General features: G+C 43.6%; 6 protein-coding genes, 3 long non-coding RNA genes and 1 pseudogene across 11 annotated transcripts; 4 read left to right on the top strand and 6 right to left on the bottom strand.

Moving 5' to 3' along the window:
* Positions 1 to 3,021: 3,021 nt before the first annotated feature.
* LOC135558987 (uncharacterized) lies at positions 3,022 to 14,154 on the bottom strand. The gene is made up of 2 exons (XR_010458422.1): positions 14,118 to 14,154; positions 3,022 to 3,873 (listed from the first exon to the last, which is right to left on the bottom strand). It is a non-coding gene; the product is annotated as an uncharacterized LOC135558987 (long non-coding RNA).
* dhrs1 (dehydrogenase/reductase (SDR family) member 1) lies at positions 4,280 to 10,908 on the top strand. Its single transcript, XM_064993262.1, has 9 exons — positions 4,280 to 4,416; positions 4,856 to 5,002; positions 5,216 to 5,359; positions 5,553 to 5,632; positions 5,835 to 5,967; positions 6,197 to 6,340; positions 7,394 to 7,463; positions 9,513 to 9,593; positions 10,187 to 10,908. The coding sequence occupies exons 2-9, from the start codon at positions 4,859 to 4,861 to the stop codon at positions 10,321 to 10,323; spliced, it is 933 nt and encodes a 310-aa protein (XP_064849334.1). The 5' UTR covers positions 4,280 to 4,416; positions 4,856 to 4,858; the 3' UTR covers positions 10,324 to 10,908.
* An 11,979-nt stretch (positions 14,155 to 26,133) lies between the features above and the next one.
* On the top strand, positions 26,134 to 27,747 carry LOC135558219 (uncharacterized). The gene is made up of 2 exons (XR_010458330.1): positions 26,134 to 26,958; positions 27,060 to 27,747. It is a non-coding gene; the product is annotated as an uncharacterized LOC135558219 (long non-coding RNA).
* Positions 27,748 to 38,249: 10,502 nt separating this feature from the next.
* Positions 38,250 to 41,495, bottom strand: LOC135558985 (uncharacterized). The gene is made up of 3 exons (XR_010458421.1): positions 39,796 to 41,495; positions 39,393 to 39,453; positions 38,250 to 38,339 (listed from the first exon to the last, which is right to left on the bottom strand). It is a non-coding gene; the product is annotated as an uncharacterized LOC135558985 (long non-coding RNA).
* Positions 41,496 to 58,210: 16,715 nt separating this feature from the next.
* On the top strand, positions 58,211 to 67,916 carry LOC135558984 (zinc fingers and homeoboxes protein 1-like). Of its 2 annotated transcripts, none has more exons than XM_064993261.1 (3): positions 58,211 to 58,631; positions 63,982 to 64,154; positions 64,385 to 67,916. In XM_064993261.1, exon 3 carries the CDS (start codon positions 64,413 to 64,415, stop codon positions 66,486 to 66,488), a length of 2,076 nt encoding a protein of 691 aa, XP_064849333.1. In that variant the 5' UTR covers positions 58,211 to 58,631; positions 63,982 to 64,154; positions 64,385 to 64,412; the 3' UTR covers positions 66,489 to 67,916. The 2 variants fall into 2 exon arrangements, with proteins under 2 accessions (XP_064849333.1, XP_064849332.1); XM_064993260.1 differs by having other exon boundaries at positions 63,982 to 64,159.
* Positions 67,917 to 73,549: 5,633 nt separating this feature from the next.
* LOC135558270 (zona pellucida sperm-binding protein 3-like) lies at positions 73,550 to 75,324 on the bottom strand. Its single transcript, XM_064991988.1, has 9 exons — positions 75,255 to 75,324; positions 74,952 to 75,139; positions 74,765 to 74,868; positions 74,538 to 74,626; positions 74,283 to 74,463; positions 74,097 to 74,202; positions 73,936 to 74,021; positions 73,743 to 73,834; positions 73,550 to 73,624 (listed from the first exon to the last, which is right to left on the bottom strand). Exons 1-9 carry the CDS (start codon positions 75,322 to 75,324, stop codon positions 73,554 to 73,556), a joined length of 987 nt encoding a protein of 328 aa, XP_064848060.1. The 3' UTR covers positions 73,550 to 73,553.
* Positions 75,325 to 91,482: 16,158 nt separating this feature from the next.
* Positions 91,483 to 95,093, top strand: LOC135558983 (NEDD8). The gene is made up of 4 exons (XM_064993258.1): positions 91,483 to 91,640; positions 91,932 to 91,979; positions 92,130 to 92,212; positions 94,828 to 95,093. Exons 1-4 carry the CDS (start codon positions 91,623 to 91,625, stop codon positions 94,943 to 94,945), a joined length of 267 nt encoding a protein of 88 aa, XP_064849330.1. The 5' UTR covers positions 91,483 to 91,622; the 3' UTR covers positions 94,946 to 95,093.
* A 122-nt stretch (positions 95,094 to 95,215) lies between these two features.
* On the bottom strand, positions 95,216 to 108,342 carry ap1g2 (adaptor related protein complex 1 subunit gamma 2). The gene is made up of 22 exons (XM_064993257.1): positions 108,141 to 108,342; positions 107,395 to 107,600; positions 107,187 to 107,311; positions 103,576 to 103,717; positions 103,234 to 103,330; positions 102,935 to 103,011; positions 102,614 to 102,709; positions 101,241 to 101,321; positions 100,340 to 100,438; positions 100,126 to 100,181; positions 99,304 to 99,417; positions 99,051 to 99,191; positions 98,699 to 98,753; positions 98,339 to 98,461; positions 98,107 to 98,196; positions 97,863 to 97,990; positions 97,566 to 97,670; positions 97,251 to 97,386; positions 96,960 to 97,104; positions 96,586 to 96,740; positions 96,310 to 96,408; positions 95,216 to 96,236 (listed from the first exon to the last, which is right to left on the bottom strand). The coding sequence occupies exons 2-22, from the start codon at positions 107,593 to 107,595 to the stop codon at positions 96,138 to 96,140; spliced, it is 2,364 nt and encodes a 787-aa protein (XP_064849329.1). The 5' UTR covers positions 107,596 to 107,600; positions 108,141 to 108,342; the 3' UTR covers positions 95,216 to 96,137.
* Positions 108,343 to 116,420: 8,078 nt separating this feature from the next.
* Positions 116,421 to 127,130, bottom strand: LOC135558269 (large neutral amino acids transporter small subunit 2-like; annotated as a pseudogene).
* On the bottom strand, positions 126,878 to 136,670 carry prmt5 (protein arginine methyltransferase 5). Of its 2 annotated transcripts, none has more exons than XM_064993255.1 (16): positions 136,487 to 136,670; positions 132,121 to 132,239; positions 131,861 to 131,946; positions 131,460 to 131,594; positions 131,207 to 131,319; positions 131,075 to 131,124; positions 130,804 to 130,967; positions 130,539 to 130,700; positions 129,730 to 129,807; positions 129,550 to 129,608; positions 129,303 to 129,425; positions 128,896 to 129,071; positions 128,342 to 128,545; positions 128,086 to 128,196; positions 127,933 to 128,003; positions 126,878 to 127,836 (listed from the first exon to the last, which is right to left on the bottom strand). In XM_064993255.1, exons 1-16 carry the CDS (start codon positions 136,582 to 136,584, stop codon positions 127,684 to 127,686), a joined length of 1,902 nt encoding a protein of 633 aa, XP_064849327.1. In that variant the 5' UTR covers positions 136,585 to 136,670; the 3' UTR covers positions 126,878 to 127,683. The 2 variants fall into 2 exon arrangements, with proteins under 2 accessions (XP_064849327.1, XP_064849328.1); XM_064993256.1 differs by having other exon boundaries at positions 127,933 to 127,997; positions 136,487 to 136,661.
* Between the last annotated feature and the right edge of the window lie 7,201 nt (positions 136,671 to 143,871).

Genomic DNA, 143,871 nt, shown 5'->3' with positions numbered 1-143,871 from the left:
TATATGGGCAGGTCTCAGAACTAGGAAACTGAAATTGATCAACGAATTAATTTGCGTACTACTAAGCTGTTTTTTCAACCCACAATGGCGGAAGGAGAAGATATCGATTTGGTCGAGGATATAATTATAACGCCATTCTCAAGCCAAACTTTTCAAGAAAAGTTAGACATTGTCAGGAGAGGTAGACGCCAACGCTACAAAGCCTGTCACAGGCGGGAAAGGGGTTTGTTCGCCACTTTCAATTATGGGCGCTATCAATGACTCACAGGCTCCGAGAAGCACTGCAAACTGTACTGCTGGGAATGCCTATTATTTGCAAGTGATCGATTTGGTGTTTGGAGCCACACTGGCTTTGCAAACCTGAGTTGTCTAACCAAGGCAGCAATGAGACACCAAAGTACGGCTGGGCACTTACACGCAAAGGTGCTTTTGAAAACTTTTGGGGACACCCGAGTGGATCTACAGCTCAACGAACAAGCGCGCAGGGCAACGAAGCTGCACAATGAAAAGGTATTGTACTCTTCCCCTGCAATTCTCTGAATAAAAATTTCAATTTCAAGGTGACGCAACGCCTGGTTATACTGCGTTTCTGTCTAAATGTATAGTGGCTAGAGCCATGGCATCATAATGATGGTAATAAGAGGTGGATTAATTCGGGTGGGACTGTGTAGGACTTCACTGAAGGCCCAGGCCCCAGAACCACGGCACGCTACTGATACTTAGGTAGCCTGGTTTCACCTTTGTGTTGTGGGTGATTATTTTCTGTTCAGTGTTTTTTTCCAGCACCATTCAGGACTGTTCGTTTGTCGTTTTATTTTTTGTTTCAGTGTTCAATTACTTTATTAAAGAATATGGACACTTACCACGCTGCGCATTGGTCCTCTTCTTCTCTATGACGAACGTTACATTTATGCTGCAGTAGTTTATGTGTCGGGGGGCTAGGGTCAGTTTGTTTTATCTGGAGTACTTCTCCTGTCTTATCCGGTGTCCTGTGTGAATTTAAGTATGCTCTCTCTAATTCTCTCTTTCTCTCTTTCTTTCTCTCTCTCGGAGGACCTTGGCCCTAGGACCATGCCTCAGGACTACCTGGCATGATGACTCCTTGCTGTCTCCAGTCCACCTGGCTGTGCTACTGCTCCAGTTTCAACTGTTCTGTCTGCGGCTATGGAATCCTGACCTGTTCACCGGATGTGCTACATGTCCCAGACCTATTATTTGACCATGCTGGTCATTTATGAAAATTTGAACATCTTGGCCATGTTCTGTTATAATCTCCACAGCCAGAAGAGGACTGGCTATCCCTCATAGCCTGGTTCCTCTCTAGGTTTCTTCCTAGGTTTTGGCCTTTCTAGGGAGTTTTTCCTAGCCAACGTACTTCAACACCTGCGTTGCTTGCTGTTTGGGGTTTTAGGCAGGGTTTCTGTACAGCATTTTGAGATATCAGCTGATGTACGAATTGATTTGATGGAGTCGTGTGTATATAAAAAGTTGTTTGAATATTACAATATGTATTAGGGACGATGAAGCAACACTTTACCATATAGAGAGGAGTTAATTTTTTCATTATCCAACCACTGTCTAATTTAGATTTCCTCTTTCTTAAAATGTTTCAAATTGATGACCAATGAATTAATGTCCCACTTCGATATGAAGGGGCAGATATGCCTTTGCTACCACTTTTAGTAGATTCTGACTGTTAAAGATATTTTACTGAGCGTTACTGTTATGTTGTGTCCTGCATGCCCACATTATGCCAATCGTTAGGTTTTTTGTTTGTTGTCTTTTATGCCTACAAAAAAAACTCAGTAGGTTGATTTATGTGGGCCCTCTAGAAAGTCCAGAAATGTGTTGGAAAAGGATGCAAAGTATACATATATGAGCAAATTGCTATTTGTTAAAGACACCCCTAAGCTATATAACTGCAACAAAATTATTCAACTAGTTCCATGGAAATACTTTTAGCCAGCTGAGTCCACAAAGTTTCTTCAAGAATGTCATTTTATAGTTTGCTTATTAAATCTCAAATTGATAAAGTTGTAATGTGCTGATTCTCTTCACATCAGATCTGAATCATCACATGATTCTTCGAGAGGGCCACAACGCTCCGGATCACCTTCTGTGCTCAGAGGTCCTTGATGAGGATCTACGCCATCACACCACTTTTATTAATCATTAATCAAATAAAACAATCAGCCTTTATATACTCTGTGTCCCAGTATTTCTATGCATGTAATGTCTGTGGGTGAATTATGAAACAATTACTGTATGCAGATGTGCGAAAAATTGTGATGTAGATTTGTTTTTGCCATTGCTTGATCTATTTTAAATGTAAGAATATGTTGCAGATTAACTTTAGTTGGTAACTCTGGAAACAAATAGAAATGTAATGAAAAAAGTTTTCAATATCCAACTTTATCCTCAGCAAAACTTTTACAGTATACTCTTAGAAAAAAAGGTGCTATCTTGGACCTAAAATGGTTATTCGGCTGTCCCCATAGGCGAACCCTTTGAAGAACCCTGTTTGGATCCAGGTAGAACCCTTTTTGGTTTCAGGTAGAACCCTTTTGTGTTCTATGTAGGACCCTTTCCACAGAGGGTTCTACATGGAAACCAAAAAGGTTATTTGTGGAACCAAAAAAGGTTATTCTATGCGACAGCTGAAGAACCCCTTTGTAATCCTTTTTTCTAAGAGTGTAGGTAATAAGCTGTAGTCAGGTGGTCATTACCAGGTTATGATGAGGTTTTAACTATGACCAGTAGGCTCCATAATATAACACATAATATACTGGTCAGAATTATGACCAGCTGGTCAGATAGAGGTCACAATTATGACCAACTGGTTGTATGGCGGTCAGAAAAAGACGTCATATTCTGGTCAGTAAAAAGGCGACTAGAATAAGACTAGAATAAGATGTCAGAAAAATACGTCTTTCAACCAGTTAGCGACCAGATTTGGATGTCATACTGATGTCTTTTCAACCAGGTTTTTCCCACTAGGTATGCAATGAGAGGGGCGAGAAATCAAATCAAATAACATTTTATTTGTCACATGGGCTGAATACAACAGGTGCAGACCTTACCGTGAAATGCTTACTTACAAGCCCTTAACCAACAATGCAGTTCAAGAAAGAGTAAAGAAAATATTTACTAAATAAACAAAAGTAAAAATTTAAAAATTCAATAACAATAACGAGGCTATATACAGGGGGTACCGGTACAGAGTCAATGTGCGGGGGTACAGGTTAGTCGAGGTAATTTGTACATGTAGGTAGGGGTAAAGTGACCACGCATTGATAATAAACCGTGAGTAGCAGGAGTTAAAAACAATGTGAATAGTCCGGGTGGATATTTGATTAATTGTTCAGCAGTCTTATGGCTTGGGGGTAGAAGCTGTTAAGGTCTTTTGGACCTAGACTTTGCGCTCCGGTCCCGCTTACCATGCGGGTAGCAGAGAGAACAGTCAATGACTTTGGTGCCTGGAATCTTTGACCATTTTTTGGGCCTTCATCTGACACCGCCTAGTCCGCCTAGGTCCTGGATGGCGGGAAGACCCAGTGATGTACTGGACCGTACACACTATCATCTGTAGTGCCTTACGGTCAGATGCCGAGCAGTTGCCATACCAGGCGGTGATGCAACCGGTCAGGATGCTCTCGATGGTGCAGCTGTAGAACTTTTTGAGGATCGGGGGACCCATGCCACATCTTTTCAGTCTCCTGAGGGGGAAAATGGGTTGCCGTGCCTCTTCTTGACTGTCTTAGTGTGTTTGGACCATGATAGTTTGTTGGTGATGTGGACATCAAGGAACTTGAAACTCTTGACCCGCTCCACTACAGCCCTGTCGATGTGAAGCGGGGCTGTTCAGGCCTACCACTGTTGTGCAAAGTACAGATGAGACAACCAACATTTAAAAAAATGCATTTTACATTCCAACAGGCAGACCATGAGGACAGGTATAATTTGTTCTCAGAATAGGGTGCCAATATTTATGTTTATGACATTTCCCCACTACCCCTGGGTGTGTGGTGTGGACTTATAACACAAAGTTAGCCTAAGATAGAAATATTGACGTAGTTTCACAGGTAATTTGAGTTCCCCACAAAGATCAAATTCCTCCAAAACATAAGGACGATCTTTACCGTTTATGATTATATTTATGTTTTTGTGTAATTTAGGTCTACCATTTCTTTGCTCTTAAGGTTGGGTTGGACGCACTTTTATTGTACAGTACAATTAAATCTAGATGCTCATATTATGAACATTACGGTAGTTGAGGCACGGTTACATGGGCTGATTTCCATATTAGTGCGTATACTTGGCCATGTACATACTCAAACACTCCACCATATTATCGACTGGCGATACAAGAGGAATCTCAAGCAACTGTTTACGCCATCGTTTTGAAACTGATAAGAGGTAAAACAACAATAGTACAGGATTATTTTAGGACGTGATTGGAAAATGCTGTTACGTTTTTTTGTTTGTTATATAAAGGGCAGTAAAAGTGTGTTATTTTTCTTGTTTGGTAACGTTAACCGACCAAACCTTAGTTAATTAAGGCGATAAGTTAAGCGTGTTTTGGTCTTTCTCGCTCAATCGCTGGTTTACCAAATTATGCTCTTGTCATAATGTAACATTAAGTGTAACCAAACAGCTTATCATACTGAGGTCCAGAATGACGTCGTTACCCACTATACTTGACAAAAGATGGCGCTATATCCCCATATTTTTTTTAAACCGTATTTTCCTACAGTGTAGGCCCAGGCAAGATTAATGTATGCTGTTTGCAAAAGTTTCAAACATCACAACTTAAATTCACCATCCATTTGAATTCCCCCCCCCCCCCCCTCATTAGCTAATGGCCCTCTCAGGCTGGGTGTGTTTGGTGACAGGTGCCTCTCGTGGCATTGGAAGAGGCATTGCCCTGCAGCTGTCAGAGGCGGGAGCTACCGTCTACATCACTGGCCGCCAGGAGAAGACCCTGAAGGAAACTGCTGCTCAGGTGAACATTCATTCTTTCATGTGTACTAAATGTCCCTAGTAAACATGAAAGCTTAATGGAGGTCTCGTGAGAAAGGTGACAAACAAGGCTGAAAGATATTTCCTCTGAATACTGTTGTTGGGGGGTCAGAGAGACAATTAGAAGACATAAAGACCACTATGTTGTTTGGTCGAAGACTAATTAACCACTTTCCTTCTCCAATCTCAATGGCAGGTGACGGAGAGGGGTGGGAACTGTGTGCCAGTTGTATGTGATTCTTCAAGTGATGAAGACCTCAAATATCTATTTGATCAAATCCAACGTGAGCAGAATGGCAGACTGGACATCCTAGTGAACAACGCCTATGCTGGTGTACAGGTCAGTGACATCGTTGCAGGGTAAACTGTCAATAGACTACATGGCAATAAGTTATTGACAGGGTTTGAAAAAACGACACCGGTTGTTTGAAGTGACATCAGCGTATGGAGAGGGAATTTCAATCACTTATCAAAAAAAGTGTAAAAGTCTTTATGACTAATGACGATGATGATGATTTGTAATGTTATTTCAGACCATTTTCACTAACATGGGGAAGAAGTTCTGGGAAACCGATCCAACCGTATGGGATTCCATGAACAACAGTGGCCTTAGGTACTCTCCCATTTGTTTAGTAAGGTCTTGCTTTGAACTGCACCCTAATTGCCGTGTTTCAGTCTCTATGTTCTGATGGGCAGACAGCTTTCAGCTCCTGACAGTCAACTCCACCTTATACTCACAAGTCAGTAGCAGATAAGTAGACAACAGTGCTTTGGTTATCTGTACGTTTTGACACTTTGCCTTTATTTTCCGTCAGGGGACACTATTTCTGCTCAGTGTATGCTTCACGGATGATGGTGGCACAGGGCAGGGGCTTGATTGTGGTCATCTCTTCTATGGGAGGGTTGAGGTATCTCTTCAACGTGTCATATGGGGTTGGTAAGGCTGCGGTGAGTTCTGCCATCTCTGTGCTCCTAATTGTTAATTATCTGCTCACCTCAATGACATGTCCTATTTTTAGTGTAAATAACTGTGGTCATCCAAAGTAACACATATCTTGAGCATATCACTCCCTCTTTAAGTTCAAGTTCATGTGTTACTGTTTGTTCAACTTTAAACAAGTGCATTTGATGCTTTATTTGCTCTCAGCTCTGATACTCTAATCCATATCCTCTCCAGTGTGACAGGCTCGCTGCAGACACAGCAGTTGAGCTGAGAAGCAGGGGAGTGGCCTCTGTCAGCCTGTGGCCGGGAGCAGTTCAGACAGAGTTGGTGTCTCAACTCGTCATTGAGAAGGATGCTACACCGGACGTTGATCCTAAGGTAGATGATAAACCATTAGACAGGGCCTAAAATTTTACTTTTTGGTCCACCAGCCACTGTGGCAAGTAGATTTTAAAAATCTACCCTTTAAGGGCGGGAGGTTACCATGGTAATGGGGCCACTGTGTGAGATGGGATCTGACTAGGGCGTCTCCACTATCAGCTAAAGCAGCAGACTCAAACTAACTTTGAAAAACAACCTGAGCTTTTGAACAAAACTATATCAATAGCCAGTGTAAGTGGTGTGAAATGGCTAGCTAGTTAGCGGGGTGCGCGCTAATAGCGTTTAAATCGGTGACGTCACTTGCTCTGAGACCTTGAAGTAGTTGTTTCCCATGCTCTGCTTTTGTGGAGCGATGGGTAACGATGCTTTGTGAGAGGCAGTTGTTGATATGTGCAGAGGGTCCCTGGTTTGAGCCCAGGTAAGGGCGAGGAGAGGGATGGAAAGAACTGTACACTAAGAAACACGAGGACAAAGTCTCACTTTGTAGACTTTTGAGTAAATTAGACCAACTTCTATGCCTGTGCACAGCGCCTACAAAAAGGAATCTATCAGTACTTCACTCAAGAATGCACAGCTCTCCATCCAGTCGGTGTTGCTGCGTGAGGAGGATATAGGATTCGTATTTACTTTGTGTAACTAGCAGATATGGAAAAAAAAGCAAAAATACAGGTACTGCAGCATTTTTCTCGCAACATGTACATGTGCTCATATTTGACTTTTGACTATTTCTATTCGCAAATGTCATGCTCGCACTGTAGAGCCTGGCAAATTGACCAACCGCCAACATGGCTGGTGAAGTAGATATTCTTACCTGCCAATACTTAAATCGACCTGCATCTGTTCATTTTATGCCTTGATTAGAGTATTGCCATTCTGTATGTGTGGTTTGAGAGACTGCAGTTTTCTCCAAGTTCAGTAACCTGAAAATAAAGCTGTGCAGCTTGTGCACCAGATTATTTGCTAAATTATATATTTTCATAGGCTTTACTAGTTCTTATTCTCTCTTACTGTATTGAGTTTGTGCAAATGACAACTCCCTGTTTCTCTCAGTTCAGAGCTTTCTTTGCCAATGGAGAAACCACAGAGCTGAGTGGGAAGTGCATTGTTGAGTTGGCGAAAGGTACATTATGCTACAGCATGTACATGACCATGCAGCATTACATTTCTACAGTTGATAATAAAGCCACATTTTATATTAAAATGGGGGGGGGGGTAAACAAAAGTAGCTTCTCAGCAAAATACAATTTCTCAAGCAAGAATATAGCTATGACTGTCTGGGAATGGCCTGAGAGGGGGTTTAATTGGATGAGCCTAATGGGAGGGTTGTGTAACCTGAAAGATTTATTTTATTGCCAGGGAGGATGGCAAACTCTCTTTGTTATTGGTCTATTAACTTATACCGTGACGTCCAAAAACCCCACTCAGCCAAACAAGCTGAAATTTCAGGCGGCCTTTTCATACAGCTCTTACACTAAAAGTGTAAACATTTGAGCAGTCGTGCTTATCCAGAGCGACTTACAGTAGTGAGTGCATACATTTTCATACTGGTCCCCCATGGGCATTGAACCCACAACCAACTGAGCTACACATACACATACATACATACATATACAGTTGAAGTCGGAAGTTTACATACACTTAGGTTAAATTAAAATTCGTTTTTCAACCGCTCCACAAATTTCTTGTTAACGAACTATAGTTTTGGCAAGTCGGTTAGGACATCTACTTTGTGCATGACACAAGTAATTTTTCCAACAATTGTTTACAGACAGATTATTGCACTTATAATTCACTGTATCACAATTCCAGTGGGTCAGAAGTTTACATACACTAAGTTGACTGTACCTTTAAACAACTTTGAAAATTCCAGAAAATGATGTCATGGCTTCTGCTAATTGACATCATTTGAGTCAATTGGAGGTGTACCTGTTGATGTATTTCAAGGCCTACCTTCCAACTCAGTGCCTCTTTGCTTGACATCATTGGAAAATCAAAAGAAATCAGCCAAGACCTCAGAAAAAACATTGTAGACCTCCACAAGTCTGGTTCATCCTTGAGAGCAATTTCCAAACGCCTGAAAGTACCAAGTTAGTCTGTACAAACAATAGTGCGTAAGTATAAACACCATGGGACCACGCAACCATCACACCGCTCTGGAAGGAGATGCGGTCTCCTAGAGATTAAAGTACTTTGGTGCGAAAAGTGCAAATCAATCCCAGAACAACAGCAAAGGACCTTGTGAAGATGCTGGAGGAAACAGGTACAAAAGTATCTATATCCACAGTAAAAACGAGTCCTATATTGACAACCTGAAAGGCCGGTGCTGTGGTGTTGGTGCGTTGTGGTGGTGCTTTGCTGCAGGAGGGACTGGTGCACTTCACAAAATAGATGGCATCATGAGATGGGAAAATTATGTGGATATATTGAAGCAACATCTCAAGACATCAGTCAGGAAGTTAACGCTTGGTCACAAATGGGTCTTCCAAATATACAATGACCCCAAGCATACTTCCAAAGTTGTGGCGAAATGTCTTAAGGACAACAAAGTCAAGGTATTGTAGTGACCATCACAAAGCCCTGACCTCAATCCCATAGAAAATCTGTGGGCAGAACTGAAAAAGTGTGTGTGAGCAAGGAGGTCTACAAACCTGACTAAGTTACACCAGCTCTTTCAGGAGGAATGGGCCAAAATTCACCGAAGTTTGTGGAAGGCTACCCAAAACATTTGACCAAAGTCAAACAATTTGAAGGCAATGCTACAAAATACTAATTGAGTGTATGTAAACTTCTGACCCATTGGGAATGTGATGAAAGAAATAAAAGCTGAAATAAATAGTTCTCTACTATAATTCTGACATTTCACATTCTTAAAATAAAGTGGTGATCCTAACTGACCTAAGACAGGGAATTGTTACTAGGATTAAATGTCAGAAATTGTGAAAAACTGAGTTTAAATGTATTTGGCTGTGGTGTATGTAACCTTCCGACTTCAACTGTATATGTAAATACAGGAAAATCACTTTTTTTTACAGCACGGCCCCTTTAACAAAACAGACCGACTATCATTTGAAGATAACATTGTTTTAGATCTGTGCTTTTACTGTTTCGATTTGCAGATTTGTCAGTCCAAAGTTTCATTTGTGTTTTGCATTCTCTTTATGATTTGAAGATAAAAACCTGATGTCGCTGTCAGGAAAAGTGTTGATGACCTGTGACCTGTCTAGGCGATACGGAATACAAGATGTTGACGGTAAAATATCACTCCCATCACTAATTTTAGTTAAGTGAACGGTGATCATGCACATTTCCAATAGGCTAAATATCGAGGGTAGGCTATTATTTGAATGCTGGTGACATGATGATTGGTGCTTGGCTGACGCTTATCATATACAATTATATTGCTCTTAAGCCATATACCATCATATAACCCCCTGTCCACTTAATCAGCCAACTCTGGTCTAGAGAGCATGTGCCAAAACCAAGTTTTGGGCAAGTTTGCTATTTATTGCAACAGCTTTTGTGGCAAAACTATCGTTAGAGTTGAAAATGCAATGGAAACCCATTTAACTTGTCTTTTATTCAGTGCATTTGAACTTGTGCGCTCTGTCATCATGCACAGCCTTTTATCTGCAACAAGTCTGTTTTTTGGCAACACCTCTAGTGGGGAAATGTGCATATTTTACAATATTCACATGAAAATCTGTCGCCAATTGGATGGAAACCTAGCTATTGTAGTGTGTGTATATCCCCCCCAAAAGATATCTATTTGCATGCAGAACTGTACATAGGTCTTCACAACACACACTCTTAATCTTTTACGTACTACTTCCTCTTTTTTTTCAGGCCGCAGTGTGACTGACTACACCTCCCTTAAATTCCTCCTGACCCAGGTCCCATATCTTTCCTGGCTCTCCTCGATTGTACCCTCATTCTTCCGGGTTCCTCGGTTTGTTCTTACCCTCACCAACGGACGTTTCTGAGCCACCCCAAACTCCCCTGTGACACACAGATTACTGCAGTGTCAGTAATCTACATTTATATGGTATTCCTATACATAGAATACTAAATAATTTATAATTCTGTGTTCGTATGCATAAGAAGGATCTGCACCAGTATTATGAATATTACAAGAGTTTATAAGCTTGTATGTGATTAAACTTGCCTATTGCCTCTGACATACATTGGGAAATGCCCCATACAGTACATGTCAAAACCTATGAGTGGAATGGTATCCAAAACATCAAACACATGGTTTCCATGTGATTGATGCCTTTCCATTCTCTCTGTTCCAGCCATTATTATATGTCCTCACCTTAATTAACAGTTTAAACAAAAGGACTGATAACTTTCTTTGACAAAATGCTATTGTTGAGGTGATCAAAATGAAGGTATGCTGAATTTAAAAACATTTAAATGAAGGAAGGTATGACTATAACACTATACTGAATATTTCATCATATGAAGAGAAATTCCAGCAGTGACGTTTTGCTGCATTTAAAACACTAAGCAAATGTGAATGCATTTTGTAATACTGATAAGTAAATAAAATTATATACATTCCTATACCAACTTGATACTATTTGTTATGTCTGTGAAGCAGGCACTTTACTTTTCACTCATCGAGCAAACTGGGGCCATACTTGCGAACATTAGAAACAGTTTATCCGGTCTCACAAGTGGCGTAGCGGTCTAAGGCATGAGCCATGAGCTGGCGCACAATTGACCCAGCGTCATCCGGGTTAGGGGAGGGTTTTGCCGGGATTTATTTTCTGTTTTTGCAAGCTGACTTCGGTTACCAGCTGGACGGTGTTTCCTCCCACACATTGGTGCGGCTGGCTTCCGGGTTAAGCGTGCGGTGTGTCAAGAACGAGTGCGGCTTGGCAGGGTTGTGCTTTGGAGGACGCAAGGCTCTCGTCTTTCGCCTCGCCCAAGTCCGCAGCCATAGGACAAGACTAACTACCAATTGGATATTAAGGGGGTAAAGGGGCCAATTAAAATCGTTGATTTTACTTGCGTGATAGGTTACAATGCATTTACTAAAATATGGTGGATAAATAAGAGTTTACATTTAACATGTCTGCATTTGTTTTTGACACATTTATTCTATTACCCTGGATGACTGATTTTACCTTGATGTGTACATTTTCATATTTTTTTTGATTTATTCTATTACAAACACCTTAATGAGCTAAACATAACAATATATAAACATTTTCCTTTAGCATTTTTGTTGTTGTTGAGAGTACTAATGTTACTGTCCCCACTACTATAACAAAAATGTAATTTTGTCCTTGAAACATTTGAATTGAAGTACTGTAGAATTCCATTCATTCCTACGGAGGACTGCTCCTACTAGGGGGTGCCAATATGGACAACCGGTGGCTTCAAAGCCTCTCAATGGCCAATACATAGCATCAGCAATCCAGGGTTATGTACAGTTGAAGTCAAGTTTACATACACCTTAGCCAAATACATTTAAACTCAGTTTTTCACAATTCCTGACATATAATCCTAGTAAAAATTCACTGTCTTAGGTCAGTTAGGATCATCAGTTTATTTTAAGAATGTGAAATGTCAATAATAGTAGAGAATTATTTATTTCAGCTTTTATTTATTTTATCACATTCCCAGGGGGTCAGAAGTTTACATACACTCAATTAGTATTTGGTAGCATTGCCTTTAAATTGTTTAACTTTGGTCAAACGTTTTGGGTAGCCTTTCACAAGCTTCCCACAATAAGTTGGGTGAATTTTGGCCCATTCCTCCTGACAGAGCTGGTGTAACTTAGTCAGGTTTGTAGACCTCCTTGCTCTCACACGCTTTTTCAGTTCTGCCCACAAATTGTCTATGGGATTGAGGTCAGGGCTTTGTCATGGCCACTTCAATACCTTGACTTTATTGTCCTTAAGCCATTTTTCCAGAACTTTGGAAGTATACTTGGGGTCATTGTCCATTTGGAAGACCCATTTACAACCAAGCTTTAACCCCTGACTGATGTCATGAGATGTTGCTTCAATATATCCACATAATTTTCCTCCCTCATGTAGCCATCTATTTTGTGAAGTGCACCAGTCCCTCCTGCAGCAAAGCACCCCCACCACGATGCTGCCACCCCCCTGCTTCACGGTTGGGATGGTGTTCTTCGGCTTGCAAGCTTCCCCCTTTTTCCTCCAAACATAACGATGGTCATTATGGCCAAACAGTTCTATTTTTGTTTCATCAGACCAGAGGATATTTCTCCAAAAGTATGATCTTTGTCCCCATGTACAGTTGCAAACTGTAGTCTGTCATTTTTATGGTGGTTTTGAGCAGTGGCTTTTTCCTTTCTGAGCGGCCTTTCAGTTTATGTCGATATAGGACTTGTTTTACTGTGGATATAAATACTTTTGTACCCGTTTCCTCCAGCATCTTCACAACGTCCTTTGCTGCTGTTCTGGGATTGATTTGCACTTTTCACACCGAAGCACATTCATCTCTAGGAGACAGAACTTGTCTCCTTCCTCAGCGGAATGACGGCTGTGTGGTCCCATGGTGTTTATGCTGCGTGCTATTGTTTGTACATCTGAACGTGGTACCTTCAGGCATTTTGGAAATTGCTCCCAAGGATGAACCACAATCACACCATGAGTAGTAAATCATGAAACATACAACCCCTGCCCTTTTTCTTCCCAGAGATATATTTATTCCTGTCTGCACGATGAACTGAGAACCCAACTCTATGTACGGACACAGATTGTATATCCCGAGAGAGCCATGTTTCCGTGAAACAGAGTATGCTACAATTCCTGATATCTCTCTGGAACAAAATCTTTGGGGTACGAACAAAAGACCCGATTCGGGAAAGTTTTATTCCTGGTCGTAATGCTGGTGAGTTACCCCCGCTCTAATATCCAAAAGTTCTTCCCGGCTGTATGTAATAACACCAACAGTTTCCTGGGCTAATAATGTAAGAAATAACCCATAAAAAAAATACTGCAAAGTTTCCTAAGAGCTAGAAGCATGGCAGCCCTATCCGTTGGCGCCATTTTCAGTCTCGAAGCAACGCTGCCGCCGCTGTTAATTCCTTGCTTCTACCAGAGAGCTACAGTACCTGACTGACAAAAGTGGAGCTGTTGACATCACCAGGCAACGTTCGCACACCTACATGTGACTGGCTCTGTCTCTTAACTAAAACATATTCTGGCTGTTCTGCCAGATGTTCCTAAGGAGAGGGTCATGACCGTCTCCCCCTCATATCTCTACCCAGCACCTACAGGAACCAATGATAGCTTTGTACATACAATCTCTTCAGACAACATTTCCCTCACATTCCCTCCTCATCACTCTGTGATTATAATCTTTACATTTTATGGTACGCATTAGATTATAGCTTCATTCAAAGGGAAGTTCTATCAAAATACATCATTATAAGTAAGCAAAATCAACACACAAAATAGGCACTTAATCCTTTCAAACCCTTCCTTCTGGGTTGACAATCCAATTTCTAAAACCATTGCAGTAGAATGTCTTAACTTAAGACCTTTGCTTCATGCAGTTACGCATATGCTTCTTTATTATCCAATTTCATTCATGGTAATACTATCATCATAATAAATCATAAGAAAGGTTATACTTCTATTAACGGGAGTGAATCTAATTTCATTCATAATCATCATAATAAAGGTAAAATCTACAATCAAAGGTTATTATCAACGGGAGTGAGTATATCAAAAATGCACACACATACACAAGAGATCTGTAGATTCAGAGGTGAATAAATGTCCAAAGCTCTTACCGCAATCGGGTTGCATTGACATATGTTCTGTATTAACTGCCCCTTGGACATCTACTTAGTCAAATCATAAAACCTGTTGTTTAACAGATCTACTAAGACCTTCAAAAAGTTGGCGCTGGCTTATTAGCTCAGTGTTCCACGTAATGGAAACAGATTATTGGTTTAGATGACATTACCTTCTAAACTTGTTCAAATGAAAACAGCCTTCAATCATTACTCATCATCCTTCTCTACAGGGGGGAATGAAAGCTGATAGCTGCTGAGCTCTTATTAGCCAGAGAGGCACAGATAACTTTACAGCAGGTTTATAACACAATTAGGCAAACTAAGCAAAAAAAATGCACGCTGTAGCATATTGGGAAATTTGGGATCCACAACTTCCAAACAGGGATTCCAACCAAGTTGCAAGCGTCCACTCTGGTTTTGGGGGATTTTTCTTAGCAACAATCACAATGTATTCAGCAAGATTAGTCACATTAGAAGTGTGGTCACCCTGAGGAAGGCACAGTGATGCCAAAACGTTGGTAAATACCAATTAAATTGCTGGGAGTTTATACATGGGAGTGTGTGACTCTTTATTTTGATAGTTTATAGTTTATTCGCAGTTAGTCAGCACCTCCACACAAACTATTTATTCTGGGTGTGTGCCAGCTTATGTTTTTTAATCTGGGACAAAAGTACAACCTTCATTGCCAATCATTGCACAAGTGCCCCCTTAACCTGCCAGAAGAGAGTCAAGAGCCTCTCTGTTTTGCAGAGCTGACTTACGCAATTATTTGAGTTCATTGCCAATTTTCTCTATGTGTCTAGAGATGTCACAAATTTGGTTGAGGGTACATGCAACTCCATACCCAGGGAAGAGCACACCAAATAACCTGGAGGCAGGTGTGTGAGTGATGCCAATTAGTGACCTCTTATCTCCGCTCATTCCAGGAGGTTTGTAGTCTCTTAACAGAGCCTTCAGATCCCTCTAATTATTTGGAACGGTTTTCATAGCTGTCACCACAAAGCTGTCACCACAGCCATCTTATCACACAGCCAATAGGTTCCATCAACAGGTTCCATTTGGAGCTCCTCACAAAGGGATAATAACATTATAGACTGAAATACCATAAGTAACATTACCAGGTTCCCCAGTGTCGGCATTGTTAATGGTTAACTGTGGTTGTGTAATGCAGAAAACATCAATGGGTCAGGGTTATGTGGCATCTCTACTAAGAATGGTAAGGCCATTTGCATAGTCAGATTTACCCCTCTGGGAACTCCCACAAGTGGTAAACCTGCTCCTACCTTAACTGCCCCCAACCCACACACCCAACACACTTTTTGTCCAGACGTAAGATTAGCAACCATATCTGCTCTAGAGAGGAACAGATTGTCATCATGGTTATGGGGGCACAGCAGGGCTCTCCTTCTCCGATGACCATCTACTTCTTGGCCACTACTCTGGGCCTGCGTTGTTCCCTTTGGCTTAGGACTCATCTCATCTACTTCTGTCAGGTTTCCCCACAAGAGGACAACCTACTGTTCTTATTAGCACTCCTGTGCTAATTCAGAGAAGGGTCACACTGCACCACCGGAACTGGCGAGGCCCCATCTTCTTCTGTATCAGGAACTCGTCTGCAGTGCGACTCATGGATCCAGGTATCTCTCTCAGCAACCTTCACCGCAGTGGGCGTGGTCAGATGAACTTGGTATGGGCCTCTCCAACGGGGTTCCTTCCAACTCTTTCTCCTAAAGTCTTTCACCACCACGAAATCACCTGGATTCAAACAGTGTTCAGCTTCACCTGCTAGATTTGGCAAAGACGCCTTCACCCGGGGGATAACACTGTTAATGGTGACACAATACTCAACCATGTCTTCCTCCATTCCTTGCAGGGACAACCTGTTCTGGGGAAAAGGTGTATTTGTCATCCACATGGGACGGCCAGTCAGCACCTCGTGTGGAGAGAGACCAGTGACTGTATGGGATCTGTATCTCATACTTGTCAGTGCTAATGGAACTTAAATACATTGTACCTAATTTCCACCAGCATGTCGCATGGGCAACCAGAGGAAAAAAACTCTAGACCACCTTTACTCCACACACAGAGACGCATACAAAGCTCTCACTCCATTTGGCAAATCTGACCATAATTCTATCTTCCTGATTGCTGCTTACAAGCAAAGACTAAAGCCAGTGACTCGCTCAATACGGAAGTAGTCAGATGACACGGATGCTATGCTACAGGACTCTTTTGGTAGCCTGAACTGGAAAAATGTTCGGGATTCATCCAATGGCATTGAGGAGTATACCACCTCAGTCACCGGCTTCATCAATAAGTGCAACGGCGGCATCGTCCCCACAGTAACCGTACGTACATATCCCAACCAGAAGCCATGGATTACAGGCAACATCCGCACCAAGCTAAAGAATAGAACTGCTGCTTTCAAGGAGCCGGACACTAATCCGGACACTTATAAGAAATCCTGCTATGCCCTCAGACGAACCATCAAACTCACTGTTTATTATCTATACACAGTCACTTTACCCCTTCCTACATGTACAAATTAACTCAACTAACCTGCTGTACCCCTGGACATTGACTCTGTACTGGCACCCCCTGTACAGAACCTTGTTATTGCTATTCTATTGTATTATTTAAAACATGTCTTACTTTAGTTTATTTGGTAAATATTTTCTTAACTCTTTTCTTAAAACTGCATTTTTGGTTAAGGGCTTTTAAGTAAGCATTTCACAGTAAGGTCTACACCTGTTTTATTTGGCATGTGACAAATAACATTTTATTTGAAGCGCTTTCACTCATGTCAGCCTTGTTTCACCAATCAATTTGGTTAACTTCTTCGATATAGGGGGCGCTCCTTTAATTTTTGGATTAAAAAAACGTTCCTGTTTTGAACAAGATGTTTTGTCACGAAAAGATGCTCGACTATGCATATAATTGACAGCTTTGGAAAGAAAACACTCTGACATTTCCAAAACTGCAAAGATATTATCTGTGAGTGCCACAGAACTAATGCTACAGGCAAAACCAAGATGAAATTTCATACAGGAAATGCCCCAGATTTTGAATGCGCTGTGTTCCAATGTCTCCTTATATGGCTGTGAATGCGCCAGGAATGAGCCTACACTTTCTGTCGTTTCCCCAAGGTGTCTGCAGCATTGTGACGTATTTGTAGGCATATCATTGGAAGATTGACCATAAGAGACTACATTTACCAGGTGTCCGCTTAGTGTCCTCCGTCAAAATGATTGCGCAACCTCCAGCTGCGTCCACTTTTCATTTGGTTCAGAGGAGAAAGGCAACTGCCACGAATGATTTATCATCAAATAGATATGTGAAAAGACTCCTTGAGGATTGATTCTAAACAATGTTTGCCATGTTTCTGTCGATATTATTGAGTTAATTTGGAAAAAAGTTTGGCGTTGTAAATGACTGAATTTTCTGTTTTTTTTCTTAGCCAAACGTGATGAAAAAAACGGAGCGATTTCTCCTACACAAATAATATTTTTGGAAAAACTGAACATTTGCTATCTAACTGAGAGTCTCCTCATTGAAAACATCCGAAGTTCTTCAAAGGTAAATTATTTTATTTGAATGCTTTTCTTGTTTTTGTGAAAATGTTGCCTGCTGAATGCTAGGCTTAATGCTATGCTAGCTATCAATACTCTTACACAAATGCTTGTGTAGCTATGGTTGAAAAGCATATTTTGAAAATCTGAGATGACAGTGTTGTTAACAAAAGGCTAAGCTTGCGAGCCAATATATTTATTTCATTTCATTTGTGATTTTCATGAATAGTTAACGTTGCGTTATGCTAATGAGCTTGAGGCTATGATTATGCTCCCGGATATGGGATTGCTCGACACTAGAGGTTAATTTAGTTTTCAAAGATTGCTTCATCCTTTCGACCGTGCCCCCAGATTGAGAATTTGTTCTGAAATCAATCTGCAAAGCCTCTGAACAATCTCATTCACAAACAGTGACCATTGTCAGAATACATTTTGAAGGCGGAGTCCACCTAGGTATGATCTCTCTCACGAGTGCTTCGCCACAGAAGCCGCTGTGGCTCTCCTACAAGGGAAAGCTTCAATCCATTTAGAAAACATGTCAACAATCAACAAATAATACTTATTCCCCTCACAAGAGGTCAACTCGAGGAAGTCCAACATTAAATGCTCAAAAGATCCTTCAGGCCTTGGATGGGACGCAGGGGATACTGAAATGCCACGTCCAAAATGGTTAGTCATACAAATCTAAATGTTCTGCAAGCACAGTAAAATCTACTGTACAACAATATTCAGTTACAAGATCCACCATCCCTCCTTTGGACACAAGGTCTGGACCATGTGACAATTTTGCGAGGAACTGGAAAGTACAACGGGGCATGGCAGGTCTGCTTCACTCAAGCAATACACCCGAGGCATCCTTATGACAGCCCCCGCCCACTTGAGTTTTAGCCATGGCCTGTAAAGCAACGACATCATTAAAAGAGAAAGGGTTAGTGCAAACAGGAAATGCTACCATTTGCAGAATTGTTTTATTTAACTAGGCAAGCCAGTTAAGAACAACTTCTTTGTTAAGGTTTTCTTTCTCCTCTTCCTCTGAAGAGGAGGTGTAGCAGGGATCGGATCAAAATGCAGTGTGGTTATTTGTATACATCTTTAATAAAGATGAAAATACGAACAATACAAAACAACAAACGTAACGTGAAAACCTAAACAGCCTATCTGGTGCAAACAAACACAGAGACAGGAACAATCACCCACGAAACACTCAAAGAATATGGCTGCCTAAATATGGTTCCCAATCAGAGACAACGATAAACACCTGCCTCTGATTGAGAACCACTTCAGACAGCCATAGACTTAACTAGAACACCCCACTAAGCTACAATCCCAATACAAACACACCACATACAAAAACCCATGCCACACCCTGGCCTGACCAAATAAATGAAGACAAACACAAAATACTTCGACCAGGGCGTGACAGAACCCCCCCCCCCAAGGTGCGGACTCCCGGACACACACCAAAAACTATAGGGGAGGGTCTGGGTGGGCGTCTGTCCATGGTGGCGGCTCCGGCGCGGGACGTGGACCCCACTCTATCAAAGTCTTAGTCCCTCCTCCTCGCATCCTTGGATAGTCCACCCTCGCCGCCGACCATGGCCTAGTAGTCCTCACCCAGAACCCCACTGGACTGAGGGGCAGCTCGGGACTGAGGGGCAGCTCGGGACTGAGGGGCAGCTCGGGACTGAGGGGCAGCTCGGGACTGAGGGGCAGCTCGGGACTGAGGGGAAGCTCGGCACTGAGAGGAAGCTCAGCACTGAGAGGAAGCTCAGGCAGGTAGTTGGATCTGGCAGATCCTGGCTGGCTGGCGGTTCTGGCAGATCCTGGCTAACTGGCAGATCTGGAAGAGTCTGGCTGACTGGCAGATCTGGAAGAGTCTGGCTGACTGGCAGATCTGGAAGAGTCTGGCTGACTGGCAGATCTGGAAGAGTCTGGCTGACTGGCAGATCTGGAAGAGTCTGGCTGACTGGCAGATCTGGAAGAGTCTGGCTGACTGGCAGATCTGGAAGAGTCTGGCTGACTGGCGGATCCTGGCTGACTAGCAGATCTGGAAGAGTCTGGCTGACTGGCAGATCTGGAAGAGTCTGGCTGACTGGCGGATCCTGGCTGACTGGCGGATCCGGAAGAGTCTGGCTGACTGGCGGATCTGGAAGAGTCTGGCTGACTGGCGGATCTGGAAGAGTCTGGCTGACTGGCAGATCCTGGCTGACTGGCAGATCTGGAAGAGTCTGGCTGACTGGCGGATCTGGAAGAGTCTGGCTGACTGGCGGATCTGGAAGAGTCTGGCTGACTGGCGGATCTGGAAGAGTCTGGCTGACTGGTGGATCTGGAAGAGTCTGGCTGACTGGCGGATCTGGAAGAGTCTGGCTGACTGGCGGATCTGGAAGAGTCTGGCTGACTGGCGGATCTGGAAGAGTCTGGCTGACTGGCAGATCCTGGCAGACTGACGGATCTGGCTGCTCCATGCTGACTGGCGGCTCTGGCTGCTCCATGCTGACTGGCGGCCCTGGCTGCTCCATGCAGACTGGCAGCTCTGGCGGCTTCTTGCAGACTGGCAGCTCTGACGGCTTCTTGCAGACTGACAGCTCTGGCAGCTCCATGCAGACTGGCAGCTCCTTGCAGACTGGCAGCTCCTTGCAGACTGACAGCTCTAGCTGCTCCATGCATACTGACAGCTCTGGCTGCTCCATGCAGACCGGCAGCTCTGGCTGCTCCATGCAGACTGACAGCTCCTTGCAGACTGACAGCTCTAGCTGCTCCATGCATACTGGCAGCTCTGGCTGCTCCATGCCGACCGACAGCTCTGACTGCTCCATGCAGACTGGCAGCTCTGGCTGCTCCATGCTGACTGGCAGCTCTGGCTGGTCCATGCAGGCTGGCAGCTCTGGCTGCGCTGAACAGGCAGGAGACTCAGGCAGCGCTGTAGAGGCGGAAGGCTCTGGCAGCGCTGGACAGGCGGGAGACTCCGGCAGCGCTGTAGAGGAGAAAGGCTCTGGCAGCGCTGAACAGGCAGGAGACTCCGGCAGCGCAGGAGAGGAGGAAGGCTCTGACAGCGCTAAACCGGCGGGAGACTCCGACAGCGCAGGAGAGGAGGAAGGCTCTGGCAGCGCTGGAGAGGCGAGGCGCACTGTAGGCCTGATGCGTGGTGCTGGCACTGGTGGTATTGGGCCGAGGACACGCACAGGAAGCCTGATGCGGGAGCTGCCACCGGAGGGCTGGTGTGTGGAGGTGGCACAGGATGGGCTAGACCGTGAAGGCGTACTGGAGATCTTGAGAGCAGGGCTGGCACAGGACGTGCAAGGCTAGGGAGGAGTACAGGAGGCCTGGTGCGTGAGGCTGGCACAATCTTCACCAGCCGACTAACACGCACCTCAGGACGAGTATGAAGCGCTGACCCAGGTGCCATCAAATCCCGACACGCTCCGTCGGGCGAATTCCATGCTTAAAGCACCAACACAGCAACTCCCTAATTTCTCTATCCTCCAATTTCCCCATTAACTCCTTCACAGTCTCTGCTTTGCTCACCTCCAACACCGGCTCTGGTTCTGGTCTCCTCCTTGGCTCCGCACGATAAACAGGGGGAGTTGGCTCAGGTCTGACTCCTGACTCTGCCACACTCTCCCTGAGCCCCCTCGCTGTGCTGCCTCTTCATACCGGCGCCTCTCCACCTCCAGTTTTTCCTTGGGGCGGCGATATTCTCCAGGCTGTTCCCAGGGTCCTTCTCCGTCAAGGATCTCCTCCCAAGTCCATTTCTCCAAGTAATACAGCCTCTCCCGCTGCTGCTGCTTCTGTTGCTTCTCCTGCTGTTGCTGCTGCTGCTGCTGCCTCTGTTGATTCTCCTGATTCCAGCGCCTCTCCGCTTTCTCCGCCTCCAGTTCTTCCTTGGAGCGGCGATATTCTCCAGGCTTTGCCCAGGGTCCTTCTCCGTTTTAGGATTTCCTCCCAAGTCCATAAATCCTTATTTCGTATCTCCTGCTGCCGCTGTTGCTTCTCCTGCTGCTCCTGCCTGTTGACACGCCGCTTGGTCCTGTTGTGGTGGGTGATTCTGTTACGGCTTTCTAGGTGGAAAGGAGAGTCGGACCAAAATGTGATGTGTAGATTGCGATCCATGTTTAATAAACAAGTGTAAAACACGAATCAATTACAAACACTACAAAACAAAGAACATAACGAAAACCGAAACAGCCTATACTGGTGTAAATAAACACAGAACAAGGACATCAGGACACTAAGGACAATCACCCACGAAACACTCAAAGAATATGGCTGCCTAAATATGGTTCCCAATCAGAGACAACGATAAACACCTGCCTCTGATTGAGAACCACTTCAGACAGCCATAGACTTAACTAGAACACCACACTAAGCTACATTCCCAATACAAACACACCACATACAAAAACCCATGCCACACCCTGGCCTGACCAAATAAATGAAGACAAACACAAAATACTTCGACCAGGCGTGACAACAGGAGAGCCATTTGAACTTTACATTTTTTTTAATCAAAATTGATTCTTTGGAGGGCAGAAATGCCTTCTGGAACATGTGAACTTTCATGTGCCTTAATAACAAACTTGTATGCCATCTGTAAATATGAATAGAACTGTTAAATTACAAGCCTTGTTGGTTAAGCCACAGAAAAAGCCAGCAACCTTCCCACTATCCATGATTGGCTGAGATAATGAGTGGGCTGGACATTCCGAGAGAGGAGTTCGGATTAGTCTGCCATACAGAAGGCTTCTGTCTATTTGAGCTGGTCAGTCTGTGTTGGTAATCCTGTCAAACGCGGCTTTAAAAAAATAATTATCATGTAGTGGAGCGGCATAAGTGTTGCTCTCCACTTTCTGGGGGATCGAGTTTTGAAACTAGTGGAATTAGAGTATAATAGTTAAAGAGATGGAGAAAAAATACATCTTCAAACCAAGGGCAACAGTGGCATGGCATCTGTGACAGGGAGACGCGCCATCATGCATGATGATGTATATGGGTAAGATGGTCCTGCTAGCTACATTTTCAGATATTACACATTTCTAATTTTGACAGAAAGTGGTTTCATTTCAAGCCAAAGTGTACTGTTAACCTCTTGAAACTCCCCATCCCGGATCCGGGATCGTGAATAAAGAGTCAGGCTCATTAGCATAACGCAACGTTAACGATTTCTGAAAATCGCAAATAAAATGAAAATAATGCGCCTGCTCTAAAGCTTAGCCTTTTCTTAACAACACTGTCATCTCAGATTTTCAAAATATGCTTTTGAACTATTCACTAATTTGTGTAAGAGTATGCTAAGCTAGCTTAGCATTTTGAGTAGCATTTAGCACGCAACATTTTCACAAAAACCAGATAACCAAATAAATAAAATAATTTACCTTTGAAGAGCTTCGGATGTTTTCAATGAGGAGACTCTCAGTTACATAGCAAATGTTCAGTTTTTCCTGAAAGCATCTTTGTGTAGGAGAAATCGCTCCGTTTTGTACATCACATTTGGCTACCGAAACGAACCGAAAATTCAGTCACCAACAACGTCAAACTTTTTCCGAATTAACTCCATAATATCGACCGAAACATGGCAAACGTTGTTTGGAATCAATCCTCAAGGTGTTTTTTCACATATCTCTTCATTGATATATCGTTCGTGGAAGCCTGCTTTCTTCTCTGAATTCCATGGAAAAATACTTGCAGCTGAGGTTTGCGCACCAATTTCGGCGCAGGACACCGGGCAGACACCTGGTAAATGTGGTCTCTTATGGTCAATCTTCCAATGATATGCCTACAAATACGTCACAATGCTGCAGACACCTTGGGGAAACGACAGAAAGGGCAGACTCATTCCTCTCGCATTCACAGCCATATAAGGAGACAATGGAAAACGGAGCCTCAAAAATCCTGCTCATTTCCTGGATGCCGTTTCATCTTGGTTTTGCCTGTAGCTCACGTTCTAGGGCATGCACAGAGAATATCTTTGCAGTTCTGGAAACGTCAGAGTGTTTTCTTTCCAAAGCTACCAATTATATGCATAGTCGAGCATCTTTTTGTGACAAAATAATGCGCTTAAAACGGGCACGTCTTTTTATCCAAAAATGATATAGCGCCCCCAGAGTTTCAAGAGGTTTAACTAGCTAACGTTAGCTGGCTGGCTCCTTAGCTAACATTAGGTGTATGATATTATTTGTATCCCAGAAACATTTGTTTAGCTAGTTAGAGCCTAATGTTAGCTAGTAAACATTGAACCTGGTTGGTTAGCTCTCAGCAGATTCATGCAGGGTAGTAACAACATGATTTGGCTATGTTCATTGTTGTTTAACTAGCTAACGTTAGCTGGCTTGTTAGCGAACATTACGTGACGTGTGTTATCTTACACATTGTTTACCTAGCTAGGTTCATTGTTTACCTAGCTAGCTAGCTACATGTCTTAAGCTAAAGTGTACAACACCTGTAGGCTGGTGTCAATAAACGTCGGCAAAATAGCGTAATGAAATTTTTGCCAGCAGAGCTGGTTAGGCTATTTTCATGATATCCAGAGGTAAATAAATCATCGGCCAGAATATTAAGTGTGCGCTCTGAATGGTCCGAGAGTGAAACGAGATGGGTGGGGCTAAAGCTTAAGAGGGTGTGAACAATGCTGAATGTGTGTAGACAAAGAAGAGCTCTTCACGAGATACCAAAACATTCAAAGGCCATTTTCTCAAAAGTGAGTTTACAAGTTTATCAACTTTCAAAGTAGAATTACTTTCCCATTGTTCCGAAAACATGCAGGGTATGATATACCATTGTGTAGGTCTGAGTCTCTACTTTTATCCAATGTAAAAAAAATAAAAAATAAACATTTTAAAATGTTGCTACATATGATCAAATCCAGGTGGTGAGTCACATACCACTAGCACTCAGTGCACACAGGGAGCAGCAACGTTGTCAACATGTCATCCGAGTAGATTATGTTGATCTTGGACGCTGTCTCCAGTTCATTATACCTTAGTGGTCTCGCACTTGGGTAACCCTCGCACTTGGGTAACCAGTCTGCACGCGCGGGGGAAATAAGTAGACCAGAGTGGCCCCACCCCAATCATAAAAAATGAGGAGGTGGGGTGTCTCGCTTTCTCTACCATCTCTGGCACATGTTATCCCTATGCTAACCTTAGTGGTTCTGTCTAGAGGGAGTACAGCTACAACCTAAATTCACTTCTTCGTAGCAGATTAGGAGAATTTATCCAGCAGGTTAGGATAATTAACGTAGCAGATTAGGAGATTTAGATTAAGGTAAGGAAAAGGGTTAGGGTAAGCTAAAATGCTCTCCTAAAAAGCTACGAAAAGTCACTTCAGGTCATAGCTGTATTCCCTCTAGTCAAAATCTCACCAGATGACAGTGATGAACAAAATTCACATTTTTGCATATGACAGCATCCCACATTTTTGCCTATCCATTTCACCCACATTTGTGTGCTTTCACAGCAATAAAGATGTATGAAATCAAATCACAATCCCAAATCATGGTGAGCAGATGTTAATGCGAGTGTAGCGAAATGCTTGTGCTTCTAGTTCTGACAATGCAGTAATAACCAACGAGTAATCTAGCTAACAATTCCAAAACTACTACCTTAAACACACAAGTGTAAAGGGATAAAGAATATGTACATAAAGATTTATGAATGAGTGATGGTACAGAGCGGCATAGGCAAGATGCAGTAGATGGTATCGAGTACAGTATATACATATGAGATGAGTAATGTAGGGTATGTAAACAAAGTGGCATAGTTTAAAGTGGCTAGTGATACATGTATTACATAAAGATGCAGTAGATTATATAGAGTATATACGTATACATATGAGATAAATAATGTAGTGTATGTAAACATTATATTAAGTAGCATTGTTTAAAGTGGCTAGTGATATATTTGACATCAATTCCCATTAATAAAGTGGCTGTAGTTGAGTCAGTGTGTTGTCAGCAGCCACTCAATGTTAGTGGTGGCTGTTTAACAGTCTGATGGCCTTGAGATAGAAGCTGTTTTTCAGTCTCTCGGTCCCAGCTTTGATGCACCTGTACTGACCTCGCCTTCTGGATGATAGCGGGGTGAACAGGCCGTGGCTCGGGTGGTTGTTGTCCTTGATGATCTTTATGGCCTTCCTGTGACATTGGGTGGTGTAGGTGTCCTGGAGGGCAGGTAATTTGCCCCCGGTGATGAGTTGTGCAGACCTCACTACCTTCTGGAGAGCCTTACGGTTGTGGGCGGAGCAGTTGCCGTACCAGGCGGTGATACAGCCCGACAGGATGCTCTCGATTGTGCATCTGTAGAAGTTTGTGAGTGCTTTTGGTGATGAGCCAAATTTCTTCAGCCTCCTGAGGTTGAAGAGGCGCTGCTGCGCCTTCTTCACGATGCTGTCTGTGTGGGTGGTCCAATTCAGTTTGTCTGCGATGTGTATGCCGAGGAACTTAAAACTTACTACCCTCTCCACTACTGTTCCATCGATGTGGATAGGGAGGTGTTCCCTCTGCTGTTTCCTGAAGTCCACAATCATCTCCTTAGTTTTGTTGACGTTGAGTGTGAGGTTATTTTCCTGACACCACACTCCGAGGGCCCTCACCTCCTCCCTGAGGATTATACAACATGCACATTTATATTCATATTCATACACGGTCTTGTCAAATACACTGAACAAAAATATAAACACAACATGTAAAGTGTTGGTCCCATGTTTCATGAGCTGAAATAAAAAATCCCAGATTCACAAAAAGCTAATCTCTCAAAAATGTTGTGCACAAATTTGTTTACATTCCTGTTCATGAGCATTACTACTTTGACAAGATAATCCAGCCACCTGACAGGTGTAGCATATCAAGAAGCTCATTAAACCGCAATATCATTACACAGGTGCACCTTATTTTGAGGACAATAAAATAACTCTAAAATGTGCACTTTTGTCACACAACACAATGCCACACGTCTCAAATTTTGAGGGAGCTTGCAATTGGCATGCTGACTGCAGGAATGTTCACCAGAACTGTTGCTAGAGAATTGAATGTTAATTTCTCTACCATAAAGCACCTCTAACATCATTTTACAGAATTTAGCAGTAGGTCCAACTGGCCTCTGTAGATGAACATGTACTGTATGTGTTTACAGGAAGAATTTCCATTCATTGAATGTTCAGATCATCTGTGATGCCCATATGCAACTACCCAATGTATGCTCTAATTGGCCAGGGTCTACGCACGACTCATTCATTCTGCGCCACAGCAGAGTAGGCCTGCGTCTAGAAGCTGGTGAGGATGGAGGCGGATGGCTTCTCGTGAGTTCTTTTTTTCGTGTATAATGGCCTATTAACCGTGTAAAATAATGTAACACAACGGTTTTACCCTATTAGGTGACCAGGGCTATCCACTGAAAACATGGCTTCCCTTTTTGCCGATCCCTGAACACCAGATGAAATGCCCTACAATTTAGAGCATGGCAGAACAAGTTTGGTTGTGGAGCATGTGGCGTTGCCTTGATGCATCAGGTGGAAAACTCCTCTACAAGCCAAAGGTCACTTCTTTAATAAAAAAACAAAACTTACATTTTGTTTTAAAATGGGTCAACTTAAAGCAACATATACCAACATTTTATATTTAGCATTGTATTGAAATTGCATACCCAAAGGTTCTGGTCAAATATCTGAAAACAAGTTTTTAATTTGGCCCTACGGTTACTGAGATGTCCCATTGAAGCTTGTTCATTTTGTAGCAATGCTAGTGTATGTCACGTTCTGACCTTTATTTCCTTTGTTTTGTCTTTATTTAGTTGGTCAGGGCGTCAGTTGGGGTGGGCAGTCTATGTTCTGTGTTTCTATGTTTGGTTTCTGTTTCGGCCTCGTATGGTTCTCAATCAGAGGCAGGTGTTGTTAGTTGTCTCTGATTGAGAATTATACTTAGGTAGCCTGGGTTTCACTGTTGGTTTGTGGCATGTTCATTTTATACTATTAAAACATGGACACGTGTCAGTGCCACACTTTGTTATTTTGTATTGTGGAATGTTCATTTTATACTATTAAAACATGGACACTTACCACGCTACGTTTTGGTCCGATCCTTGCTACACCTCTTTTTTTAGGTTTGAAATTGCACACCAATGTTCTTGTCAAACAAACTTGTACTGTTAATGGGCTCTATAGTTACTGAGATGTCCCCTTGAAATCTGTATGTATATGTATATGTATATATATGTTGGCCTGTTTTAAGAATGAATGGTTTCCCTATTGAAATGGATGCAGAGATTAGAATGGACCCTGAAGAGCCTCCTTCCCCGGCTGATGCAGTGAGAAGGAGGCAGCAGCTCATACAGAAATTGGTGGTAAGAAACAGAATGCCAGACAATATACAAAGCATAGGTTTTGTATTCATGTGGAAAAAGTGCAAAAATTGCATTATCTAAATTAATCAAAACCCTGCGTATTCTTCCGAGTTCTGTCGAACCAATGTGTTCAACTCGTTCTGGGTTTGCCGAGTTTGACTCGTTCTGGGTTTGAGGTGGTCAACACGCGAACTGTAGACGTGGATGGGCCCTCGACACCTGTGACCAAACTTTCCCCCACACTCCTGGCCCCTGCTGATTTGGGAGCCTCGCGCACTTTATCCCTGAGTGGAGGGCTCACGGGCTGCAACGCAGCTTCCCTTGGTGGAGAGGGTACCCTCACCTGGCGCACGGGCTACAATGCAGCATCCCCCATTTCTATGTGAGTAAAATAAATCAGTGCATGTCTTGTATATTAAGTTACTGACAAGCAAGTTTCACATTCTCTTAATTACTTACTATGATCCAGTGATGCAGTCGTAGAGGGTTTCGCGCACTGACTTCACTGTTTCCAATGCTAAACGAAGTAATAGTTGGGATGAAACCATGGGAACATTTTTAAATAAAGCAACATAGAAGAAACTGACCTTTTTTGAAACATTCACTGCTGCCGTCGGAGCATGTGCCAGTGTATGCGCTTTCCCCAATGATTGCCCAGATGCGCTGGTCCATTTGGGAGAGCTCCGGAGTGCCAGGCCCCCCTCCAGTTCAAATCAAATTTATTTATATGACTCCAAAGACACCCAGCCATGGTTAGGATTATTAGAGAAACTTTTCCTGCGGAAAGGCAGTTTCATTTCGTCTGGTTGCAGAAATAATTTCTTGGATATTTTCATAACCCCATCCACCTCTAGTTGTACTATCCCAGTATTCTTCAGATAAACAAATCCCACTTCCGTAAAGGCCGTTTTCAACAGCCCTTCGTACATCAGCTGATATCTCAAAGTGCTGTACAGAAACCCAGCCTAAAACCCCAAATAGCAAGCAATGCAGGTGTCGAAGCACGGTGGCTAGGAAAAACTCCCTAGAAAGGCCAAAACCTAGGAAGAAACCTAGAGAGGAACCAGGCTATGTGGGGTGGCCAGTCCTCTTCAGGCTGTGCCGGGTAGAGATTATAACAGAACATGGCCAAGATGTTCAAATGTTCATAAATGACCAGCATTGTCAAATAATAATAATCACAGGCAGAACAGTTGAAACTGGAGCAGCAGCACGGCCAGGTGGACTGGGGAGAGCAAGGAGTCATCATGCCAGGTAGTCCTGAGGCATGGTCCTAGGGCTCAGGTCCTCCGAGAGAGAGAAAGAAAGAGAGAAAGAGAGAATTAGAGAGAGCATACTTAAATTCACACAGGACACCGGAAAGGACAGGAGAAGTACTCCAGATATAACAAACTGACCCTAGCCCCCCGACACATAAACTACTGCAGCATAAATACTGGAGGCTGAGACAGGAGGGGTCAGGAGACACTGTGGCCCCATCCGATGATAAACCCGGACAGGGCCAAACAGGAAGGATATAACACCGTTGCCTTAATGCTGCGGTTATGTATGGCTATTATTTTTGCCCTTGCAGTTTAAGGTCAGACCATTTCTTATGACAAGTATATGACACGTATAAATTTAAGAACATTTTTATAAATGAGGACCCAGGTCATCTGATGCAGCCCTCCATCCATCTCCTTGGTCAAATAGCCCTTACACAGTCTGGAGGTGTGTTGGGTCATTGTCCTGTTGTAGAAAAAACCCACCAAAGCTGTCATCAAAGCAAAGATTGCCTACTTTGAAGAATCTCAAACATAAAATATATTTCATTTGTTTAACACTGTTTTGGTTACTACATGATTCCATATGTATTATTTCATAGTTTTGATGTCTTCACTATTATTCTACAATGTAAAGAAAAACCCTGGAATGAGTAGGTGTGTCCAGACTTCTGACTGGTACTGTATCTGTGACCAATAGATGCATCTCTGCATTACAAGTAATGTGAAATCCGTAGATTAAGTTCTAATGACCTATTTCCTCACATGAACTATAACTCAGTAAAATATTTGAAATTGTTGCATGTTGCATTTATATTTTTGTTCAGTGTAGATGTAATTTACTATAATTCTAAAACTAATTGAGAGCAATGGTGTCTTTTGTAGGCACTAACGTAGGCAAACTTAAAAATGCACAAAAAGTTACTTGAGCTGATTTAGATTATCTCATAGGAGATCTTGTACGTTTTGTTCTAAGCTTGTGTTTACCCCAGATCTTAATTTCAGCATTTATTCAAACACCCTCCAAACCCCCATGACATACCCAAATCTAACTGCCTGTAGATCAGGACCTGAAGAAAGGATATGCATATTCTTGATATGATTAGAAACACTTTGAAGTTTGTGGAAATGTGAAATTAACGCTGGAGAATGTAACACATTAGATCTCGTAAAAGATAATACAAAGAAAAAAACATGTTTTTTTTCTCCATCTTTGAAATGCAAGAGAAAGGCCATAATGTACTATTCCAGGTTAGGCACAATTTAGATTTTGGCCACTAGATGGCAGCAGTGTATGTGCAAAGTTTTAGACTGATTCATTGAAGCATTGCATTTCTGTCCAAAATGTTGTATCAAGACTGCCCAAAAGTGCCTAATTGGTTTATTAATACATTTTCAAGTTCCTAACTGTGCACTCTCCTCAAACAATAGCATGGTATTATTTCACTGTAATAGCTACTGTAAATTGGACAGTGCAGTGAGATTAACAAGAATTTAAGCTTTCTGCCCATATCAGATATGTCTATGTCCTGGGAAATTTCCTGTTACTTACGACCTCCAGTTAATCACATTAGCCTACGTTAGCTCAACCGTCCCGTGGGGGGACACCGATCCCGTAGAGGTTTTTAATTAATATATTATTCCAAATAATTTGGGTTCATGGAATGCCTCTGCTGATCCTACAGCTATTGTATGCAGTAAACATGTGCCTATGAACCAGAGTGTCCTAGTAGGGAGTCCACTGTGTGCAGCTCACCCTGCACTAACATAACATGAGCATGTCTACTTCTACTAAGCTTCCCAGTAAAACAATGAAAACAATCAAGCATCCCAGAAAAGTGCAAAAAAAGCCCACGTTAACCTATGTAGCGTAAGAAACAATGTTCATGAAATAAATAATTTGCTAGTAAAAGATGACATTCATATTCTGACAATCTCTGAAACTCACTTAGATAATACCTTTGATGATACAGTGGTAGCAGTAAATGGTTATAAACAAGACAGAAATGTCAAAGGTGGAAATGTTGCCATTTTATATTCAGAACCACATTCATGTAAAGCTTAAAGAGGATCTCATGATACTGTTGAAGTAATATGGCTACAGGTTTATCTGCCTCACCTAAAGCCCATTCTGGTGGGAAGCTGCTATATAACAGTCAACAGAGAGGTACATTTTCTGGGTGATTTAAATATTGACTGGCTTTCATCAAGCTGTCAATTCAATAAAAAAGCTTCAAACTATAACTAGTGCATGCAACCCTGGTTCAGGTTATCAGACCAACCTACCAGGGTATTTACAAACAGCACAGCAATGAAATCATCAACATGTAGTGATCACATCTTTACTAATACTGCAGAAATGTGCATTAAAGCAGTATCCAAATCCGTCAGATGTAGTGATAAAAATATAGTAGCTATATTTAGAAAAACCAAAGGCTGGGCCTGATATAGTTTATAAGAGGACATACCATAAGTTTTGTAGTGATTCCTATGTTGTTGTTGTCAATACTATTTGTTGGTCTGTGTTGTGTAATCTGGAGCAACCAGATGCTGCACTTGACACATTTATGAAATTGTTTATTCCAGTTACTAATAAGCAGCAACCATTAAGACAATTACTGTAAAAATGGTTAAATCCCAGTGGATTGATGAGGAATTAAAACATTGTATGGTTGAGAGGGATGAGGCAAAAGGAACGGCAAATAAGTCTGGCTGCACAACCAATTGGAAAACGTACTGCAAATTGAGAAATCATGTAACGAAATTGAATAAAAAGAAGAAACTATACAATGAAACAAAGATAAATGATAGTAAAAACCTTTGGAGCACCTTAAATGAAATGTTCGGAAAAAAGGCAAACTCAGCTCCATCATTCATTGAAACAGATGGCTAATTCATCACAAAACCCACTGATATTGCCAATAATTATTTTTTTCATTGGCAAGATTAGCAAACTTAGGCATGACATGCCAGCAACAAACGCTAACACTACACATCCAAGTATAAATATAACTGATCAAATTATGAAAGACAAGCATTGTAATTTTGAATTCTGTAAAGTCAGTGTGAAATAATTGAAAAAATGATTGTTGTCTATCATCAATGAGAAGCCACCGAGGTTTGACAACTTGGATGGAAAATTACTGAGGATAATAGCAGATGATATTGCCACTCCTATTTGCCATATCTTCAATCTTAGCCTACCAGAAAGTGTGTGCCCTCAGGCCTGGAGGGAAACAAAAGTAATTATGTTACCCAAGAATAGTAAAGCCCCCTTTACTGGCTCAAATAGACAACCAATCAGACTGTTATGAACCCTTCGTAAACTTTTGTACAAAATTGTGTTTGACCAGATACAATGCTATTTTACTGTAAACAAATTGACAACAGCTGTTTTGTTAGACTTCAGTGTGGCTTTTGACATTATCGATCAGTCTGCTGACAGAAAAACATATGTGTTATGGCTTTCTACCCCCTGCTCTATTGTGGATAAAGAGTTACCTGTCTAACAGAATACAGAGGGTGTTCTTTAAAGGAAACCTCTCCAACACAATCCAGGAAGAATCAGGAATTCCCAAGGGCAGCTGTCTAGGCCCCTTACTTTTTATTTTAGTTTTTACTAGTGACATGCCACTGGCCTTGAGTAAAGCCAGTATGTCTATGTATGCGGATGACTCAACACTATACACGTCAGCTACTACAGCAAGTGAAATCACTGCAACACTTAACAAAGAGCTGCAGTTAGTTTCAGAATGGGTGGTAAGGAATAAGTTAGTCATAAATATTTCAAAAACTAAAAGCATTGTATTTGGGACGAATCATTCACTAAACCCTAAACCTCAACTAAATATTGTACTAAACAATGTGGAAATTGAGCAAGTTGAGGTGACGAAACTGCTTGGTGTAACCCTGTCATGGACATAACATACTGATACAACAGTATCTAAGATGGGGACAAGTCTATCCATAATAAAGGGCTGCTCTGACTTTTCAACAACACTATAAACAAGGCAAGTCCTAGTGGCTCTAGTTTTGTCACACATAGACTACTGTTCAGTCGTGTGGTCAGGTGCCACAAAGAGGGACCTCGGAAAATTACAATTGGCTCAGAACAGGGCAGCACGGCTGGCCCTTAAATGTACTTGGAGAGCTGACATTAATAATATGCATGTAAATCTCTCATGACTCAAAGTGGAGGAGAAATTGACTTCATCACTACTTGTATTTGTAAAAAGTGTTGACATGCTGAATGCACAGAGGTGTTAAACTACCAGCACACAGCTCAGAAGCCCATGCATACCCCACAAGGCATGCCACCAAAGGTCTCTTCACAATCCCCAAGTCAAGAACAGACTATGGGAGGCGCACAGTACTACATAGAGCCATGGCTACTTGGAACTCTATTCAACATCATGTAACTGATGCAAGCAGTGGAATCAGATTTTAAAAACAGATAAAAATACACCTTATGGAACAGCGGGGACTGTGAAGAGAAACATACACACAGGCACAGACACATGTACACATGATAAGACACACACTTACACATGGATATTGTATTGTAAATATGTGATAGTGGAGTAGGGCCTGAGGTAACAGACTAAATAAATTGGGTAAAATGTTATGAAATGTAATGTCATGTAATATTTTCAACTGTATAAAATGTTGCTGGACCCCAGGAAGAGTAGCTGGGGATCCTTAATAAATACAAATGCAAATAGAACAAAATGTAGAAGAACTCCTAAGCCTGTGTTAACCTCAGACCTTATTTAAGGCATTGATCCCAAAACCCCATTCTTTCCCCATTAATTTCCTCCATAGGAATGGCCAATGAACCAGAAGTAGAAACCGCTAACTCATATCCGTTTTTTAGGACTACAAGCTGGCGACCTCTACTGGTGGCGTGATCCACTAAGGCGGTAAGACCAGAGACCCTATACTGTAAAGTAATATATGGCCATATATGACCTTATAGACCTTATTTACATAAGAAATCAAGTGCATCCTCAGGTGCATCCTGTTTCCATTGATCATCCTTGAGATGTTTCTACAACTTGATTGGAGTCCAGCTGTGGTAAATTCAATTGATTGGACATGATTTAGAAAGGAACACACCTGTCTATACAAGGTCCCACAGTTGACAGTGCATGTCAAAGCAAAAACCAAGACATGAGGTCAAAGGAATTATCCGTAGAGCTCAGAGACAGAATTGTGTCAAGGCACAGATCTGGGGAAGAGTGCCAAAAAATGTTTGCAGCATTGAAGGTACCCAAGACAACAGTGGCTTCCATCATTCTTCAATGGAAGAAGTTTGGAACCACCAAGACTCTTCTTAGTGCTGGCCGCCCGGCCAAACTGAGCAATTGGGGGAAAAGTGCCTTGGTCAGGGAGGTGACAAAGAACCCGATGGTCACTCTGACAGAGACCCTCTGTGGAGATGGGAGAACCTTCCAGAAGGACAAATATATTTTCAGAACTTCACCAATCACGCCTTTATGGTAGAGTGGCCAGACGGAAGCCACTCCTCAGTAAAAGGCACATGACAGCCCGCTTGAAGTTTGCCAAAAAGCAGCTAATGGACTCAGATTTTTTTTCTGTATTTTATTTCACCTTTATTTAACCAGGTAGGCAAGTTGAGAACAAGTTCTCATTTACAATTGCGACCTGGCCAAGATAAAGCAAAGCAGTTCGACACATACAACGACACAGAGTTACACATGGAGTAAAACAAACATAGTCAATAATACAGCACAAACAAGTCTATATAAGATGTGAGCAAATGAGGTGAGATAAGGGAGGTAAAGGCAAAAAAAGGCCATGGTGGCAAAGTAAATACAATATAGCAAGTAAAACACTGGAATGGTAGATTTGCAGTGGAAGAATGTGCAAAGTAGAAATAAAAATAATGGGGTGCAAAGGAGCTAAATAAATAAATAAAATACAGTAGGGAAAGAGGTAGTTGTTTGGGCTAAATTATAGGTGGGTTATGTACAGGTGCAGTAATCTGTGAGCTGCTCTGACAGTTGGTGCTTAAAGCTAGTGATGGAGATAAGTGTAAGATGATGAGAAACAAGATTTTCTGGTCTGATGAAACCTTGATTGAACTCTTTTGCCTGAATACCAAGCCTCAAGCCAGGAGGACACCTGGCACCATCCCTACGGTGAAGCATGGTGGTGGGAGCATCATGCTGTGGTGATGTTTTTCAGCGGCAGGGACTGGGAGACTAATTAGGATCGAGGGAATGATGAACGGAGCAAAGTACAGCGAGATTCTTGATGAAAACCTGCTCCAGAGCGTACAGGACCTCAGACTGGGACGAAGGTTCACCTTCCAACAGGACAACGACCATAAGTACACAGCCAAGATGTTGCGAAGCCAGTCCTGCATTAAGTCTCTGAATGTCCTTGAGTGGCACAGCCAGAGCCCGGACTTGAACCCGATCGAACATCTCTGGAGACCTGAAAATAGCTATGCGCCGACGCTCCCCATCCAACCCGACAGAGCTTGAGAGGATCTGCAGAGAAGAATGGGAAAAACTCTTCAAATTCAGGTGTGCCAAGCTTGTAGCGTCATTTCTGCCAAAGGTGATTCAACAAAGTACCGAGTAAAGGGTCTGAATACTTACATAAATGTGAAATTTCTGTTGTTTTTAAAAAAAATACATTTGCCAAAATTTCTTAACCTGTTTTTGCTTAGTCATTATGGGGTATTGTGTGTAGATTGATGAGGGAGAAAAACAATTTAATCAATTTTAAAGTAAGGCTGTAACGTAATAAAAAGTGGAAATAAATGAAAGATATCTGAATACTTTCCGAACGCACTGTATATTTAAAACTCATATATAAACGTGACATATTTTTAAATGTATGATCATAAATTTTAAGAACATAAATATCACACCCCCATACAAAATAATATATTATGGATATGTATTTTCATCATGAAAAATGTTCCACGAATTTCTTTCCCGATCAATTTATTTATTTGAACTGTGTTCCAGAAAAGTTAGTTTTATGGCATATTAAAAAAAAACCCACATACATCTCACACATAGGGATGAATTACTTTCTAATTGCATTTGGTGTTAGGCAACCTTATGATTACTTTGTTCCTTGTAGGTACTGTAGTCTACTTGCCATATCATTTTGAGACTAGCTTGAGATGGCGTAGACAACAATAGAGGGCTCGCAGTTGACGCACGACGCCTCCTGGCTGCCATGTTGGAAGACCACCGCCTTTATTCTTCTGACAACAACCGAGTGGCTTCCCCAAACTAAATGATAACAGTGCCTAAAACGTGTTGATTCATTACCACGGTAATTTTCTGTAGAGTATTTGGCTGCTCTCACAAGGCAGGAAAGACGACGGGAAAAAAAACATGTTTAAAGATTCCCGGCAATCATGAAACACAATTGGTGACACCAGTGAGAAGACTCAAAAACTGTCAGAAAAGCGAAGAAACCGTTTTGCTTGTAAAGGCCTGATCACAGACAGCTGTCAGTAACTGGTCTGCTACGATAATTTCATCACTGGTAAATCAAGTCATATCGATTTCGAGTTTTGTTAGCAACAACACTAAATTAGCTAGCAGGATAGCCGGTAGTCTATCAATTAGCATGTGTCGCGTGAGTTTAAAGTTTTAGGGAAGCTATTTTTCACCATTAAAATGCACATTTATAACAAAGAATTGTGTGCCTCTATCATCGCATTTGCAGACTAATGTAAATCTACTATTCATATGATGAGTAGATTGGATAGTGATAATTTAGGCTATTAATAAGCGCGTAACGTTAGCGACATAGGTTCATAGGCAATATCAGAGCTGTTTCCTTCGCATGGGAATAATGTGGCCTTTTGATAAACTTTTCATGCAATTATACTACACTTTATATGACTGGAGGAATTAGCAGAATGTTTTTTAATACGATGGCAGCCTACCCTACTGACACTGACAACAGACCAATAAAAACGACCTTGCCTTGAATGCATCCATGTTATCAAGGCCTATGAAAAAGGGGTCCTGGCTAAAAGGGATCCAGCTTCTGATATTTGTTACGAAATATCAAATATGACGTTCATTTTTTACAAAAACTGGATCCCTTCTAGCCATGATCATGAAAAGGGGAGCCACAAATTGTACAATATGACATCCATATTGCCTGGAGGACATTATTTTCCAAAAAAGCTTGTGGTTATATTTTATGATATGATAACCCAGTGAAATTTGTTGAACTTTATTCATAAGAGTGAAAATGTATGCACATTACAACATAGGAAAAAGACCTCAATAGGATAGGACAACCTGCTGTGTTGACTATTGCTTGTTCCAGCCCAAGAATATATGTAATCTTTATATGGTATTAACACCAGAATGAATTAAACACAACCAAACAATTAAGAGTCCTGATGGTATAGGTGGCCTGAAGAAGTGATATTCTAAAATCAGGTGTGCTTTTCATTTTATGTACTACTGTAGGCTCCCCAGTTGACCTCTATTATTAAGAAACCCATGCTGAATGGATACCCACTGTGAAGATGAGCAATGCTGCAGAAGCATCCGTTTCTATTTCCAGTACTTTGTCCTTTTCCAAATAGGAAATGAGACTTCACTCAATTATACAAGATGGTTGTTATATGATGAGCTTTGGTCAATCTGAATGATTCTGTTGATTCCATTTGAGTAGAGCACCTTCACTTTGTCAAGACAAAACTGTATGAGTATGTAAAATGTAATCTGGAACATGTAAAATACTGTTTATGATATTGTAAACATACTGTACTTTAATAGGCTACATTGTTGTATGGGTGAAATTAAAATAGTAATCTTTGCTTTGCCTAGTTCCATTGAATAGAAATTATTTCTTATAGCCTAACAATTTAAACACATTTAGCATAGACAATGTAATTGTTGTGGTAGTCTTCGTCAAACAATCTTCATTATCACAGTGCCACTCAGACCTTGGAGAAAAGTATCTGGCATTGGACTTGGTAGTAGTAGTTGTGTGTGTTTTAAGCTAAGGATCCCATCTCGTGCTTCCAGACATTTCACCACCTAGATTACAAGGGTTGTATTTGAAACAAAATATGTAATGTCAGCACAAGGCATGTGCAAAATCCAGCATAATGACTAGCTTCATATACGTTGTCTACTGGTATCGTTTTTAAATTGAGAACATATAGCTGAACAATATGTAAACAGTGTGTGATTTAAGCTATCCTATGCTTCAGATGCATAATGTAAGGAAGGGGTGCATTGCAAATGCCCAAAAGGCAAAGGTCATTATACTGTGGGCCAGTGGTTCCCAACTCCAGTCCTTGAGTATCCCCAACAGTACAGCTTTAGTGTAGCCCCGGACAAACACACTTGTCAACTAATTATCAGGCCCTCAATGAGTTGAATCAGGTATGTTTGCCTGGGGCTACAACAAAAATGTGTGCTGTTGGGGGTATTCAAGGACTGGAGTTGGGAACCACTGCTGTAGGCCTATGGCTGCACTGGCATTATATGCCATTATCAGCTGCAAAATGGGTTCACATGGTTGATATCCTGATTTTTTTTTTTTTGTGAGAATCAAATAAAACTAATTGGAGAGCTTATGACTGAACAAAAAGGTAATGTTCATTTGAGAAAACAGACAAATTAGAGACAGATTCCCTTCCCCTCTTTATTGCAAGAATGTGATCTGTGATTAATCAACAACACTAGTTAATCTTGAATAATAGTTAACAATTAAAACAAGTTTAAACGCAACTTCAAAGGATCAACAATTTCAATGTGAAGTAAGCTAACGCATATGTAAAGGTTAAACATTTTAGTAACAAGTAGGCTATTATTACCAAAACAATTTCCAGTAAACCAAAAAAAAGACAATACCAGTGGTGGCCAACCTCAAGCCACAGATCCTTGATCTACTGGGTGAGCAAACTAGGTCACTGGCTTATTAACTAATTAGGCTTAATATATTGAATAAGGTGTTTTAGTGCTGGGCTAAAACAGAAGCATGCACACCCAGCAAGGTTGATCTGCTCCAGTTGTAATAGGTTTCTACATTGTGTGACTTTTAAAACGGTATATACTCCATGGCATACAGGGATGTACCCTTACTCTCTTGGGACATTCACTGGGACCTCTTCATCTGCAGACAGGCTTGGACAGCTCTCTGTATCTGCAGACAGAAAACATCACAAGGAAACAGGCTGCATTTTGTCCTTTCCATTATACTCAAGTTAGACAGCCCTTAATATTACGATGCTATATCACTCTGTCCTCAGTTTCTCGCTAGGGGCTGGAACTTCCCTATCCCCGAGTAGTCTACTCTCCCTTCTCTGACACCTGGAAGTGCTAGCTAATCCTTTCACCCTCTTCCATGGCTGTTAGCTAGCTAACGTTACCTACCTAGCTACAAATGCATTTGGTGTTACAACGATAAATAAAGTACATCAAGATAGCTAATATGAAGTTAGCAAACTGGTGATATGTAAAGTTAACTAGTGACATTTTTACTTACTTTAATAGGTTCTCCCACTGCCTCTATTTAGTTTTCCAAGGACCCATAAAACAATGATTGTAGCAAAACGCAGCCAGTCATGTTGACGATTGGAGGTTTTCATCTCCTTCTATGAGGTTAACGAGGGTTGCATCCAATTTGTTCCATTACTGCCAGACCTACAAGACCTTATACTTAAAGTAGAAAAATGTCCTAAACACTATTCACTAATTTCAAAATTATTTAAAATAAAATGTAACACCCCCATACTCCACTAATTAAATGTATTTATTCCTACCTCATGCCATCACCCTAAAAGGATGGGAAATCACCACATCCTGTAACTCTCCTGCAGTCAAGTCCTGCACAACCAAATGCCTCTCTACAGCTGCCACCACAACCTACATTTTCTGAGACTTCTGATCTATTCCTGCAGTACAATTAATAACCATTGCTGTTAATGCTAAAAATCCAATCTTACTGAAACTTTTCACTTTTTGGCCTATCCCTCTGTACTAGTATATCTTTACTACTCTCACCACTTCTCCCATCTTCCTCTACTTTCTCCAACGCCTCAGCATATGACAACTTCTGCTCTACTCTTAACTCTAGAAACCTCAACCTGCTTCTCTCGCACGGAACATTTCTGATCCCCAGCTCCATGGGCACCCCATACAATTAACACATTCCCCAAATACTACACATTCCTTTGTCTCATGCCCTTATGCACATTTCTCACACCTTGGACCCTCCCTCCTGCCACATGCCCATAAGCTTGACACCTGTAACATCAACATATTCGGCACATACGCTCGTACAGGATCATTTATAGATCCCATCTTCACTTTATCAGGCAAAGACTCAGCTTCAAAACTCAAAAGAACAGACAGTCTGTTACCCCACCCCGTCTGCGTCGCATCAAACGCCGAGCATCACATACACCGGGAATCTTTGCCTTCAACTGGTCAACGTCTATATCTACTGCTACCCCAGTTATATCTCCTTTCATTTGTGCCTTTTTCTTGAGAACGAAACGCTTCACTTTTACCTACCCTCATTCGTTTTACTTCAAGCGCATTCTTCCTCTGCCCAACAGAAACACAAACAATTACACTTCTAGTTACCCTCTCCGATTCCACATGACCCAACACTTTTTTCCCACCCACCGTGAAACCACAAATCAATCAGCCAAAAGGCAAGAGTCCACTTTCTACATAAACGTCACACCTACTGTCACAGACTCTTCATCCTGATTATCGGTGCATACATCGATCTCCGATGACTTTACCGCACCTACCACCGATACTTCGCCCTCATTCACTTCCATTTCGTCTCCTGTCTTCTATCCGGCGTACAGCTCACTCTGCGTACACTTTCTTCCAATCTCCCTTTTTTTCCGCCCGCCATTTTCTTTCCGCCCGCCCGCTAACCGACGCGAACACCCTTTTTCTCCTCTCTTAGACCTCACCTGCCTCTGTTTTCCCCTCTATTCCTCACCCGTATTCCAAGTATACATTTCCTTGTGATAATACTGCACTTTTCCTCCTGACATACATCTTGTTCTTGTCCTCGCAAGGGATGCCATTTAACTGTCTTTTCAAGGTAAAGGCGATCTTCCAAACATCAAACTATTTCCCTCCCGAAAGTCTGTTATTTTGTGATGTAGCTAATAGTCCATGGCCGTGTTCGATAGGATCAAAACCACAATGTATCATGGGTAAATTGTGACTGACTGACTGATCTACAAATAGTAGGTTTATATTCTGTGACGTTTATTTATAATTTGTTTATTTTCGTACAGTATAGTTGTGGCTGCCCATAAAGTAATGTAAACATGGTTTAGATATTGTTGTGTCAAACAGTGGGTTGCGCCCACAAGGGGGAGCGCGCAGGGTCGGCAGGAACTCAGTCCGTCTTTAAATTTACCTTTGAAAGTTTTAATAGTAGAATGTACAAGGTGCAATTTTGAAATTGGGTCAAAAGCATCATCAATTCCTCTTGTCATGTTAGTCATTTGCATACCTTAGAGAGAGATGTATAACTTTTCAGAAATGTCCAGATCAATTAGCTCAGTTTTTTTAAATTGCGATTTTTTTTTTAGATCATAGATATTGTTGTAATTTTTTTAGACACTCATATCACATGAATACACATTAGACGTGGCCAAATGCATAGAATTGCAAGAACATTTGCTTTAAACCGGTTTGTGTCATGAACAGTGTTTGTGCCCACAGAAATAGACTTGCACGGAATGGGGGTGCACGGGATGTCCCCCAATTCTGGAAGGGAGGCCCCGATTGAAAAAGTTGGGGAACCCCTAGTAGAATCCACTAGTATTCTGGTCTTCCAACGATTTCCATTGGGAATTGTTTATACCTGTTGCCACCAGCAGGGGTCGCGAATGAGAATGAGCACAGTGGTTTGCTTCTCCCTCCTATTGCTTTGTTAAAAAGGTAGGTACACAGGTAACAATTTGAAAGATTTTACTGAGTTACAGTTCATATAAGGAAATCAGTCAATTGAAATACATGAATTAGGCCCTATGCTATGGATTTCACATGACAGAATACACATATGTTATCTGTTGGCCACTGATACCTTCAAAAAAAGGTAGAGGCGTGGTTCAGAAAATCAGTCGGTGTGTGACCACCATTTGACTCATGCAGCGCGACAACTCCTTCGCATAGAGTTGATCAGGCTGTTGATTGTGGCCTGTGGAATGTTGTTCCACTTCAATGGGTGTGCAAAGTTGCTCGATATTTGCGGGAACTGGAACATGCTGTCATACATCGATCCAAAGCATCCCAAACATGCTCAATGGGTGACATGTCTGGTGAATATGCAGACCATGGAAGAACTGGGACATTTTCAGCTTCCAGAAATTGTGTACAGATCCTTGCGACATGGGGCTGTACATTATCATGCTGAAACATTAGGTGATGGCTGCGGATAAATGGCACAACAATGGGCCTCAGGATCTCATCATGGTACCTCTGTGCATTCAAATTGCCATTGATTAAATGCAATTGGGTTCATTGTCAGTAGCTTATGCCTGCCCATACCATAATCCCACCATGGGGCAATCTGTTTAACACATTGACATCAGCACACGGTTCGTCCACACGATGCCATACACACCGTCTGCCATTGCCCGGTACAGTTGAAACTGGGATTAATCCGCGAAGAGCACACTTCTCCAGTGTGCCAGTGGCCATCGAAGGTGAGCATTTGCCCACTGAAGTCGGATACGACGCCAAACTGCAGTCAGGTTAAGACCCTGGTGAGGACGACAAGCTAAGACGTTTTCGGACAGAAATTATTTGGTTGCGCAACTCCACCGTTTTTCATCAGCGGTCTCAGATGGTCCCGCAGGTGGAGGAGGTCCTCAGCTGGGGTGGTTACAAATGGTCTGTGGTTGTTAGGCCAGTTGGACGCACTGCCAAATTCTCTAAGACAATGTTGGAGGCAGCTTATGGTAGAGAAATGAACATTCAGTTCTCTGGCAACAGCTCTGGTGGACATCCCTGCAGTCAGCATGCCAATTGCACACTCCCTCAAAACCTGAGATATGTGACATTGTGTTGTCTGAAAAACTGCACATTTTAGAGTGGCCGTTTACCAGCACAAGGTGCACCTGTGTAATCATGATTAATAATCAGCTTCTTGATATGCCACACCAGTCAGGTGGATGGATTATGTTGGCAAAGGAAAAATGCTCACTAACACGGATGGGAACAAATTTGTGCACAACATTTGAGAGAAATAAGCTTTTTGTGCATATGGAACATTTGAGAATATTGTTTCTCATGGTCTGAGAGTCTTTAGGTGCCTTTTGGCAAACTCCAAGCGGGCTGTCATGTGCCTTTTACTTGAGGAGCGGCTTCCGTCTGGCCACTCTACCATAAAGGCCTGATTGATGGAGTGCTGCAGAGATGGGAGAAACTCCCAGAAGGACAACCATCTCCACAGAGGAACTCTAGAGCTCTGTGAGAGTGACCATCGGGTTCTTGGTCACCTCCCTGACCAAGGCCCTTCTCCCAGATTTCGCAGTTTGGCCAGCTCTAAGAAGAGTCTTGGGGGTTCCAAACTCCTTCCATTTAAGAATTACGGAGGCCACTGTGCTTTGTGACATTCAATGCTGCAGAAATGTTTTGGTTCCCTTCGCCAGATCTGTGCCTCGACACAATCCTGTCTTGACACTCTACGGACAATTCCTTCGACCTCATGGCTTGGTTTTTGCTCTGACATGCACTGTCAACTTTATATAGACAGGTGTGTGCCTTTCCAAATAATGTCCAATCAATTGAATTTACCACACGTGGACTCCAATCAAGTTGTAGAAACATCTCAAGGATGATCAATGTAAACAGGATGTACCTAAGCTCATATTCAAGTCTCATAACAAAGAGTCTTAATACTTATGTAAATAAGGTATTTTTGTTTTCAATTTGTTATAAAATTAGCAAACTTTCTAAAAACCTGTTTTTGCTTTGTCATTCTGGGGTATTGCGTGTAGATTGCAGAGGATTTTTTTTATATATACATTTAATACATTGTAGGATAACCAAAGGCCCTGTAAGTGACCGACTGGCTCGATTCGGTTTAACATTGGATAAAAGTAGAGACTCAGAGCTAGAAAATTGTATATCAAACACTACAGTTGAGGAACAATGAGAACGTAATTTTGCTTTGAAAGTTGATAAACTAGTAACCTCACTTTTGAGAAAAAGTCTCTTGAATATTTTGGTACCTACTGGAGAGCTCTTTTTTGTCTACATCCATTCAGCATCGCTCTCTTAATTGGAACTCCCCATCCCGGATCCGGGATCGTGACTAAAGCCTCAGGCTCATTAGCATAACGCAACGTTAACGATTTCTGAAAATCGCAAATAAAATGAAAATAATGTGTCTGCTCTCAAGCTTAGCCTTTTCTTAACACTGTCATCTCAGATTTTCAAAATATGCTTTTGAACCATAGAAATTGACTAATTTGTGTAAGAGTATGCAAAGCTAGCATAGCATTTTGAGTAGCATTTAGCACGCAACATTTTCACAAAAACCAGATAACCAAATAAATAAAATCATTTACCTTTGAAGAGCTTCTGATGTTTTCAATGAGGAGACTCTCAGTTACATACCAAATGCGCAGTTTTTCCTGAAAGCATCTGTGTGTAGGAGAAATCGTTCCGTTTTCTACATTGCATCTGGCTACCGAAACGAACCGAAAAGTCAGTCACCTACAACGTCAAACTTTTTCCGAATTAACTACATAATATCGACCGAAACATGGCAAACGTTGTTTGGAATCAATCCTCAAGGTGTTTTTTCACATATCTCTTCATTGATATATCGTTCGTGGAAGCTTGCTTTCCTCTCTGAATCCCATGGAAAAATACTGGCAGCTGACTTTTGCGCACCAATTTCGGCGCAGGACACCGGGCGGACACCTGGTAAATGTGGTCTCTTATGGTCAATCTTCCAATGATCTGCCTACAAATACGTCACAATGCTGCAGACACCTTGGGGAAACGACAGAAAGGGTTGACTCACTCCTCTCGCATTCACAGCCATATAAGGAGACAATGGAAAACAGAGCCTCAAAAATCCTGCTCATTTCCTGGATGCCGTCTCATCTTGGTTTTGCCTGAAGCTCACGTTCTAGGGCACGCACAGAAAATATCTTGGTAGTTCTGGACACGTCAGAGTGTTTTCTTTCGAAAGCTATCAATTATATGCATAGTCGAGCATCTTTTTGTGACAAAATATCTTGTTTAAAACGGGAACGTTTTTCATCCAAAAATGAAATAGCGCCCCCATAGCATCAAGAGGTTAAAGCATTAGCCTCACCCATCTCTTTAAGGATTCACATGTGAGGCTATGTACTATACAACCAAAGATTACGACTAAAGACTGGCTTATACTGTGGGTGTGTTCGTAATTTGAATCTGCAGTGCCAGAGTGTGCTCTGGGGGTTCGTAAACTCAGAACGCTTTGATCTCGGAGCACACTGGGCACTCTGGCCGAAGAGTAGGGTTGATCCAAGCGTTCTGACCTAAAAACAGCAGTCAAGCACCCAAGCTAACTGGCTAATGTTGGCTAGCTTTCTAGCTACTTCCAGACACAAATGAGAGAACAGCTCACTCTGACCATTTTACTCACCCTAGCAGAGCTGGTTAGGCTGGTTTTATGTTATCCAGAGCGTTGGTGACTGCAGCTGTTTGCTGGCAACGATTTAATGAAGCTTTTTTGCCAACGGTGGACGGCGCGCACTGACGGTGGACGGCACACTGGAGTCTGTGGGCATCATTCCATACCTCTTCTGCAAGCCTGAACCACTCGGCCACCGCAGGAGTTTCGGTCTGGCTCGGAGTTCAGGGAGCCAGGGCTGGCTGATACCCCAGAACACACTAGAAGGGCGTCAGCCCGGTGGAGGAGTGTTGCAATGAATTCTGTGCGTATTCAGCCCAGGGAAGGAATCAGGCCCTGTACTGGCATTGGCCCCTTAAGAACCCCCCCAGCTCCCGGTTCATCCTCTCCACCTGCCCATTAGACTGAGACTGGTACCCGGAAGTGAGGCTGACCATGACCCCCATCTTCTCCATGAAGGTCTTCCATACAAGTGATGTGAATCGAGGCCATGCTCAGAGATTATAACCTCCTGGAGGCCATAGTGCCAGAGGACCTGCAGGAACAGTGCCTCCATGACCTGGATAGAAGTATGGAGAACAGAGAGAGGGATGAAACAACATGATTTAGAGAATCTGTCCAATATCAAAAATATGGTGGTAAAACTAGAAGAGCGGAGATCGTGACAAAATCAATAGACAGATGAGACCAAGGATGCTGAAGCACGGGGAGGAGATTCCCTGCTGGAGCGTTCCAGGGGATTTGGATTAGGCACATACGTTCAGGAGTTGCCATAACGAGTGACATCCTGCACCAAGGTGGGCCATCAGTACTTTCCAGAGAGATTGAATGGTGCGGGTGATACCTGGATGACCAGTGATGACAGCCGTGTGCTCCCAGGTGCACAGCCGATCCCTTATTCCCCTGGGAATGTAGGTGCGCTCAGGAGGACAGGTAGCAGGTGCCGGTTCCCTCACCAAGTCCTGGCGAATGTCCACATCTACATCCCAGAGCACGGGGGCTACTACTCGAGAGGGCAGAATTATGGGTGTACTCAAGACAGGAACCTCTCCCGAGTTGTAGAGATGGGACAAGGCATCAGCTTTGATGTTTTTAACCTGGGCGATATGTCAGTGTGAAATCGAATCTGGTGAAGAAAAGGGCCCACCAGGCTTGGTGCGGGTTCAGTAGCCTCACTGTCCATATGTAGCGTTTAAGAGCAGTTAGCTTGGGTGCTTGACTGCTCTTTTTAGGTCAGAACGCTTGGATCAACCCTACTCCTCGGCTAGAGTGCCCAGTGTGCGCTCTGAAATCAAAACGTTCTGATGTTGCTCTTGCTGCGAGCGATTCCCTGATCCACCTCTACGCAAACGACACCATTCTGTATACTTCTGGCCCTTCCTTGGACACTGTGCTATCTAACCTCCAAACGAGCTTCAATGCCATACAACACTCCTTCCGTGGCCTCCAACTGCTCTTAAACGCTAGTAAAACCAAATGCATGCTTTTCAACCGTTCGCTGCCTGCACCCGCACGCCCGACTAGCATCACCACCCTGGATGGTTCTGACCTAGAATATGTGGACAACTATAAGTACCTAGGTGTCTGGCTAGACTGCAAACTCTCCTTCCAGACTCATATCAAAACATCTCCAATCCAAAATCAAATCTAGTCTTCTTTCTATTTCGCAAAACAAAGCCTCCTTCACTCATGCCGCAAAACTTACCCTAGTAAAACTGACTATCCTACCGACCCTCGACTTCGGCGATGTCATCTACAAAATAGCTTCCAATACTCTACTCAGTAAACTGGATGCAGTTTATCACACTGACATCCGTTTTGTTACTAAAGCACCTTATACCACCCACCCCCGAGACCTGTATGCTCTAGTCGGCTGGCCCTCGCTACATGTTCGTCGCCAGACCCACTGGCTCCAGGTCATCAACAAGTCTATGCTAGGTAAAGCTCCGGCTTATCTCAGTTCACTGGTCACGATGGCAACACCCACCCGTAGCACACGCTCCAGCACGCGTATCTCACTGATCATCCCTGAAGCCAAAACCTCATTTGGCCGCCTTTCCTTCCAGTTCTCTGCTGCCTGCGACTGGAACGAATTGCAAAAATCTCTGAAGTTGGAGACTTATCACCCTCACCAACTTTAAACACCTGCTATCTGAGCAGCTAACCGATCGCTGCAGCTGTACATAATCCATCGGTATACCCAATTTATCTACCTCATCCCCATACTGTTCTTATTTTATTTACTTTTCTGCTCTTTTGCACACCAGTATCTCTATCTGCACATGTTCATCTGATCATTTATCTCTCCAGTGTTAATCTGCTAAATTGTAATTATTCACTCCTATGGCCTATTTATTGCCTACCTCCTCTCATGCCTTTTGCACACAATGTATATAGATTATTTTTTTCTACTATGTTATTGACTTGTTTATTGTTTACACCATGTGTAACTCTGTCTGTTCACACTGCTATGCTTTATCTTGGCCAGGTCACAGTTGCAAATGAGAACTTGTTCTCAACTAGCCTACCTGGTTAAATAAAGGTAAAATAAAAATTTACTCCAGGTTCTGGTGGTCAGTGAGGATGAGAAATGGGTCCTCTAATGCCAACTTCAGCGCCAGGAGCTCCAAGTCATCAACATCATTGTTCCTCTCTGCAGGAGACAGCTTTTTAGAGTAATATGCCCGTTTTCTTTGGATTACCTTGACGTTGGGACAGGACAGCACCCACACTTACTTCTGAAGCATCCACCTCCACCACGAAGGGCAGCGTAGGATCTGAATGTTTGAGCAATGGGGTGGAGGTGAAACATCCCTTCAGTAGGCAGAAGGCTTCGTCAGCTGCAGGATTCCACCCCTATTTCCGGGGACCACCCTTGAGGAAAGAAGTGAGAGGAAAGGCGATCGGAAAGGCGAACGTTCTTAATGAATCAGCGGTAGTAGTTGGCAATCCCCAAAAATGTTCGAACACCTTTATGGGGGTTGGGACTGGCCATGATCTGACATCATCCACCTTCTCATCCATCAGGACTCCTTGCGGGCCAATCTAGTAACCCAAAAAGGAGACATACTCCTGATGGAATAGGCACTTCTCCGCTTTGACATACAGGTGGTTCCAAAACTACTCGGACGTGAGCAATGTGATCCTCCAAGGTAGACCAGGATGTCGTCGACCACCTGGCATCCAAGCATGTTCCGGAGCACCTTATTGACGAATGCCTGGAACACTGACAACGCATTGGCTAATCCAAAACGCATCACCAGCTACTCGTAGTGACCATTTGGGAAAGAAAAGAAGAGCCGCACACTCTAGGAGCTCAGATGCAATAATTGAATAACCTAATAACCAACATTTCGACAGACAAGCTGTCTTCATCAGGGTATAATGACAAACACTGCGGGTCACTAGTTTATAAAGTGTCAAAGAACACACAATCATGGCCGGGTGTGGCCTGATAACATTGGTTAATTCTCAGATAATAAAACATACAAAAACATGAATGGATAGCATACGATAATAGATACATAGTCCTACAAACAGTTAAAATGAATAGCGAAATCACAAGAATGGCTTCAGATCAAAGTCAACGTTGAGACCGAAGGGAGCAAGGGTCTTTAAATGCAGCCTCTCGTTTTAACAATAAATGGTCGAGGTCACCCCCTCTCCAGGGGAGGGCGACATGTTCAATGCCGAAATACAGTTGAAGTCGTAAGTTTACATACACTAAGGTTGGGGTCATTAAAACTAGTTTCTTGCTAACAAACTATAGTTTTGGCAAGTCGGTTACGACATCTACTTTGTGCAAGACACAAGTAATTTTCCCAACAATTGTTTACAGACTGATTATTTCACTGTATCACAATGGGACAAAAGTTTACATACACCAAGTTGACTGTGCCTGTAAACAGCTTGGAAAATGCCAGAAAATGTCATGGCTTCAGAAGCTTCCGACATCATTTGAGTCAATTGGAGGTGTACCTGTGAATGTATTTCAAGGCCCACCTTTCAACTCAGTGCCTCTTTGGTTGACATCATGGGAAAATGAAAACAAATCAGCCAAGACCTCAAAAAAAAAAATTGTAGACCTCCACAAGTCTGGTTCATCCCTGGTTCATCCCTACGAAAGTATCTATATCCACAGTAAAACGAGTCATATAGCGACATAACCTGAAAAGCCGCACAGCAAGGAAGAAGCCACTGCGCAAAAACCACCAGAAAAAAGCCAGTCTACGGTTTGCAACTGCACATGGGGACAAAGATTTCTCCAAAAAGTACAATGTCCTCTGGTCTGATGAAACAAAAATAGAACTGTTTGGCCATAATGACCATCTTTATGTTTGGAGGAAAAAAAGGGGGAGGCTTGCAAGCCGAAGAACACCATCCCAACTGTGAAGCACGGGGGTGGCAGCATCATGTTGTGGGGGTGCTTTGCTGCAGGAGGCACTGGTGCACGAAGGGAAATTATGTGGATATATTGAAGCAACATCTCAAGACATCAGTCAGGAAGCTAAAGCTTGTTCGCAAATGGGTCTTCCAAATGGACAATGACCCCAAGCATACTTCCAAAGTTGTGGCAAAATGACTTAATTAAGGTCAACAAAGTCAAGATATTGTAGTGGCCATCACAAAGCCCTGACCTCAATCCTATAGAAAATGTGTAGGCAGAACTGAAAAAGTGTGTGCGAGCAAGGAGGCCTACAAACCTGACTAAGTTACACCAGCTCTGTCAGGACAAATGTGCCAAAATCCACTTAATTTATTGTGGGAAGCTTGTGGAAGACTACCTTAAACGTTTGACCTAAGTTAACCAGTTTAAAGACAATGCTACCAAATATTATTTGAGTGCATGTAAACTTCTGACCCACTGGGAATATGATGAAAAAAAATTAAAAAAAATAAAAGCTGAAATAATTCATTCTCTCTACCATTATTCTGACATTTCACATTCTTAAAATAAAGTGGCGATTCTAACTGACCTAATACAGAGGATTTTTACTAGGATTATATGTCAGGAATTGTGAAAAACCGAGTTTAAATGTATTTGGCTAAGGTGTATGTAAACTTCCGACTTCAACTGTAAGTAGGGACAAAATCAAGGGGTTTTCTTCCAAAGTGGGCTGCAACTGGGTAAGTTGTGTTTTTGCACCTAATGGTACTGCGATGCGCTGAGATTCATACATTTAATTTGCGCTTTGTTTTACTCATATTTGTATCATTTCCAATACATTTCCAATGCTGTCATCGGATCTTAGAATGTGCCAATGTTTGAACGATTCCCTTAATTTGTTCAGAGAACTTTGAATAGCGGGTAGTTAGAACGCAATAATGCTTATTTTTGCAAGGCTGTCCTTGAAAGAGATCATGTCTCAATTGTTTATAATTTTCTCAATGGCAGTATTAATCTGACCATTTGTGTACCCCCACACCTTGAATTTCCTTTGCATCTCAGCCATATTCTTGTCAATCTGACTTTTTTGCAAATTATTTTAATTTGACAAAATTGGCTGTAGGGCAAACTGTGTTTCAAGGGAAGCGGGTGACAACTCGTAGTGACCAGACATCGTGATGAAGGCTGTCTTCCATTCATCCCCCTTCCAATGAAGATCAAATTGTAGCTCCACGTAGTTGTTTGATCGCGGCCGGCACCAACGGGAGAGGGTAGCGGTACTTCGTGGTGATGGATTTCAGATTTCTGTAATCAATGCACGGGCTCAACCCTCCGTCCTTCTTGCCATGAAGAAGAAGCCTGCCGATGCAGGGGAGGTGGACATGCGAATGAAACCCTGCTGGAGCGCCTCCTGGATGTACACCATAGCATTGGTTTCAGCCACCGACAGAGGGTAGATGCGGCCACGTGGAGGCACAGAGCCTGCAAGCAGGTCGATGGCACAGTCCCAGAGGCGATGAGGAGGGAGACAGGTGGCGCAGGTCTTAGAAAAAACCTCCCGAAGATCAATCAAATATATTTATGAAGCCCTTTTTACATCAGCCAATGTCACAAAGTGCTGAACAGAAACCTAGCCTAAAACCCCAAACAGCAAGCAATGCAGATGTAGAAGCATGTTGGCTAGGAAAAACTCCCTAGAGAGGCCGGAACCTAGGAAAAAACCTAGAGAGGAACCAGGCTCTGAGGGGTGGCCAGTCCTCTTCTGTCTGTGCCGGGTGGAGATAACAGAACATGGCCAAGATGTTCAAACGACTTGTAGTAGAAAATTCTCTGCTGTTGGATGCCCCTGAAGTAATGTTGACTCATTGAAGAACGAGGAGGACCTCATCCATAGCCCTTCCCAAAAATGAGCCAGCTGGTCATGGTGTTGACAAAGTAGGTGTCCCTGTTTGCTGACCATCTGGGAGATTAACTCCTGCTTCCATTTGTTAAGGTAGTATTCTGTAATGTAGACGCAGGGAGTCAGGTGCATTTAGTGAGTTTAATGATGATGAATATGGAACGATACAAAACAAGAGTCTGACCTGATGACTGACAAAACAGTGTACTAGATACATTTTAAGTAATGTAGGTAGTATTAAAATCCATGTTACGCTCGTCGTTGTAAGAATGGTCGGACCAAGGTGCAGCGTGGTAGGCGTACACCTTACTTTATTCAATGAACACCGAAAAAATAAATAATAATACAAACGAAACGTAAAGTTTAGTAGGGCTAAACAGCACAGTACCAAAACAAGATCCCACAAATTACAGGTGGGAAAAAACTGCCTTGGTAAAAATCAAATCAAATGTTATTTGTCACATACACATGGTTAGCAGATGTTAATGCGAGTCTAGCAAAATGCTTGTGCTTCTAGTTCCGACAATGCAGTAATAACCAACAAGTAATCTAACTAACAATTCCAAAACTACTGTCTCATACACACAAGTGTAAGGGGATAAAGAATATGTACATAAAGATATATGAATGAGTGATGGTGCAGAGCAGCATAGGCAAGATACAGTAGATGGTATCGAGTACAGTATATACATATGAGATGAGTATGTAAACAAAGTGGCATAGTTAGAGGCTAGTGATACATGTAGTACATAAAGATGCAGTAGATGATAGAGTACAGTATATACGTATACATATGAGATGAATAATGTAGGGTATGTAAACATTATATTAGATAGCATTGTTTAAAGTGGCTAGTGATATATTTTACATCATTTCCCATCAATTCCCATTATTAAAGTGGCTGGAGTTGAGTCAGTGTGTTGGCAGCAGCTACTCAATGTTAGTGGTTGCTGTTTAACAGTCTGATGGCCTTGAGATAGAAGCTGTTTTTCAGTCTCTCGGTCCCAGCTTTGATGCACCTGTACTGACCTCGCCTTCTGGATGATAGCGGGGTGAACAGGCAGTGGCTCGGGTGGTTGTTGTCCTTGATGATCTTTATGGCCTTCCTGTAACATTGCGTGGTGTAGGTGTCCTGGAGGGCAGGTAGTTTGCCCCCGGTGATGCGTTGTGCAGACCTCACGACCCTCTGGAGAGCCTTACGGTTGTGGGCGGAGCAGTTGCCGTACCAGGCGGTGATACAGCCCACCAGGATGCTCTCGATTGTGCATCTGTAGAAGTTTGTGAGTGCTTTTGGTGACAAGCCGAATTTCTTCAGCTTCCTGAGGTTGAAGAGGCGCTGCTGCGCCTTCTTCACGATGCTGTCTGTGTGGGTGGACCAATTCAGTTTGTCTGTGATGTGTACGCCGAGGAACTTAAAACTTACTACCCTCTTCACTACTGTTCCATCGATGTGGATAGGGGGGTGTTCCCTCTGCTGTTTCCTGAAGTCCACAATCATCTCCTTAGTTTTGTTGACGTTGAGTGTGAGGTTATTTTCCTGACACCACACTCCGAGGGCCCTCACCACCTCCCTGTAGGCCGTCTCGTCGTTGTTGGTAATCAACAACGCCGATCCCCAATCAGAGACAACGATAGACAGCTGCCTCTGATTGGGAACCATACCCAGCCAACAAAGAAATATAAAACAGATTGCCCACCCTAGTCACACCCTGACCTCACCAAATAGAGAATTAAAAGTTAAATTAAATTTAAATCTCTAAGATCAGGGCGTGACAGATTATTATTTATTTTTTTACCTTTATTTAACTAGGCAAGTCAGTTAAGAATAAATTCTTATTTACAATGACAGCCTATCCAGGCCGATGCTGGGCCAATTGTGCACCCCCCTATGGGACTCACAATCACAGCCGGATGTGATACAACCTGATGATAGGGTGCATATGATCGTAATGATGGTTGCCAGGTGTGCATAAAGATGAATTGCCAGTACCGGTGGTTACTAGACCGGTGCCAGAGCGGGAGTAGACACAAAGACGTGTCACACATACAATACCAGTCAAAAGTTTGGCCACATCTATTCGTTCCAGAGTTTTTATTTAGTTTTACTATTTTCTACATGGTAGAATAATAGTGAAGACATCAAAACTATGAAATAACATACATAGAATCATGTAGTAACCAAAAAAAAGTGTTAAACAAATCAAAATATATTTTATATTTATCATGACACTAGGCGAGACCCAAATGCAGACAGGAGGCAGATGGTTGGAGATCTTTAATAAATCCAAAGGAAATAGGCAAGAGAATGGTTGTGGACAGGCAAAAGGTCATAAGCAGATCAGAATCCATGAGGTACAGAGTGGCAGAATGCTCAGGCAGGCAGTAAACAGAGTCCAGAACAGGCAAGGGTCAAAACCAGGAGGACTAGGAAAAGGAGAAAAGGCAAAGCAGGAAAAACCACTGGTAGGCTTGTGCATACAAGACGAACTGGCACAGAGAGACAGGAAACACAGGGTTAAATAGACTGGGGAAAACAAGCGACACCTGGAGGGGGTGGAGACATTAACGAGGACAGGTGAAACAGATCAGGGTGTGACAATATTTTAGAATCTTCAAAGTTGCCACTCTTTGCCTTGATGACATCTTTGCACACTCTAGGAATTCTCTCAACCAGCTTCATGAGGTAGTCACCTGGAATGCATTTCAATTAACAGGTGTGCCTTGTTAAAAGTTTATTTGTGGAATGTCTTTCCGTCTTAACTAATTTGAGCCAATCAGTTGTGTAGAGGTGTAGAAGTGTCTTCAAGAGCAGTCACAAAAACCATCAAGCGTGTGTGATTCAGGCCTTCATGGTCAAATTGCTGCAAAGAAACCACTACTAAAGGACAACAATAAGAAGAAAGCAATGGATATTAGACCGGTGGAAATCGGCCTTTTGGTCTGATGAGTCCAAATGTTTGATTTTTGGTTTTCTGAAATATTGAAGGTCACCAAGAACACAGTGGCCTCCAGCATAAATGGAAGTCTGGAACAACCAAGTCTCTTCCTACAGTTGGCCGTCAGGCCAAACTGAGCAATCGGGGGAGAAGGGCCTTGGTCGGGGAGGTGAACAAGAACTCGATGGTCACTGACAGAGCTCTAGAGTTCCTCTGTGGAGATTGGAGACATTTCCAGGAGGACAACCATCTCTGCAGCACTCCACCAATCAGGCCTTTATGGTAGTGTGACCAGACGGAAGCCACTTCTCAGTAAAAGGCACATGACAGCGCGCATAGAGTTTACCAAAAGTTACCTACAGACTATCAGACCACAAGAAAAAAAAAGAAGAAAAGTCTCTGGTCTGATGAAACCAAGATTGAACTCTTTGGCCTCAATGCCAAGCGTCATGTCTGGAGGAAACGTGGCACCACGCCTATGGTGAAATATGGGCATATATGAATCCTACTACAATGGCTTTGACGCTTGTCGTATGTGGCAGGGCTTGCAAACTATTACGGACTACAAAGAGAAACCCAGCTGTGAGCTGCCCAGTGACACGAGTCTACCAGACGAGCTAAATGCCTTTTATGTTTGAGGCAAGCAACGCTTAAGCATGCATGAGAGCACCAGATGTTCCAATGTGATGAAGACCTTTAAACAGGTCAACATTCGCAAGGCCAGACGGATTACAAGGATGTGTACTCAGAGCATGCGTAGACCAACTAGCAAGTGTCTTCACTGACATTATTAACCTCTCCCTGACAGAGTCTGTAATACCTACATTTTTCAAGCAGACCCCCATAATCCCTGTGCCCAAGAAAGCGAAGGTAACTTGCCTGAATGACTACTGCCTGTAGCACTCACGTCAGTAGCCATGAAGTGCTTTGAAAGGCTGGTCAGGGCTCACATCAACACCATCATCCCAGAAACCCTAGATCAACTCCAATTTGCATAACGTCTCAAGAGATCCACAGATGATGCATTCTCAATCACACTCCACACTGCCCTTTCACACCTGGACAAAAGGAACCTATGTAAGAATGCTGTTCGCCTATGTGAGAATGCTGTTCATTGACTACAGCTCAGCGTTCAACACCATAGTGCCCACAAAGCTCAGCACTAAGCTAAGGACCCTGGGACTAAACACCTCCCTCTGCAACTGGATCCTGGACTTCCTGACGGGCTGCCTCCAAGTGGTAAGGGTAGGCAACAACTCATCTGCCACACTGATCCTCAACACAGGGGCCCCTCAGGAGTGTGTGATTAGTCCCCTCCTGTACTCCCTGTTTACCCACAACTGCGTGGCCAAGCACGACTCCAACACCATCATTAAGTTTTCTGATGACACAACAGTGGTAGGCCTGATCACCGACAACGATGAGACAGTCTATAGGGATGGCAGTGTGGTGCCAGGACAACAAATGTGAGCAAGACGAAGGAGATGATTGTGGACTACAGGAAAAGGACGACCGATCACGCCTCCATTCACATTGACAGGGCTGTAATGGAGCGGGTCGAGAGTTAAGTTCCTTGGTGTTCACATCACCAACAAACTTAATGGTCCAAACACACCAAGACAGTCAAGAAGAGGCACGACAACACCTTTTCCCCATCAGGTGACTGAAAAGATTTGGCATGGACCCCCAGATCATCAAAAAGTTCTACAGCTGCACCATCAAGAGCATCCTGACCGGTTGCATTACCGCCTGGTATGGCAACTGCTCGGCATCTGACCATAAGGCGCTACAGAGGGTAGTGCATACGGCCCAGTACATCACTGGGGCCAAGCTTCCTTCCATCCAGCACCTATATACACAAGACAGTGTCAGAGGAAGGCCCAAGAAATTGTCAAAGACTCCAGTCACCCAAGTCATTGACTGTTCACTTTGCTACCGCACGGCAAGCGGTACCGGAGGGCCAAGTCTAGGTCCAAAAGACTCCTTAACAGATTCTACCCCCAAGCCATAAGACTACTGAACAATTAATCAAATAAACTATTTACATTGACACCCCCACTTTAGTTTATTTAGTAAATATTTTCGTAACTTGATTTCTTGAATTGCATTGTTGGTTAAGGGCTTGTAAGTAAGCATGTCATGGTAAGGTACACCTGTTGTATTCGGCACGTGACAAATAAAAGATATTTAGATTTTATATATGGGCAAATACACTACATGACCAAAATATATGGACACCTGTTCATCAAACATCTCATTCCAAAATTGTGTTCATTAATATGGAGTTTGTCCCCCCTTTGCTGCTGTAACAGCCCACTATGCTGTTTTTACACACTATGCGCTTCAGCACTCCACGGTCCCGTTCTGTGAGCTTGTGTTGCTTACCACTTCGCAGCTGAGACATTGTTGCTCCTTGACGTTTCAATCAGCACTTACAGTTGACCGGGGCAGCTCTACCAGCACAGAAAAATGAAAAACTGACTTGTAGGTAAGGTGGCATACCATTACGGTGCCACGTTGAAAGTCACTGAGCTTGTCAGTAAAGCCATTCTACTGCCAATTTTTGTCTATGGAGATTGCATGGCTGTGTGCTCGATTTTATTCACCTGTCAGCAACGGGTGTGGCTGAAATGGCCAAATCCACTCATTTGAAGGCGTGTCCACATATTTTGTATATATAGTGTATGTTTCCACCACATATGCCCATATAAAACATAAGTAATATAAATATATTGCAATATATTACTTTTCTTAAAGTACGATGGCCGTGTGGTCGAATCCCCCTAGGGCAACATTTTTATTTGATCACAAAACGCTCCACTGTTGGTCGTTGAGTCAAATAATGCTTATGTTGTACATGTAAATTTTGTTTACACGTCTATGTAGTCTGCACTCAATGGTGTCTGAAAACACTTTCGAAAAACTATATATTTATATAACCTTACAAACATGGCGATTGCAGTGCTCATACGTGTGTTTCAGAAGAGTTATTTTGCTGACCAGTCCTTTACAAGCGCTTTCATCCAATCCCAGTCCTGCTTTGCATAGAATACCACACCCTCTCTATCGTCACTCAGGAGATGGTGGGGCCTGTGTGAGTTTCTGGTCCTCGTCTTGGCAGGACAGGGGAAACGCTCGGATTTTCAGAACTAAAGCAACAACTGACCGAGAGGGGTACAGTAAGGAAACGGGTTCAACCAATTGCTGATTCACTTCTAAAGGTGTATCATTATCAAGTATCCGTTTGGGTCTTAACTTGAGACAAAACAAAGTTCTAGAATTGCTTCGCGTCATTGTATCCGAAACGAGAACCCGTTTGAGGTTCGACAGATCGATAAAGCGACGGAGTCAGACAGACTATTGTTTCCCTGTGTTTTCTGTCCAACTTCAGCCATTGACAGGGTTAACAAAAAAAAGACGGATATAAAATATTAAATAAAAACTTTATCCAACGCCAGAGAATAAATGGGCTAAAACATGATTTCCGGTAAGTTTGTTTCTTTGTTATTACTGAAGCGTGTCCGAGTGAGTGCGCCTGTGCAGTCTGACCATTTGAGCTAATACGCCACAAAGGATCAAAATATCTGTTCCAATTTGTGAGCTTGTTCCGCATTGTAAACTGTCTTGATGTTACATTTGTAACAATGTTAAAATTACGAGAGCTGTTTGGGCTACTATTCGCAAAGCGCCGGATATCTTTCTCTGTCGGCCACATTTGTACCTAGCAAGGGCTACTAGTTTCCTCGCTCAGTGGTTGACCCACATCTTTTTGGGGGAATACAAATAATAATAATTTCCGACAACTAATGAGTTGCAACAGAACGCAGCATGATACATTAATTTCGCTAATCACTTGGGTGATTTGGTTCTGAGTTCGGAGATTATATAGCCCAGCCCCTGACCGTCAGGCTCGTACATTGGATCAGGGCCAGCGCCCGAATGAACCAATTGGACTGCCATTTGAATTCTATAGGCGGGACCGTTTTTATCAATGGGTGTTCTAGTAAATGGGTGTCACAAAGAATTAAGCAGCTCCCGAGTTTCAAATTTGGCCAAGCTTACAATTTATCCTACATTTCTACCAATCTGCGTGTCAATTTAGTATTTGTAAATGCAAATAAAAGATGGACAAGTTTTAATTTCAATAATTTTCACGTGGTTAATAATAATCTGAATGAATTAAAATGATACAAATCAAAACGTTTAAATTCAACTAATGCAAGAGCACCAGCCTTTGCCATATGGACACATTGATTGCCTACACCGTGATCAATTGGCGGCTAAAGAAATTAGCGCATGGAACTCCGAGAGAGGTCGACTGCGGCATTGGCCTATGGGCTATCACTCCCATCGTCAACTAAATCAGATGCATAAACTTAAAGCCAATAATTAGAAACAGTAGAAAATATCCAGATTCATGCAGGTTCTTTTAATCCCATTCATCTCTTTTACGTCTGTCTTTGAGCTATCTCTAGTGAAGTGCAATATTGTATGAACTCAGCCGTTTGGTATGCTCAAGCTCGCACGCTCTACGTTATCAGGACAGAGGATCCACACACATGCTCACATGAAGCGCTCCAAACAAAAGACAATGACAACATTTACAAAACTCGTAAATGATGGTTATGAAATGAACCAAAAGTTGTTTCTCACAAGTATAACAGGTTGTGAACTCTGCAAACAACGTTTCCACTCTGAAAAGTGAACGGTAAATGACTGTAATACATGCATTAACAGAAATTAATGTAACCAAATGACTGGGATTAATGGTACATTTACTAGGCCTACTGGTTAAATATGTAAAAGGGAATTGATAAAAAATATATAATTAAAGGGCAAACAATTCACACAATGAAACAATGAATGTGCAGGAATTGGCAGGAGACAATGGAGCACGTTCTGGAAAGCTGAGTGCATGCATTCTGGAGAGCGATTCCCATATCTTTGCCACACAACCCTTCCGTTCTAGTCCTATGCACTTGTGATTTAAAATTGTATTTAACCTTTATTTAACTAGGCAAGTCCAGTTAAGAACAAATTCTTATTTACAATGATGGCTTACCCTGGCCCAACCCGGGCGACGCTGGGCCAATTGTACGCTGCCCTATGGGACTCCCAATCACGGCCGGTTGTGATACAGCCTAGAATCGAACCAGGGTCTGTAGTGACACGTGATTTGTCACGTGCTGAATACAACCGGTGTAGACCTTACAGTGAAATGCTTACTTACAAGCCCTTAACCAACAATGCAGTTTAAAAAAAACAAGTGCTAAGTAAATAAAAAAGTAACTAACAAATAATTAAAGAGCAGCAGTAAAATGACAATAGAGGCTATATACAGGGGGTACCGGTACAGAGTCAATGTGTGGCGGCACCGGTTAGTCAAGGTAATTGAGGTACAATGTACATGTAGGTAGAGTTAAAGTGACTATGCATAGATGATAACCAGAGTAGCAGCTGTGTAAAAGGGGGGGGGGGGGGCAATGGAAATAGCCTGGTTAGCAATTTAATTAGCTGTTCAGGAGTCTTATGGCTTGGGGGTGGAAGCTGTTAATTATTTTGAACCGAGACTTGGTGCTCCAGTACCGCTTGCCATGCGATAGCAGAGAGAACAGTCTATGACTAGGGTGGCTGGACTCTTTGATCATTTTTAGGGCTTTCCTCTGACACCGCCTGGTATAGAGGTCTTGGATGGCAGGAAGCTTGGCCCTGTGATGTACTGGGCCGTACATCTACCCTTTGTAGTGCCTTGCAGATGGCCAAGCATTTGCCATACCAGGCATTGATACAACCAGCCATGATTCCCTCGATGGTGCAGCGGTAGAACTTTTTGAGGATCTGAGGACCCTTGCCAAATCTTTTCAGTCTCCTGAGGGGGAATAGGTTTGTCTTGCCCTCTTCACGACTGTCTTGGTGTGTGGACCATGATAGTTTGTTGGTGATGTGAACACCAAGGAACTTGAAGGTCTCAACCTGCTTCACTGCAGCCCAGATGAGAATGGGGGGTGTGCTCGGTACTCCTTTTCTTGTAGTCCACAATCATCTCCTTTGTCTTGAACACATTGAGGGAGAGGTTGTTGTCCTGGCATCACCCTATATGCTGTCTCATCGTTGTTAGTGATCAGGCCTACCACTGTTGTCATAGGCAAACTTAATGATGGTGTTGGAGTCGTGCTTGGTCATGCAGTCATGAGTGAACAGGGAGTACAGGAGGGGACTGAGCATGCACCCCTGAAGGGGCCCTGTGTTGAGGATCAGAGTGGTGGATGTGTTTGTGTTACTTGCCTCAACGCGAGCATAGAAGTAATTTAGCTCATCTGGTAGGCTTGTGTCACTGGGCAGCCCATGGCTGTGCTTCCCTTTGTAGTCTGTAATAGTTTGCAAGCCCTGCCACATCCAACGAGTGTCGGAACTGGTGTAGTATGATTCAATCTTAGTCCTGTATTGACACTTTGCCTGTTTGATGGTTCGTCGGAGGGCAGAGCGGGATTTCTTATAAGCTTCCGGGTTAGTCCCGCTCCTTGAAAGCGGCAGCTCTTCCCTTTAGCTCAGTGCGGATGTTGCCTGTAATCAATGGCTTCTGGTTGGGGTATGCATGTACAGTCACTGTGGGGATGATGTCATCAATGCACTTATTGATGAAGCCAGTGACTGGTGTACTCATCAATGCCACCTGAAGAATCACGGAACATATTCCAGTTGGTGCAAGCAAAACAGTCCTGTAGCTTAGCGAATGACGGGGATGAGGGCCTTGTCGGGTGTCTGGAGTAAATCCTTTGTGTCCGAGTCATTAAAGAAAATGAAAAATCTTATCCAGTATGGGGTGAATAATCGCTGTCCTGATTTCTGGAAGCTCTTTTCTCGTCATAAGAGACGGTGGCAGAAACATTATGTACAAAATAAGTTACAAATTATGATCAGGGGAAAAAAACACGTACATTTGGTTAGGGGACCATAAAACGGCAGCCATCTCCAGCGCCATTTGGATAGGCAAGGAGGTACGGTTGCCCGCCTATAACGCCGGCCCAGAATTAAACCGCATGCATATCTTAGTCAACTTGATCTAATTTCTCAAATACTTTGCTAATTTCGTTTTGGGTTAGTTTCGGCTTATTATGTTATTGTAATCATCATGTAAACTCCAAGCTGGAAGGCTGCAGGGTTTGCATATTTTGTCCCAGTTATGCCCTTATTCATTCATCGTATACAGTCGTGGCCAAAAGTTTGAGAATGACACAAATATTAATTTCCACAAATGTTGCTGCCTCAGTGTCTTTAGATGTTTTTGTCAGATGTTACTATGGAATACTGAAGTATAATTACAAGCATTTCATAAGTGTCAAAGGCTTTTATCAACAATTACATGAAGTTCATGCAAAGAGTCAATATTTGCAGTGTTGACCCTTCTTTTTCAAGACCTCTGCAATCTGGCCTGGCATGCTGTCAATTAACTTCTGGGCCACATCCTGACTGATGGCAGCCCATTCTTGTTTGGAGTTTGTCAGAATTTGTGTTTTTTTGTTTGTCAATCTACCTCTTGAGGATTGACCACAAGTCCTCAATGGGATTAAGGTCTGGGGAGTTTCCTGGGCTTGGACCCAAAATATCAATGTTTTGTTCCCCGAGCCACTTAGTTATCACTTTTGCCTTATGGCAAGGTGCTCCATCATGCTGGAAAAGGAATTGTTCATCACCAAACTGTTCCTTGATGGTTGGCAGAAGTTGCTCTCGAAGGATGTGTTGGTACCATTCTTTATTCATTGCTGTGTTCTTAGGCAGAATTGTGAGTGAGCCCACTCCCTTGGCTGAGAAGCAACCCCACACATGAATGGTCTCAGGATGCTTTACTGTTGGCATGACATAGGACTGATGGTAGCGCTCACCTTGTCTTCTCCGGACAAGCTTTTTTTCCGGAAGCCCCAAACAATCCGAAAGGGGATTCAGAAAGAAAATTACTTTACCCCAGTCCTCAGCACTCCAAACCCTGTACTTTTAGCAGAATATCAGTTTGTCCCTGATGTTTTTCCTGGAGAGAAGTGGCTTCTTTGCTGCCCTTGACACCAGGCCATCCTCCAAATGTATTCGCCTCAATTCAGCTAATGAAGGTTCGGTATTGGCGATCGAAGTTGAATTAGATGTTAGTTAATTTTTGTCATTTAGCAGATGCTTTTATCCAGAGTGACCTACAAGAGCAATTAGGGTGAAGTGCATTGCTCAAGGGCACATTGGCAGACTTTTCACCTCGTTGCCTCTGGGGTTCGAACCAGCGACCTGTCTGTTACTAGCCCAATGCTCTTAATCGCTAGGCTACCTGCCGTTAGTGCCAGGCTAGGACATTCAGACTGAAGCCCCTCCAGGACCACGGGGCAAAAAAGGACCGTATGGGATATTGGATTTAATCCGAACTTTATAAATATATTTGTCAGGGGGAAATGTCCACATGATACGCATGCTGTACACACTACAGTACAATAAAATGTTTACTTCCAGGTTCCCTCTCAATAATGCTACAACAAAAGGAATATAAGAAATATAAATTATGCACTTGTTGCGTTCCATAGTTTTCTCTGTGAATTGACAGTTAACTTAATTTATGCTTTTGGTCAGATCAGGGCAGATCAGTTGTACATAAATTCTCCCTAATAGCCAATCTCGAGTTTGCCTTTTATATGAAGACAACTGTCCTCTGCCATAGCTGTTTTATTGCTGTTTTTCAAAAAGAGATTATATTATAAAACATCTTACTCTATGAATGACAATTTTTATATATTTTCTCATGTATGAATCGCCTACACATTGAAAATGTCAAATGTTCAATCTATTTTCTCTTTCCATAGGTGTTTCTGTTGTGACTCACTGCCTCTGGTGGGGGGTCACACTTCAATGTCAGAGGACTGAGAACTTGTGAAAAGAGGACGGAGCGCTTTGAAAAGTTGATGCAATTATACTTAGCTGTGGATATATTGTCTCACATTCCTACAGCCAAAAGGACCAAGTCCACGGACAACCGGTAAAGTACGTTAAAATATATTTTTTTCCAACATTCTTGCTTGTAGAGGTTGTGAGAGCACACTTTTCTGATTCAAATGCTAATTTCAGTCCGACAGGCAAGCGATCTACCTGTTGGAGACCCCTGGACTAGACATTGGCAAACTCCTGTGCTATTTCTCATATTTTTTTGTTAGTGAGATAATCAATTTGAGCACAATGTATTTTACATCTTTGTCTTATCTCTACTAGACTGGAGTGACGTGCGGTGACACCACCGATGGCAACACACATTGACCATAACAGAAGAATAGGCCTGGAGGTGAATATGGAGACATTCCAGAGTGACGTCACAAAGACGGCGTGTGAAGGAAAGCATGCCGCCCCGCGTTCCTCCAAAACTCCACACCGCCAGATAACCAATGGAAAGAGCCATCTATCCTTTGACCACGATGCAACAGACAGTGATGGAGGCAAGGTTAGAGATGGCGGTGTTAGTTTCAGCACCAACCACAACTCTGTGGTGTGCCTGCCTTTGGTCTCTGAGGGCCCGAAGCTAGTATGGACACAGTCAAATCAGACACGTGAGCTTGACACCATCCAAGAGCTGATCCAGGCATTCAATGTGTTCCCATACCCAACATCTCGTGAGGTGAATGCCTTGGCACGGCTCTGTGCCCTGCCTCTGGACAAAGTCAAGGTCTGGTTCATGGTGCAGAGAATCAAATACGGCATCAGCTGGGCCTCAGAGGAGATTGAGGAGACGCGTGGCAAGCTGGCCGGACCTGAGTGGACTAACGACTATGCAAATGAGAAAGAGGAGATAAAGATGAGGACGGGGTGTGGGGAGATGTCTGTGGAAGCAGAGGACACAGGCCAAATGAATAATGGTCTTAACTCTTCCCTCCTCCACCCAAGAAAACGTGCCAGACATGAGACTCCAGAACACTGCAAACCAGCCTCCACCATCCGACATTTCAGTTCTTCTCTCCCACCCCCTCAGGATTCATACTACTACCGCCCTCCTATAGACATGCCAGCAACTACCGCGACAGAGGCTTCCCTGAACCTCTCTGAGACCTCACTTGGCTCTCCACGGCAACAACAACGCGGACGCTACAAAAAGACCAAAGCTCAGCTTGCAGTCCTTCGCAGCAGCTTCCTGCGTGAAAACTGGCCTGCAGAGACAGAGCTCCGATGTCTGCAGAATGAAACGGGCCTGAGCCGCAATGACATCCGCAAATGGTTCAGCGACAGCCGGTACCAGCTTAGAAATGGGCGCGGACTGCTTAGAACATCCATGGTCTACCCTCAGCTCATCATAGGAGAAGCAAAGGACGAGTCTCAGCAACTTCAGTCTTTTCCACGCGTAGCTCACAGGCCTCGGGATCAAGAAAATGATATTGAAGTGCAGAGAGGGGCTCAATGGAAGGGAGCCCGCAGCAATGGGGTGAAAGATTCACATTTCTTCCAGAACTTCCTGTCAAACAGCCTGGAGACCTTTGGGGAAGGAGTAGAGGTGGAGGAGGACGAGGTTGCAGAGGAAGCCTCTGTTCACACTGAGACTGTTAAGGAAGAGGAGGTGAAAAAGGAAGAAAAGCCCCTACAGTTGATTAGGGGCAACAAAGACCCAGAGATTAAACAAACACCATCAGCCGTTACCATCTGCGCTTCGTCCTCCCCCTCTCATTCTACCACCCCTCCCCTTTCGACTATTGTCCCCACTATTAAGCATAGTTCCACTAGCACCAGCACCCTGCAGAAGTCTGCTCGCTCAGCCAAAGCCTCACTCACAGCCCTGTCTCTCTCCAGTCCTCCCACATCCTGGTCTACTCTTACACCTGCTGGCCGACTACGGAAGACCAAGGAACAACTGGACATACTAAAGGAGCACTTCCTGCACTGCCAGTGGCCTAAGAGTGAGGACTACACCCAGCTGGTAGAACTCACAGGCTTGCCCCGTGCAGACATCATCCAGTGGTTTGGGGATACGCGCTACGCTGTTAAAAATGGGCAGCTACGCTGGGTGCAGGGGGTCCGTGAGCAATTTCTGTCTGAACTAGCCACACAGCAAAATGGCAGTGGAGTCACCGTAGGAAACGGTTCCAGTGGGACCCCTCGGGTTATGGGTAGCCGCAAACGTAAGTCTCAAGCGAATGGCGCCACAGCAACATCCACTGCCGATTTCCCGGACATCAAGCCGCTGGGGGTTTACCATCGCTTGACTGGGGTTCTTCATGAGAAAGACCTTGATGCCCTTTGCAAAAAGTCACGAATGAGCTACCAGCAGGTGCGAGACTGGTTTGCATCTCAGGAGAGCAAGGAAATTGACCCAGAAACCAATGTTACTGATTGAGATGAGGAACTTGTGGGCGGATAAGGGTTGGAAATCAGCACTCTCTCTTTTTACAGAGGACAAGACTGATCATCTCTTACGCAGAACGATGACGCTCCTTAGTTACAAAAGCGTTTCATATTGAATTGACTTTGCTCTAATGTGAGCAGGTGTGACTCTTAAATGCGTACGGTCTTTGTAGTATAAGCACAGATCTGGTGACTGTGCTGAATTATTGCTGAATTCAGTGTTTTTTCTCATAAGCTTGGTCTTGAAGTCCTGCTTGTGCTGCCTGCCTACTATAGATAGGACAGTACCTAGTGCACTGGTTCAATTCCCCCACCCCCTTATTTTGTTTGTGTGTTATGATATAATTTGTAGTCCAGTATTGTAGCAAAATATAATTAACTGGATATAAAGTATGTATTGGTTGGAGCTCCTTAGGTAGTGTGGTTCTCCATTTTTTTCAGAAGTGAAACTACACTGTGGAAACCTCAATAGAACAATTTATGAGCCTTAGGGTAAAGACACTGACTAATCACTGAAAGTATTTTCATTCCTTTACAACCTACAATTCCTCTTCACTAGATTAACAAACTGGACATTAACACTTTATCCTTCTAAATAGACACGTTGCACTTGAACTTTTTTAACCCTGACATTTTAGCTGCCATAATGTTAATTAAATATATTCATTTTTATAAATGTTTGAATTCCTATTCAAATTGTTATGCAGTTTGCACTGACCTACAGATGTTTTAAAGTGAAGTTCAATGTCCATGCAGACCATATGTTTAAAACATTTTGAGCAACTGAATTGCACTCTTTGGTCCTGTAAAATCCTGTGTTTTTGGCCTCTGCTCACCTCTCAAAATGAATTATGTTCTGAAGGGCTGCAATGTAGGCTTATTTTATCGTTGTGTGTGCAGTTTATTTCCCCTTGTTCATACCCCAGATTGGTGGGAGTAGAGTATTCTGCCTATATCGAGCATTCGTGTGAGTAGAATGATTAGGGGCACAGAAGTCACTGGAATTGTGTAATCCAACCAAATTCAAAGTTCAGGCATAGAAGTAATAGATTGGCTTTGTCCACTATAATCCAAAGCAATAACTAGTGTTTTGTGCAGGCCATTTCCTATGCCTCAGAGATTAAAAAGCATGCAAATGTGTCATTCAAACAGGTGTACTGGAAAGTATTTAATCAACATTTTCTAGTGTAGAAGTTTGTTCTGTTAGCTATGAGAAGATGACACGTGGAAGTACAAGAATACTGAAGGAGAAATGTTAATGTCCTATTACACTTGTCACATTGCAGCCTTCAGTTGTAAACAGTTTTTTACATTTGTACTTCACTGGATAGATGGCACTCATTTTCATAAATTAATCTTTGTTACGTTTCAAATGTGCCCTACTGCGTCACTAGAAACAAGTAAAAAACATATTTGCAAATGTGTGAATGTTTTCTTGAACTGGTTCGATGGAGGCCTTTCATTCCCTGAACTTTCCGAGATGGGGGGTCAGCTTTTCATCACAGATGCTGCAGAAAGAGGTAAGAACTATGCCAAAATACTTAGTTGCCTTTTGGCTTAATGTTATGTTAGGTCACATACGGGGCGGCAGGGTAGCCTAGTGGTTAGAGTGTTGGACTAGTAACCGGAAAGTTGCAAGTTCAAATCCCCAAGCTGACAAGGTACAAATCTGTCGTTTTGCCCCTGAACAGGCAGTTAACCCACTGTTCCTAGGCCGTCATTGAAAATAAGAATTTGTTCTTAACTGACTTGCCTAGTTAAATAAAGGTTAAAAAAAAAGAAAATACTGAAATCAATCAGAATTTATCAATTGGATTTCAGTTTTGTCATTGACGAAATGTAATTTGAATTCCAATGGGGTTTACTTGCCATTTCTGAGAGGATTTGCAGAGTGTAGTGATAACCCAGTCAAGAAATGGAATTGGATGTTAGTCAGATTCTCAGACCTGAGAATGGAGGAGAGAGGTCTGCTTAGTCTTAACTACTACAACTTTCAATGATGCACCGTGGAAATCAACTGATATTAATTCATTCTTACCGGATGGGAGTGTTAATAATGGTGGGTGTCCCTATGAGGAGAGAGAAAAACGATTAACATTTCAGTCCCACATTTGACAGTTTGATGTTCCAAGTGATTAACAGAAAAATAAAGTATTGTTCCTTGAACGGATAACCATGGCATGCTAAGACAATTTTGTGCCAATATTTTACCGTCTGTATGTGGACTTTAAAAAAATATTGTTACCAATCATGAGAAACGGCAGTAGAATGAATAGACACTGAACAAAAATATAAACGCAACATGTAAAGCGTTGATCCCATGTTTCATGAGCTGAAATAAAAGATCCCAGTAATTTTCCATATGCACAAAAATCTTATTTCTCAAATTTTGTGCACAAATTTGTTTACATCCCTGTTAGTGAGCGTTTCTCCTTTGGCAAGATCATCCATCCACCTGACCGGTGTGGCATATCAAGAAGCTGATTAAACCGGATTATTACACAGCTGCACCAAGGAAACTAAAATGTGAAGTTTTGTCAGACAACACAATGTCGCAGATGTCTCAAGTTGAGGGAGCTTGCAATTGACATGCTGACAGCAGGAATGTCCACCAGAGCTGTTGGCAGACACTTGTATTTCTTTACCATAAGCCACCTCCAATGTAGATGACATTTTTTTAGTAGGACAGCCAACCGGTCTCACAACTGCAGACCATGTGTAATGGCGTTGTGTGGGTGAGCAGTTTGCTGATGTCAACATTGTGAACAGTTCCCCATGGTGGTGTAAGCTACGGATCAGAATTGCATTTTACCGATTGGCAATTTGAATGCACAAAAATACAGTGAAGAGAGGCAAGTTTATTTTTAAAGTTAACTAACCAACAGATGCATATCTGTATACCCAGTCATGTGAAATCCATAGATGAAGGCCTAATGAATTTATTTCAATTGACTGATTCCCTCATAAGAAACTGTAACTCAATAAAACCTTCGAAATTAAATTTTGTTCAGTGGTACAGCTTGGTAATTTTTGTACGGTTAGAAATGATACAATTTGAATGTGTCAATGTGTGAAAATATTGGTTGTGGAAGATTCTTTCCCTCCCCTGATCCCAACCCCTCCTAGCTGTCACTTTGTTGACTGTTGAATTATTTCTGTGACGTCTTTAAAAAAGTTTGGCATGAAAATCTGGCCAAAATGTATTTTTTTTAATGAGATCAAGTAATCTGGTGTGTACCACTCGTGCAGAGAGTTACCACCCTCGTGCAGAGAGTTCAGGCTGGAGATTGATGTGGCAGAACCAGGAGTCTGGGAGCAGGCAGGATTGAGACCATAAGCAAAGGCACTACTGGAGGAAAGAGTTAGTCAGATGCAGAAGAATGTCAAGACAGAGGACAGGGGATCCCACTTCAGCAAAGAAGGAATGCAAATTCAATGCAAGTGTGAGTAGAGTTTCTGTCTCTGAACCTCTCCTGGGATTCAGCAGAGCCTGGGTGTGTCAAACAGTTATTGATGGGTGAAAACATCTCTGACTTGAATAGATTGTTTGACAGACTGTTTTGTTAGTACGCGTACAGATGTAGGTTCTTAATTTTTGCCAGTTTGCTACAGCATGAAGATAATCATGCAATAACAGGACATGGATATGGATTATGATTAGTCAAATTTGAAAGTGGAAATGACAAACATCAGAAGCCTTTTCAAACCTCAATTACACTACAAGTTTTACATTTCCTGAATTGAAGAAATCCTGCAACAGGGTGATCAAATGAAGATCTGACATCTGTACATGCCTGTCTGCCACCATATATCTTCTATCTAATAGGATGTGAGCGAGGGGTGGCTGTAAGAGTAAGGATAGATACAGAAAGTGACACACCATTGCTCATCATCTGAGGTTTAAAATGGATTTCCCCATGGGGATTCATTGAAATAATATCATCATGTTAAGATCTCTAAGATGCATCTAACCACAACCCGTAAGTGTTCCCGATAACCTGGGGAGATGACAGCCACTGGTAGACATACTTTTTACACTGCTGGGGAAACAGATCCCAGTTGTCAGTAAACGCTTTGAGCTCATGAGATATATTGAAAATCAATATGTGATACATAGTAGAGACCCCCCCCCCCCCCAAAAAAAGTATAATATATAAAGTCAGAAGTTTACATGCACTTAGTTTGGAGTCATTAAAACTTGTTTTCCAACCTCTCCACACATTTCTTGTTAACAAACTATAGTTTTGGCAAGTCAGTTAAGACATCTACTTTGTGCATGACACAAGTAATTTTTCAAACAATTGTTACAGGGAGATTATTTCACTTATAATTCACTGTATCACAATTCCAGTGGGTCAGAAGATTACATACAATAATTTGACTGTGCCTTTAAACAGCTTGGGAAATTCCAGAAAATTATGTAATGGCTTTAGAAGCTTCCGAAAGGCGAATTAACATAATTTGAGTCAATTGGAGGTATTTCAAGGCCTACCTTCAATGCCTCTTTGCTTGACATCATAGGAAAATCAAAAGAAATCAGCAATGACCTCAGAAAAACAATTGTAGACCTCCACCCTTCTGGTTCATCCTTGGGAGCAATTTCCAAACACCCAAAGGTATCACGTTCATCTGTACAAACAATGGTACGCAAGTATAAACACCATGGGACCACACAGCCGTCATACTGCTCAGGAAGGAGAGGCGTTCTGTCTCCTAGAGATTAACGTACGTTTGTGCGAAAAGTGCAAATCAATCCCAGAACAGCAAAGGACGTTGTGAAGATGCTGGAGGAAACAGGTACAAAAGTATCTGTATCCACAGTAAAACGAGTCCGATATTGACATAACCTGAAAGGCCGCTCAGTAAGGAAGAAGCCACTGCTCCAAAACTGCCATAAAAAAAGTCAGACTACGGTTTGCAACTGCACATGACAAAGATTGTACTTTTTGGAGAAATGTCCTCCGGTCTGATGAAACAAAAATAGAACTGTTTGGACATAATGACCATCGTTATGTTTGGAGGAAAAAGGGGGATGCTTGCAAGCCGAAGAACACCATCCCAACAGTGAAGCAAAGGGGTGGCAGCATCATGTTGTGGTGGTGCTTTGCTGCAGGAGGGACTGATGCAATTCATAAAATAGATGGAATCATGAGGGAAGAGGGAAATGTGGATATATTGAAGCAACATCTCAAGACATCAGTCAGGAAGTTAAAGCTTGGTGGAAAATGGGTCTTCCAAATGGACAATGACCCCAAGCATAATTCCAATATTGTGGCAAAATGGCTTAAGGACAACAAAGTCAAGGTATTGTAGTGGCCATCACAAAGCCCTGACTTCAATCCTATAGAAAATGTGTAGGCAGAACTGAAAAGCATGTGCGAGCAAGGCGGCCTACAAACCTTACTAATTACACCACCTATGTCAGGAGGAATGGGCCAAAATTCACCCAACATAGTGGGAAGCTTGTGGAAGGCTGACCGAAACATTTGACCCAAGTTAAATTTGAAGGCAATGCTACCAAATGCTAATTGAGTGTGTCAACTTCTGACCCACTGGGAATGTGATGAAAGAAATCAAATCTGAAATAAATCTATTGACATTTCACATTCTTAAAATAAAGTGATCCTAACTGCCCTAAAACAAGGAATTTTTACTTGGATTAAATGTCAGGAATTGTGAAAAACGGAGTTTAAATGTATTTGGCAAAGGTGTATGTAAACTTCTATCTACTGATAGAATCTAAAAGGCAAGGGGTGGCTACTTTGAAGAATCTAAATACATTTGTTTTACTCTTTTGGTTACTACAGAATTCCGTATGAGTTATTTCATCGTTTGTCTTCACTATCATTCTACAATGTAGAACATAGTAAAAATAAAACTTTGAATGAGGTGTCCCAACTTTTGACTGGTACTGTGTATAGAATTTTTGGAAGCTCTTTAAACCTGCAAAATTCAAGAGGGTTTTGAACAGTGTAACGATGCTCCTACAACAGGTCCAATGAATTTACCCATAAGTGCCCTTGGGAAACTTGGCACTAATCCCAGATGGCTAACTGGCAATCCCTTTGATCTGCACCGAGTTGGGTAAATTTTCCTTCAGATTTTCACACTTTACTTTCAGAATCGTCGCCACAGCACTCAAACTGGTTCCTATTGGTCAATTCAAAAGGCCGATTGAGGACCTTTAACTGAAGAATGTTTTTTCTATGATTGCGTACAGGGATTTTCTACAGTAACAGACCTTGGGAAAGGGTAAATAAAAACTGAAAGACTAGTGGAAGAACTGGAGAGCCATGTCAAAGTGAATGTACCTACAAGCTGAGTGTTGTGGCTCAGGCTTCTTGTTAGCAGCCGAGTACAACTTAACTTGAGTAAACGCCACACTTAAGAGAACGTTGCCTTCCCTGCTGGGACAGTTGTCGGCCTCTCCAGATCATTTATAGCTACTTCAGCTCCATTGTAATGCTTTTTCACAACTGCAGGCATCGTCAGGGCAGTAGTTGGAGTCTACTTCAGAATCTCTAGCACCCATCTAGTGTGGCCCAGTCATGAAACCTAATGGCCAAGGCATAATACCAGGCCTACTCTGCCAAGACAACGGTGCTACAACTGGATGTATAGGAGAATTCTTGAGCCTCGTCAGGGTCGAGCAGGAACACAATTTTTTACAGTGGGTTTCTGCTCTGTAAGCATAGTTGAGTTGTCCAAGATATATCATGTTATAATAAAGTGCATAATTTACTGTCACTGCACCATGTTAACTACTGACCTGATAGCAAAACCAAATTGAAATTCTGCACAGTATAGCATTAGATGCTTATTGAGAGACCAAACCAAGACACCACTAAGTATTAAACATTTATTTCAAATCAAGTCAGACACTACAGAGTCAGGCATGCAAGGTAGATGGCCTCCCACGAGTCACATCTGGCCTCAGGTTCATACCTGAAACAAATACAAGAACTGATGTACAGGTCAATGAAATAATGCAAATCCAACAATAAACGCTCAAATGTTAATTATTGGGCAGGGATAAAAGCAAACCCAGTCAATCTTCTCATGCCGGTGAATTGTCAGTGATTACAAGTGGTCCAATAAGAACAGCGTTTTGAGTTGACCCATGTTTCCCTGAAAAGATGAAGTTCAAACATTAAACCTGATTGGGACACCTTCGTTTCTGTGTCCAGCAATCTATTGCCCTGGGACAATAAGTAAACATTTTAGTGGGGTGCACGAAGAGTAGTACCTGATGCAATTCCACTTGTCTTCCAGGGCTCGCAGCTGGAGTCACAGCAGCCACAGAGGGTACTATGGTAGGGGTCATCAAGGAGCACCCAACTGGAGGGCGAACACAAGCACATGAAACCAGAGTAGTACTTTAACGTGCTAAAAGTACCTCCAAAATACTCATGTTTTTTTGTAACGTGTACACATTTTACCCATGCCCTTCCACATAGTGGCAGGCCTTCTTGCTTGTGTCAAGGCCACTGGGGTCCCAAGCCAAAAGACTGCAGTGAATATACACCTGAGAAGAGATTAAGGATATTACTGCACATTTAAGAGGTGACAAACTGTCAATCATGTAGATTAGTACACCCACTTCCTTGCCAACGGCGAACTTGAAGGCTTGCAGAGACAGACGGATTTCAGAGGTTCTCGGTCTTGGTTCAAACTTTGAATTTGAATTCTTGCTAGCGACAAGACATCTGAGGAGAACAAAACGTTTGACAATCACTAATGATTCTTTACACAAATCCAGAGTCACGTATAGCCCAGTGGTACATACCCCTTGTTGGTGATGATGGGGTGCACCGGGCCCTCAGACTGCTGCTCTGGTGTTGTGGTTGCCACACACTCCTCTAACAGTAGCAGCAAGGGCTGATGGACCATCTGCTCCACTGCTGCAGAGACGTGGATGAAGGAGCCCAGGGGATATTCCCAAGACAGATGTGGTCCAGAGAAGTCATCTGTAGGATACGTATGTAGTCAGGTTTACAGCTACAGGATTCAAGTGGTGTACTTCAGGCAGTGTCAAACCTACCCTTCATAAGTTCCATGTGGAAGACCAGATCTCCTTCACCATACGTATGGAACACTGGGTCAAATATGCGAGGCGCCCAGTCTGCAGGCCTACACAGACCCGTGGAAATAGATTAAACATTTAGCAGAGAGTCAATTCATGGTTAAACTTGTTCTAGTTCAGCATTAAGACAATGCAACATCAATAAAATAGAAACATTTATTATGGAGTACACAGCCACAAATCACCTTTCATAGGCACAAACCACTGGATGAGAGAAAGACTTCAGTTGAGATTTAGGACCAGACATATAGATCAGCTCATTCATGTACATCAATGTGTCCCCAGTCACCTGTAGTGAGGTAGGAGGGATAGGGGTTTAAACACCATTTCTGACAGCCAAATATACGTGATATAACTTCAGCTAAACCCTACCAGTCTACTGAAGTTACAGTCACTGAATTCCACTTGAAACATGGCCTCCCCAGCAGAGATACTGTTTGGATAGCAGCCTCCCAGCCGGAGTAGTGAGGTGTCCATCTGTGACTGGGCCGCCCCCCATCTCAGGGTGACTGAGTCACGGCCACAGTCCACCTTCAGATCTGCCAGGAGGACAAGGCTGTCTAGTTATAGTCTCAAATATAAAAACTCAACTTCTGCAACGTTGCAATGAGTTAAGTCAATGCTCACCTCCCAAACAAAAACAGAATGCACAAAGAAAATAATAGAACACATTACCATCCTGTGCCACAATGGTCGCAACAGCCATGCCTAGGAGGACCGCACTGTGCCAAAAGTAAGCCTTCATGACTAAATAGTATTCATTGAATGACAATGTTTAGTTGAAGAGACATATTTATACCAGCCAGCAAGTGCTCAAGTTAATCACTGTCATCAGTGTGTTCGCTGTTAACAACCTCCAGCTGCAGGCGATCAATCCCTGATTTGAAACTCATCCCATTCTCCTAATGTATTTCTATCAGATAGGCTGCATTTACACAGGCAACCCAATTCTGATCTTTTTTTCCACCTGTTTGTCTTTTGACCAATATGATCAGCAATGAAAAACAGCTACTGTGAAAAGATCTAATGTGATTGGTCAAAACACCAATTACTGGGAAAAAATATCAGAATTGGGCTGCCTGTGCAAAACAGCCATAGCTCCTCAAGCAAAAGGATCAGATGGTTTTCATTGCAACGATATCGTTGAACAGTAACATCAAGCAAATGTAATCCTGTGCAGATCTAATATTGTGCAAAACTGAGATAGTGGTTTCTATCGGTAAAGAAAATGGTTATAAACTAAAACCTTTTATTATGGTGGAGTGCTTTCACTCTGTCATGTCAGATCAGTGATTAGCTCATGGAAAGAAGCAAACAATAATGCATTTTCAAAGTATTTGTACAGGGACAGAAAGATTCAAGGGGAACTGCCTCGTAGAACCAACTTCTCTGGTTATAAACAGCCTATGTGGCATTGATATGAGTCAGAAACATTCATAAACGTGTCAAAATGGGCTACACAGTGTACATAGGATAAATTTGGTCATAAAGTCAGTCTCGTCCAAAACAAGATTTGAAGTGAGTATGTCACAATGGGTTGGGTATGGATTACTTGCATGCCCACTTTTGCCAATGATGTCCAGTTGCCCAGAGACAATAAGGTGTGGGCCGCCTCCCAGCTGCCATGTGTTGTGGACATGTCAAGTCTGCAACTTACAGTGAGGTATTGCTGTCACTCAGATTTTTTTCATTTATAGAATTATTACGAGATAAGATCACGTTATTACAAAATAATTAAATTACCAGTTATAATGAAATAAGCCATTAGCTCATTATTACGAGAAAGATGACATTATTATGAAATAACCTGGTTGCACATTATGAGAACTATTCTATGCCTTTATTATGCTGAAATGTTAGCAAAGGGAAGGTTGGGAAGGTTGGATTCCTCTCATACACAGGCTGACATTATGAGTTGATCAACTTTCATTTTCTCCTCGGTTTTAGGCATTGGGAGATATTAGGGTCACTGTTCAACTATTGTATCTCTCTCTCTTTGAGTCAGCTACTCAACACATTTTATGCACTGCAGTGCTAGCTAGCTGTAGCTTAGACTTTCAGTACTAGAATCATTCTCTGATCATTTGATTGGGTGGACAACATGTCAGTTCATGCTGCAAGAGCTCTGATAGGTTGGATGACGTCTTCCGGAAATGATCATAATTACTGTTTATAGATGGGGTGAAAACAAAGAGCCTCCTAGGTTTTGTATCGAAGTCACTGTACCCAGAGGAGGACAGAATCTAGCTGTCCTCCGGCTACACCATGGTGCTACCCTAGAGTGCTGCTGAGGCTACTGTAGACCTTCATATCAAAACAGTGTTTTAATCAATTATTTGGTGAATATATTTAGCATAGTGTTATCTAAAAATGATAACTTTTTTAATGTTTCACTATTATTATTTGTATGAAATTCACTGAGGAGGATGGTCCTGAGGAGGATGGTCCTCCCCCCATAAATTTCTAAACTTTATTAGGGTAATATCAAGAGTAAGTCAAGCTATTGTTTACAGGGAAAATGTGAGCAGGCTATTACATTTCAGCAAACACAGCATTACATTTGGAACTTAATTTGGCCAATGGCTCAACAGAATGAAGCAAAACAAGCTTTCCTGATTAACTGCGTGTTATTGAATGACACACGCCTTTCTTGATCAATGAGAATATTTGAAATAGATAAGATTGCGGCATACACATTATCGGTGTCACGACTCCCACCGAAAGTGGCTCCCCTGCCTGTTTGGGCAGCGCTCTCGTAGACGCTTTCGTAGACCCTTTCGTAGACGAGAATCTCAGAGACCTGCACGGGCAGGGTGTGGTGGTGTATATCGATGATATACTGATCTATTCTGCCACCCGCGCCACGCATGTATGACTGCACTTTTTTTTGTTGCCTTTACCTCCCTTATCTCACCTCATTTGCTCACATCGTATATAGACGTGTTTATACTGTATTATTGACTGTATGTTTGTTTTACTCCACGTGTAACTCTGTGCCGTTGTATGTGTCGAACTGCTTTGCTTTATCTTGGCCAGGTCGCAATTGTAAATGAGAACTTGTTCTCAACTTGCCTACCTGGTTAAATAAATGTGAAATAAAAAAATAAAAAAATGTGTCTCTGCTGCGTAAGGTACTGAGGCGACTGCTGGAGCATGACCTGTACGTCAAGGCTGAGAAATGTGTGTTCTCCAAACAAGCAGGAAACGGCTTGGGTTATCGCATTTCCACCTCAGGGGTGGTGATGGAGTGTGACCGCGTTACAGCCGTGCGTAATTGGCCGACTCCGACCACGGTTAAGGAGGTGCAGCGGTTTTTAGGGATTGCCAATTACTACCAGAGGTTTATCCGGGGTAGCTGCTCCCAATTACCTCACTGCTGAAGGCGGGGCTGACTCGCTTGCGGTGGTCAGCAGAGGCAGACAGAGCATTCAGTTGTCTGAAGGAGCTGTTCACCGACGCTCCCGTGCTGGCTCATCCGGACCCCTCGTTGCCGTTCATAGTGGAGGTGGACGCGTCCGAGGCTGGGTTTGGAGCCGTGCTGTCACAGTGCTCGGGCACGCCACCGAAGCTTTCCTCTCGAGAAAGCTCAGTCCGGCGGAGCGGAACTATGACGTGATTGACCGGTTGTTAGCTGTTGTTAGTTGTTAGCTGCGGTAAAAGCTCTGAAGGTGTGGAGACATTCCTCATCTGAACTTACCATCGTAATCTCGAGTATATCCGGGCAGCGAGGAGATTGAATCCGCGTCAGGCAAGGTGGGCCATGTTTTTTTTTTACCAGATTTCGGTTCACGATCTCCTATAGGCCAGGCTCCCTTAATACTAAGGCTGACGCGCTGTCCCGTCTCTATGACACCGAGGAGCGGTCCAACGATCCAACTCCCATCCTTCCAGCTTCATGTCTGGTAGCACCGGTGGTATGGAAGGTGGACTCAGAAATTGAGCGGGCGTTACGGTTGGAACCTGCACCTCCTCAGTGTCCAGTGGGTGTTCAGTACGTGCCGCTTGGTGTTCGTGATCGTTTGATTCAGTGGGCCCATACGCTACCCTCTTTGGGTCATCCTGGTATTGACAGGACAGTGCGGAGTCTTAGGGGGAGGTACTGGTGGCCTACTTTGGCCAAGGACGTGAGGTTTTATGTCTCCTCCTGCTCGGTGTGCGCTCAGAGCAAGGCTCCTCGACACCTGCCTAGAGGGAAGTTACAGCCCCTCAACCATTCCACAACGGCTGTGGTCGAATTTGTCGGTGGATTCTCTCACCGATCTTCCCCCGTCTCAGGGAAACACCACGATCCTGGTCATTGTGCATCGGTTTTCTAAGTCCTGCCTTCTCATCCCGTTGCCCGGTCTCCCTACGGCCCTACAGACTGCGGAGGCCCTGTTTACCCATGTCTTCCGGCACTACGTTGTGCCTGAGGACATCGTTTCTGATCGAGGTCCCCAGTTCACGTCCAGAGTTTGGAGGGCGTTTATGGAGCGTCTGGGGGTCTCGATCAGCCTGACCTCGGGTTTTCAGCCCCGAGAGTAATGGGCAGGTGGAGAGAGTAAACCAGGATGTGGGTAGGTTTCTGCGGTCGTATTGCCAGGACCGGCCTGGTGAATGGGCTAGGTACGTCCCATGTGCGAATGTGGCTCAGAATTCCCTTCGCCACTCCTCCACTAACACGTCACCTTTCCAGTGCGTGTTGGGCTACCAGCCAGTCCTGGCCCCATGGCATCAGAGCCAGACCGAAGTTCCTGCTGTGGAGGAGTGGGTGCAGCGCTCGAAGGAGACCTGGCGAGCCGTCCAGGAATCACTTAAACAAGCTTGTGGATGGCAGAAGAGGTGCGCTTGACCGTCACCGCAGTGAGGCCCCCCCTTCCAGCAGGCCCCCCTCCGCCTGCCCTGCCGGAAGCTGGGGCCGTAGTGTGTTTTGGACCAATTTTCAAATCAAATCAAATGGATTTATATAGCCCCTTTTTTACATCAGCTGATATCTCAAAGTGCTGTACAGAAACCCAGCCTAAAACCCCAAACAGCAAGCAATGCAGTTGTTGAAGCACGGTGGCTCGGAAATACTCTCTCGAAAGGCCAAAACCTAGGAATAAACCAAGACAGGAACCAGGCTATGAGGGGTCACCAGTCCTCTTCTGACTGTTTCGGGTGGAGATTATAACAGAACATGGCCAAGATGTTCAAATGTTCATAAATGACCAGCATGGTCAAATAATAATAATCACAGTAGTTGTCGATGATGCAGCAAGTCAGCACCTCAGGGGTAAATGTCAGTTGGCTTTTCATAGCCGATCATTCAGAGTATCTCTACCGCTCCTGCTGTCTCTAAAGAGTTGAAAACAGCGGATCTGGGACAGGTAGCACGTCCGGTGAACAGGTCAGGGTTCCATAGCCGCAGGCAGAACAGTTGAAACTGGAGCAGCAGCATGGCCAGGTGGACTGGGGATAGCAAGGAGTCATCATGCCAGGTAGTCCTGAGGCATAGTCCTAGGGCTCAAGTCCTCCGAGAGAGAGAGAGAAAGAGAGAGAGAGAATTAGAGAGAGCATACTTCAATTCACACAGGACACCGGATAAGACAGGAGACGTACTCCAGATATAACAAACTGACCCTAGCCCCCCGACACAGTGACTCAACCCACTCAAGTGACGCACCCCTCCTAGGGACGGCATGAAAGAGCATCAGTAAGCCAGTGACTCAGCCCCTGTAATAGGGTTAGAGGCAGAGAATCCCAGCGGAGAGAGGGGAACCGGCCAGGCAGAAACTGCAGGGGCGGTTCGTTGCTCCAGACCCTTTCTGTTCACATTCACACTCCTGGGCCTGACTACACTCAATCATATGACCCACTGAAGAAATTAGTCTTCAGTAAAGACAAAGGTTGAGACCGAGTCTGCGTCTCTCACATGGGTAGGCAGACCATTCCATAAAAATTGAGCTTTATAGGACAGAGCCCTGCCTCCAGCTGTTTGCTTAGAAATTCTAGGGACAATTAGGAGGCCTGCGTCTTGTGACCATAGCGTACGTGTAGGTATGTACTGCAGGACCAAATCAGAAAGATAAGTAGGAGCAAGCCCATGTAATGCTTTGTAGGTTAGCAGTAAAACCTTGAAATCAGCCCTTGCCTTAACAGGAAGCCAGTGTAGGGAGGCTAGCACTGGAGTAATATGATCAAATGTTTTGGTTCTAGTCAGGATTCTAGGAGCCGTATTTAGCACTAACTGAAGTTTATTTAGTGCTTTATCCGGGTAGCCGGAGAGTAAAGCATTGCAGTAGTCTAACCTAGAAGTAACAAAAGCATGGGTTAATTTTTCTGCATCGTTTTTGAACAGAAAGTTTCAGATTTTTGCAATGTTACGTAGATGGAAAAAAGCTGTCCTTGAAAAAGTGTTGATATGTTTGTCAAAAGAGAGATTAGGGTCTTGAGGAGGATAAACGAGGTGTGTTATAGGTGACAGCTTCCTTCTTACTACCGTATTAACCCCTCGTTTCATGTGTCTCTCTCCTCAGGCCAGTGGTTGCTGGTCCCCTGCAGGAAGGTGAGGTGCCGGAGGTCCCTCCACCCCCTCTGGACATCGAGGGGTCCCCGACGTACACTGTACGTTCCATTCTGGACTCTAGACGCCGGGTGAGGGGCCTACAGTACCTCGTGGACTGGGAGGGGTACGGTCCGGAGGAGAGGTGCTGGGAACCGGTGGAGGACATCTTGGATCCATCACTACTGAGGGAGTTCCACCGCCTCCATCCGAATCGCCCTTCGCGAGTTGGGGGGGTACTGTCACAACTCCCACCGAAGGTGGCTCCCCTGCCTGTTCGGGCGGCAGTCGTCGTCGCCGGTCTACTAGCTGCCACCGATCCCCTTTTCCTTTTCTGTTTGTTATGTCTTATTGGTTGCACCTGTTTCGTGTTTGAGTTTTTGATTCAGGACTATTTAAGCCTGTTAGGCCCGCCTGCTTTTGTGCGGGCTTGTTTTCTTTTAGTCAAGGTTTGTTGCGTGTTGTGTTCCCTGTCTGTTTGTGCCCAGTTTTGGGTTGGACACTTTTGATTATTTGCCTGTTATTTTGGGACTTAATATTGGAGGCCAAAATCAAGTCCGGTTTCCCCATTATCCTCTGCTCTCTGTGCTTGACTCCGCACCCACCACTCCTGGCTGTGTGACAGTTGGATTACTTCACGGAGCCAAACATTTATTTTATTTAATAATGTGGCATTTAAGTCAGGAATTGAGTAAGTGTATTGCCAAGTAAAAGTTGGTCAAATTCTTGTGCTATGCTTTACACCCCTCAAACTAAACGCTGGACCTTGAAGCCAGTTCCACTAAGTTTTTTATTGTTTAGAGACCTGGGACACCATGTGGGTGCATTTAATTATCAGATAGAACAGAAAACGAGCAGGTTTCAGACCTCAAATGGTAAGAGTTGAATAGCCAAGCTTTACACTACCAAAGTAACGGCTATCAGCCAGCTGGAACAGTAGTAATGGTCTCACTAGCCCAGGGTTCCCCAACAGGCGGCCCGCAGTTGATTTTATGTTGCCCCCCAAGTTTTCTGTGCAAAAGAAATAGATTTTTTTAAATTATTTTTTATTATTGTTGGACATAAAATACATAAAAGTCTGTAAAAACACCTGAAAATCAGCTCCAAATGATTTTAATTCTGGAAATATGTTACAAAGTATTCTCACACATAGAGAAATATACAGTATGTGAGTGTATACAAATGTAAGCAAGGTTTGGAATTATTCTGTTTTAGTTAAATATTTTATCTGTATGTGCTTCTTGCTGTCAATTTGCAGTTTGCAAATTATTTGTAAATATGTTACTGCAGTACAACTGCAGTTAGAGTGCAGTATGACTGCAATATGTTGCAAATACCATCCACTCAAGAAAAATTGTCTTGAGGCTGAATCTAGTTAATGATCCCTGCACTAGACGATGTTTTGATCCCTGCACTAGACGATCCAGAAGGCGAAGTCAGTACAGGTGCATCAAAGCTAGGACTGAGAGACTGAAAAACAGCTTTATATCTCAAGGCCATCAGACTGTTAAATAGCCATCACTAGCACATTAGAGGGTGCTGCCTATATACACAGACTTGAAATCATTGGCCACTTTAATAAATGGAACACTAGTCACTTTAATAATGTCACTTTAATAATGTTCACACATCTTGCATTACTCATCTCATATGCATATACTGTATTGTTTTCCATTCTACTGTATTTTAGTCTATTCCGCTCTGACATTGCTCATCCATATATTTATATTCTTAATTCATCATTCTTTTACTTAGATTTGTGTGTATAGGGTATATGTCGTGAAATTGTTAGATATTACTTGTTAGATATTACTGTACCGTCGGAGGTAGAAATATAAGCCTTTCTCGACACCCATAATAACATCTGCTAAACACGTGTATGTGACCAATACAATTTGATTTGAGTTAATTAATCAATTAACATCTTATCATGCTTAGGGTCATGTATAAAAATGCTGGGCAGGCCATTATTTTGGCTCCCATGGCTATGCTCCCATAGGATGAAGATGCCCCCATTCACAGGGCACGCGTGGTCACTGAATGGTTTGATGAGCATGAAAACGATGTAAACCATAAGCAATGGCCATCTTAGTCACCAGCTCTCAACCCAATTGAACTCTTGGTTTCTGGAGTGGCGCATGGGACTGTGTTTTCCGACACAGTCAATTAACATAAAATCATGGAATTTCTAGGATAGGGTCTGTTTGGCATAGCACCGAATTTACGACCAACCTTAACTTGGCGATACTATCTTCGTTCTCGATACAGCCAAACAAGTATCTTCTAAAATGTCAGTGTCCAGTTGCAAGTGGTTTGTTTGAATTTTGAAAATACCCCAGTATTAAAATACTGTATATTATTGTTTTGCTCCATGAAGGAATCCAACAATGTGTATGCCTCCATTGCCGCCATTCAAATCCTCTGTCATTGATCGAGACAGGTGAGAGTCATCATGACATGAGGCACCTCGGGGTGGACTCACCTGTCTTAATTAATAAGAGAAGATTTGAAAAAGACAAGATGGGGGCGTACACATTGTCTGATTACTTCATGGAGCAATGAAAAAATATAGATTTTCATAACATGCATCTTCTAAAATGTCCGTGTCCACATTTTAGAAGATGCATGGGCTATTTAAATAATCTTGGTCAAAAATTCTCTGTGCTATATATCCTGTAAACAATTTTTATCAATTTGAACCAGCTGTGAGCAGCATCTCCTTTTCTAGGGTATCTCACACTCACCATTAAGATCAGTCTCCTCCATGAGCATTTCAATCCACCCCTCTGACAAAAGGAGGGATGAATTATTTGAGTTGAAAAGGTGACAAATGCTAAACTGGATCAACACTGCCCCCCATACATAGTTACCTTTTGTAAACACACAATTGGGTGATTCAATAGCAGCAGGTTTAGGCCTTAAGTCAGGTCTGTTAGTCAGGTTGGTTGAATATATATGTTTATTTCCAGTCATCTGGGGAATAGGAGGAACAGTCTTTGATCCAAGATAAACAAAATATATTTTTCCAATAAACTTTTTCTAAAACTGAGTAAATAGTTTTTTTCCCTCATTAATTTACACACAATACCCCATAATGACAAAGTAAAAATGGGTTTAAAGAAATTTTAGAAATGGATTTTTCATGTCTTCTTGGGTAGAATCAAAAGTCCTCTCAAGCTCTGTCACGTTGGATGGGGAGCGTTGCTGCACAGCTATTTTCAGGTCACTCCAGAGATGTTCGATTGGGTTCAAGTCTGGGCTCTGGCTGTGCCACTCAAGGACATTTAGAGACTTGTCCCGAATCATAGACAGGCGTGTGCCTTTCCAAAATAATGTCCAATCAATTGAATTTACCACACATGGACTCAAATCAAGTTGTAGAAACATCTCAAGGATGATCAATGGAAACAGGATGCACCTGAGCTCAATTTCGAGTCTCACAGCAAAGGGTCTGAATACTTATGTAAATAAGGTATTTCTGTTTTTAATACATTTGCAAAAATGTCCAAAAATTCTGTTTTTGCTTTTTCAGTATGGGGTGTGACTGATGAAATTGTTTTATTTAATACATTTTAGGAATGTACCCAGCAAGCCAGCCTATTCCCCCGTATAATGTCAACTCCAACAGAAATAATCGATATTAGTCAGAAACATTCTAGTGTCAAAATTGACTACAAAGTGTAAATAGGATTATTTTGGTGATAAAGTCAGTCTCGTCCAAAATGGAGATTTGAGAGATAATTAGGGGGAAAAAATGGTATGTCATGGAATGAAGGGTACCGTAAAAGGTTTATTTTAATCCTGCCCACATGCCCACAGCTGACAGCACCAAAGTAATCCTCAATTTGGAGCGTCGCTGCACGCGACCCGATGGTAATGCCCTTGGTAAATTTGGTTTGACATTCAATATCCCGAATGGGCTAGTTAGGGACCATTAGTAAATAACATAATGTACATGGGGCATTATTTTAAAATGTCTAAAGCAAAAATTTCTATGACTTAACATCAAATGATAAATTTTTCAGCCAACATTTAAAGTAAATACTTAATGAATTTATTATTACAAATCTCCTTGCAAGGTTGCTAGCCAACTAGCCTGCTAGTGTTAGCCCTACACGCCTGCTGAAGTTAGCCCTACCAGCCCGATAATGTTATGTTAGCACTGCGTGAGTTAGCCAGTTGCTATCAACACAATAGCTTACAGCTACATTAATGTCAACTAAAGTTTTGGAAATACGCAATCTAACCAGTTATCAAATAATGTTACCGGTATATGCAGTTATCCTAGCCAGCAAGCCAGCCAGCTAAAATGAGTTATTTTAGCCTGTCAGGTTGCCTAGCCAGCCAACCACTACGGTCAACAGCTAACAGCTAAAATGGTTGATGTTGGCTATTGAGATGTGAATGATGACGTTGTCAAATTTCATTTTCAGATTTGAATGTAGATTGTGAGATGCTCCATTAAAGTGACATGGAAGGTCAGTCCAGAGTTGGTTGAAAACACAGCCTCCTTTTGTCTTGAAATGCTTCCTTGGAAACTGTTTTCCATCCACATCATCTAGACTCTAGCGAGCCTACCCCATTTCCCCTTTAAAGTAGAAGAATACATATGCAAATAAAAATGACTGGTTCTTGGTCAGAATAATCAGATCAGATTGTGGGCCAAAAACTCCATCCCATCTGAAGAGGCTGAAATTCCAGGCACTTTTTTCCAAAAAGATCTGACACTGAAAGGCCATTATCTTCATTCTCACAATTTCAAGGTGTTATTTCGATCTCATAGTATGGAAATATCTCTTTTCTTCTTTTCTTTTTTTACAGGAAAATCACGTTTTTGACTGCACTGCCCCTGTAACAAAAAGCACATCTCAATAGGTGGTCCAGGTCAGACATGACATGGCACAAGTGGTGGGGTGGGCCTTTTCTATTTTGTTCTCCTCAAGGGCGAGGCTGATGATATCACATTCGACCATCAGATCAACTCCTTGAATGCCTACTCCTTGAAGTTTGGAGTTGTTTAAAAAAAACACTATTTGGCTCAAAACATTTGTGTGTGTGTGTGTGTGTGTGTGTACTTTACTGTATTTATGCCAGCATTGGGCTCAATTAGAATTAGGCAGTCAATTCAGGAAATAATCTAAAATTCTAATTAAATAATTAAAAAAGGATATTAATTTTCAATGACTTCTCAATAAACTGAAAAGTATAAGCTATTTATTTCAAAACAGGGCCGGTCCAGGCATAAGCGACATAATCGGTCACTTAGGGCCCCATAAAAACCCCATAAATGGGGTCTCAATTTACTGTTGTGAGTTCAAATAGTAGAATACAGAAGGTGCAAGTTCGAAATTTGGTTCTGCATCAGCAGTTTTTCTCTTGTTTTGTCCATCACTGACAGTCACCCAATTAGCCATGTTAGCTAACAATTTTTAGATTGATAAGTTAGTCTAGCCGGTTATCTAAACTTGGGGCAAATGCCCAGGGGCCCTGATCTCCAGGGTGACCCTATTGATTTTGTTAGTCACTCTCCCTCAGATATCCTTATGGTGGCATGCTGTAAGTCATGGCAAAATTTGTACAATTACAGAAAACTTTCTTTAAAACTGCACACATTTCTCTCTGCCCCATGGCAAAATGAGTAGAATTGCAGGCAATTTGCTTTAAATGACCAAGAACCCGATGGTCACTCTGACAGAGCTCCAGAGTTCCTCTGTGGAAATGGGAGAACCTTCAAGAAGGACAACCATCTCTGCAGCACTCCACCAATCAGCCGTTTAAGGTAGAGTGGCCAGACGGAAGCCACTTCTCAGTGAAAGGCACATGACAGCCCTCTTAAAGTATGCAAACAGGCACCGTAAGACTCTCAGACTGTGAGAAACAAGATTCTCTGGTCTGTTGAAAGATTGAACTCTTTGGCCTGAATGCCAAGCATCACATCTGAAGGAAATGGTGAAGCATGGTGGTGGCAGCATCATGCCGTGGGGATATTTTTCAGTGGCAGGGACTGGGAGACTAGTCAGGATCGAGGGAAAGATAAATAGAGCAAAGTACAGAGAGATCCTTGATGACCACCTACTCCAGAGCACTCAGGACCTCAGACTGTGGCGAAAGTTCACCTTCCAAAGGGACAACGACCCTAAGCACACAGCCAAAACAATGCAGGAGTGGCTTCAGGACAAGTCTTTGAATGTCCTTGAGTGGCCCAGCCAGAGCCCGGACTTGAACCCGATCAAACATCTGTAGAGAGACCTAAATATAGCTGTGCAGCGACGGTCCCCATCCAACCTGACAGAGCTTGAGAAGATTTGCAGAGAAAAATGGGAGAAACTCCCCAAATACAGGTGTGCCAAGCTTGTAGCGTCATACCCAAGAAGACTCGAGTATGTAATCACTGCCAAAGGTGCTTCAACAAAGTACTGAGTAAAGGGTCTGAATACTTATGCTCAAAAAAATAAAAGGAACACTTAAACAACACAATGTAACTCCAAGTCAATCACACTTCTGTGAAATCAAACTGTCCACTTTGGAAGCAACACTGATTGACAATAAATTTCACATGCTGTTGTGCAAATGGAATATTATAGGCAATTAGCAAGACAACCCCAATAAAGGAGTGGTTCTGCAGGTGGTGACAACAGACCACTTCTCAGTTCCTATGCTTCCTGGCTGATGTTTTGGTCACTTTTGAATGCTGGCGGTGCTTTCGCTCTAATGGTAGCATGAGACGGAGTCTACAACCCATACAAGTGGCTCAGGTTGTGCAGCTCATCCAGGATGGCACATCAATGCGAGCTGTGGCAAGAAGGTTTGCTGTGTCTGTCAGCGTAGTGTCCAGAGCATGGAGGTGCTAACAGGAGACAGGCCAGTACATCAGGAGATGTGGAGGAGGCCGTAGGAGGACAACAACCCAGCAGCAGGACCGCTACCTCCGCCTTTGTGCAAGGAGGAGCAGGAGGAGCACTGCCAGAGCCCTGCAAAATGACCTCCAGCAGGCCACAAATGTGCATGTGTCTGCTCAAACGGTCAGAAACAGACTCCATGAGGGTGGTATGAGGGCCCGACGTCCACAGGTGGGGGTTGTGCTTACAGCCCAACACCGTGCAGGACGTTTGGCATTTGCCAGAGAACACCAAGATTGGCAAATTCGCCACTGGCGCCCTGTGCTCTTCACAGATTAAAGCAGGTTCACACTGAGCACATGTGACAGACGTGACAGAGTCTGGAGATGCCGTGGAGAACGTTCTGCTGCCTGCAACATCCTCCAGCATAACCGGTTTGGCGGTGGGTCAGTCATGGTGTGGGGTGGCATTTCTTTGGCCGCACAGCCCTTCATGTGCTCGCCAGAGGTAGCCTGACTGCCATTTGGTATCGAGATGAGATCCTCAGACCCCTTGTGAGACCATATGCTGGTGCGGAGGGCCCTGGGTTCCTCCTAATGCAAGACAATGCTAGACCTCATGTGGCTGGAGTGTGTCAGCAGTTCCTGCAAGAGGAAGGCATTGATGCTATGGACTGGCCCGCCCGTTCCCCAGACCTGAATCCAATTGAGCACATCTGGGACATCATGTCTCGCTCCATCCACCAACGCCACGTTGCACCACAGACTGTCCAGGAGTTGGCGGATGCTTTATTCCAGGTCTGGGAGGAGATACCTCAGGAGACCATCCGCCACCTCATCAGGAGCATGCCCAGGTGCTGTAGGGAGGTCATACAGGCACGTGGAGGCCACACACACTACTGAGCCTCATTTTGACTTGTTTAAAGGACATTACATCAAAGTTGGATCAGCCTGTAGTGGGGTTTTCCACTTTAATTTTGAGTGTGACTCCAAATCCAGACCTCCATGGGTTGATAAATTTGATTTCCATTGATAATTTTTGTGTGATTTTGTTGTCAGCACATTCAACTATGTAAAGAAAAAAGTATTTAATAAGAATATTTCATTCATTCAGATCTTGGATGTGTTATTTTAGTGTTCCCTTTATTTTTTTGAGCAGTGTATTTTTTTTTTACATTTTCAAAAAAAAAAGAAGTTATTTTTGCTTTGTCATTATGACATATTGTGCGTAGATTGATGAGGAAAACATTTTTACATTTACTCCATTTTAGAATAAGGCTGTAAAGTAACAAAATGTTGAAAAGGTCAAGGGGTCTGAATACTTTCCGAATGCACTGTATGCATTCTACGTTTTGAAGAAATAAATACAAAGTTAAAAAGTTCGAACCAATGAAGTCATCAAAGGTCTAGAAACTTGTTACAGGTTTTGAAAATCACTGTTTTTTATTTTAATCCAACCAAGTGATGTTACAAAGAAGCATTGTTTTAGGACCATACCTTTTTTAACCATAGATCATAGAAATGTCTCTGCCTGGCCGATTCCCCTCTCTCCACTGGGATTCTCTGCCTCTAACCCTATTACAGGGGCTGAGTCACTGGCTTACTGGTGCTCTTCCATGCCGTCCCTAGGAGGGGTGCGTCACTTGAGTGGGTTGAGTCACTGACGTGATCTTCCTGTCTGGGTTGGCACCCCCCTTGGGTTGTGCCGTGGCAGAGATCTTTGTGGGCTATACTCGGCCTTGTCTCAGGACGGTAAGTTGGTGGTTGAAGATATCCCTCTAGTGGTGTGGGGGCTGTGCTTTGGCAAAGTGGGTGGGGTTATATTCTGCCTGTTGGGCCTGTCCGGGCGTATCGTCGGATGGGGCCACAGTGTCTCCCGATCCCTCCTGTCTCAGCCTCCAGTATTTATGCTGCAGTAGTTTATGTGTCGGGGGGCTAAGGTCAGTCTGTTATATCTGGAGTATTTCTCCTGTCTTATCCGGTGTCCTGTGTGCATTTAAGTATGTTCTCTCTAATTCTATCTCTTTCTCTCTCTCTCTCTCTCTCTCTCTCTCTCTCTTTCTTTCTTTCTTTCTTTCTCTCGGAGGACCTGAACTCTAGGACCATGCCTCAGGACTACCTGGCATGATGACTCCTTGCTGTCCCCAGTCCACCTGGCTGTGGTGCTGCTCCAGTTTCAACTGTTCTGCCTGCAGCTATGGAACCCTGACATTTTCACCGGACTTGCTATCTGTCCCAGACCTGCTGTTTTCAACTCTCTGGAGACAGCAGGAGCGGTAGAGAGACTCTGAATGATCGTCTATGCAAAGCCAACTGACATTTACTCCTGAGGTGCTGATCTATTGCACCCTTGACAACCACTGTGATTATTATTATTTGACCCTTTTGGTCATCTATGAACATTTGAACATCTTGGCCATGTTCTGTTATAATCTCCACCTGGCACAGCTAGAAGAGGACTGGCCACCCCTCATAGCCTGGTTCCTCTCTAGATTTCTTCCTAGGTTCTGGCCTTTCTAAGGAGTTTTTCCTAGCCACCGTACTGGGTTGGGTTTCTGTACAGCACTTTGATATCAGCTGATGTAAGAAGGGCTTTATAAATACATTTGATTTGATTTGATTTGATATAAATGCAATGTTTTTACGTATGTAGACGCTGGTTTGGTGCGGAAGATGATTAATATGAGGTTGAAAAGTGGTGGAATTGCCCTTTAAAACTGCAATAATTACTCCCCACCCCATGGCAAAAAGTGTAGAACTGCATGAAAACATTTTTAAAAACTGCAAAAATGTCTCTCCACCCTATGGCAAAATTAGGAGAATTGCATGAAATGTGTTATAGAATTTCTAAATGTTCTCTCCGCCACATGGCAAACTGTGTAGAACTGCAGAAATGTGCTTTAAAACTGAAAACGTTTCTTCCTGCCCCATGTCAAAAAGAGTAGAATTGCTTGAAATTTGTTGCAACACTCACTTCCGAGTTCCAAACTGCCTCTGGAAGTAACGTCAGCACAAAAAAGGTTAGTCGGGAGCTCCATGAAATGGGTTTCCAAGGTCGAGCAGCTACACACAAGCCTAAGATCACCATGCGCAATGCCAGTGGTGTAAAGTTCACCGCAATTGGACTCTGGAGCAGTGGAAACGGGTTCTCTGGAGTGATGAATCACGCTTCACCATCCAACGGACAAATCTGGATTTTTCTGGATGCCAGGAGAACGCTATCTGCCCGAACGCATAGTGCCAACTGTAAGGTTTGGTGGAGGAGGAATAATGTTCTGGGTCTGTTTTTCATGGTTTGGGCTAGGCCCCTTAGTTCCAGTGAAGGGAAATCTTAACGCTACAGCATACAATGACATTCTAGACAATTCTGTGCTTCCAACTTTGTGGAAATAGTTTGGGGAAGGCCCTTTCCTGTAACAACATGACAATGCCCCGATGCACAACGTTTTTTAAAGTTAACTTTATAACAGTCACATATAGTATTTTCCCATAAAGTAATTATTTGCAAAGCGGAACCTATGTCTCACAAAATACGGTCGATGGACAACGGACAAAACAGTGACTTACACAGGAAGTAAAGTTTAATCAGAAGGTTTGCTCAGTTTGACAACAATACTACAACAATATACTTGTGGATTAGATATTTAATCTTAAATTGATTGAAAACGTATTTAAAGTCAAAATGCTGATCAAGGTTAAGGTAAGACCAGCCATTTAATTTGTGGCCATGCCCTCTAGTTTACAGACTGTATGGTCGTATTTCACCATCGTCGAGCTAACGTGAGTTGGATTGTAATATGAGATGTAATTTACATGTTATTTATACATATATTTGGGAAATGTATTGATCTGAACAGCGCTAGTTATATAGTGGACATTACAGGTTTTGAACCGTCATCCCCGTATAGCTACAATGTTGTAACAACAGCCATGCTAGCTAACTAGCTAGCTACCTAACATAACGTTAGTTAACGTACTTTTTCTGTTTCAGACTCTCACTGGCAAAGAAATAGAGATCGACATTGAGCCCACAGACAAGGTATGAAACATCATTACTCTGAAGGTTGATTTTAATCTAATGCATTTTATTTCTATGTGTAATATAAGGATCAAGTTGCTCATGTCAGTAATACATTGGAGAGTCATGTCCAGTAATGATGTGCTTATATCCTCTCTTGTACGTATGAAGGTGGAGAGAATTAAAGAAAGGGTGGAGGAGAAAGAGGGGATTCCACCTCAACAACAAAGACTAATCTACAGTGGAAAACAGATGTAAGTGAGAAACCCTTCCATCACAATCTTGTCATAAAACATCTGCTCCCTGGCCTTTCTGCCTATAAGTAGAGCAGTTGTTCCCAAACTTTTGATCGTCCCGTACCCCTTCAAACATTCGACCTCCAGCTGCGTACCCCCTCTAGCACCAGGGTCAGCGCACTCTCAAATTTAGTTTTTTTGCCATCATTGTAAACCTGCCACACACACACTATACGATACATTTATTAAACATAAGAATGAGTGTGAGTTTTTGTCACAACCTGGCTCGTGGGAAGTGACAAAGAGCTCTTATAGGACCATGGCACAAATAATAATATAATAATAATAAATAATATTATAGCTCTTTATTTAACCATCTTACATATAAAATCTTTTGTTCATTGAAATTTAATTCACCACAGGTTAATGAGAAGGGTGTGCTTGAAAGGATGCACATAATTCTGCAATGTTGGGTTGTATTGGAGAGAGTCTCGGTCTTAAATCATTTTCCACTGTCTGTGCCTGTATTTAGTTTTCATGCTATTGAAGGCTGAGAATCCACTCTCACATAGGTACGTGGTTGCAAAGGGCATCAGTGTCTGAACAGGGTGATTGCCAAGGCAGGATACTCTGAGTGCAGCCCAATCCAGAAATCTGGGAGTGGCTTCTGATTATATTCAATTTCCACAGAACCGCTTGTTGCAATTTCGACGAGGCTCTCTTGTTCAGATGTCAGTAAGTGGACTGGAGGCAAGGCATGAAATTGATAACAAATCCAGTTGTTTGTGTCATCCGTTTTGGGAAAGTACCTGCGTAATTGGGCACCCAACTCACTCAGGTGCTTCGCTATATCACATTTGCCATTGTCCGTAAGCATTTGCACACACAAATCATAAAATGATGGAAAGACCTGTGTGTTGTCCTTTTTGATGCAGACAGAGAAGAGCTCCAACTTCTTAATCAAAGCCTCAATATCCATGTGTAAATATAACATCAATAGTTATTTGTTAGTCATGGATATGTTTTAAATTATTCTTCGACGTCCTCGTGAAAAACGTAGGCCTAAAGACAATTTTCGACACTTCCAGCCAATGAACCATCAGCATTATAACAGTCTAATAAATACATTTAATATATGCAATCTGAAGAATAATCATTTGGTTGTGTTTATAAAGGTCTTAGCTAACATTAGAATACTAAACAATTATTTCAAAGAGCATAATAGCATTTTCATTAGTTTGTCAAAACTAAAAACACTAGTTCAAGTCCATCACAAATAAGTCCTTTTATAATTTAGTTTTGGCAGGTCTACAGAAACATTGTGGAAATAAGAAAATGTATTTAAACTTAAACAGAATACCATATTTTAAGTTTATTATGTTACTAATCTTGTCTTAGTAGCCAGAGAAATGCTGCCTCCGAGTGGGCATGTGCTGAGTGCATGGACAGCAGATATTCTTTTAAAAAGTGAAATTTGGAAATAGAGCTGCACCTCTTGAATTTGGAGTTATTTGACAAACGTAAGCGTCATAGAAACTGCACAATATGATCTTTCTGATACTATATACAAATCATATAGTTTTACCTGCATGTGATGATTTGATGAAGTAATGCTTCTTTCCTTGCATCTGTCAATTACAAAATGTGCCCGTCTCTTTATGTGCAATTCGACAACTGATAATATTGTCACTCAGACTGTCAATTTGATCTTGTCTATAGGCTGTGAAATTAGTTTAGGTGTAGTTTCGATGGGCCGGCTGCATAGGCTGACTGGCATCGTTTCTTTCCCCTCGCTCATCATCTTGGATAGAGTCAAGGATGTGTTTTGCATTATTCTAAAGGCCTAATGCAACACATAGCATGTTTTAGTTGCCCTTACAATAAATATGATTTAATAATAGTTATAGTAAATAAAACAGTCCCGTATCAACCAGCAAACATGAGAGCCAACGCTGACTAAATAGGCATAACACAAACTCATCATTACACTGTTGTTCTAAATTAAATCAACCTGTTCACCCTCCTTATAATTTAGTTAGGCCTATTTTAAATTTGATTGTGAAGGACTGTGCAATTATCGCCCATTCATTCAGTGGGCTGGCATCGTTTGAGTCCCTTGGCTCAACAACTTGGATATTCAAGGATACGTTTGGCATTATTCTAAGGCTCTACTGCAACACGTAGCATGTTTTCCGTTCTAGTAAATAAATCAGTACTGTAACAGCTTCTTTTTACAAAGTAAAAGAATGATATACCCGCAAGGAGCACGGTCAATTTAAATTCAGTTGTGAAGTGCACAATTATTGTCCATTCATTGTTAATTTAGTCAGGAGAGTGACACGCATCAGCACCTGGCTGGGTACCAACGTCTTACAGAGCATTGTCTTGGCAGGTTAAGTTGGGAATACGTGTGAAATGTATGTTTGTGATAAAAAAAGACAAATGAGTAATGTAAAATACAACAGGAAAATGTCAGGGAAGGAGCAGGACATAGCTAGGGGGGGCTGATTTATTCTATTTACAATATCAAACACTGTTGGTTGAGGGTGGTTCTAGTGTTAATCAAGTGGCAGCATTACATCTTGGATGCAACACTTGTTTTATCTGCTCTGACTTAATCCCATCCCTCTCAGGAACGATGAGAAGACAGCTGCGGACTACAAGATCCAGGGAGGCTCAGTGCTGCATCTGGTCCTGGCGCTAAGAGGGGGGCTAGTCTGCCACTGTTCCAGCATACACCTCATCTCCTAGTGGGCAGAGTTTGTCATCGTCACACCATGTTGCAACACAGAGCAGCAATGTGGATGGCTGTAATTCCTCTGTTTTTGTAACCACTGTTGGAATTTAAGCAAGTGGGACACTGAGTTTTTTTTGGCTTGTGAATAAAAGGTGAAATGTACTGTTTTTCTTTTGAAGTACATGCATGGCTGCTATTGCACGAGTGTGTAATTTAGCAGTGCCTTGTGTAAGAACAACTTTCCATATAGGCAGTTATGAACTCTGAACATAATGCATTCACAATTCAATTTGATAACCTTTAATTACAAATGTCAAAGGCAATGCACACAAACTGAATTCTCTTTCCCGGTACGACACGTCGTTCACAGATAAAACAGCAACTCCCACCTCAAAATAAAGTCTATATACACATAGGTGATAATACCTCAGCTCCAAAAGGGGTTCTGAGTGACAGGCACAGGGGAAGAGAAGAGCAGTTGGTAAATAGAGGTAGGGAGGAGGAGAGTCCACCAATGGAAGGCATGTACCTTTAAGTATGGATAAGGCGTAGTGTTAGTGGATGCTAATCACACGGCTCAGATTGACGAGAGGGAACAGTAACAGTGAGCCACAACAGTCGGTAGGTAAGTAGTCCTGGAGTGAAAGAAAAGTTGTCGCGGTTGCACGGGTCAAGACTTCAAGGGACTCTCTTATTAAACGACTATCCCGACAGACGCCTTTCAGGGGGACAGTCTTGGTTGCACAGTTCTCAGGATAGATTTATCTTCTGATTGGACAAGTCCCACGGGGCCAGGCAGACAGCTGCATATTACTATTGTTGGTTGATGTGACACCAAAGATAGTGCCATTAATACTGTTGGTTATGCTATGGGAAATGTAATACCAGTAGTCCAATCAGAAGCTGAAAAGGTCATGGTGACAATGGCTTTTAGGGTGACAGTATCAAGAGTTTATCTACATAAATCCCTGCCAACTGTAGAGGGACATTTTCCACAGTTCTTGAGGGTCAGCCATTTAGAAAAATAAAGAAGAGTCATTTGGAAAAACATGAGGTTGTACTGTAGAATAGTTGATTGACAGAGGATACCCTCTGTGTATGATTGACAGGCAGCTGTCAGGTAGAATGGATCCCCACTCCTGGGCGGTTGTCGATCCTTCCATGGTCTGATGTCAGTGTTGATAGACAGGTTGATTTCAGATGTCATTACCAGGCGGGGCTGGGAAATGAGTCGATCTGAACCGTGTCCTGGCAGACAAAGTCCTGGCTGGTGTAGCACACGCGCACCCTCATTTTCAGACTCACCTGGTTGGGAAGGAAGTGAATGTTTAGCTCATTGGGAGTGTGGCAACCACGGACTGACTGAACAAAGACCCACCTTGTTGGGGTTGTTGAGGAGCACAGTCTGGGTCACCTGACCTAAGCCGTGTGCGGGGATGACATCACCACTCGGAGCCTTCATCTGTAACTGGACACTCTGAGGCGGATGGGAGTGAGAGACAAAGGTCATGAATAGCCTATAATTAGAGCCCAGGGTTTTTTCCTGGTCTGGTCACATGGTCTAGAGGGGTCTACTCATAACGTACAAGTTTGGAATACCAAATAAGGTAAGTAAGGTAGCCTGACAGGCGGACCCAAAGACAGACGGACAGACCTTGGGTACTGCTGCTTGCAGGGTGAGGCTGGTGATCTCCCTGTCAGTAGAGTTGGTGGCAGTGAGGGTAATGGTCATGCCCGTGTCTGTCTGTCTGTCAGTCTGTAGTTTCAGTGTCACGCCGTTCTTCTCATACACTGTAACACTAGGTGGCACTATGGAAACACAAAGAAACATCGGTCACACTGGGGGCCCATGAAATTCAGCACCACAAAACAGACCATCACTAAATACATTATGAAGATGTGGTGCATCTTTCGCATGTGTTCATTCAAGTACATCTTCATAATGTATTTCTGATGGTTTTTTCCATCTCTCTGAAAAGCCCCATCTCCGTTTCTCGTTCACTCTCACTCAGCAGCTCCGTGTCTCACCAGGTGTGACGTCCAGGCCTCCCAGCAGGTCCAGTAAGTCTCCCCCAGCCGTGCTGCTAACAGGGCCTAACGCTGTGGTGGACGGGGCGGGGCTGGGCTGGGGAGGCTCCCCAGAACCACCTAGCAGGTCCAACAGATCACACACCTTGACAAGGGAAAATGAGGGAAATATTCCAAATTGAGTTACTTTTGAGAGGTTTCGCTTGAGAAAGGACACTATACGTCAAGTCTATACTTCATATCCAGATTGCTGAACTACCAAAGTTTATTGCAGTCATTTTCATCCCTTACCTGGTTAGTAGGTAATACTACTTCCTGTGTCCGTTTGGTTGGCTCCATCTCTTTGATAGACCCCCCTGCTGATTCTCCATTGGTATGTCCCGGTGAGCTCTTGTCAATCACTGGCATTCTCTCCAGAACGGCAGCCCTGCGAACACAGCTCTCTTAGCAGTGTAATGGGCAAAGCAAAAGTGGCTACCATGACGAAGACCATAATTGAGTCACCGAGGGGCTGCCATTTCCCCTCAGCGTTGTATTCATAGATATAACAATATATGTATACATCATTGGCTATCACTGACAATACACTGTATGCATATGGACTACCTCATGTGGTCGTATTTCTTAAACAGAGCGTTGTATTCCACTGCCCTCTGCTGGAGTTCCACGTCGATGCAGCTGCCGTAGATGCTGACAACGCTCCTAATGCGACTGCCGGACAGGGCCGAGGAGAGGAAAAGCAGAAGCAAACAAGAAGCTATTTTAGTGTTCTCTACGTCAGCAATGAGAGTCACAAGTCCCAAGACCCCCACGCAGTGGGCAAAACTGACATACGCAGTTTTCAGTGGCTGCTGTCTAGCGGTTGAAGCTGTGTTCTGAGGGGTGCGAGATAATGATGCTTACTCCACGTTGTGTGTTATGCGTGTGCTGAGTTTCATTGTCGCTGTGAGAGCGAAGCCCCTGGTTGCCGGCGACGACATATGCGACTGTAGAACCGTTTCCAAGGCGTCCAGGACGTCATCCTCTGCCACCTAATGGCAGGACAGAGGACACAACAAGAACCGTCTCGGTTTTATGACAGATAATATTGTATCGTCAATGGGTATTAACCATGCCGGTGTTAAAACGACCATCCTCCCTCATGTACCTGAACAGGTTCTGTCTCCTCACACTCGCCTCTCAGAAGCAGGTCTCCATACTCCCCAATACACCAGCATGCCACCTGTACCAGGGATTGCTGCACACACAAACCAACAATGTTGCACAGTTCCACAGCTGAGAATAGAGGTGAACCAGGGCATTGAGGTCTTCCGGACTGATAACACAAATCACATTTCGACAGAGCGTGGCACACAAACACATTCACACTAAAGTCATACCACTGAGATGTCTGTAATCAGGGCTCTGTACAGCTTGTGGACCGTGTAGCAGTGGAGTTCTGTCGCTGTGGTGATGAGCTGGATCAGGTTGGGAACCGTCTCGTCCCTCACGTCGCCCCCTGCCTAAACGAGATGGTACTACTGTCAAACACAGGAAAGGTCTCGACTAGTCCAGACAGGGCAAAAAGTGGCAATGTGTGCGTGGCCACCCAGACAGCTTGAAGTACAGCGGGGTGATATAAGTGGGATACATCTTGGGGTTATTTACAATAGCTGGTCATAGTTATAACAAGTCGTACGGTAGTTAAAACCAGTTGTGCAGTCACCAGGTGATTGTGGTGCAATAGTGTCAGTATTTACCGTGGTGAGGACATGCAGGATGGTGTCAATGTGCCAGCGCTGAGAGGGAGCATACCTGACAGAGACACGGAGACAAGAGACTCAGTGGTGTTCAGTGCTGCGGCTCAGACACAAACACAGACAGTGACCCTCTGCGAGGGCAGGCTACTGGCTAGGCCTGTGTGTGCTCAGTGGTAGAACAGCCCGATGGCAGTGAGACACATACAGACACAGAGAGCAAGACAGAAACACAGTACCACAACCTGACACAGGGACAGGGAAACATTCACATAGACAGAGATACAACATGAGACATCCAGATACACAGAGTCATTTAAAGCCCGCTAGACAGGTGACGGGGTCAGCCCAGTACCTCTCTGCAGCGTTGAAGATGCCCGAGGTGGTGTGTGCTCTGAGCTCTGGGGGACAGCTGGAGAGGAAGAGGAGCAGCTCCTTCATCAGAGAGCGGATGTTGACGGCTGACACTAGGGCCAGAGAAAGCTCCAGTGCCCGGCTGAGGGATAAACACAAAGAAGATGGTAACTAGATACTGTTACTCTCTACAGTCATATGCCACTGTCCATTGTGGCTAACTGGCAGTGCACGTTCAGATATCAACACAGTACCGTTTGACAGAGGCATCCTGGTCCTTCAGGCAGTCCACTATGGTCCCTCTGTGACGCTGCACTGCATTGTGGTCCGTCTGAACAATCTTCTGTAGGGAAGTCATTGAGATGTACCTGTGCACGGACAAAAAGGTTTTAGACATAGAAAGAGAAAGACGCGTTACATTTGTGTGTGTTTCTGGACGTGTAGAAGGGCTAGTTTATCAACACAACTGGTGCATGGACACATTTCATGGAACAAACTTTACTTCTGCAACTACCATTTCCAAGGTCTCCCTCAATCACGCATCTTCCGCAAACATTTTAGCTGTGTGCTGCCTGACCGCTCTCCTCTTAAGTTTAAGGTCTTTGAAATGTATATCTGGTGTAACGATCTGCGATCACTCTGCATGAGGAGAGAATGGTCACATCTGCGCTGATCCAGTCTAGCAGCGTTCCACCAGCCACAGGGAGGACGCGCTTTAAGCCTGGGACCAGGACCAGAATAACCTGCTGGGCCAGACAGGCCCCTACGGGAACAATCCCATCAGGAACAGACAAATAAAAAGGAAACTTATATGTGATCGTTAGCCCACACAGCGTACAGACAGCCCCACAACCCTGTCTGTCACGGTCAGGCCTCTAGCTCAACAATCACAGGAATAGACATTACTGACTGTGTTTAGATTCATTAGAACACACAGGTGTGTCTGCCTCGGGCAACAATGAGCTTCTAAGCAACAATAAGCTTCTAAGCAATGGGTTAGAAACCATGAAGAAGGACCAAATCAGGACCAGATGAGATAAAAGGGAGAGAGAGGGGGGGGGGAGGGGGGCACTAACCGGATGTTCCTATCGTTGTTCAGAAGAAATCGCCCCAGGATGTTCACAGCTAGGACCTGTCGCACACACACAACAAAACACAACCTAGACATATGGCCTCTGATGTACATCCATGTTAGCTGCATTGGCCTCTACCACCTGTAGCACATTCAAAAAGATGTGAACACATACAAACAACAACTGACTTGATGATGGTATCACACGCGGCACTTACCCTCAAGCCACTTTCCGATTTGATGTCCATGACCGTGAGAACTGTTTCATACAACACAGCGCTGCCTGCGGTCTTACTGCTGTCTGTGTTCGTGGCCACCTGTATAAAGAAGCAGTATATATGGGTTCGCGCCCAGGCTCTGTCGTAACCGGCCGCGACCGGGAGTTCCGTGGGGCGACGCACAATTGGCCTAGCGTCGTCCGGGTGAGGGAGGGGTTGGCCGGTAGGGATATCCTTGTCTCATCGCGCACCAGCGACTCCTGTGGAGGGCCGGGCGCAGTGCGCGCTAACCAAGGTTGCCAGGTGCACGCCGTTTCCTCCGACACATTGGTGCGGCTGGCTTCCGCGTTGGATGCGCGCTGTGTTAAGAAGCAGTGCGGCTTGGTTGGGTTGTGTATCGGAGGACGGATGACTTTCAACCTTCGTCTCTCCCGATACCACGAAATTGGGGAGAAAAAGGAGTAAAATTCAACAACAAAAAAGGGGAAAAGAAAAAAAGAAAAAGTATATAAATATTGAATCATAAACTGTGAGGTTTGAGCCCTGAATGCTGATTGGCTGACAGAGGGTGCTATATCAGATTGCATACCACGGGTATGAAAAAATAATTATTTTTTTACTGCTCTAATTACATTAGCGACCAGTTTATTATAGCAATAAGGCACCTCTGGGGTTTGTGGTATATGGCCAATATACCACGGCTGAGGGCTGTGTCTAGGCACTCCGCGTTGCGTCGTACATAAGAGCAGCGCTAAGCCGTGGTATATTGGCGATATACCACACCACCTCGGGCCTTTATTGCTTAAATAGAATCATTTCAACAACAACAACAACCCTGCAAGACTATTTACTGGTGAAAATCCTGCCGTGTGAATCCTTGTGTGTGGTTTCATTACTGTACCTGGGCCAGCAGGTCATTTACGGCATCACTAGCTGTTTCGTTATTACGACCCAGGATCCTCAGCAACCGAAGAATGCGCACCTAGTGATGGATAGACAGAAAGAAAAATACACTATATATACTCAATGTGGGCGGCACTTCAAATAGTGGATTCGGCTATTTCAGCCGTTGCTGACAGGTGAATAAAATCTAGCACACAGCCATGCAATCTCCAATAGACAAACATTGGCAGTATAATGGCCTCGCTGAAGAGCTCAGTGACTTTCAACGTGGCAGCGTCATATGATGCCACATTTCCAACAAGTCAGTTTGTCAATTGTCTGCCCAGGTCAAGTGCTGTTATTGTGAAGTGGAAACATATAGGAGCAACAACAGCTCAGCCGCAAAGTGGTAGGTCACACAAGCTCACAGAACATGACCGCCGAGTGCTGAAGCGCCTAGCGTGTAAAACCCATCTGTCCTCGGTTGCAACACTCCCTACCGAGTCCCAAACTGCCTCTGGAAACTATGTCAGCACAATAACCGTTTGTCGGGAGCCTCATGAAATGGGTTTCCATGGCCGAGCAGCCACAAACAATCCTAAGAGCACCATGCGCAGCAATGCCAAGTGTCGGCTGGAGTGGTGTAAAGCTCGCTGCCATTGGACTCTGGAGCTGTGGAAACGCATTCTCGGGAGTGATGAATCACACTTCACCATCTGGCAGTGCGATGGATGAATCTGGGTTTGGTGGATGCCAGGAGAAAGCTACCTGCCCAAATACATGGTGCTAAAGTTTGGTGGAGGAGGAATAATGGTCTGGGTAAGTTTTTCATAGTTCAGACTCGGCCCCTTAGTTCCAGTGAAGGGAAATAATAACACTACAGCATACAATGACATTCTAGACGAGTCTGTGCTTCCAAATTTGTGGCAACAGTTTGGGGAAGACCCTCTCCTGTAACAACATGACAATGTCCCTGTGCACAAAGCAAGGTCCATCCAGAAATGGTTTGTCGAGATCGGCTGTGGAAGAACTTGACTGGCCTGCACAGAGCCCTGACCTCAACCCCATGGAACACCTTTGGGATGAATTGGAAAGCCGACTGCGAGCCAGGCCTAATCGACCAACATCAGTTACTGACCTCACTAATGCTCATGGCTGAATGGAAGCAAGTCCCAGCAGCAATGTTCCAACATCTAGTGGAAAGCCTTCCTAGAAGAGTGGAGGCTGTCATAGCAGCAAAGAGGGGACCAACTCCATATTAATCCCCATGATTTTGGAACGAGATGTTTGAAGAGCAGGTGTCCACATACATTTGGTCATGTAGTATATGCATGTTCAGTCACAAAAGTGACTCCAATTCACCTGGTAAAATAAATGATTTAAAACACTGACCTGTAGGAAGGGGTCACTGATACCAGCCACGTTGTGTTCTGGAGAGTAACCAGACATCACCAGGCCTTTCATTATCTGGACCAGCTCCGGCACCACCTAGACCAAACACACACACACGGAGTCAAAATCACAGATCATCATCTAAGGATGTGGGAGAACGTGCAACCGTGTACTATTTTTCACAAGTATCGATTTGGCATTTGTTACAGCGTATAACCAAATCTATAATTTTCAAGGGGCTGAAATGTAATGTCTCAAGTTGAGTGGATGTACTGGAATGGGGTGAGATGAGCTGTGTGAGTGTGTGTATGTGCATTTTACCTTGCGAAACTGCTCTAGTGTTTCTGGGTTGCGCTCACACAGCTCAGTGATCAGAACCACAGCTCCATGTAACACCCCTGCAATCAGACCAAACCACGGGGGGAATGATTGCCACACGGACACTGTTTACTAACCTAAAACATACATAGTAATGGCTAATCTGTCAAAATACAAGACGAGATATTGTACTCAAACGTAACAGACTGTGAAACAGTTAGGCACAGGAAGATTGACAGAAAGGAGCAGACAGTGAACAGCCGGTAATATAAGAAGAGCAAAACAAATGACGACAGACTCACCGTGGTTCTTTTCAGAGAGCAGGGATCGAGATGCAGGGGTAAACAGCTCTCCTAGTTCTGGTACTTTCCTCACAATGTGCACCGCACAAAGAGCGGCCTGAAATGTCAGTGTCATCGCGATCAGCTTCATAACAAAGACAACCTTCAATGTCAGCGCATCACTTTACGTCTCACCCTCAGTTCAGTCTGCATGACGCTTCCCCTTAGTCTGTTGCAATGCAGTGTTTTACAGTAGTGCTCAAGATGGATTGGTTTGGGTTTCTGCATTACCAAGGTCAGCCATGAAGGCGTGATGAAAGGAGTGGCATTGTGTGTGTGTGTGTGTCTACAGAGACTGCTCACCTTCTTTTTGATGTAGGAGTTAGAGGCTCTGAGGAGGCGGTCGATCTCTGGGGCCAGGTCTCGACACATCTCAGCTGAGCCCATACAGCCCAGAGTACACAGAGCCAGAGACTGGACATACTGACTGCTGTGGGACAGGTCACTGAGATGGGGGTTTAATGAGAATTCATCAATTGCTTTGTGCTCAGGTAGAGGTTACTAGACCACTAGTTCAATGTTTATGTATGGCAACATTGATCGTACACAGACTAGACATGATCATGGAACTGTATGAGAATGCTGTCCGACTGTGTCAGCATTCGGTCCGTCTGTCTGACTATGTTAGCGTTCCGTCCGACTGTCTCAGCGTTCCGTCCGTCTGTCTCAGCGTTCCGTCCGTCCGTCCGGCTGACCGTCTCAGCGTTCCGTCCGTCCGTCTCAGCGTTCCGTCATTCCGTCTCAGCGTTCCGTCATTCCGTCCGGCCGACCGTCTCAGCGTTCCGTCCGTCCGACCGTCTCAGCGTTCCGTCCGTCCGACCGTCTCAGCGTTCCGTCCGTCCGTCCGTCTCAGCGTTCCGTCCGTCCGTCTCAGCGTTCCGCCCGTCCATCCGTCCCAGCGTTCCGTCCGTCCGTCCGTCCGACAGTCTCAGCGTTCCGTCCGTCCGGCCGACAGTCTCAGCGTTCCGTCCGACCGTCCCAGCGTTCCGTCAATCCGTCCCAGCGTTTTGTCCTTCCGTCCACCCGTCCGTCCTCCGTCTCAGCGTTCCGTCCGTCCGGCCGTCTCAGCGTTCCGCCCGTCCGGCCGTCTCAGCGTTCCGCCCGTCCGGCCGTCTCAGCGTTCCGTCAGTCCGTCCGGCCGACCGTCTCAGTGTTCCGTCCGTCCGTCCGACAGTCTCAATGTTCCGTCCGACCGTCCCAGCGTTCCGTCCTTCCGGCCGTCCCAGCGTTCCGGCCGTCCCAGCGTTCCGTCCTTCCGGCCGTCCCAGCGTTCAGTCCGTCCCAGCGTTCCGTCCTTCCGGCCGTCTCAGCGTTCCGTCCGTCTCAGCGTTCCGGCCGCCTCAGCGTTCCGTCCGTCCGGCCGCCTCAGCGTTCCGTCCGTCCGGCCGCCTCAGCGTTCCGTCCGTCCGCCTCAGCGTTCCGTCCGTCCGTCCGTCTCAGCGTTCCGTCCGTCCGACCGTCTCAGCGTTCCATCCGTCCGTCCGTCCAACCGTCTCAGCGTTCCGTCCGTCCGGCCGACAGTCTCAGCGTTCCGTCCGTCCGGCCGACAGTCTCAGCGTTCCGTCCGACCGTCCCAGCGTTCCGTCAATCCGTCCCAGAGTTTCGTCCTTCCGTCCACCCGTCCGTCTCAGCGTTCCGTCCGTCCGGCCGTCTCAGCGTTCCGTCAGTCCGTCCGGCCGACCGTCTCAGCGTTCCGTCCGACAGTCTCAATGTTCCGTCCGTCCGTCCGACAGTCTCAGCGTTCCGTCCGACCGTCCCAGCTTTCCGTCAATCCGTCCCAGAGTTTCGTCCTTCCGTCCACCCGACAGTCTCAGCGTTCCGTCCGTCCGGCCGACAGTCTCAGCGTTCCGTCCGTCCGGCCGACAGTCTCAGCGTTCCGTCCGACCGTCCCAGCTTTCCGTCAATCCGTCCCAGAGTTTCGTCCTTCCGTCCACCCGTCCGTCTCAGCGTTCCGTCCGTCAATCCGTCCCAGAGTTTCGTCCTTCCGTCCACCCGTCCGTCTCAGCGTTCCGTCCGTCCGGCCGTCTCAGCGTTCCGTCAGTCCGTCCGGCCGACCGTCTCAGCGTTCCGTCCGACAGTCTCAATGTTCCGTCCGTCCGTCCGACAGTCTCAATGTTCCGTCCGTCCGTCCCAGCGTTCCGCCCGTCCGCCCGTCCCAGCGTTCCGCCCGTCCGGCCGACAGTCTCAGCGTTCCGTCCGTCCGGCCGACAGTCTCAGCGTTCCGTCCGTCCGGCCGACAGTCTCAGCGTTCCGTCCGACCGTCCCAGCTTTCCGTCAATCCGTCCCAGCGTTCCGCCCGTCCGGCCGTCCCAGCGTTCCGCCCGTCCGCCCGTCCCAGCGTTCCGCCCGTCCGCCCGTCCCAGCGTTCCGCCCGTCCCAGCGTTCCGCCCGTCCGCCCGTCCCAGCGTTCCGCCCGTCCGTCCGTCCCAGCGTTCCGCCCGTCCGGCCGTCCCAGCGTTCCGTCCGTCCGGCCGTCCCAGCGTTCCGTCCGTCCGACCGTCCCAGCGTTCCGTCCGTCCGTCCCAGCGTTCCGTCCGTCCGACGTTCCGTCCGCCCGTCCCAGCCCAGTTCCGCCCGCCCGCCCCCCAGCGTTCCGCCCGCCCGTCCGTCCCAGCGTTCCGCCCGCCCGTCCGTCCCAGCGTTCCGCCCGCCCGTCCGTCCCAGCGTTCCGCCCGCCCGTCCGTCCCAGCGTTCCGTCCGTCCGGCCGTCCCAGCGTTCCGTCCGTCCGGCCGTCCCAGCGTTCCGTCCGTCCGTCCCAGCGTTCCGTCCGTCCGTCCCAGCGTTCCGTCCGCCCGTCCCAGCGTTCCGCCCGCCCGTCCCAGCGTTCCGCCCGTCCGTCCGACGTTCCGTCCGAACGTCCCAGCATTCCGCCCGGCCGTCCCAGCGCTCCGTCCGTCCCAGCGTTCCGTCCTTCCGTCCGTCCCAGCGTTCCGTCAGTCCGTCCCAGCGTTCCGTCCGTCCCAGCGTTCCGTCCCAGCGTTCCGTCCGTCCGTCCCAGCGTTCGTTCCGTCTGTTCTGTCCCGGCGTTCGTTCTGTCCCCCCCGGCCCGTCATCCGTTCTGTCCGTCCCGGCCCGTCGTCCCGACCCAGCGTTCCGTCCGTCCGACCGTCTCAGCGTTCCGACCGTCTCAGCATTCCGTCCCAGCGTTCCGTCCCAGCGTTCCGTCCGTCCCAGCGTTCGTTCCGTCCGTCGCGGCGTTCGTTCTGTCCCAGCGTTCGTTCTGTCCCCCCCGGCCCGTCGTCCGTTCTGTCCGTCCCGGCCCGTCCCAGCGTTCCGTCCACCCCGGTGTTCCGTCCGCCCATCCCGGCGTTCCGTCCCGTCCGCCCCGGCGTTCTGTCCCGTCCGCCCCGGCGTTCTGTCCCGTCCGCCCCGGCGTTCTGTCCGCTCCGTCTGCCTGACCGTCCCGGCGCTCGTTCCATCCGCCCGCCCGTCGTGCCGCCCTCCCGCCCGCCCCGGCGTTCGTTCCGCCCCGCCCGCCCGCCCCGGCGTTCGTTCCGCCCGCCCGCCCGCCCCGGCGTTCGTTCCGCCCCGCCCGCCCGCCCGGCGTTCGTTCCGCCCGCCCGCCCCGGCGTTCGTTCCGCCCCGCCCGCCCGGCGTTCGTTCCGCCCGCCCGCCCCGGCGTTCGTTCCGCCCCGCCCGCCCCGGCGTTCGTTCCGCCCGCCCGCCCCGGCGTTCGTTCCGCCCGCCCACCCCGGCGTTCGGTCTTTTTGACTTTTTTTGTGTGTGACTTTTTCCAGAGTCATGTCTCTCTGATTGTCGTAGTTACGTCTGTCTGTCTTACACAAGTTTCAAGATTTGTTTTCACGTTCACAAGTACAGTGAAATGCTAGCTCTTTCCCAACAATGCAGTAATCACTTCAAAATTTTCATACTTCCAATTTCATGGTAAAATTACTGATAAAACTGTCCTTACTTCTTGATGGAGTTAGTGATGAGAAGGCTCGCATCCTGCTTCTCGTCTAGAAGCATCATGGCACCCAGGTACCCAACACGCTTCTCATTGTACCGAGGGCTGGCAATCAGACGCACACACTCCATCTGAGATCAGAGAGGGAGTTGGGGAGTTGTTGGGATACAAATATACCAACACTACAGACATCTTAAGAGACACTTTTCATTACCTGACCGAAGTGGGCGGGGTAACCCAGCATGTGCACATACAGCAGCTTTGCCAGATTGTGAGAGCGCGTCCCATTGTCAGCCTGTCTGAACTGCGCCCGGATTGCAGCACACTCCCTCTGGATCACACCACGCTCCTCTCCCTGTGTACGGGCTCCTCTGATCACCCTGATCATCTCCTGCAGGCGCACAGACGGAGACATGGCTCCTGTGTGTATGTGTTTGTTTGGGACAGTAAGAGGGAGGTTGCAGAATTAGAGATGTTCAACAGACATACAAAAAGACCCACACATACTAACCTGAATAAGAAAATGCATTGACTATCGGTGCACATAGGACAACAAAGCAGGTAAAACAACTAATAAGTTATTAATGAGCACCTGTAAAATCATTAACATTTACTGTACAGTCATTTGAATAGAGAGATAATAATCCTGAAGTGCAGGGGTTGTTAATAAATTACAATGAAAAGTGAAACACGAAACAACCATGTACAATCATAAACCTTACAAGATACAGGCATCCGTGACGTCAATATTATCTTGATACAATGTATCGAATGAATTCACCTAGCATTGCTAGCCACAACACACCGCAGCAATTGCCTAGAAATGCAGTTCGTTAGGCGATCTACTTTTACAAGATGTTTAGGGTAAACCCTACCAAAGCGATGTCAACTATGCATTTATTTAGCCAATTAATGCTCGATAACCTCGGATTACATGGGAGTTCGATGCTAGTCGCTTACCTTCAGAAAGTGAAAACGCCCCTAGAAAAAAAACAAGCCGTTTCTGTGCTCAATTAACAGCGATGTTGTCAACATTAATTAAACTCTTCCCTCAGAAATGAATGGGCAACTAAAACTACTCGGCGGCTATCTTGGATGGACGCCTACTGTACGGTCCCCAAGCTTAATGTGAAAACCATAATGGCAGCATCACTTCCGCCATCTGATCTCTGACTCGGCTTGAACTCCGCCCCTTAGGAAAACTGTAGGCGATCTACGTGGAGGTCGGTGTCCTTGACAACAGGTGGAAGATGGATGAGGTGGGGGTGCAGTTACTGATGGTGCATGGTCAGATAGAGAAGTGATCACCGGAATAATTACAATGAAGGTAAATGGTCAGTCTCCTTTACAATTATTTTCATACATAAAATGTGTGTGCCGTGTGTATATATATTTCAGTGTGTGCAAGAGCAGTGAGATGATCGTAATTTTTTTTGTAAGTTTAAAAGCGTGCAAGCACGAACTCTTCCCGTCTGCTTCCCTGCCACTGCAGATATGTCAGAATATTCAATAAACACATTTATGTTGTGTGGGCCAAAAGCTCTATTACATCATGTTGTTTCAAAACAGTGGTGACACATCATTTTTTGCATAGTGTGATAACATGAAAGTGGTGCCGATTATCTCGGGCCTGTCCTGACTGTTCTGCAGCCCTAGGCAAGACAGAAGAAATGCCTTCTATGATTGGTTCGGACGGGACAACAACAACATCTGTAGATGTGGAAATCAAGGCAAGTCTGGACAGGACCAAATAAAGACGTTGGCGTCGGGCCATGCTTACTGAGGTGTCGCCTGAAAAACAAGCAGTTGGCTCTATTAGTCCTGATTCCTGTGACTATTCAATTTGGCTATTTAAGCTCTGCATATCAGCTACCCAACTGTATCAGGAGTTATCCTGAACCTATTTGCAATGTGTACACAGTGGGAAATCAGAAGATTTTTCCTTTTGACCATGATCAGCTCATAAAAAAATGGACAGATACAAACTTGAACCCACTGATCATGACAATTTACCCCACAGGGTGAAACTCCTGGACAGCAGTTGGGAGCAGCCTCTTTAGGATACGTTGTTTGCTAACATGTCAGCACATTTTTTATTTGATTGGGCGCCATTTAAGTTTGGCTATTTGATCGGAGAAACATGCACAATGTAAAAAGTGTCATTATTGTCATACATTTTATCTCCAGCCTGTAGGCTACAAAAAGCCCACATACTCTTTCTACCATATGGTACATCCAGTGGGGAATGTAGAATTAATTTCTTCCCAGTACGGAATCAAGCGCATGCACCAACATTTACATACACAATCCCTATTAATTCAATAGGATCCATGTGGGCCTAGTCATACATCCATCCACTCGCAACATATGAGGTGAATGGAAAAAGACATCGGTTTCACAAAATGCCAAATTTGGCTGATGTTTCAGGTCAGAATTTATGCAATCCACTGGTGCATTTCAGTGTCGGCCATTCATCTCTGCCTTGGCAAAATTGGACTGTTCTCGTAGAACCACATCGCATTGGAGAGTAGTCTATACCACCCATTTTCAAGTCCATTCGCTCATTTTTCATGACTGACATGCAGTAATGATAACAGGTGATGTAATGGCCTGAAGTTCTTGACATTTTGCTATAACTATTGTGAATGTTTTACCCTGGCTATATCTGCGACATGCTTTTTGATAGATTATTTTTGGGACTCTCCAACATCACCCTGGAGAGGAGCACTGGGAATGGACAAGCAAAATATTTTACTCATCTGCCTTTGACCAAGTGGGCACTGCTTATCACAGGGCGGCATCGGCGCTCACCTAAAAAGCCTATATGCCACTGGTTGAGAGAAATTGTAATTGTTTTGGGGCACAATTATTAGAGGTTTTATGTGTTGTTGGGAGGTGCATCTTGGTCAGTTTAGCTCAGAAAATGCTGCCCTTGTTAATCATCTTGGTCAGTTTAGCAACAGGCGGGAACCTACTCCTGCCTAATGAGCGGGCCGGCCCTGTGAATATCATATGGAGAGTTAAGAAATGTCCTCTGGAGCATATATGTGACCACATAAATGGAGCAGAGGTAATTGTGTTTGTGGGAGGATTCTCATGTGAACTGAACTACCAGTATGGGGTTTCTCAGCATCACAAGGAGGCTGTGTGATTGGGCATGTTCATTTTCACATCGAGAGGTAATATTGTCATGGAGCGAGCTACCTGTTTGTTGTTGCATTGCAAACTGGGTAACAAAGCATGTGAGTTTCAGTGGCAGCTCACAGTGAGGGATTACTTCTATTTTAAATTACTGTGTGTTTCAGTGCAGGTTTGTATTGATATTGTAGAATACAATAGGGTAATGAAACTTGAAAGTAAGTGTCAGGAAATAGCTAGAGCTCAGCACCACTGTAATACCAAAAATGCCAATCAATGCTAAATGTGTACAACCAAACAAAAATACATTATTATTAATCAATTATTTTCATTATTACATTGGTCATGCTCTCTCTCGAAAACTAGGCAGCATTCTGCCTTCTCACTACAGTTCTCAGACATTAACGTCATCCGCGACTGCCTTATGTGAACTATAATTCCGACGCGGAGTTATAACGTCAAGGTCAAATAATAATCTCTTGCGCTACAGTTTTTGAAACATATGGCATTATCTTTCATCAGCGAGGAAGAATCCTTCAAATAAAAAAAGATGCAGTTTTGCACAGATCCATACATCAATGGGTGCTTCCATCCAACGAAACTTCTGCTACACTTCCCGAGTTACGTTTACACACAGGTGTTCTGAGCATGCTGAATAGCTACTAGCACAGGTCGACCTCGTCTTCCATTTTCCGTAAACAAGCGCTGTAACATGGATATAGGGCCGTGTGGGAACCCTAACAAGGTGTATCAATTTAACCCTTTTTGTATGATTATTTCTCGCTGATATGAAAGATAAACATCCTTGTGCTTCCAAAACCGTACCGCAAGTGATGCATATTAATGTTCAGACTGAGCGTCGGGGATCTTAACAAAACTCCCCCTCCAGAAGACTCCTTCGTCCAATGACTCTTAGAGTAGCTTGGTGAGCTCATGGTCGGAGATGTTAGCTAGCTAGTTGTTAGCATGAGCGACTAGTTTAGTGCTAGGCTGACTTATAAAGCTAGCTAGTTGACTAACAATGTAGATGTAACATTTAAATTGGGGCAATTGACTAGATGTCAGAAGCTACTCTAATGTAATGGAACTGAGCGTCATGAATAAAAGCTAGTGGGTCATGCTAGTTCTTTTGCAAGAGTGAAAAATAAATTCTTGAACATCAATGCATAATGACAAGTTATGGGGGAGAGAACTTTAAAGTGGCTTTATCATCACATAAAACGATGTGATCATTCAGGAGTTTTCCATACACCTGCCCTCTACAATACAGTATGTTGAACAAGACTCCATAAAATATATTACACTCATGTATAACATAAGCCAATGAGAAGGGGTGATAACAAAAGAAATACAGTAAAACCAAAACATTTAGGGAATTACAATTTCTTTGGTGTCTTGTGGTAGACATTTTTATACCACTCTTAAAACGTAAGAACAACTTTGCCACAACTAACAGATACCAAAATAAAAAATAAGACAAAACAAAATTTACCCCCCAAAAATAATCGATTGAGACCACAAGGGGTGCATGTTTTGATTTCTGCCCTACACAGCTGATTCAAATTATTTAAAGAAACTTGGTGATAAGTAGATTATTTGAATCAGCTGTGTAGTGCTAGGGCAAAAACAAACAAAATGTGCACACCTTGGGTTCTTGAGGACTGAGTTAGGGAAACCTGTCCTACGGGAAGTGATCGTTACATCTAAATATAAAAAAAAAGAAATACATTTATCCGTCCAATATTGACATTGCACCTCACATTCCTGGGAATAAGAGGTAGAGTTGCACTGAGGCATGTGTGTAAAGTCTTAAAGCCAGTCAACATTTAAGAGAGAGCCCAGTGCTATAGCATATAGTGCATCTGTCCATCTTTTGAAATCTTCCCCTCTCTCTCGGTACCCCATTACTAAATGTCTGTGTTTCTGTCTGTGCCATTGTTCATTCAGATGGGTCCAATGCCTTCCCCAGTAGTAGTACTTCTTCTCCCTGTCCGATCGCTCATGTCTGGGTGCACCACCACACAGAACTTTTGGCACACGTGGGTTATCTTTCTTGGGTGGGATAAGGAAGTGAGGAGATACAAAGAGAGTGAAAGAGCAGTGGTGTGTATTCATGGATGCCAAGGGAAGCCAGGCTTCCTCCAAAAATTGACCCCCAAAAAATGAATAAAATACTTCCAATAATATTTTCTTTCATCTCTGTGTTTCTTAATTGTCCTTCAATTCGCAAGAGGCTGAATGTATCTCACCGGAGAAAGCATCTGAACGAACAAACTATCTCTGTATGTGTAGGCCATTTATCGGATGCTGTCTGGTCCAAAAAAGTATGACATTGTTGCTGCCCATAGCATTGAATGCAAAGGAAGCCAGCGAGCATTTGGCCTCCCTTGATAGAAAAAAAGTATAAAATAATTAAGTGAGCTCAACTGTGAATGGTCCTGGTGCAGCAAAAAAAAAAAAAAGTTTCAAGGGAAGCCCGTTTGGATTTGGCGTCACTCCTATCAAATCGCAATCGGGAGCATAAGTCATTGACAGAAACAACTTGAATTATTGCATCTCATTGTTTTGTTGTCCTCAAGGGGCTAGCGAGCTAGCGAAAATTTGCCCTCTCCTAAATTAGCCATGGATGGAGATAGGGATTTTGACTCGTGGTTTTACTTAATTCTCTGTACTGGCCTATGATTATAATGGCAATTCTAATCCAACCATTGCATCCCTGGCCCGAGAGGATGGAAGTTCAATATGTAGCTAGATGTAGAAGGTTAATGTTAACTAGCTAACGTTGCCCATGAACGGAAGTTAGGATACCTGGCTAAAATGCTTGCTCGCTAGCCTAAGACAACAAAAAATAAAATTGTGTACTGTATGACAGAGTGATAAACCACTTCGTCAACATGAAAGAGAGGAGGATGGCATTGGCGTTTCTATACAAGTCAGGCGAGTCAGAAACATGGACAGTCACATCATATTTAGCGTACATAGATTGGACTAAATCGTTTTTTGGTGTCTTTTAGTTGTCACTGTATTAGATTAAGCATTGGTGATTTGATGATGTTGAGGTTGAAATGGTGTTGGAATAGTGGAGGCAGCTCCTGTTTTCTTTGTGACTTGCGGTAACTCTCTGTGGTTCTATGCCAACAGCTCTTCAGTAGTCCGAAAATGTCGTAAACATTAACTTGCTTGACCATGCTGTAGGTCATGTAACTGTTTGTTACATGCAAAATGCTTTGTGGACTTCACCGGTTTTGCACTCCGGTTTTGTGATGAAATAAAAGGTGTGGTTTAATTTAGTCTGCCACTGTGTCTTCTTATTGTCTCAGCCTTCAGGCCTATATATCACGGTCACAAGGCATATGAACTAGCAGGTTATAGAACAAACAACACAATTATCACAACACACAGGTTGTAATATGGCCTTTTTTTCTTTTTTTTACTTCCCCATTGATTTTACCCACACACTGCTAGTGGGAAAGAGCGAAAAATAAGAGATTTAATATCAATTCAACTGTTATGAGCTACTTCACTAGGTCCACAAGTTTTTCCTGACCACATGACCTGACCAGGGAGAACTCGGGGGTCCTAGTAATGAGCCTCATCAGTACTGATTATGGTTGTCATACCCATGAAGGTGTTGAAGCATTGGGGCTTGTTGTCCCAGTAGACACCCAGGAAGTAGACTGGGACTCCAGATGATGTCCAGGCCGATACCACACACCACCAGCTCAGAGTACAGCGAGAAGACAAGCAGGAAGGCCCAGAACAGCAGGTAGATGACTGGCCACACCGGGCTCACCCGATGACAGGACAGCCAACAATCTATACACAAACTATGCACCGGGGTAGGCAAATAGATTCAGCCGCAGGCCGATTGTCAGAGCGGATGGTTGGGGTCCGGAACATAATGATAATAATTTGTACATGGAAAGTTATCTCCCACAGGCAGCCTGTTGCAGACCACTGCTACACGCAATCGTGTACGTCAATTAATTAATGAATCTATACATCTAACACACAAACATTTAATTACTTGTAATACAAACAAAGTACAGAGTACAATTGAACAATGCACAGAGAACACAACACGTGCTTTGAACATGATAGACCCATTACTCAATACTGTCCTGACCGCAGTCAGGATGAGGAAACCAAGATTGAACTCTTTGGCCTAAATGCAAAGGGGATGTTTTTCAGTGGCAGGGACTGGGAGACGAGTCAGGATCGAGGCAAAGATGAACGGAGCAAAGTACAGAGAGATCCTTCATGAAAACCTACTCCAGAGCACACAGGACCTCAGACTGGGGCGAATGTTCACCTTCCAACAGGACAACGACCCTAAGCACACAGCCAAGACAACGCAGGAATGGCTTTGGGATAAGTGTCAATGTCCTTGAGTGGCCCAACCAGAGCCCGGACTTGAACCCGATCTAACATCTCTGGAGAAACTTGAAAATAGTTGTGCAGCAACACTCCCCATCCAACCTGACAGAGGATGAGAGGATCCGCAGAGAAGAATGGGATAAACTCCCCAAATACAGGTGTGCCAAGCTTGTAGCGTCATACCCAAGAAGACTTGAGGCTGTAATCGCTGCCAAATATGCTTCAACAAAGTACTGAGGAAAAAGTCTGAATTCTTATGTAAATATGATATTTCCGTAAAAATAAAAAACAACTGTTTTTGCTTTGTCATTATGGGGTATTTTGTGTAGATTAATGAGGAAAACATTTTTCTCATCAATTTTAGAATAAGGCTGTAACGTAACAAAATGTGGAAAAAGTCACGGGGTGAATACATTCCGAAGGCACTGTACATATCACTGGTACACAGCATCAGTATGGTTGACATACACTGAAAATAAGATAGTGGAACAAAAATATCCATTCATTTCCCAGTCTAATTGGGCATTAAAAGTCTACCCTTGAGAGATCAGAGTACATAGAAAGTGTAGCACAGAGTGAACTGGTATCATATGTTTGATGATGTGTTAGTGTGTGTGAGAGACTGAGGAAGAGCGATGCGTTGTTGTCAGGTAGAGTAAGTAGGACTGAACAGCAGGGCTGGGATCAGGGTGCAGCGTTTCAAATAAATCATGGCCAGGAGTCGAGGGAGATGGCCTTCCCTTGCACCAGCGCGAGAGAGAGAGAGATGGCCTTCCCTCGCTCCAGCGCGAGAGAGAGAGAGAGAAACAACAACATTAACAAAGTCAGCACTAAGAAACTGGAAAAACAGTTGTTTCTTTTGGGCACACAAAGAATGAAGTAACAGTCCATTGATAAAATATACAGGTGATGACAAATTAGATATTAAAGTTTAGAATATTTGCATGAAAATCTGTTGCCAATTAAATGGTTTCCATTCCAGATTTTCATGCAAATATTCTAAAATCTGCATAAAAACAATATGCACATTTTCCCACCAGAGAGATGTTTCCATCAAACTGACTTGTCGCGGATAAAAGTCTGTGCGTGATGACATAGTGTACATCAAATTAACTTTTGCAGTTAAATTCCCATGTACCGAATAAAAATACAAGATAAATGGGTTTCCACCGCATTTTAAACTCTGCTGATTTATCACCATAAATGTTTGCATTATATTGCGAATGTGCCCACTCTGGTCTTGGTACGTGTGCTCTAGCCAACAACTTGCAGATACAGTGCGGGTAAGTTACCTATAAAATGTGATTATTATGAACAAAAGAGCGAGATTTGTATTTGTCAAACGGCATGTCAGATTCATGTCACCAGAATAAGACTCTCGTTATCTACTGGAAAGGAGCAGCAAGATCACTGTGCACATTCACCACCCTGTGAAGTTAATCATAACTTATTTCATCTGTAGCCTTATAAACTGCATGCTTTCCCGAGTCGTAGTGGAAGGACCACACAACAGTATCATGGTTATTATATCAATATTTTAACATAAAGTCATTTCCACAGCCATGTCACATAATACATTTTACAGACACAAAAAGATCACCTTGTTTAGTGTAAACTTGTTTAGTCAACATTTGGAAGGTACACAGACAAATTTTCTGTTTTCATCAGGCCTGTCGTGACTTGTTTTTTATCCGACATGTACTTTACTTACATAAAAAGGTTGGATGGAAACATGGTTATTCATGGATATAATGGCACGGAGAGATGAAATACAAGGGACAGAAATCGAGAAAAGATTGCACAGGAAGAACAAGAAACTGAAATGTGACCATAGGGTCATGTATTTGTCACATTGATTTCAGTCAAGTTGGGGTTCTAGCACACCTGTAGGGGTCGACAAGCTCCTCTGTGACATAGTTGAGGAAGTTCCATCCCCCGCAAGCAAAGGAGCCCTGCAGGAAGGAAAGAGCTATCTGGCTAATGTCGTAGGGCTGGAAAGTCTCGAACGCATGCGCCGGCTCCCGACAGTAATACTTTCCTGGGTACACACACACACAACACAGAGTGGGTGGGTGGTGGAATCAGTGTGTGTGTATTAAGTTTGGCCGGATGTATGGAGCGTGGTCAGGGATTATGAGTGGGAAGAAGAGGTATGTGGATTTTAATCCCCTCTTTCACATCACCATAATGCAATCCCCCGGAAAGCACGAGTTAACAGTATTGTGGTGTTTTTGGCACTACTTTAAGGTTCTTTAGCTATTTTTCCCCCTCTCACATCTTGTGATTACTACTGAGCGTTTTATATTTTCTGGGTGAATTAGAGAGCCGACGAGCTGCTCAGTCTTAGTAGTGGCCTCAGACACTTTGTCCAGCAGGGGGAGACAAAGATTAAGGCTGTAAAGTGTGTAAGTGGGCCCAGAGTCGATTTACAGAGTATGTAAATGTGAAGTGAGTGCTAAAACAAAAACAGTTACAGATAGGTAAAGTGAATGAGTGAGACAGACTACCTTTGCTGATCTGCACAAAGCCCATAGTGATAAGCCCCCAGTCCAGTAGCTTCCGATTATGGCAGCCCCCCCGCACCTCTCGGATTCAGGTTGGGTTAAATGTGGAAGACACGTTTCAGTTGTATGCATTCAGTTGTACAACTGACTAGGTATACCCCCTTTCCCAGTCGTGAGAACATCCTGAACACGCGTGGCCCAGCGCACACTGGAGCAGTTCACCCATGTCAGCAAAAAAATGTGAGGAAGGGAGGAAGAGAGTCACATCTCACAAAAATAGCATTCAGCAACATCACACGTTGCCTACAGTAACATTATACTAGATTAGGTAATATGGGAGTAATTCTGAGAAAGAGAGAACAAAACTGATATTTAAAAAAAAATATATCCTCATATCTTTATTGTCCATGTTATACAGACAACAACGGAAATGTGTCTTCTGCTCGTTCACAGAGCGCACTCGTTTACCTGAACTGTTTTTGTTTCTGACTGTTGGGTGATCTTCTGGTAGATAATTGCAATAATGACCTCTGATGCTGTAGTTCTCTGAGGGACTCACGTAGACAGACGGTGGGAGGCCGCTCTCTGGGGGGGAAGCAGCAAGGCAAGTGTGGCTGCAGGACGTAGGTGGAGAAGGAGAGGGTGATTACAGTCTGGTTGGTGGGGTTGATCACAGTGGGTGGACAGACTAGAATTGTTTAAGGGCATCCTATTTTCCCAAGTAAAATGCTCACTAACAGGGATGTAAATACATTTGTGCACGGAATTTAAGTGAAATAAGCTTTTTGTGCATGTGGAAAATGTCTCTGATCTTTTATTTCAGCTCATGAAACCAACACTTTACATGTTGCGTTCATATTTTTGTTCAGTATACTTCACAAGAATGAGTAAATAGCATTATAAATTACAATATGTTCAGAATTTAATGTATTGATCAGAAAGTTATTCGCTAATTGACAATAGGCCAACATTGCCAAAATATTGATCAACTTAAACACCCATGAGAAATAATGGTAAGACATCATTTGAACAAGAAACAAATATATTAGAGGCATAGAGCCTAATATAGGCACTTGGCAACCCTACGGTGTGCAGGATCACATTCATTTGTACAATTTGTAACACTCATCTCCCATTCAAATGCTTGAAAAAAACTATAAAAAGTAACAGAAGGTTATATCTTACGACGTAAAAGTTCATTGCTTTAGCAAATGCAACCAACTACAGAGATTGATGGGAGGGGAGCGGGAGAGGAGGGGGACCCATGTACCTTGCTTCTATTATGCAGGCTGCAGTCACGCACTTGGCTTCAGTCATTCCCAAGATTGAAGTGGGAGACAAATCCAGCTAGGGCTTCCTCCTTGTCAGACCTCTGTCATGGAGGCCTCTCACACAGGGCACAGGGGTTCTGCGATGGACAGCCTGCACAGCTTCCCCACATACAGCGCTGGATGAAGGGTGACCTAGTTGAAGAGATCCAGGAGCCCGTTCTGCACAACTTCCCCACATACAGCGCTGGATGAAGGGTGACCTAGTTGAAGAGATCCAGGAGCCCGTTCTGCACAGCTTCCCCACATACAGCGCTGGATCAAGGGTGACCTAGTTGAAGAGGAGATCCAGGAGCCTGTTCTGCACAGCTTCCCCACATACAGCGCTGGATGAAGGGTGACCTAGTTGAAGAGGTCCAGGAGCCCGTTCTGCACAGCTTCCCCACATACAGCGCTGGATCAAGGGTGAGCTAGATGAAGAGATCCAGGAGCCCGTTCTGCACAGCTTCCCCACATACAGCGCTGGATGAAGGGTGACCTAGTTGAAGAGATCCAGGAGCCTGTTCTGCACAGCTTCCCCACATACAGCGCTGGATCAAGGGTGAGCTAGATGAAGAGATCCAGGAGCCCGTTCTGCACAGCTTCCCCACATACAGCGCTGGATGAAGGGTGAGTTAGTTGAAGAGGTCCAGGAGCCCGTTCTGCACAGCTTCCCCACATACAGCGCTGGATCAAGGGTGAGCTAGATGAAGAGATCCAGGAGCCCGTTCTGCACAGCTTCCCCACATACAGCGCTGGATCAAGGGTGAGTTAGTTGAAGGGTCCAGGACCCGTTCTGCAGCTTCCCCACATACAGCGCTGGATCAAGGGTGACCTAGTTGAAGAGATCCAGGAGCCCGTTCTGCACAGCTTCCCCACATACAGCGCTGGATCAAGGGTGAGTTAGTTGAAGAGGTCCAGGAGCCCGTTCTGCACAGCTTCCCCACATACAGCGCTGGATGAAGGGTGACCTAGTTGAAGAGATCCAGGAGCCTGTTCTGCACAGCTTCCCCACATACAGCGCTGGATCAAGGGTGACCTAGTTGAAGAGGTCCAGGAGCCCGTTCTGCACAGCTTCCCCACATACAGCGCTGGATGAAGGGTGACCTAGTTGAAGAGATCCAGGAGCCCGTTCTGCACAGCTTCCCAGGCAACCATCACAGCAGGATTGCTGTCATACAAAAATCAGCTTTCCCAAGGTAAAGAAGGGGGATATGCTGTGAAGCCTGTGAAGACGGACCCAACATGCTGTCAGTCATAGTTTCAAATCAATCGAGCATTTCCAGACACGCATATTCCAAATACACGGCAATGTTTCACCCAAAAATTGCATGTCCAAATATTTTCTCAAAAATACCAGAAACACATTGTAGAATGAGTAGATCACTACATAAACAACTTGACAGCATTATATCTCAGAGCAGTAAATTAAAGGAGATTAAATTCACTAGCAATTTCCCCTTTCAAAAACATTACAGGCTGTGCACACACGTGACATGATTGTAATTTTCGGTGCAGCCCGTCCACCCATTATGAAAAGCAGCCACTAAACAGTTCGCTTTTTACGGCATGCTGGTAAGTAACGTGCTAGCTAAAAGTCACTACACAGATGAGAAGGGGTTAGTTACCAGTATCGTTCTGCTTGCGCTATTTTACGGTTTGTAAACAAAGCCGTATGACGCGCATATGCGATGAGTGTTTTAAGGTGTTAACAATACATATATTTAAATGAGTTCAGATTATAAAATGCTACCATTGGTGTATAAAATTACACGGGGGATGGGGGGACTGCTTGCTTTATGATAAACTGTGTAAATGTACCAGCTACAGTCATTTTTCATACTTGAGTCACCCAACTATGAACTGGATTCATCAAAATATCATCCAATGTGATGAAAAACATGATTTTCACTATTTGGGACCTTTAAGTTGGACATGTGCTCTTCATGACAGAATTGTCAAATAAAAAGTTCTCCCACCAAGTTACACTATCCAAAAATTGATTCATTTCGTGGAATGACCCACATGCATTATCTCATCACCGTGCATTTCTCTTACCCCGCAAGTCCTCCCAAAAACCTCCTTGTCGTATGAGTAGTCTCCTCCAGATTTGGGGATAGTGGCGCCCAGTTCATCAAAGCAGTGCATCAATGGCTGTGATCACTCCGGTGACAATCCACACTACGAGAGCCAGCCCCACAGAGCTGGCATTCTCCATAACGCCCTTTGGGCTCACAATGATCCCTGACCCGATTATGTTACCTGAGACAAAGAGACAGGGAGGATTAGGAAGGTGGAAATTCTGCATCAATCTTTCAAAAGCGGCGAGTAAAATACTCACTTTCCTCTTCCTCATTTATATCAGTATCAACACACACCAACTACATCTTCAGACTACTGGTTGTGATTCAGAAACATACGATCAGGATTATCCGAAAGTTTTTGGAGATCTCATTATCTGGGTTAATACGGTAGCTCAAAACAGGGCAGCGGCGTAAGACAACCAACTGCTGACCGTGATCAGGCTCACGAACAGTCTGGGACGTCACATTTTCTCCCAGGTTTATTTGACCGGCCCTTTGGCCACAAAGTCCCCCAGGAGGCAAGCTCTAAGACTGCAAAAGTCATTCTAAAAGATTAGCTCTACGTGCAGAGAGAATGGTTGTAGTTGTGAAGTTTCTGATTCTACAGCTATCCAGTAAAGAGCTTGGTTTCCCCCCCCAAAAAACTGTATCACCCATCGGTCTAGCCTAGGGATCTCCAACCCCCGCACCTCTCCGATTCAGAGTGGTTGGGTTAAATGCAGGAAGACACATTTCAGTTGGACAACTGACTAGGTGCCCCCCTTTCCCCGAAGAACTACTGCTCTGTAGGTTTTCGCTCCAACCTTAATCTAGTGCACCTGATTCTAATAATTAGCTTGTTGCTAAACGGAATCAAGTTAGTTACAACTGGGGAGAGCGAAAACCTACAGGGGGCAGCTCTCTAGGAACAGGGTGAGCGAGCCCTGGTGTAGCCTATGTTATAGAACTGAGTGAGGTTATTATCTTGTCTTGGTGCAGGAGATTTGAAGCATGCTTCTTGTGAATGGTGCGGCCTTGGCCACTATGCTGATGATGTAAAGTGCAGCCGCTACACGGGCCCAGCATTAGTGAGATGACATTTGATCTACTTCCTCTGCATGTGGGTGGGATGGCTGCTGCTCTGTGATAGCCATGTAGAACAAATCCACATATTGGTGAAATAGACACAACTCACAGGAGCACATAATGCGTTATGTTGGGCCCTGTGCATTTCCTTGCTATGACAAAAAAAAAACTGTCCGAAGGATGTAGTCTGGCCAGTAATGAACAGACTGGAAAAAGAGAGGTTTTGAAGATCCTGTTCAGATCAGCTGTGAAATGAGCACTTAACTGTGCAGTCTGTGAAAGGTTCTTTACTCTGCTAGGTTCTGCAACAACAAAAAAAATTCATGTCAGGTTGGATCTCAGGTGGTCACAAGAAGATTGAGGAAGTCATTATAGATGGGATAAAAGATGAGCATAATGATTTACCCACAATAATTCCACATGCGCTGACAAGGCCAATCTCTTTCTTCAGGGCCACTCTTCCCAACCTCTCTTCACTGTATTAGGAGGTAGGGGTATCCCCGTCCGCAGATGTGTTGCCCCGCTGCCTTGGACCGTCGGTCATCCAAGATTACAGTTGCTGGATGAAATGCGCAGCTGCAGTACGACCTAGGTCAGTTTCGTGTTACCTGCACTAATGGAGAATTTTCTTTTGTTTATGTGGGTCTATAGCAAAACAAAAGTCTTAGCTCCTAGACTACTAAAAACACATTTCCAAATGGCAAGAGTCAAATTATTCTCTATATTCAACTAATAGAAGGCGTTCAGAGGTGCCTTAATGCCTGCCCAGTAGCATTTTCCTGCCAGTCAGTGTGTGGATTACACTGAATTACTGCTATTATTAAAAACTACATCACTTCATAAATAAGGACTGCAACCTGCCAGCCCAGCTCCAACTAGCAGAAATAGGCTGATGATGTGTTAGCGTGTGTGAGAGACTGAGGAAGAGCGATGCGTTGTTGTCAGGTAGAGTAAGTAGGACTGAACAGCAGGGCTGGGATCAGCATTTCAAATAAATCATGGCCAGGAGTCGAGGGAGATGGCCTTCCCTCGCTCCAGCAAAAAAAAAAAAAAGAGAGAGAGAGAGAGAGAAGAACAACATTAACACAAAGTCAGCACTGAGAAACTGGAAAAACAGTTGTTGCTTTTGGGCACACAAAGAATGAAGAAACAGTCCATTGATAAAATATACAGGTGATGACAAATTGGATATTAAAGGCAGTAATATTCAATTGGCAACAGATTTTCATGCAAATATTCTAAAATCTGCAGAAAAACAATAAGCACATTTTCCCACCAGAGAGATGTTTCCATCAAACTGACTTGTCGCAGATAAAAGTCTGTGCGTGATGACATAGTGCACATCAAATTAACTTTTGCAGTTAAATTCCCATGTACCGAATAAAAATACAAGATAAATGGGTTTCCACCGCATTTTAAACTCTGCTGATTTGTCACCATAAATGTTTATATTGCGAATGTGCCCACTCTGGTCTTGGTACGTGTGCTCTAGCCAACAACTTGCAGATACAGTGCGGGTAGGTTACCTACAAACTACTTATTCAGGCTGTCAGATTATTCTCTATATTCAACTAATAGAAGGCGTTCAGACGTACCTTAATGCCTGCCCAGTAGCGTTTTCCTTCCAGTCAGAGTGTGTGGATTACACTAAATTACTGCTATTATTAGAAACTACATCACTTCATAAATAAGGACTGCAACCAGCCAGCCAGCCCAGCTCCAACTTGCAGAAATAGGCCGCTGAAGACAATATTGTAAGTCTACTGTACTCACCGGGAGGTGCTCATAAAAAATAACAATGGTAGGCTGGCAATGGCAAGCAATTTACACTATCAGTAAACTACTTATTTCCAAGAACGCATGTTGTGCCAGATCAATATAACTTGCCAATGATGAAGTTTATTTTAATTTGTCCCAAAGTGATTTGTTTAAAAAATATATGCATTATATAGCTTAGTTATGAGTGCGATTCAGATTGGATGTTAACAATATAGCCTATGCCGTTGCAATCTTTGACAGCCTCAAATCAAAGGGATTGACCCACCTCATCATTCTCAGAGTTGCCGTGATTTTTAAAATGAAGAATCTCCAGCATCCTGTTGTCAGCACACTCGACAGCTGTTTTTTCTGGCTAAATGAAAGAAATGTAACACCATTTGCTTGAAATGCTAATTTCGAACCAATCAACATGGCTGGGGCGTCAATGTATTATTTTACTGTAAGAATGCTTCGGTATTAACTCATTTTTGTTTCTATTAGTTTGAGAAAATTCAAGCGGAGGTAGAACAATAGACAGCATTTTAATAAATGAAATAGGAGGGGATTAAGGAGCCATCACATTATAGCACTAACACTGAATAAGGCCAGCGTTATCTGTGAGTTGTCTGGAAACTTCCTCTAAAACAGACAACATGGAGTCATCCATGTCTTCTGGGTGGAGGCTACATATTACTCAACTAGAACACCACAGCTGGCGGTTTGTTTTTCTCATAACAGGAGCCACTCAGTCATTACAAAACTCTTGCAAAAAAAAAACGTATTAGGTCAACAACAAAAAAACATGCATCTTATACATGTCATTCTGACTGACTGCCATAATGACACTGATCATGCATGCACATTTTGCTTACACACACCAAGTGACTACAGTCATTTTCAATCTCTCCCAGTCTGCTGTCCTCACTTGCTTCAAGATGTCAAGGGGACAGATAGACATTTCACCTTGTCGAAATATATAAACTCAGCAAAAAAAGAAATGTCCCTTTTTCAGGACCCTATCTTTCAAAGATAATTTGTAAAAATCAAAGTAACCATAGACCTTCATTGTAATCACGGTTTCCAATGCTTGTCAATTAACCATAATCAATTAATGAACATGCACCTGTGAAACAGTCGTTAAGACACTAACAGATTACAGACGGTAGGCAATTAAGGTCACAGTTATGAAAATTTAGGACACTAAAGAGGCCTTTCTACTGACTCTGAAAAATACCAAAAGAAAGATGCACCGGGTTTCCTGCTCATCTGTGTGAACGTGCCTTAGGCATGCTGCTAGAAGGCATGAGGACTGCAGATGTGGCAATAAATTGCAATGTCCGTGCTGAGACGCCTAAGACAGTGCTACAGGGAGACAGGACGGACACCTGATTGTCCTCGCAGTGGCAGACTGTAACAACTGCATAGGATCGGTACATCTGAACATCACACCTGCGGGACAGGATGGAAGCAACAACTGCCCGAGTTACACCAGGAACGCAAAATCCCTCCATCAGTGCTCAGACTGTCCACAATAGGCTGAACTGGGGGCTTGTAGGCCTGTTGTAAGGCAGGTCCTCACCAGACATCACCGGCGCCTATGGGCACAAACCTACCATCGCTGGATCAGACAGGACTGGCAGAAAGTGCTCTTCACTGACGAGTTGCGGTATTGTCTCACCAGGGGTGATGGTCGGATTCACGTTTATCGTCGAAGTAATGAGCGTTACACCGAGGCCTGCACTCTGGAGCGATTTGGAGGTAGAGGGTCTGTCATGTTCTGGGGCGGTGTGTCACAGCATCATCGGACTGAGCTTGTTGTCATTGCAATCTCAATGCTGTGCGTTACAGGGAAGACTTCCTCCTCCCTCATATGGTACCCTTCCTGCAGGCTCACCCTGACATGACCCTCCAGCCATATGGCTCATGATTTCCTGCAAGGCAGGAATGTCAGTGTTCTGCCATGGCCAGCGAAGAGCCCGGATCTCAATCCTATTGAGCACATCTGGAACCTGTTGGATCGGAGGGTGAGGGCCATTTCCCCCAGAAATGTCCAGGAACTTGCAGGTGCCTTGGTGGAAGAGTGGGGTAACATCTCACAGCAAGAACTGGCAAATCTGGTGCAGTCCATGAGGTGGAAATGCACTGCAGTACTTAATGCAGCTGGTGGCCACACCAGATACTGATTGTTTCTTTTGATTTTGACCCCCCTTTTGGACACATTATTCAAGGTCTGTGGAACTTGTTCCGTTTGTTATTGAATCTTATGTAGTAGTCTCTTGAAACTCTAAGGGCGCTGTATCATTTTTGGATAAAAAGACGTGCCCGTTTTAAGCGCAATATTTTGTCACAAAAAGATGCTTGACTATGCATATAATTGGTAGCTTTGGAAAGAAAACACTGACGTTTCCAGAACTGCAAAGATATTTTCTGTGCGTGCCCTAGAACGTGAGCTTCAGGCAAAACCAAGATGAGACGGCATCCAGGAAATGAGCAGGATTTTTGAGGCTCAGTTTTCCATTGTCTCCTTATATGGCTGTGAATGCGAGAGGAGTGAGTCAGCCCTTTCTGTCGTTTCCCCAAGGTGTCTGCAGCATTGTGACGTATTTGTAGGCATATCATTGGAAGATTTACCCGGTGTCCGCCGCCGAAATTGGTGTGCAAAAGTCAGCTGCAAGTATTTTTCCACAGAATTCAGAGAAGAATGCAGGCTTCCACGAACGATATATCAATGAAGAGATATGTGAAAAAACACCTTGAGGATTGATTCCAAACAACGTTTGCCATGTTTCGGTCGATATTATGGAGTTAATTCGGAAAAAGTTTGACGTTGTAAGTGAATTTTCGGTTAGTTTCGGTAGCCAAATGTGATGTACAAAACGGAGCGATTTCTCCTACACAGACGCTTTCAGGAAAAACTGCGCATTTGGTATGTAACAGAGTCTCCTCATTGAAAACATCCGAAGCTCTTCAAAGGTAAATGATTTTATTTATTTGGTTATCTGGTTGTGAAAATGTTGCGTGCCAAATGCTACTCAAAATGCTAAGCTAGCTTAGCATACTCTTACACAAATTAGTCAATTGCTATGGTTCAAAAGCATATTTTGAAAATCTGAGATGACAGTGTTGTTAAGAAAAGGCTAAGCTTGAGAGCAGGCGCATTATTTTCATTTTATTTGCAATTTTCAGAAATCGTTAACGTTGCGTTATGCTAATGAGCCTGAGGCTTTAGTCACGATCCCGGATCCGGGATGGGGAGTTTCAAGAGTTAAGACACTTCAGGATGAGGATATATTTTCTAGACATTTGTGTACAAGCGTGCATTCAAGTTTGAAATTCCAAATGGTTTTTGATATATGCTTGGCAATGGAATAGGGACCTTGTCACAGCCTGCCATTTTACTCATGGAGGGGACATGCTAAATAAGTCAATGGAAGAAGCACATACAGTGCCGAGACCAGCAAATATCTAGTAGTATTGTCTTTATTGACAACATGGCTCAGACAAAAACAGAAAAACATACATCCTGACAAGCCTGTCTCCTACACCCTGCAGTATCGGAGTTGTAACCAGGCAAGTGTTGAGTGACATTTTAGAGCCATCTCATCCGAGTTGTAGCTTGGAATGTGTGCTCAGCGGACCTAGACCAAATAAATACTTGTTATTTTTCAGTTACTTGAGGTTTGCTTGATTTAGCTTGCTCAGCATGCCAGAGTTCATGTTTTTGGGACTATTCCATTGGCACCTAAAGTACTAACCCTAACAAAAACAAGTACATGTTTGACCCAGGTGTGGTTGTCAGTAAGGCCGAGGTCCTGTTGGCAAGTCTGTGACTGCGATGCCAGGTGACTGACAAACAATATATATAAAAAGTAAGATTATCTTCAGAGGGAGGAACGGATGACGACCCAGGTAGACAGAAAAGGCTGACAGCCTATGAGATCCACTCTCCTAAAGAGATATTGACTGCCTGCTATACAAGTAACTTCATCTCAGTAAACATTGTATTTGAATGATGGTCCATGCCTGAAACTGACTCCTCTTAACAATACTGTAAAATAGACTCAAAATCAGTCCCATCTAAACCATTGATTGGATTCTTATTTGCAGATCTAAAGCGTCACCATGATCCTGGTTTGTATGTTTCATGGTATGAGCAGGCTCATTTTTACAGACCTATTGGTGAAATGCTGGACATTGTGAGAAACTACCTGCACTTCATTAGCAACAAAGTGCCTGTTTAATTGTGTCTGTATATATGTGTGTGTGGTCTTCACAGGCCGATGGTGTAGGATCTTCCTGCTGGGTTGTGGATAGCGGAGCATGAGGGCTCTGTCACGGCCCACTCGTACCACACCTTCTTCCCATTGTTACACCTCCAGAACCTCACCACGACATCATCATCCCGCGTCACAGGGATCGGTTGCTGCAGGTGGAAGAAACGGGTCAATACACTACATTCTTTTGGGTAATAAAAATGTGCTAAATGTAAAGTATACATTTTACATGACAGTCAACTGACTTTGAGAGGGAACAGGATGGGGAACCAGGAGAACATTCCGGGAGAGTGGGTCTCTGGCTTGATACCTTGACCAAACAGACACACACATTGATGTTAACGATATCCATCCATCTTATACTTCAAAACATCACCATTCCCACTCTTGGTACTTACTGAGTGTGACGTCTCCGTAGAGAGTGGTCTCGAAGTATCCAGCAAAGCCATGCAGCACTGTGTTACATCCCACAGAGAATCTAAGGCACTGGTACCTATTGTTGTTCATATCTAAAAAAGGAAAGTGCATTTATTACATATCTTGTGTGATCGTTACCCGGTGTTAGCTAGGATGTGTGTATTACCTATGGCGGGATGTGTGAGGGTTGGTGTGCAAGCGTTAGCCATACAAGGGAGTTTGAAGCATGTATGTTACCTGTGGTGGGGTGTACAAAGGTGAAGCAGGCTTTGGGCTCGGCCAGCTGGTGGAAGTTGTGGAGTCTGACGACGTAGGGGGTCTCAAAGTGGCACTCGGGGTCCTTGTCTCGCTCCCTGCACCCCCTAACCTCATTATACAGCTTGGAGGAGGAGAGGGGGGCAAGGAAAGAGGTGTAGGAACAGGGGATGCTAACCCCACCATCTGAGGAACGAGATAATCGGGTTTGGATGAGAGAGGGTATAGGCAAAAAAAGTGCATTTGAATGACGTATATCGTCACTGTCTGGTGAAAACCTCATCTCCAAAACAGAAACTTTTCAGTAAAATGGAGAGAAAAAAAATATCCATATTTTCCCCATTAACGAATATACAATGATATTTCAGAAGCAAGTTATTATCAACTTTTTTGGTCCGAGTCATGAAATGTTCAGAGTACAATGAGGAGTTACTGCTTACGAGGTTGTCATCCGACAGCGAAGTCATGGCCCTTTCAGTAGTGTGACATTTCAATATCAACGAGGTGCACTGCAGAAGTGCAATATTTACACCTACCTTTGAGAAAGTGCTGTGCTCCATCTAGACACTCCGGGGAGAGCTCGTTGTCCCCGAAGGACCCGAGCAGCTCGCTGACGATGATGTCCGCCTTCTCAGGTGCCGCCCACTCCCTCATGTCACACGACACCACGGTGACCTGATCGCCCCACTCCTCAAACTTCCAGTTCTCAAGCCTGGGAGAGAGAGGCAGGATCAGTCTCACAGACAGAGAGTGGAGCTCAATGGAGATTAACGTTGCCAACCGTCCCATTATATAGTCTTGTAATTTACCTGCCAGAAAGTATTAAACTGAACCGGGCGATTACTCGTAATACATTAATTAAATGATTACATTAATGAAACTATCTCCTTGAACGAGGTTGGTGAACAACGGAAACCCCATTAGAGGGTCAGAGTTCACTCACGTGACAACAGTGTTGGGGTTCTTTTCAACAGCGTAGATACGGAGCTTCCTGTCAGCCTGCTTGGCAGCACGCAGGGAGGCATTGACCAGAGGACCTCTCCCAGCCCCCAGCACCATCAAAACTCTAAGGTCACAGAGCAAACATACTGTTACGCACCAGATACAGATGGGGGGGGGGGGGGGGGGTCATTGTCAGGAGAATAGATACTAAGAGAGATGACAGAGAGGCAGGTGTTTGAGCTACTCACTGTGTATTGGTTGCCTTCTGCTCCTCCGGGACTCTGTCGAGCAGACACTTGTACACAGCCTGCAGAAATGTCAGGGGAACCCAATCAGTACTTCATTATATTACCCTACCAGCCACAGCACCATTGCTAGCTGTTACAGTGTATTAGAATGGGAAGAGATCTGTGTCAACGGCTCCTTACCTGCTGGTACTGGGAGTATTTGATGGGATCCTTCTCGAACACTTCATAGGTCTGAGACTCCAGATTGTCCATGAGCGGCTAATGGGAAGAGAACAATTAGAGACAGATTCCAATGCATACACACAAAATATAATAGGGGTGGGAATCGCGATTCTATAAGTATTGTGATGCGACACACTGTCTGCTACTGAAATGAGAAAATTAGTTTTGATCAGTCAGGGAAATATGTGCTGAAAAGTTGGCTCACTAGTTAAAAAGAAGACAGAGCAAGCTATAGGATGAAAAATACCGCCGTTTTGGCGCAGGTACAGCCAACTAACGCTCGCTAATGCTACCTAGCTAAAAATAATACAGAAATACAATTTCTTTTTTTCTTTGGCGTCAAAGTAACAATATAATATTGTCCAAAATTGGCAAACTATAAATTCCCCGCCCATCACTACAATATACAGTACCGTTCAAAAGTATGGACACCTACTCATTCCAGGGTCTTTATTTTTACTATTTTCTACATGGTAGAATAATAGTGAAGACATCAAAACTATGAAATAACACATATGGAATCATGTAATAACCAAAAGTGTTAAATCAAAATACATTTAATATTTGAGGTTCTACAAAGTAGGCACCCTTTACCTAGATGACATCTTTGCACACATGTGGCATTATTTATTTCATAGTTTTGATGTCTTCACTATTATTCTACAATGTAGAAAAGAGTAAAAAAAATAAAGGAAACCCCTTGAATGAGTAGGTGTGTCCAAACTGGTACTGTAGGTATGACTATTTACAAGCCTCAACAAGCATACCTGGAGAGGAGACTGTAGGTAATCCTCGTAACCCTTGGCAAACAGTTCATAGGCATTGGGGGCAGGGCGGTTCTGGTTGAGGTATTCAAGGTACTGCAGGTAGGAGCGGAAGTCCTTCTCACTGTGACGACTGGTGCCAGTGAAGATGAACTGGGCCTCAAGCTGGGAGAAGAGAAAATGTTTTGTAAAATACATAACCAGGGACAGAGTGAAGATAATTATTTTATTTGCTATACCAATTGCTGTAGCCTAGAATTTACAGTACCTTGAAGAGACGGAAGATGATTTTCTGGTGGGATTTTGAAAGGACTGGGAACCCTTTCTTATTGGTCAAAAAGATGCTGGTGGGAAGGACGGCTGCTTTGATTGGCTCACCAAGCCACTTGTCAATTACAGCATCGGAGGGCATGTTTTCTCCAACCTCAATGGCTTCAGCAAAAGGAAGGGAAGACAAATCAGGAACAATTGTGACCAAAACAATGACTTATCCGTTTGTCAACACCACCCCAACATGTTTCCCCGTCCTGCTCCCTTACCTAAACAGATTCTCTTGTTGTAGTCACACAGAGTTCTGAATGAATGCCACCTGAAAAAGGAAAAACCAAAAAGGTACATTTAAAACTAAAACAAAAAAAATATGCAAGCCCTGGTCACAGCACAAAACTTACCAGGCCCAGGTCTTCTCGTCATCACTTCCATCATCTGTGTGTTTCGTCGGCTCGTTCTCGATGATGTCATCACGCATGTCGTCAGCAGAAATCAGGGGGACCCGGATCCAAAACTGATATGAAACAATCCAGTTGCTTAGTTTTAAGTTAACCGATTTACCTTAACATTGCCCGTCACAATACAGTCAAGGATTAAGAATTAGTTCTAATTCGTTTATGCTATAGATAGAGAATGTTTGAGTGCTGTAGTCACCATGCAGGAGTGGTGTCCCGTCTGGATGTGGTTGAGCAGCACACGGGCCAGGTTGGCACAGTGAGGGCCCTTCAGAGGGACCATGAAGGCTGGCAGACCCAGATATGCTGAGAAGTTCAGCTCCTGTACCAGGGCCTTCGACAGGACAGAGGGATGGCAGGACAGAGCAACAATTAAACTTGTAGCTAAGATGTTTAAAACTTTCTGCTTGAACTTGTCTTAGTTCACGAACAAGGCCAGGGGTGTATTCACTAAACCAAACGGAAGAAAATGGGGAGGGATCCAAGACAACTTTTTCCAAAAGATAGTCGTTCTCATTGCAAAAAGTTATTTTGGGAAAAGTTTTGCAACTGTTTACTACGTTGGAAGTTAATGAACACACCCAAAGTCTGTCAACTCACCGCTTCTGAATTCCTGCGTTCTGTCTCCACCTCTGAGTCGGTCTCGATCCATGGAGAAAGCTTTCCAACAACCAGAGTGTTCCAGTCTGGGTAAGGAAGAAGTGAAAATCAATATCCTGATACTTCATTAAATATACATACTATAGAGCCATTCGATGGCCCTGTAAGTAGATGCCCCTGTGCTCAGTGGAACTGGGGCATGTGCATGAGAATGAACCGTCTACCATTGAGGTCAGTATGAATACAGGTAGCCTCCTCACCTCTCCCACAGAGCAGAAGGTCAGAGCGCGTATGTGCTCCTGATCGGACTTTGGCGGGGTCCAACTCAAACTCCCTCCTGAACCTTGGGTGGAAGAGGGGCATGCACAGGAAGTCAAACCTGAAAGAGACAAATGGGACATTAGTTGACACTTGATCTAACGTTAGTTCCGTGTATTAGGATCCCCATTAGTTACTGCACATGCAGCAGCTACTTTTCCTGGGGTCCACATAAAATATACAAATACATGACAAAGTACAGGACAGTTATAGACAAGAACATAAGATATTACATTAAAAAAATAACTTTTGAAAAGACACAAATTACAGTTGAAGTCGGAGGTTTACATAGGTTGGAGTCATTAATACTCGTTTTTCAACCACTCCAAAAATGTCTTGTTAACTTCTTATGGCTGGGGGGCAGTATTGAGTAGCTTGGATGAATAAGTTGCCCAAAGTAAATGGCCTGCTCCTCAGTCGCTAATATATAAATATTATTAGTATTGGATAGAAAACACTAAAGTTTCTAAAACTGTTTGAATGATGTCTGAGTATAACAGAACTCATGTGTCAGGCAAAATCCTGAGGAAAAATGAACAGGAAGCGAGAAAACTGAGCATTGTATGTATTCACCAGAGTCCCCAATGAAATCCCCTTGAGATATTAATGATGTTGCACTGCCTTGGGGTTCCACTAGACGTCAACCATCAATAGAAATTGTAATGAGACTTCTATGGTGTTGTGGGAGTGAATGAGAGCAGAATCTATCAGGTGTCTATCAAGCAGCCCTTTTCTGACCACGCTTATTCCTCATGGAACCCACTTGCGTTCTATTGCTCATGAAGACACAAAGGAATACTCTGGTTGGAACTTTATTGAAGCTATATGTTAAAAACATGCTAATGATTGATTCTGTACTTAGTTCGAAATGTTTTGTCGACCTGTAATATAACTTTTTGAAGTTTTTGTCCGATGTAACGCTGACCAAAATGAGCGTTTGGATATGTATACCAAACGCGCTAACAAAAGAAGGTATTTGGACATAAGACATTTTCGAACAAAACAAACAGTTAATGTGGACCTGGGATTCCTGGAGTGCTTTCTGATGTAGATTATCAAAGGTAAGGGAATGTTTATCATGTAATTTCTTGTTTATGTTGATGTCAACATGGCTATTGTGACATTTTTCTGAGCGCCGTCTCAGATTATTGCATGGCTGGCTTATTCGGTAATGTTTTTTTTATTCTTTTTTTTATTTTTTTTTATTTTTAAATCAGACACAGCGGTTGCATTATGGAGAGGTATATCTATAATTCCATGTGTATAACTTGTATTATCATCTACATTTATGAGTATTTCTGTTGACTGATGTGGCTATGCAAAATCACTGGATGTTTTTGGAACTAGTGAATAACGCGCCAATGTAAACTCATATTTTGATAAATATGAACTTTATCAAACAAAACATACATGTATTGTGTAACATGAAGTCCTATTAGTGTCTTCTGATGAAGATCAAAGGTTAGTGATTCATTTTCTCTCTATTTGTGCTTTTCGAAACCCTTCTCTTCGGCTGGGGGAAAAAAATGGCTGTGTTTTTCTGTGGCAATGTGGTGATCTAACAATCATTTGTGGTGCTTTTGCTGTAAAGCATATTTGAAATCAGACACTGTGGTGGAATGAACAACGAGAATAGCTTTAAAATGGTATGAGATCCATGCATGTTTGAGGAATGTTAAATACGAGATTTTATATTTTGAAAATGGCGCCCTACACTTTGACTGGCTGTTGTCATATTGCTCCCGTTAAACGGGATTGCAGCCATAAGAAGTAAACAAACTATAGTTTTGGCAAGTTGGTTAGGACATCTACATTGTGCATGACACAAGTCATTTTTCCAACAATTGTTTACAGACAGATTATTTCACTTATAATGCACTGTATCACAATTCCAGTGGGTCAGAAGTACACACATTAACTGAGCCTTTAAACAGCTTGGAAAAATCCAGAAAAAATGTCATGGCTTTAGAAACTTCTGATTGGCTAATTGACATAATTTCAGTCAATTGGAGGTGTACAAGTGGATACATTTCAAGGCCTACCTTCATTCAAACTCAGTGCCTTTGCTTGACATCATGGGAAAACCAAAATAAATCAGTCAATACCTCAAATCATTGTAGACCTCCACAAGTCTGGTTCATCCTTGGGAGCAATTTCCAAATAACTGCAAGGAGACACGTTCTGTCTCTTAGAGACGAACGTACTTTGGTGCGAAAAGTGCAAATCAATCCCAGATCAACAGCAAAGGACCTTGTGAAGATGCTGGAGGAAGCCGGTACAAAAGTATCTATATCCACAGTAAAACAAACCCTATATTGACATAACCTGAAAGGCCGCGCAGCAAGGAAGAAGCCACTGCTCCAAAACCACCATAAAAAAGCCAGACTACAATTTGCAACTGCACATGGGGACAAAGACAGTACTTTTTGGAGAAATGTCCTCTGGTCTGAAACAAATGGAACTGTTTGGCCATAATGACCATCGTTATGTTTAGAGGGAAAAGGGGGAGGCTGCAAGCCAAAAAACATCATCCCAACCGTGAAGCACGGAGGTGGCAGCATCATGTTGTGGGGTTGCTTTGCTGCAGGAGGGACTGGTGCACTTCACAAAATAGATGGCATCATGAGGAGGGAAAATTATGTGGATATATTAAAGCAACATCTCATGACATCAGTCAGGACGTTAAAGCTTGGTTGCAAATGGGTCTTCCAAATGGACAATGACCCCAAGCATACTTCCAAAGTTGTGGCAAAATGTCTTAAGTACAACAAAGTCAAGGTATTGGAGTGGCCATCACAAAGCCCTGACCTCAATCTCATAGAAAATTTGCGGGCAGAACTGAAAAAGCGTGTGCGAGCAAGGAGGCCTACAAACCTGACTCAGTTACACCAGCTCTGTCAGGAGGAATGGGCCAAAATTCACCCAACTTATTGTGGGAAGGCTACCTGAAACATTTGACCCAAGTTAAACAATTTAAAGGCAATGCTACCAAATACTAATTGAGTGTATGGAAACTTCTGACCCACTGGGAATTTGATGAAAGAAATAAAAAGCAGAAATCTCTTATTATTCTGACATTTCACATTCTTACAATAAAGTGGTGATCCTAACTGACCTAAGACAGGGAATTTTTTACTAAGATTAAATGTAGTTGGCTAAGGTGTATGTAAACTTCTGACTTCAACTGTATATCTACACAATTAATATACAGTACCAGTCAAAAGTTGGACACACCTACTCACTCAAGGGTTTCTCATCCAAGAGTGTGTAAAGCTGTCATCAAGGCAAGGGGTGGCTAGTTTGGAGAATCTCAAATATTTTGATTTGAACACTTTTTTTGGTTACTACATGATTCCATGTGTCATTTCATAGCACATATACAGTACAGTTAAAACAGATATTTTGAAAGAGGATTGACACTGATACAATATGTTGTTTTAAAGCTAAACGTGCCTTTTGCCTGAGTAACCTCTGGTGGCAGAGCATTCCATGACGATATGGCTCTATACATACGAAATATTAAATCGGCTTTTGGTTTTGGGACAGTGAAGAAACCCATAGCGGCGGGGCCTGTTTGAATTGTACGCAAATATATTACTCAAGTTAGGCATTTTCAACACAGATGTTTATTAAAAAAGACTCGAAGAGAAGCAGTCCATTTCAGCTCAACCATGAATGACTATCATGTGTGTTGTTGATGTTAATTTTTGTGTGCAGTTAATATGGGCAAGACATGCGGCTTTGTTTTCGGCCAGCGGCGGCTTTACACGGGCTTTCTTTGCTGCACCTGACCATTACTGGACAGTAATCAAGATGATACAAAATTAGAGCCTGAACAACTAGCACAGTTGATCTGTGTCAAAAAATATTTGTATAAAACATACATACCTCGCCCCATCTTTACGACAACTTAGTCAATGACTTGATAACGATTACAGGCCATTGAAAGAACTTGACGCTCTTGCATAAAGTTGACTGTAGCTAGGCATATTGCTCTAACTACAAACGTTTAGGGTTATTTACTTGGACGATACATTCAAGTAACGTCATGGCTCCACTGTCAAATGTATTCTCATCAAATCATATTGGGGTCGTGGTAAGGAGGATCATCTCGTTGTTAGCCATTGTGATGGTGCACGTGGTAATTCACCGTCACCGGCAAATTCACCTAGCTAGCGAGCTACGAGTAAAATAGCTAGCAACATCACATGCAGAAATGAAGCCGAATGGTATATACTAGTCTTGTCGGCTCCTGTCTTGACCTCCACCTTCCTCCAAATAATTGCTGGAGCGAAACAGTTTGCTTACCCAAGTTTAGCCACCGCCGCAAGTGTGTCAGCAACCTCGGGCACACAACTCAAATCTCTCCCGCAGGACACCCTGCCTCCTGTGTTGTGGGACGCCATCGTCAGCCGAGTGAATGGGAAAGAAGAGAGTAGCAGTTTAGTAAAAGGGAAACTGACGCCATTTTGGCTCGGGTCATGTATTTGATATCATTGGAGCTGAGAGTCAAAATGACTTCCTCTGGAATGCAGTTTCATACGTTTCGAGAACTGTCGCGATACTTGCACGTCCAGTGAGATTATGGTAGTTTGAGGCTGTTGTTCGAAAAACACTTTGGATCGTCTTGATCACGTACGCTGCGTTCAAAATAATTGGGAACTCGGCAATCTCCAACTTCAGTGCGTTCAACACACTGGGAATTCGGAAAAAAAGCTAGCTCCGACTGGAAAAATCTTTTAAATGGTCATCCAATTCGGGAATGTTTTTATTTAACCTTTCTTTAACAAGGCAATTCAGTTCACCCTTTGTTCCCCCCCCCCCCTTATTATTTACAATGACGGCATACCACAACCAAACGCTAACCCAGACGACGCTGGTTCAATTGTGTGCCGCCCTATGGGACTCCCAATCACGGCCAGTTGTGATACAGCCTGGAATCGAACCAGGAGCCACCTGTAGTGACGCCTCTTACACTATGATACAGTACCTTAGACTCCTGTGCCACTCTGGCCTCATTCTAGAGAGCAGACCAATGACTGTATATATGAGTTCCCATGCCGTGTTCAAAACAACTGGGAGCTCTGAAAAATACAAGGTCAGATCATGATGTCAGTGATCTTCAGGTTGGTAAATTGGAGATCTAGAATTGAGGCCAGAGTTCCTGAGTTGGAATTCTGAGTTGGATGATCGTTTAAATGATTTTTCCCGGTTTGAGTTGTTCCCAGTTGTTCTGAGTTCCCAGTTGTTTTGAACGTGGAACCAGTTGTCTTGAAAGCACCAATAGAGGGATTGGCTGACAATGTCACGAAATTGATGGGAGGCTTCAATAGGGCAAAGTGGCTGTGTTCGAGAGGATCAATACTGCAAAGTGTCATGGGTAAATTGTGACTGACTGACTGATCTACAAATAATAATGAGTCCTTATTTATGATACAAGGTGATTTGTAGATCAGTCAGCATGCAGTCGTTTTGATGCTTTCAAACATGGCCGGTGTGTTGTTGTGATTCTGGATGGAAATGTAGCTAGCAACAATGACAATAATTAGTTGATGTTGCTGTACGTGATCCAACACGTTCATAAAAGCGTAGTCAACAGAAGTCCAATGGCATTTCTGTTAATCAAAGCAACTAGATCACATGCATTTCACTGACTGGTCACAGTGCATTTGACTGACAGCTCACAGTGATCACTAGTTTTTTTCCACCTTTGAAATGTAGAATTACATTTATTGTGTTAGTGTGTTGAATGGATAAATGGTGCTGGAGGGAATAGCAGCCGTTTTACGGGCTCCTGACCAATTGTGGAATGTTTTGTGTTTTCCTTCTTCTTAAAGTTTTTTGTCATGTTTCCGCCATCACTTCCTATGACTGAAAAGAGCTTCTGGACATCAGAACAGGATTTCTACTTCAATGTGTCAGAGGTTGAAGATATATTGCTCATCCTGGACATGGCCCAAGTCCCCGATACTCGGAAAAGGAAGAGGCGGCATTACAGAGGCCGGCGTGCGGGATACCTGATGAGACTTCGTCGACGAGTTGATAAAACGCTTTTGCACTCCAATCTATTGGCGAACGTGCAATCACTGGAGAATAAACTGGATGAACTCCGTTCAGACTATCCTTTCCATGTGGTCTGAAGACTGTAATATCCTATGTTCCTCCGATTCGTGGCTGAACAAGGACATGGAAAATATACATATTTTCTATACATCGGCAGGACAGAACGGCAAGGGTGTTCAGGGGTGGTGTTGTGTGTCGAGCTGTCGCTCGATCTCTAATATTAAGGAATAATTTTATATTTTTATATATTATATTTATATAGTCAAGCTACCCCATGCAAGCATCTGCAAAACACGTGACCCTATGTATGTGTATGTTTGAGTGAGGGGAGGTGAAAAGGTTGCCTCAGTCTGTTGCAACTGAGTGAGGACAATCGGGGCCAGAATGACAGGAAGTCACTCCAGACATACTTCCTCTAACAGTAGCTCAACGGTTCCCCCAAGTTGGGCAAGCAAGTGCCTTTGACTGTCGGCCCAGATTATGTATGGTCCTACTGGTCACACACACACACACACATACACACACAACACATGAATTTGTGGACCAGAAATAGGCTCCAAACAGAACAATAGCTTTATCATTAGTGTGCAGGATATAACCTTTTCTCCATCTCCAGTTAACTTAAGAGGAACCAGTGAGTTTCTGTCAAGTCTTGGCTGAGTGCCCAGACATCATGGGGTCTTTCTGCAAACACAGAAAGAACAGTAAGAACAGCCCTCACAGAAGTCTCGAGGTTCTGCTTGCCTGAGTTAGAATTCCTCCCGATAAGCTGTAGACCATACTATTTATCAAGAGAGTTTTCATAAATATATTTTTTTGTAGCTGTCCATTTACCACAACAAACCAATGCTGGCGCTAAGATCGTACTCAACGTGCTGTATTGGGCCATAAACAAACAAGAAAACGCTTAACCAGAGGCAGCGCTCCTAGTGGCCAGTGATTTTAATGCAGGAAAATTGAAATCCTTTTTACCAATTTCTAGGCAACTACAAGCAAAAACTCTAGATCACCTTATCTCCACACACAGAAATGTATACAAAGTCCTCCATTGGTAAATCTGACCATAACTTTCTCCTCCTGATTCCTGCTTACAAGCAAAACAGGAAGTACCAGTGGCACACTCGATACAGAAGTGGTTCGATGAAGTGGACGTTAAGCCACAGGACTGTTTCACTAGCACAGACTGGAAAATGTTCCGGGATTCATCCAATGGCATTGAGGAGTTTACCACATCAGTCACTAGCGTCATTAATAAGTGCATTGACAATGTCATCCCCACATTGACCATATCCCCATATCCCAACCAGAAGCCATAAATTACAGGCAACATCTGCACTGGGCTAAAGGCTAGAGCTGCCACTTTCAAAGAGCAGAACACTAATCCAGACGCTTATAAGAAATCCCCCTACACCTTCCAATAAAACCATCAAACAGTCAAATACAGAACCAAGATCGAATCCTACTACACCGGCTCTGACGCTCGTAGGATGTGGCAGGGCTTGTAAACTATGATGGATTACAAAGGGAAGCCCAGCTGCGGGCTGCCCAGTAACGCGAGTCTAACAGATGAGCTAAATGCCTTCTATGCTCGCGTTGAGGCAAGTAACACTGAACCATGCATGAGAGCACCAGCTGTTCTGGATGATTGTGTGAACACGCTCTCTGTAGCCAACGTGAGTAAGACTTATAAACAATTTAACATTAACAAGACTGCAGGGCCAGTGGTGGAAAAAATACCCAATTGTCATATTTGAGTAAAAGTAAAGATACCTTAATAGAAAATGACTTAAGTAAAAGTGAAAGTCACCAAGTAAAATATTATTTGATAAAAGTCTAAAAGTATTTGGTTTTAAATATAGGTAATTGCTAAAATATAGTTAATTAAAAATATAGTTAATAGTTAATAATTTCAAATTCCTTATATTAAGCAAACCAGACGGCACCATTTTCTTGTTTAATTAATTTGCGGATAGCCAGGGGCACACTCCAACACTCAGACACAATTTACAAATAAAGCATGTGTGTTTAGTGATAAGTGCGGGAATTTAACCATTTTCCTGTCTTGATAAGCATAAAAAATGAGTACTTTTGGGTGTCAGGAAAATGTATAGAGTAAAAAGTACATAATTTTAATTAGAAATGTAGTGATGTTAAAAGTTATAAATAGTAAAGTAGAGATACCCAAAAAAAACTACTTCACTGACATTTTCAACCTATCCCTAACTCTCTGTTTCAAGCAGTCCACCATAGTCCCTGTGCCCAAGAACACTAAGGTAACCTGTCAAAAGGACCATCACCATGTCGCACTTACGTCTGTAGCCATGAAATGCTTTGAAAGGCTGGTCATGGATCTCATCAACACCATCTAAGACACCCTGGACCCACTCCAACTAGCATACCGCCCCATCAGATCTACAGATGACACAATCTCTTTTGCACTCCACACTGCCCTTTCCCATCTAGACAAAAGGAACACCTACTTGAGAATGCTGTTCATTGAGTACAGCTCAGCGTTCAACACCATAGTACCCTCCAAGCTCATCACTAAGCTTAGGACCCTTGAATCAAACACCTTCCTCTGCTACTGGATCCTGGACTTCCTGACAGGCCACCCCCAGGTGGTGAGTGTAGGCAACAACACATCCGCCACACTGATCCCGAACACAGGGGACCCTCAGGGGTGCATGCTTAGTCCTCTCCTGTACTCCATGTTCGCCCAAGACCGTATGACAGCACATCTCCAACACCATCATTAAGTTTGCTGATGACACAACGGTAGTAAGCCTGATCACGTATGACGATGAGACAGCCTACAGGGAGGAGTTCAGAGATCTGGCAGTGTGGTGTCAGGACAACAACTTCTCGCTCAATGTCAGCAAGACAAAGGACCTGATCGTGGACTACAGGAAACGGAGGGCCGAGCACGCCCCCATTCACATCGACAAGGCTGTAGTGGAGCAAGTTGGAGCTTCAAGATCCTCTGTGTCCACATCACTAAGAACCTATCACACCAACACAGTCTAAGAGGACACGACAACACCTTTTCCCCCTATAGACACTACCTTTCAAAAGTTTGGGGTCACTTAGAAATTACCTTGTTTTTTAAAGAAAAGCACATTTTTTGTCCATTAAAATTACATAAAATTGATCAGAAATACAGTGTAGACATGGTTAATGTTGTACATTACATTGTAGCTGGAAAAGGCAGATTTTTTTATGGAATATCTACATAGGCGTACAGAGGCCCGTTATCAGCAACCATCACTCCTGTGTTCCAATGGCACGTTGTCTTAGCTAATCCAAGTTTATCATTTTAAAAGGCTAATTGATCATTAAATAACCCTTTTGCGATAATGTTAGCACAGCTGAAAACTGTTGTCCTGAATAAAGAAGCAATTAAACTGGCCTTCTTTAGACTAGTTGAGTATCTGGAGCATCAGCATTTGTGGTTTCGATTACAGGCTAAAAATGGCCAGAAACAAAGAACTTTCTTCTGAAACTCCTTAGTCTATTTTTGTTCTGAGAAATTAAGGTTTTTCCATGCAAGAAATTGCCAAGAAAACTGTCAAACTGGCTCTAACCAGAATAGAAGGAGGAGTGGGAGGCCCCGGTGCACAACTGAGCAAGAGGACAAGTACATTTGAGTGTCTAGTTTGAGTGTCTAGTTTGAGAAACAGACGCCTCACAAGTCCTCAACTGGCAGCTTCATTAAATAGTACCCGCAAAACACCAGTCTCAACATCAACAGTGAAGAGGCGACTGCGGGATGCTGGCCTTCTAGGCAGAGTTGCAAAGAAAGATACATATCTCAGACTGGCTAATAAAAAGAAAAGATTAAGATTTGCAAAATGACACAGACACTGGACAGAGGAACTCTGTCTAGAAGTCCAGCATCCCGGAATCGCCTCTTCACTGTTGACGTTGAGACTGGTGTTTTGCGGGTACTATTAAATGAAGCTGCCAGTTGAGGACTTGTGAGGCGTCTGTTTCTCAAACTAGACACTCAAATGTACTTGTCCTCTTGCACCGGGGCCTCCCACTGCTCCTTTCTCAAACTAGACACCCTAATGTTATTTTGCTCTTGCTCAGCACCAAAAATATTCAATAAAAGTCCATATTGTATTCTGTCTCTGTTGTCATTCAGTTAAGCCTGTACTTGATTGAAGTGCCACATGCAACTACTTCGAAGTTTGTAATTGTCACGCCCTGACCTTAGTTTGCTTTGTATGTTCATAGGTTTTGTTTGGTCAGGGTGTGATCTGAGTGGGCATTCTATGTTGTATGTCTAGTTTGTCTGTTTCTGTGTTTGGCCTGATATGGTTCTCAATCAGAGGCAGGTGTTAGTCGTTGTCTCTGATTGGAAACCATATTTAGGTAGCCTGTTTTGTCATTGTGGGTTGTGGGTGATTGTCTATGTGTAGTGTTTATGTCAGCACATTTCGTATATAGCGTCACGGCCGTTTTTCATTTATTGTTTTTGTTCAGTTTACTTTGTGTTCTCGTCATCCATTAAAATGATGCATTCACACCACGCTGAGCTTTGTTCTGCTTCTTACGACAATCGTGGCAGTAATTGTCTGATGCGCATTTTAAGACAGTGGTCTAAGTTCAACCCTTTTTCTAATGTTCGCAACAATGTGTTGTTGTTGTAGGTGCAAAAATTTAATAATTGTCATGTGAAAAGAAAACAAACTTGGCCCCGGATCCTAGATGAGCTGTCAAGGACCCTGAATAATTCAATCAAATCTTATTTGTCACATGCTTCGTAAACAACATGTGTTGACTAACAGTGCAATTCTTACTTATGGGCCCTTCCCAACAATGTAATATTTGTAATGTGAAAAAGTAAACAATCTAGGCCCCAGCCCATAAATCAGTTGTCAAGGACCCTGAGAAATGAAATCTTATTTGTCACACTTATTTGTCAAATCTTATTTGTCACAAATCTTATTTGCCAACAATGCAGAGAGATAAATAGCAAAATAATAGCAAAAATAATAACACAAAATAAATCCACAATTCGTAACAATAACTTGGCTGTATAAACATGTACCAGTACCGAGACGATGTGCAGGGAAATTCTTACACAGGGACACTCAAAATCAATCTTAATGAATTATTGTTTATTGTCAGCTCACCTGAGAGGTTCCAACCAACTCAATACACCAAGTACACATGTCAATCAGGAGCTCTCCCTGGGCAGTCCCAGCAGTTGTCTTATATACTGCTATACACATACAAGTTATATTTGCATGATTTAGCATAATTCATTAATCATTACCGTTTTGTTTCATTCATGTGACCGACCAATACGGTTTCATAACATGTAACAGACCGATACCTCACGAGGCTTCTTCTCTTTAAGCTGAGACCTTGAAACTGAGATATCTTTAGTTCATTCTCAAATCAATGTCTGGGCGTACTACCAAATTGCAGATACTGATAAGTGAGGATTCGTTAAATCAGTTGCATGAACACAGAAATTGGTTATTATAACAGCACATAAATAGAATGCAGAAATTAGTTATCAGAGAAGCACAAACATAAAAATTGGGGTACGAGGTAATTGAGGTAGATATGTACATACTGTATAAGTAAGGGTAAAGTGACTAGGCAATAGGATAGATAAT

This window comes from Oncorhynchus masou, chromosome 17, assembly GCF_036934945.1.
Source record: "Oncorhynchus masou masou isolate Uvic2021 chromosome 17, UVic_Omas_1.1, whole genome shotgun sequence".
NCBI lineage: Eukaryota > Metazoa > Chordata > Actinopteri > Salmoniformes > Salmonidae > Oncorhynchus > Oncorhynchus masou.
The sequence above is the reverse complement of the archived record's forward strand: the minus strand, read 5'-3'. Positions and strand labels throughout refer to the sequence as shown.

Bases quoted from the DNA above. Each gene is read 5' to 3' on its own strand.
- dhrs1 (XM_064993262.1), top strand. From the start codon at position 4,859: ATGGCCCTCTCAGGCTGGGTGTGTTTGGTGACAGGTGCCTCTCGTGGC. The intron at 5,360-5,552 runs GTCAGTGACATC...ATGTTATTTCAG, and splicing joins ACGCCTATGCTGGTGTACAG to ACCATTTTCACTAACATGGG. The intron at 5,633-5,834 runs GTACTCTCCCAT...ATTTTCCGTCAG, and splicing joins ATGAACAACAGTGGCCTTAG to GGGACACTATTTCTGCTCAG.
- LOC135558984 (XM_064993261.1), top strand. From the start codon at position 64,413: ATGGCAACACACATTGACCATAACAGAAGAATAGGCCTGGAGGTGAAT.
- LOC135558270 (XM_064991988.1), bottom strand. From the start codon at position 75,324: ATGAAGGCTTACTTTTGGCACAGTGCGGTCCTCCTAGGCATGGCTGTT. The intron at 74,869-74,951 runs GTAGGGTTTAGC...ACCTCACTACAG, and splicing joins ACTGTAACTTCAGTAGACTG to GTGACTGGGGACACATTGAT. The intron at 73,625-73,742 runs GTACTACTCTTC...TCATCTTTTCAG, and splicing joins GACAAGTGGAATTGCATCAG to GGAAACATGGGTCAACTCAA.
- LOC135558983 (XM_064993258.1), top strand. The intron at 91,980-92,129 runs GTATGAAACATC...GTACGTATGAAG, and splicing joins ACATTGAGCCCACAGACAAG to GTGGAGAGAATTAAAGAAAG. The intron at 92,213-94,827 runs GTAAGTGAGAAA...CATCCCTCTCAG, and splicing joins ATCTACAGTGGAAAACAGAT to GAACGATGAGAAGACAGCTG.
- ap1g2 (XM_064993257.1), bottom strand. From the start codon at position 107,595: ATGTCTCCGTCTGTGCGCCTGCAGGAGATGATCAGGGTGATCAGAGGA. The intron at 103,331-103,575 runs GTGAGCAGTCTC...CTGACATTTCAG, and splicing joins ACTCCTACATCAAAAAGAAG to GCCGCTCTTTGTGCGGTGCA. The intron at 101,322-102,613 runs GTCAGTGTTTTA...ATCCATCACTAG, and splicing joins TCAGTGACCCCTTCCTACAG to GTGCGCATTCTTCGGTTGCT.
- prmt5 (XM_064993255.1), bottom strand. From the start codon at position 136,584: ATGGCGTCCCACAACACAGGAGGCAGGGTGTCCTGCGGGAGAGATTTG. The intron at 131,125-131,206 runs GTAAGTTTTGTG...TTCCTTTTTCAG, and splicing joins GACGAGAAGACCTGGGCCTG to GTGGCATTCATTCAGAACTC. The intron at 130,701-130,803 runs GTACTGTAAATT...CTCTTCTCCCAG, and splicing joins TCATCTTCCGTCTCTTCAAG to CTTGAGGCCCAGTTCATCTT.